Source organism: Lepisosteus oculatus, chromosome 3 (assembly GCF_040954835.1).
Source record: "Lepisosteus oculatus isolate fLepOcu1 chromosome 3, fLepOcu1.hap2, whole genome shotgun sequence".
Taxonomy (NCBI): domain Eukaryota; kingdom Metazoa; phylum Chordata; class Actinopteri; order Semionotiformes; family Lepisosteidae; genus Lepisosteus; species Lepisosteus oculatus.
In genome coordinates, this window is record NC_090698.1 from 69,828,341 (window position 1) to 69,972,123 (window position 143,783).

Below are 143,783 nucleotides of genomic sequence, written 5' to 3' on the forward strand. Positions count from 1 at the left end.
CTGTATGCAAAACTGTACTGTATACAGTATGTATATGTATATTTAATGTCTTTACTGTGCCCGTTTAAGTATTGAAGATTTATATGGAATTTTACCACTGAAGGGAAATCTTAGTAGCTGAGCATAAAAAGAATAGGAGCATAGCGTGTGTGAAGACCTTAAACAATATTAATTTTGGAACATAAACATACAGTATTACAGTATGTAAACTGTATATGGCTGGTCTCGGTACTTTAAAGAAAAAATACACACCAGTATTCCATTTCTCCCTAAACATTTTAAGCATCGAAGTTAACATTAATGTTTTCCTCCATGTTCGGGGAATATTGGATATCAGTTGTATTTGCAATATTTTGAGAAACGATTCAAAAAGTTTTTTTTTGGAAACGAGAAGTATACTGTGGAAAGCAAAAAATACACGCTAAACTGTTTTTATTCCCTTCTCATGATCCCTGAATGGTTTTAAAAACTCCTCGGTATTTATGGTTGAGGCCTTGCTAGCAATTCACAATCTGAATTAATGGCCTCTCTTACCGCACACAGAGAGGACACTTATTATACTAATTGTGCGGCTTGTTAAGTTAATTCTGTGTACCTGAATTAATTTAGATTTGCCACCATAAATGGTGTTTTCTGTTTTTTTTTAAACTATTTTTTTGTTTGAATATAGATATAATTGTTATAAAGATAATTGCTTCAGCAAAAGATCATAACTGCAAGCTTTAAAGCAATAATATGTGATAATTGTGCAAGAGATTGATTACTTCACTCTGATTACCAGGTGGATGCTGCACATTGGCGGTGGAGGGGATCCCCATTACCTGTAAAGCACTTTGAGTGGAGTGTCCAGAAAAGCGCCTTATAAGTAAGTAATTATTATTATTATTATTATTATTTTGTAAGGCATCTGTAATTGGCTTTTAACCAGTGTCCTCACCACATTTTGCTCAAAGGCCTAAACTAGATATGGCCATACCTGTGTCACAGAACATACCTTCCCAACAGTATTTACAGACCAACTACAAAACATCAGTCCTTGCATTTCTAGTCAAAATGTTTTGGTGCTTACTGTGGTACTTCAAAGCATGTTGGTATAAAAGATGTTTTGGAGTTCAATATTCTAATTTTATGAAAATTGAAATGGAAAATGGTAAAACAGGATAGCAGTGGTGTAACAATCTGATGAAGGCCCAGATTCAAGTAAGCCTTGCTAGATAAACGCATACAGTACTTGTGTCACATTTGAATGGAACAGCAGTATAACTGTAAAAAGCAATTCGTTTTCTCTTGTTATCTCAGTGGTCAGAATGGAGTTTCATATTGACTATCCCTTTAGTTATTTTGAGGGACTGGGTACAAGCAATATTCTTGGGGAATTTGAGGTCACAGGTACAGTATGTTGGTTTGGTTCTGTCTCATTTGCTCTGTATGATAAGTTGTAAATAGAGGGCTGTTATTGATCAGTAAATCTTCATTAGGAGGTCATAAGTACTGGAGATGGCTGTAAGCGTTGGTTACTACCACTACAGTAGTACCACCTGAAGGTCAGGTCACAATGTAGGGCAAAGCGATCTTTACCCTCAGATGTCGAGAAGCAAAAAAATCTTTCTATATGTATAAAAATGATTACCACAAATTTCAAAACCCAACTAAGGCAGTAAGTTAACGTGTTCCAAATGTCTTAGTATCAAATAGAATAGTAACTGCAATAGTTTGTCATCCTTGATATTTAGATAGATACTTTATTGATCCCGTGAGGGAAACTGCAGTGCAACAGCAGCTTAACAGTCAACACAAAACAGTGTAACAAATGATACAATAATACAATACAAGTGCACTAAGAAGAGTTACTCACAGTCCAGAACATACAAAGAACAAACCAGAACAGTACACAAAATGTTGTATTGCAAAATATAAATATAAATGTATTGCACAAGTCCCTGGCATATATTGCACCAAAACAGTTGTAAATGGGAAAGCCAGATGTAGCAGAGAATTTACTGTTCAGTCCAGAAACAGGTCAATGTCAATGTTGCCCCTGCCCAGACACAAAGTGGATGCGTTGTACAGTCTTATTTTAGAAGGCAAGAATGACCTCCTGAAGCGCTCCTTGTCAGTAGTACAAATCACCATTATAAAACAAACATTTTTAAAGTGGTTTTGTTTAATCTGAGTTTAACCATATTAACTATATATTGCATACTGTAATATACCCATATACGATAATTTCATAAAGTTAAATTGAATCAATATTTATTTTTTCTACTTCTAAATAGTTATAAGCCTAAAACTGAAACTCAAATGTGTATATACTGGGTTTGAGAAGGACATTTCTGCTAGCATCTGAAACTCTTATCTGTTCTTCATTCTCACTAACGTAACGTGCTGTTGCTGATGTTTGCCTGTGAGTTCCAAGAAGCCTTGTGCTCACCACTGGCACATATCTGGAGCAGAGTAATTCCTATTAAGTTTAAAAGGAGGTTTGGGAATGGTTCTACATCTCCTGAGGGCATTCTGACTCGTATGGAATAGAAACCCAATTTGTATGACTTTGCATATGAGGAAAAAGTGACAATGACATGGAACCTCTTGCTCATTTCCAGTCTGAAATGAACTGACAGATTTAAGTGAAAGATTGTGGTTATTTGAAATAATGTCATGGAAGCGGAGCATGTGAGCTTTGCAAAGAAAAGTCCCCCCTTAAGAGATGCACAATACATTTTTTGAAGATAGAGCACTAACATATCTAAGCAGGAGAGAACAGAAGTCCTAATGGGGTAGGAATTTATTGAAATTTATCTACACTGTTCCGCTGTAAAAGTTGTAGATGTGGATTCTACTGTATATTCTTTATCTGTTCTTGCTTATTTAGCAGTCGTTCTGACCCTTAACTTGTGTTTCTGTATTTGTAACCTCTGGTTCAGCAGCACAGTCTATCAGCTTTGATTTACTTTTTATAGCTATCAATACCCTTAATCTAGTTTTACAGTTTTTTTTAAATACACATTTAAACTGAGTAGGAATCCTTTGTGGGGCAATTGAAATAGACATCGCTGGTGTGCTATGTGTGGCACCTAAAGGTAGAAAGATACTGAAGTGTGAGATTAGAACCTGTCTTCCGAGGAGCTGAAAAATCAGACAGAACCCAAGACCACTTTTCCATTTTGATATGTTTTAGGGATATTAATTAATACTGTCATTAAATATCTAATGGCTATGTTAAGAAAAATATTAGCAATATTTTCTGTGAAGTTGTACATTTTCATAATCCGTGTTGATTTTGCAATCCAGTTTTAAATCCAGTACAATTTTAAATGATTTAGAAATATTACTTTTGGTAATTTGAAAAGCAGGTTGAGCAGTAATTGAAAATCAGTTGAGCTGGATTTCAGACTGAAATCAAGGCATCGTAAACTGGTACAATCTGAAACTTTCAGTGAGGAACTGTTTACCTTGGCCCCTCCATATCTGCATTTAATGACAGTATTATTAATATCCCTAAGACATACAAATTACTCTTTATACCCATTAGAATTTCTTGCATTAGGAATTATCTTTTTCGCATATCCCAGCTTGCTCTCCATGAAACACACAGACACAGATAGGTGTGATAGTCAGATAGCTAGATAGCCAGAACATGGCTGGGTAGGTGTTGTAACTTCTTGAATTACAAAGTGTTGGGAATGTCTCTCTGCTTTCTTGACCTCCTGAACACCTGGCATCCTAAAGGACCAAAAACTCAACCTTAATGAAACATAGCTAAAGCAATCGAAACGGTATGCAAAACTGAATTCTTTCTAAGACCTTCTCTCACCTGATTCCTTTTTCCTGATCAACAAAACAATACACTTATACTTTGGTGACAGCACTGAATAATGTTGGGCATTCAGAAAAGCAGCTAAAGCCATGGGTATCCAGTGTACAGTGCTGTGTGAAAGTACACCCCATTAAAAGGTGTGTTTTTCAACATATTTGCGTGTATGTATATTTGATCTTTATTTCAACAATATTGATAGATAAAGGTGATCTAATTTAACAAATAAAAATGATTCTTTTTAATCATTTATTCAACAAAATTCAGTCAGAAATGCAATTGTCTACTGTGGAGGAAAAAATAAGTACATACTCTAGCTTCAGCAGCTGGTGTCGCCCCCTTTAGCAGAAATCACTTTTTTTTCCATTTCTTGTAATTGTCTATCAGTCTCCTACATCGACTTGGTGTCACGCCCTCTGCAGCCAGAGGGCGCTCCTTCTCTGCCCTGTCCCTAGTTTCCGGTCTGCTGTCCTTCTGGTCCCTCTCTTTCCCTTGGGCTATATATTTCCGGGTCTTGCACTCTGTCCTCGCTCAGCATTGACGTTCGGATGTCCTGAGACCCGCCTAGCACCAGGGCGCCCCACGTCCGCTCCCTGAGGGCATAGGTTTCTATACGGCATTCCTGAACTCTTTGCACTAATGAGCCCGGGCCTTTTTCCCGTCTCGCCGCTGCGCATATGGGTCTTTTTCCGCTCTCCTGCTCCCCACGGTTAGTCCCTTTGGACGTCCGTGACACTTGGAGAACTTTTTGCCCAATCCTCCTTATAGAACTCCTTCAACTTTGACGTTTAGTGTTTGGGTCATTGTCTTGTTGCAAGGTCAACTCTAGTTAGTTACTTTTTCATTAGTTACTCTAATGATGATCTAAATCGTTTGCACCTGTTTTTGTGTACCTGATTCTAAAGGTAGGGGTGTACTAACTTTTTCTGCACAAGGAAATTGGATGTTCTGTTGATTTGAATGGTACAAATGAGTGCAAAATGGGATTTTTCAATGTTATTTTTTAAAAATGAGATCACCTTTATCTATCAGTATTGTTGAAATGATGATCAAATATTCTTTTATCTAAAAATGTAAAAAAAGACAATCATTTTCATGGGGTGTACTTTTTCACACCACTGTATACGTTTTCCTTTGTATTGGTTATTTTGCACAGTGTTTTATTTGTAAGAAAAAAAATTGTTGTATCCTTGGAATCTGCCTTTTTGTGTGCTCGATTGTTATACAGTACTCTTGCAATTTACCGTTACGATTTCCAATTGTTCCAAGAGGTCCAGACCATCATAATTACACATTTATAGAAGTTACTGCATCTAGCTTGTGAACCACGGTCATCCTCAACGTTGCAAAACAAGCAGTTCCCCTTTGTCTCCATGTGTTTAGTGACGGGATGGGAAGAACTTTCAAATGACACCAAAAATACAGATAATGTTGTACATTTAATGCTATACTTTTAAATTATAACACAAGCTGCCTTCCCGTGGAGTTTTTATTTGATATGTGCAAAAGATATTAATAAAAAATATAGTTGTAGGTTATATCCGAAGGTTGTTTCACGTATTTACAACATCGGATGATCAATGTAGTGAATGACAGGACAAAAGTGCACTACAGTGTACAGTATATATAGCTCGATTATTGGTGAATGCTAGATCAGCCTCAGCCTGGAAAAGGATTGTATATAACAAGTTACATTTGTAGTGGACCATATGTGGAGGTTACTAGTCTATAAGGTTTGGACAGAATTCAAGCTATCTTGGGCCGCATTGGAATGGAGGTATAACAGACTTGCAAAAATGTTGCATTATTTTCACTGGGACAATGTACACTCATTAATAGCATAGCAACAGGCATCAGAATGGAATGCAGTAGAATTGATCGGTTTTCAATTAGTAGCACCCAGTGGAGTACCTAATTAATGTTCATTTTCACTATTCTGCCCTTTGCTTATCAGAATAATTTGGTTTCTCGATGTGCACAGCTCATTACAGGTATTGTTTGAACCAGGAAATTCAAAGCTTTCCATTCAGAAAAGGGGTGGGGGGGAGCCATTAGATCTGCCAAATTCAGCACTGTTGACGAAATTGAGCAGAGAGAAGGCAAACTCAACTTTGAAAAGTTCTCACAGCCAGGAAGTGTAACGGAGCTAGCCACTCATTAACACGGGCAACTGGTGTCACATTCAATCACAACCAGCGTTGCAACCAAATACCGGCCTGTATTCTATCATTATTATGCTGAACACAGCTGTGTCTGTTCAGAAAAAGACTCCATATACTATTGTCACAGTGGCATGAGCAATATCAGAAATAAAATTGTCAATCATGGGAAAGGAGGTATGAACAAATTTTTGAGAATCGATTCACCATGCCTTTCACATGCTCATAAAAGAGATTGATTTAGGAACATAAACATATTACTGTATGAAAACTGTACTGTATACAGTATGTATATGTATATTTAATGTCTTAACTGTGCCCATTTAAGTATTGAATATTCATATCTAATTTTACCACTGAAGGGAAATCTTAGTAGCTGAGCATAAAAAGAATAGGAGCATACTGCAACGCGTGTGAAGGCCATAAACGATATTAATTTTGGAACATAAACATACAGTATATGGCTGGTCTCGGTACTTTAAAGAAAACATACACGAAACATGGTTTCATTATGACCAGAATCGGTCTTGAGATATTTTTAACTTGATTTACAGTATTTGAGAGGTATGTCTTAACACCGATACTACAGTGCGTAAATACTGCTCACGTATATGTTTCTAGGTTTATATTATGCATTTCATACGGTCAAATTACTTTTGAGCAACTAATAAGAAGCGCGAAACGGTATGCCCAGGGCGTTTTAGTTTCGTTTTGTGCTGGGACTCTGCTTTTAACAATGTCGCCGTGGATTGATTAGAGATATCAAGTACATACAAGTCATTTTTTAAATGTTGTAGTTCGTCTTGTAAAAATGTTACGAGTACATCATCTGTCAACAATTACACAGGATCTGTTTCCATATTGCGGATTTTGGTTACGTAATATTATTTTCTAGATTTCACGTTGTGAATATATGATTTGGGCAAACAGAGCCGCAAAGAAGTACATTATGGGTTGTTGGTTTTTTTGCAGTTTTATCTAGAACAAGCGATGCTTAAACCTTTGTCTGATTCTTGTGAAACTATCCACACGACAGTTACAGTACCTAGGAGTTGACTTCAGTGATGTCACCGATGGGATGTTTCTAAAAATCCATCCTCTGTAAGACGTCTTCTCTAGTTGTCCTGCATATGTATTCGCTAATGAAGCTGTGTGTTCTGAGCCTGGATCTCTACATTTCTGTATGAACCAGCTTAGAGGGCTAAAGACAGCTTGTGTTTAAATTGTGTAAGGTAATTTATGCTTCTAAAGTCATGGTCAGCATTTATTGTTGTACTGTGCTGTAAACTTGTTCTGTACCTAGTCACATTATTTTATAGCGTTTTTATAGCTTTATCAAATCTGGTGGCGCTGTGTGTTAGTTTCCCGACTCCCATGTCACATGGTCTGTGATTGAATCCCATGGAACTATCACATTTACAAACATTTCTTTGAAAAAATGAAACGTTTCTCTTGGTCAGAGATTAAATAAAACCTCACTTGCACCAAACAAATTTATATTTCTAAATATCACAACATGATCGAATTTAAGTCTTTTTAATAACAATGAATAGTCACCTATGCGTTACAAAATAAACATTTATATTGATTTGAATCGCATTTTGATTTAAATCGTAAACGCGTGTTTAAATATATGTGTTTAAAGGCGATATACTGTATAAAAGCGCTGATTCTTATGGAGTGTGTTCCGCCGGGGATTCAAAAAAATTATTTTTTTTAATCGCGTATCTAAGGAAAATTGCAGTATAACTTTGTTCATGCACAAAAAGTGGCATGTTACATTATAATTTGGGTGTCTCCTCTTGCCAGAAAGCTCTAAATTGCATTTTGAGTGCGGTTTTTGACTTTTTCTAAATTGCAACCCATAAATAAAGCTGATAAAGCTTAGACTAACTGTATTCTAAACTATTACAACAGCACATTGGACAATGCAACGTAAATTGCAAAAATAGACTTGGAATCTGTCTAAGCCCTCCTACGAAAATTATTTAAACTGCGACACTGATCATTCATCTCTAAATAAACTTTATTTTATATAGCGTTTTAAGCGAATAGGTAATTAGATTGCTCATAAACCTAATCGCTTTTTCTACATAAACACAGCGTGATTGCTCTCTGAAAATGCTTTTCCTTTATATTTAGGCTCAGATTTCAACTATAGATCGTATTATTATAAACTTTCTTGGAAAAATGTATTTTATGTAAACCATGTTTGCTATTAATTCATTTAGGGCTAAAATACGTTCATTGTCTTCCAATCGAGTCGAGTTGACATTGGAAGCTTGCCACTCCCGGACTGTTAAACCAACGCATTAGCATGTGAAAGCAATGTTTGGAATACAGGGCTTATCACAGGTCCTAATGAGTTCTAAGCAAAAACTTTCAACTAGAATCCTCTAGTGCCTCAGACCGCTACTTAAAATAACTCTTTATTTTAACCTAATATGACAATAAAGGTAATAACTTGTAACCAGTTGTTCCCGCTTTTTTATAACGTGCAAAGTGTTTAACTAATTCACTTCCAAGAAATTTGTAGAGTAGTAGAAAGCAAATATGAAACTGCAATTCACTGCAGTACATTACATTTAGATGGGTTGTACATGAGGAAGCGCTCAAACAGTTCATGCTGAATGGGAATCTGGTCTGTAGAGCTATAAGGCAGAATGTCCTCGTGACATAAAGCTACCACTTAACACTGTACTTCCTACTTTGAAAATACCTGTGAAACCGGTTTAATTCGTCACAGCCAGCACTCCGGCAGAGAGGGGGTTGTACTCGTAAAGTAGAAGCAGGCGAGATTTCCAGCGAAAGACGCCCCCCCCCCCAAAAAAAAAAAAAAAAACCCAGTAAGCAGTAATGCTTTATGTTGAAAATTGAGGTGGATTTTGAGGATGATAAAGAGGATAAACTGGGATGGGAGGAGGGTTTGGTTTTGCATAAGGGGCGGGATTATGATAATTGGAGGAATTTGCGAGAGTATAATGGTTTGATATATTTGATTTTGTATTGTGGTCATTATCTATGTTTTTGGTTGGTATTATGTTTATATGGTTGTTTTTGTTGGTTGGTTGTTATTATGGTTATTAATAATTGATCTATAGTTGAAATCTGAGCCTAAATAAAAAGAAAAAGCAAGTGATTAGGTTTATGAGCAATCTAATTACTTATTCGTTTAAAACGCTATATAAAATAAAGTTTATTATTAATTTGCTAGACAGAGCGGTGAACATTATTATGCATAAGACAAAGATAACGAAATCTGTGTACGCTGTAAGGTTTTTACTTCTTAAACTTTTAAAATACACGTTTCGAATAGAAAGAAATCCTCTTCCTGGTACAGTACTGTATGTATAGCAAACCAGCACGTCTTTTTTCTCCAATCAGAGGGGTGTCAGATGGTGTCAGCCAATCACCATTCTGAAGCCCTACCATAATCTCTGGTATGGGGAGACCCCAGAATTCTGTCCCATAGTTTAGACAGATGATAGATACTTTTATTGATCCCGTGAGGGAAATAAAGTAAATCATTTTCATTTTAGGAAATTATTAAACGCTCGGTTAAAAGCAAAGGAGATTGTCTGTTATAGTGGACATAAAAACAAGAGTTCGCTGACATTATATCCTAGAAGACACAGACCGGCGCCAGACCGGTAAAATGCCTGATGAACTAGGGATTGGACAGTTTCCAAGCGCTTGTACAATCGATGGAAATGTTCAAATAAATGTGCAAAAGAAATAAACAAAATAATCATTTATTTCTTTATCATACTGGCTAGCTAATGTCCTCTCTTTGCTAGTTAGTGGCTGTGTTTCTGCGTTGGGTAGCAACGGGTGACTGTTCTCAGGCGGAAGATGTAAACAGCTTAATTTTCGTGTTAAATAATTTTTAAAAATTAAAATTCATTCTATACAGCAATCACATATTTGGGTACCGTTTCATAAAACTTTCATGCTTAAAATGTTTAGGGAGAAATGGAAGACTGGTGTGTATTTTTTCTTTAAACTATCAAGACCAGCCATACACAGTACAGTTTATGTACATACAGTAATGTTTATGTTCCTAAATTAATATAGTTTATGACCTTCAGATGCGTTATGCTCCTCTTCTTTTTATGCTCAGCTACTAAAATTTCCCTTTTGTGGTAAAATTCCATATAAATATTCAAAACTAAGCGGATTAAAATGTGCACGGTAAAGACATTAAATGATTAAATCTTTTCACTACCAACCAATGCACCACGAGTGCCCCTGTCGCTCATTTTGGCCAGCCAATCACTTACCGCGGTGCCCTCCGGTGCCCTGCGGGTAGGTTACTGTACCGCGGGTTTTTACCGGGCATTTTGAATGGCTGCATCTGTAGGACTCAAGTCACCGAACATTTTTCACATTATCTGAGATATGAGATATGAGATGAATATCAACAACAAGGTCTTTTTCCCCAAGGGAACTGAAAACTACTAAACGTAGCTAGAGAGAAATGAAGGCAGAATTATTCCAAACTCTGAAACAAACCACATTGTCTGTAAGCTTCCTGTCAGTAAAACAGTTTAATCTGTTAAACGTGTAGATATGGCCAAGGAATCTACTACAAATATGAGTGCACAGCTAGCTTGGATAACTCCCAAACTAGTATTTTCTCTTTCCCAGCATGATTACAATGGCACAGTTTTGTAACCCCATGAGAACAGGAAAGAATACTCATCAATTCTGTACTAGTGACTTAATTTGAAGAGGTTTAACAAGGGAGACACAGCATTCAAGTCTGTGAGAGTATAGGGAGTTTCTATTTCTCCACTACTCTGTTGTTTTTATGATACACTGCAGAAACAAATATGAATGAAGTTACCTTACACAAGCAAAAATAATACAGTATGTTTCATAATACATGTCAAAAAGGAAATGCTCACTGCAAAGGAGAGAATCTCAAAAATGTTTTAAATTCTCATTTTCACTTCAGACAGCACAATTCTGTAGGTGCTTTCCATTCATTTCCAATGAAACTAAACGATCTACATATGCAGAATGCAATTTTCACTATTTGTTTGTTTGATAAAAAGGTCTAGTGTTTTCAGAGAGTCCTTTGGCTGCAATTTGTTTCATAAATGAATAACTCATAATGGTGCTTCTTTATACATACTGAGCAATTAGGTTACCTATAAACAGTTTTGTGTACAGTTATGTTTTTGGTTACAGATTCCAGTCATTCAAATATTATTTCAGGTGGGTAGCTGCGTTAGGTTTCTGTAAATAAATGATTGAACAAATTGTAATTTTAAAATATTTAACCTTTATCAGAGTAAAGAAAATGCTTGTGTATGTAGGGGGGCAATACATCAAATTAAAGCTGCATTTCAAAGTAAAGAGCTAGAAAGAAACAGGAAAAAGCACCTAAAGGAGACCCATCCAATCATGGGGAGAGCACACCGTACAAGCCCTGTGCAGATAGCACAGTGGGAATTAAGCCCAGGGCCCCAGCCCTTTATCATTCTTAATGACTTTCTAAATCATGTGTAATAGTAACAGTGTTTCTACTGCTTTAGTTCTGTTTTCAGGAACTTGAGTTCAGGGACTCTTTAGAGGAGATGAAGATTGTTAAACTCACATTTTAGTTTATTGTTTAGCTACCTGTTGCTCATCAACTCAGGTGTCATATTGCCAGTGATGCAAATAAAGAAATTCTATATTTATTAAAGTTTTTACAGTTGGCATCCCTGATGTTTTGTTTTCAACTTTTACCAAGATACCAGTTTAAGAGTTTGCTGATGAAGCGGCCTTTTCTAAAGGGCATGATAATAACCTCTCTGTAAGTGTATTAAGGTATCTGATAGCATGTCTCCCCTTCGCTGGCACTGCATTGTAATTTAAGGGCTTATCTCCCTTTTGAGTCGACATGCAATGGGGCTTGTCTGTCTCTAACCCCTATAAATCTGAAAGGGTTTGACAGCTCTTATTAATGCAGAAGTAAGGTGGTGCTGGGCACTGATACACTGCCTTTCTGCCTACAAGGAATCCTGAGTCATAACACAGTTACACAATTTTCATTTCCTCTCCACGGATACAAAAGGAATTCTTGGATTTGTTTTCAGACAATACTGTGTGTAAAGAGCCAGTATTGCAGTTGTGCTCGCTCAATGTGTCACTAAATGAAGAGCACAATGGACACTCCATATTTCATGTAATGCAGGGAGCATTTAATTTACCATCTGTATTTCCTTGCCAAATTATTCTACTAATAAAACTGAGCATTAACCTGCTGTATTTGATAAGCCTGCAAAACAAAAAAAAAAACCCCGCTATCTGGCGAAATAGAGACATTCTTTATGGTTGCACATCAAGAGCCAGTGTAATAAAATGTTTTGCCTACGTTGTACACAAATAGGTAACAATGTACTGAAAAACAACAGGATTGCACACTTAACAGTGTGATGGAATACATTGAATCAGGAAATAGATTAGCAAGAGCCCAGTGTGGGGTAGAACAACTGGAATTCTAAAAACAAACTTACATTCATGCACCTCTTCTCATCTGAAGAGATACCAAAGCACTTCACAACGGCAGGCAGGCCATGCATAGAAGAGTCAAGTACAGCACGGTCTACTCCATGGTGAAACGGCATTAGTTTAAAATTGACAGCTTGTCTTTCTCCGGCTTTTGTTTGGCTTGATTCGCTTCACTACTATCTTTCGTTTTCCCAGTTATTGCTTCTCAAGTCACTTGTGATGTAAACTAGAAAAGAGATGGCTGCTGTTGGCCCTAGAAAATCACAGCTCAATCACTGGCTCTGTTGAACCCCTTAAATCACCTCTTTCATTTTAAATAGTTAATGTCAATCAATTGACAATGAGGCAACCTGTTTTGTTACCTCTCCCTGAACGTCACAACATTCTGTAATTTTACATCATTGTTATCGGCAAAGTATAGATATTTAGACAGTTATGCTCTGGTATTTTTGTTAACTAATATAATCTAAAGTATGCTGTATATGACATCTAGCAGCATGGCGACACAGTGGTTGGCTTTGCTGCACTGGGACTGTGGGGTGCTATCTGTGTGGATATTGCAAGCTCTGCCAGTGTTGGCCAGGGTTTTCTCCAGGTGCTCTGGTTTCCTCCCGTAGTCCAAACACGTGCTAGTAGGTTTATTGCCTTCTGGAAGAATTGACAGTGTGCATGTCGGTGTTTGTGATAATGACAATGATTCTTTATTAGCCCCATACAATTTCTTGCATTAGGAATTCGTCTTTTCGCATGCCCCAGCTTTTCTCCATGAGACACAGACACACAGACAGGGAGAGAAGCTGGGGTATGCGAAAAGACGAATTCCTAATGCAAGAAATTGCATTAGCGCAGGGTCAGCCATTATACGGCGCCCCTGGAGCAGCTGGGGTTCAGGGCCTTGCTCAGGGGCCCAACGGAGTAGGATTCCTCTGCTGGCCGCGGGATTTGAACCGGCAACCTTCCAGTCACAGGCGCAGATCCTTAAGCACAGAGCCACCATCCGCATGTTGTGTCTAAATGTCTGTCCTGCGATGGACTGGTGTCCTGATTTGCAGTGGTTGCTTACATGGATGATTATGTATGAATGAGTATATAGAAAGTCTGCTATTTAACTGATGTTTCTTGTTTTTACTAAGCAAAGTACAGTCATATATACGGTAAAAATGGATTTTCTTTCAATAAAGAAAATAGTCATTCAGAGTTGATTGGGAAAGTAGTGACCGAGCAGCCTGTGTGCTTAATTTAGGAGTTTTTTTTTTAATTTAGAAGGCATCTTAAATTTAGAGGTAATTTTACATATCAGGGTTGTACACAGAATCATTACATAAACTCATTGCTGTTGATTTAAATACTCCTTCGTGTATTTAGAAGCTCCAAATCTAAGAGCAATTTAGGTTCCCCTACAGCAGTGTTGGACATCTTCTGGCCCTGACAGTTGTTAACTTATGCCTGTACATATAATTTAGACAATTGTACTATCCTTCTAGATAGGGTATAGAATATCATTCCCCATATTGAATGTAGATGCCTTCATTAAACATGTCAGAATTTCACAAAAGAACTAGTATACTCCAGTTTAATAGTTTTCATCAGCAGTTGAGTAGGAATGATAACAGTGCTAGTGTGTTTGAGTGCACAATGAAAATAACAAACAAAGCATACATATTCATGAGAAGTCACAAAAATTATGTACTGCACATAAGTAACTGTTGCTCGACGAGCACAGAGACTTATAATTAGTACTGTATTTTTATTGATTTGTATTTATAAAAATCTAATTCCAATTTTTACTGTTAATTGAGAGATTCCTGGGTGGGCACTCAAGTCATGGCAGGAAGAAGCTGAAAATCTACTTATGGATTTCAAAGTCTAATAAAATCAATAATATTGATTGGGGAATTGCAGATGGGGACAAATTTTCACTTGTCCTAAGGTTTTTGACACCTGCATTAGGATTATTAGTTTTGTGTGCAACCACACCAGTTCCTGTTTCTAGCTGAGAAGCCTACCTAATTTGTTTTTCTTACGGCTTTGGCTTGCACAGTCCATGGGAGATCAGATTATCTGAGCAGCAGTACAGGATCCTCGAAATATTAAATACACTGGTATTTGAATAATGATAGGCTGTATGTATTGACTTTATTGACACAGCTTGTTTACAAAGAAAGCTTACTATAACAATCCTGTGAAATATTTAGATTGTCTTGTCCTAATGTTTGGTTAAATGGTCTGTGGTAATACTGACTTAAGTATGCTTCAAATAAATGCATAAACAGCTCAGGTCAGTTTTAAATTTAATGTTCTTCAATTGTTTAGTTAAAGTCTGGTTTTCACCTCTTAAATGTCTGACTTTCCATCAACTGTATGTTCCAGGTTAATTAAATACTAATACATTTCCAACAATGTTGTTTATTTTTTATCTTCTCTGATAATGTATCTCATCTAGACTAATTGTCAATCAGGTGAAAAATGCTGTTGGAATGACCAGTGTAGGGTTTGGGTTCCAAGAAGCATTAAGTGTAGATGTAGTGTTGACAGATACCAAAGACAGCTGAGCCCAGACCTCTGAGGTCACTTCTGAGCATCACAAATGTCTAGTGTGGAAATGCTTACCCTAACCCTAGCTGGGGTTTCAGCAGAGCAATCGTACAGTCTGTTGCTAAAGCACTCCAGTCTACTGTTCTTTGAAAATGTTCCCCAAATCAAATAAAAAAATTCACAAACAATCAAATCCACTGAAAAATGCTCTTGGAAATGTATGTTCTCCAATAATGTATCTTATCTAGACAAATTGTCAGTTAGCTAAAAAAAAGGCTGTAAAATGGTGTTGGAATGAGGGTGTATTTCAGGTCAAAGTTAGGGTTTGGGTTCCAAGCACGGTGCAAATTACAGGGGTGCTTAGCTGAGCAAGGCACGAGCTCCCCTGAAGAGACCATTTTGTGAAATTTGGGGGGGGGGCTCTGAAATATGGAGACCGACAATTTAAGAAATCTCCTATTTATATCTCACTTTTTTCCAGTATAGACTACATTAATATTTGTGTTTTGAGTGTGTTGTTGCCATAGAAATAGCTAAGCAACTTAATGCTGTTACTGATCAAGGCCATGGCGGCTCGGCTCCAAAAGTAGGCAACGTTTCGTCTTCAGATTTTCACCTAACAAGCAGACCAACTAACGAATAACTCTTGGTTAAGTTTTCTAAAAAAAAAAGGCCCACAGTGAACTTGCAGAGAAAATGTCCAGTGACATTAGTTTTTCTCTGTAAGTTACTGTGAAGCAACGACGATGCCCAAGAGAAAACAGGGAACTTTACTTGCTAGTCTTGGGTTCAATCGTAAAACTGTGGGTTCAAAACTTAACCCATGGGCTTTCGTTAAGAATGGAGACTTGGCATTCACAATATGCAGAGATGTAAAGGGTCTTCTGCTGTCAGACAACGCACTTGGCGTACATTTATCTGAGGAGTGGATTACTTCAAGAAATAGCAGTTTAATTCAGATCTGCCTATGTGGTGGCCAAGGATAGACTAGCTTCTAAAAAGTTAACTCCTCACTCTCCTCACTTCTTTTTAGTGATCTGAAGGGACCTCCTTTGGAGAGATTCGATCTCGTGCCTTTCTGTCATCTTGGATTAAAGCAGTCCACCGCTCGTCCACTTCATGGGCAAAAGGACAGACACTGAAGGCAGCTGAGCCCAGACCTCTGTGGTCACTTCTATTTTAAGGTAAGAGTAACTCCTGTTAAATTGTAGCAACATAATCTGATGCTCACTTTATATGCCTTAGTTGACTGGCCCTTCATGTGTGATGTGTCCCCCCCAGGGGGAACCCCGGTTCCAAGAAGCATTAAATGCAAATTGCACTTATACATCTACTTGCATGTTAAATGAGAGGATTGTGAGTTTACCATGATGGAAAGGATTTCTTGCAACATTTGATCCGACTCAGTTCCAGAATACAATTGCACAACTGCACAATACGCACTATAAGCCACCAACAGTGTGGGGGGAGAAAAAAGCAGAGGAGGGAGCACGTTTTCACTTATCCTCAAGTTTGCTTGGGACACAATGCAGCGCTGAGCATCACAAATGAGATGCTTCTCTCTCGGTCTGTGTGTCAGTGTCTCGTGGAGAGCAAGCTGGGGTATGCGAAAGGATGAATTCCTAATGCAACAAATTGTATAGGGCTAATAAAGTTATGTAAAATGCCTGGTGTGAGAATGCTAACCCCATCCCCAGCTGGGGTTTCAACGGAGCAGTCATACATTGGTTCTCTGAAGCACTCCAGCCTACAGGTTTGTCAGCATGTTCCCCAAGCCTCACATTAAGCGTCGAAACTGCACACATCCACTGTAAAAAGCAGACGAAAAAGATTTCTTGCAACATTTGATCGGACTCCGTTCCGGAATACAATTGCACAATTGCGCAATACGCACTATAACCACCAACAGTCTGGGGGGAGAAAAAAGCGGAGGAGGGACTACATTTTCACTTGTCCTCAAGTTTGCTTGGGACACAATCCAGCTCTCAGCATCACAAATGCCTGGTGTGAGAATGCTAACCCCATCCCCAGCTGGGGTTTCAACGGAGCAGTCATACATTCGTTCTCTGAAGCACTCCTGCCTACCATTTTGTCAAAATGCTCCCCAAGCCTCACATTCGGCGTCGAAATCGTACACATCCACTGTAAAAGCAGACGAAAATGATTTCTTGCAACGTTTGATCCGACTCCCCTGTTCCGGAACACGATTGCGCAACTGCGCAGTCCGCACTCGACCCCGCACTCGGTCCGACTCCCCTGTTCAGGAACCCGGATTGCGCAACTGCGCAGTCCGCACTCGACCCCGCACTCGGTCCGACTCCCCTGTTCCGGAACCCGATTGCGCAACTGCGCAGTCCGCACTCGGTCCGACTCCCCTGTTCCGGAACCCGATTGCGCAACTGCGCAGTCCGCACTCGACCCCGCACTCGGTCCGACTCCCCTGTTCCGGAACCCGATTGCGCAACTGCGCAGTCCGCACTCGACCCCGCACTCGGTCCGACTCCCCTGTTCCGGAACCCGATTGCGCAACTGCGCAGTCCGCACTAGACGCCGCACTCGGTCCGACTCCCCTGTTCCGGAACCCGATTGCGCAACTGCGCAGTCCGCACTCGACCCCGCACTCGGTCCGACTCCCCTGTTCCGGAACCCGATAGCGCAACTGCGCAATACGCACTTTAAACCACCAACACTCTGGGGGGAGAAAAATGCAGAGGAGGGAGCACGTTTTCACTTGTCCTCAAGTTTGCTTGGGACACAATCCAGCTCTGAGCATCACAAATGCCTGGTGTGAGAATGCTAACCCCATCCCCAGCTGGGGTTTCAACGGAGCAGTCATACATTCGTTCTCTGAAGCACTCCTGCCTACCATTTTGTCAAAATGCTCCCCAAGCCTCACATTCGGCGTCGAAATCGTACACATCTACTGTAAAAGCAGACGAAAATGATTTCTTGCAACGTTTGATCCGACTCCCCTGTTCCGGAACCCGATTGCGCAACTGCGCAGTCCGCACTCGACCCCGCACTCGGTCCGACTCCCCTGTTCCGGAACCCGATTGCGCAACTGCGCAGTCCGCACTCGACCCCGCACTCGGTCCGACTCCCCTGTTCCGGAACCCGATTGCGCAACTGCGCAGTCCGCACTCGACCCCGCACTCGGTCCGACTCCCCTGTTCCGGAACCCGATTGCGCAACTGCGCAGTCCGCACTCGACCCCGCACTCGGTCCGACTCCCCTGTTCCGGAACCCGATTGCGCAACTGCGCAGTCCGCACTCGACCCCGCACTCGGTCCGACTCCCCTGTTCCGGAACCCGATTGCGCAACTGCGCAGTCCGCACTCGGCCCCGCACTCGGTCCGACTCCCCTGTTCCGGAACCCGATTGCGCAACTGCGCAGTCCGCACTCGACCCCGCTCTCGGTCCGACTCCCCTGTTCCGGAACCCGATTGCGCAACTGCGCAGTCCGCACTTTAAACCACCAACACTCTGGGGGGGAGAAAAAAGCAGAGGAGGGAGCACGTTTTCACTTGTCCTCAAGTTTGCTTGGGACACAATCCAGCTCTGAGCATCACAAATGCCTGGTGTGAGAATGCTAACCCCATCCCCAGCTGGGGTTTCAACGGAGCTGTTATACATTCGTTCTCTGAAGCACTCCAGCCACATTTTTGTCAACATGTTCCCCAAGCCTCACATTCGGCGTCGAAACCGCACACATCCACTGTAAAAAGCAGACGAAAAGGATTTCTTGCAACATTTGATCCAACTCAGTTCCAGAATACAATAGCGCAACTGTGCAATACGCAGTATAAGCCATTAACTGTGTGGGGGGAGAAATAAGCAGAGGAGGGAGCACGTTTTCACTTGTCCTCAAGTTTGCTTGGGACACAATGCAGCGCTGAGAATCACAAATGAGATGCTTCTCTCTCGGTATGTGTGTCAGTGTCTCATGGAGAGCAAGCTGGGGTATGCGAAAGGATGAATTCCTAATGCAAAAAATTGTATAGGGCTAATAAAGTTATGTTAAATGTCTGGTGTGAGAATGCTAACCCCATCCCCAGCCGGAGTTTCAACGGAGCAGTCATACATTGGTTCTCTGAAGCACTCCAGCCTACAGGTTTGTCAGCATGTTCCCCAAGCCTCACATTCAGCGTCGAAACCGCACACATCCACTGTAAAACGCAGACGAAAAAGATTTCTTGCAACATTTGATCGGACTCCGTTCCGGAATACAATTGCACAATTGCGCAATACGCACTATAACCACCAACAGTCTGGGGGGAGAAAAAAGCGGAGGAGGGACTACATTTTCACTTGTCCTCAAGTTTGCTTGGGACACAATCCAGCTCTGAGCATCACAAATGCCTGGTGTGAGAATGCTAACCCCATCCCCAGCTGGGGTTTCAACGGAGCAGTCATACATTCGTTCTCTGAAGCACTCCTGCCTACCATTTTGTCAAAATGCTCCCCAAGCCTCACATTCGGCGTCGAAATCGTACACATCCACTGTAAAAGCAGACGAAAATGATTTCTTGCAACGTTTGATCCGACTCCCCTGTTCCGGAACCCGATTGCGCAACTGCGCAGTCCGCACTCGACCCCGCACTCGGTCCGACTCCCCTGTTCCGGAACCCGATTGCGCAACTGCGCAGTCCGCACTCGACCCCGCACTCGGTCCGACTCCCCTGTTCCGGAACCCGGATTGCGCAACTGCGCAGTCCGCACTCGACCCCGCACTCGGTCCGACTCCCCTGTTCCGGAACCCGATTGCGCAACTGCGCAGTCCGCACTCGACCCCGCACTCGGTCCGACTCCCCTGTTCCGGAACCCGATTGCGCAACTGCGCAGTCCGCACTCGACCCCGCACTCGGTCCGACTCCCCTGTTCCGGAACCCGGATTGCGCAACTGCGCAGTCCGCACTCGACCCCGCACTCGGTCCGACTCCCCTGTTCCGGAACCCGATTGCGCAACTGCGCAGTCCGCACTCGACCCCGCACTCGGTCCGACTCCCCTGTTCCGGAACCCGATTGCGCAACTGCGCAGTCCGCACTCGACCCCGCACTCGGTCCGACTCCCCTGTTCCGGAACCCGATTGCGCAACTGCGCAGTCCGCACTCGACCCCGCACTCGGTCCGACTCCCCTGTTCCGGAACCCGGATTGCGCAACTGCGCAGTCCGCACTCGACCCCGCACTCGGTCCGACTCCCCTGTTCCGGAACCCGATTGCGCAACTGCGCAGTCCGCACTCGACCCCGCACTCGGTCCGACTCCCCTGTTCCGGAACCCGATTGCGCAACTGCGCAGTCCGCACTCGACGCCGCACTCGGTCCGACTCCCCTGTTCCGGAACCCGATTGCGCAACTGCGCAGTCCGCACTCGACCCCGCACTCGGTCCGACTCCCCTGTTCCGGAACCCGATTGCGCAACTGCGCAGTCCGCACTCGACCCCGCACTCGGTCCGACTCCCCTGTTCCGGAACCCGATTGCGCAACTGCGCAGTCCGCACTCGACCCCGCACTCGGTCCGACTCCCCTGTTCCGGAACCCGATTGCGCAACTGCGCAGTCCGCACTCGACCCCGCACTCGGTCCGACTCCCCTGTTCCGGAACCCGATTGCGCAACTGCGCAGTCCGCACTCGACGCCGCACTCGGTCCGACTCCCCTGTTCCGGAACCCGATTGCGCAACTGCGCAGTCCGCACTCGACGCCGCACTCGGTCCGACTCCCCTGTTCCTTAACCCGATTGCGCAACTGCGCAGTCCGCACTCGACGCCCCACTCGGTCCGACTCCCCTGTTCCGGAACCCGATTGCGCAACTGCGCAGTCCGCACTCGACCCCGCACTCGGTCCGACTCCCCTGTTCCGGAACCCGATTGCGCAACTGCGCAGTCCGCACTCGACCCCGCACTCGGTCCGACTCCCCTGTTCCGGAACCCGATTGCGCAACTGCGCAGTCCGCACTCGACGCCGCACTCGGTCCGACTCCCCTGTTCCTTAACCCGATTGCGCAACTGCGCAGTCCGCACTCGACGCCGCACTCGGTCCGACTCCCCTGTTCCGGAACCCGATTGCGCAACTGCGCAGTCCGCACTCGACGCCGCACTCGGTCCGACTCCCCTGTTCCGGAACCCGATTGCGCAACTGCGCAGTCCGCACTCGACCCCGCACTCGGTCCGACTCCCCTGTTCCGGAACCCGATTGCGCAACTGCGCAGTCCGCACTCGACCCCGCACTCGGTCCGACTCCCCTGTTCCGGAACCCGATTGCGCAACTGCGCAGTCCGCACTCGACCCCGCACTCGGTCCGACTCCCCTGTTCCGGAACCCGATTGCGCAACTGCGCAGTCCGCACTCGACCCCGCACTCGGTCCGACTCCCCTGTTCCGGAACCCGATTGCGCAACTGCGCAGTCCGCACTCGACCCCGCACTCGGTCCGACTCCCCTGTTCCGGAACCCGATTGCGCAACTGCGCAGTCCGCACTCGACCCCGCACTCGGTCCGACTCCCCTGTTCCGGAACCCGATTGCGCAACTGCGCAGTCCGCACTCGACCCCGCACTCGGTCCGACTCCCCTGTTCCGGAACCCGATTGCGCAACTGCGCAGTCCGCACTCGACCCCGCACTCGGTCCGACTCCCCTGTTCCGGAACCCGATTGCGCAACTGCGCAGTCCGCACTCGACGCCGCACTCGGTCCGACTCCCCTGTTCCGGAACCCGGATTGCGCAACTGCGCAGTCCGCACTCGACGCCGCACTCGGTCCGACTCCCCTGTTCCGGAACCCGGATTGCGCAACTGCGCAGTCCGCACTCGACCCCGCACTCGGTCCGACTCCCCTGTTCCGGAACCCGATTGCGCAACTGCGCAGTCCGCACTCGACCCCGCACTCGGTCCGACTCCCCTGTTCCGGAACCCGATTGCGCAACTGCCCAGTCCGCACTCGACCCCGCACTCGGTCCGACTCCCCTGTTCCGGAACCCGATTGCGCAACTGCGCAGTCCGCACTCGACCCCGCACTCGGTCCGACTCCCCTGTTCCGGAACCCGATTGCGCAACTGCGCAGTCCGCACTCGACCCCGCACTCGGTCCGACTCCCCTGTTCCGGAACCCGATTGCGCAACTGCGCAGTCCGCACTCGACCCCGCACTCGGTCCGACTCCCCTGTTCCGGAACCCGATTGCGCAACTGCGCAGTCCGCACTCGACGCCGCACTCGGTCCGACTCCCCTGTTCCGGAACCCGATTGCGCAACTGCGCAGTCCGCACTCGGTCCGACTCCCCTGTTCCTTAACCCGATTGCGCAACTGCGCAGTCCGCACTCGACCCCGCACTCGGTCCGACTCCCCTGTTCCGGAACCCGATTGCGCAACTGCGCAGTCCGCACTCGACCCCGCACTCGGTCCGACTCCCCTGTTCCGGAACACGATTGCGCAACTGCGCAGTCCGCACTCGACGCCGCACTCGGTCCGACTCCCCTGTTCCGGAACCCGATTGCGCAACTGCGCAGTCCGCACTCGACCCCGCACTCGGTCCGACTCCCCTGTTCCGGAACCCGATTGCGCAACTGCGCAATACACACTTTAAACCACCAACACTCTGGGGGGAGAAAAAAGCAGAGGAGGGAGCACGTTTTCACTTGTCCTCAAGTTTGCTTGGGACACAATCCAGGTCTGAGCATCACAAATGCCTGGTGTGAGAATGCTAACCCCATCCCCAGCTGGGGTTTCAACGGAGCAGTCATACATTCGTTCTCTGAAGCACTCCTGCCTACCATTTTGACAAAATGCTCCCCAAGCCTCACATTCGGCGTCGAAATCGTACACATCCACTGTAAAAGCAGACGAAAATGATTTCTTGCAACGTTTGATCCGACTCCCCTGTTCCGGAACCCGATTGCGCAACTGCGCAGTCCGCACTCGACCCCGCACTCGGTCCGACTCCCCTGTTCCGGAACCCGATTGCGCAACTGCGCAGTCCGCACTCGACCCCGCACTCGGTCCGACTCCCCTGTTCCGGAACCCGATTGCGCAACTGCGCAGTCCGCACTCGACGCCGCACTCGGTCCGACTCCCCTGTTCCTTAACCCGATTGCGCAACTGCGCAGTCCGCACTCGACGCCCCACTCGGTCCGACTCCCCTGTTCCGGAACCCGATTGCGCAACTGCGCAGTCCGCACTCGACCCCGCACTCGGTCCGACTCCCCTGTTCCGGAACCCGATTGCGCAACTGCGCAGTCCGCACTCGACCCCGCACTCGGTCCGACTCCCCTGTTCCGGAACCCGATTGCGCAACTGCGCAGTCCGCACTCGACGCCGCACTCGGTCCGACTCCCCTGTTCCTTAACCCGATTGCGCAACTGCGCAGTCCGCACTCGACCCCGCACTCGGTCCGACTCCCCTGTTCCGGAACCCGATTGCGCAACTGCGCAGTCCGCACTCGACCCCGCACTCGGTCCGACTCCCCTGTTCCGGAACCCGATTGCGCAACTGCGCAGTCCGCACTCGACCCCGCACTCGGTCCGACTCCCCTGTTCCGGAACCCGATTGCGCAACTGCGCAGTCCGCACTCGACCCCGCACTCGGTCCGACTCCCCTGTTCCGGAACCCGATTGCGCAACTGCGCAGTCCGCACTCGACGCCGCACTCGGTCCGACTCCCCTGTTCCGGAACCCGATTGCGCAACTGCGCAGTCCGCACTCGACCCCGCACTCGGTCCGACTCCCCTGTTCCGGAACCCGATTGCGCAACTGCGCAGTCCGCACTCGACCCCGCACTCGGTCCGACTCCCCTGTTCCGGAACCCGATTGCGCAACTGCGCAGTCCGCACTCGACGCCGCACTCGGTCCGACTCCCCTGTTCCGGAACACGATTGCGCAACTGCGCAGTCCGCACTCGACGCCGCACTCGGTCCGACTCCCCTGTTCCTTAACCCGATTGCGCAACTGCGCAGTCCGCACTCGGTCCGACTCCCCTGTTCCTTAACCCGATTGCGCAACTGCGCAGTCCGCACTCGACCCCGCACTCGGTCCGACTCCCCTGTTCCGGAACCCGATTGCGCAACTGCGCAGTCCGCACTCGACGCCGCACTCGGTCCGACTCCCCTGTTCCGGAACCCGATTGCGCAACTGCGCAGTCCGCACTAGACGCCGCACTCGGTCCGACTCCCCTGTTCCGGAACCCGATTGCGCAACTGCGCAGTCCGCACTCGACCCCGCACTCGGTCCGACTCCCCTGTTCCGGAACCCGATTGCGCAACTGCGCAATACACACTTTAAACCACCAACACTCTGGGGGGAGAAAAAAGCAGAGGAGGGAGCACGTTTTCACTTGTCCTCAAGTTTGCTTGGGACACAATCCAGGTCTGAGCATCACAAATGCCTGGTGTGAGAATGCTAACCCCATCCCCAGCTGGGGTTTCAACGGAGCAGTCATACATTCGTTCTCTGAAGCACTCCTGCCTACCATTTTGACAAAATGCTCCCCAAGCCTCACATTCGGCGTCGAAATCGTACACATCCACTGTAAAAGCAGACGAAAATGATTTCTTGCAACGTTTGATCCGACTCCCCTGTTCCGGAACCCGATTGCGCAACTGCGCAGTCCGCACTCGACCCCGCACTCGGTCCGCCTCCCCTGTTCCGGAACCCGATTGCGCAACTGCGCAGTCCGCACTCGACCCCGCACTCGGTCCGACTCCCCTGTTCCGGAACCCGATTGCGCAACTGCGCAGTCCGCACTCGACCCCGCACTCGGTCCGACTCCCCTGTTCCGGAACCCGATTGCGCAACTGCGCAGTCCGCACTCGACCCCGCACTCGGTCCGACTCCCCTGTTCCGGAACCCGATTGCGCAACTGCGCAGTCCGCACTCGACCCCGCACTCGGTCCGACTCCCCTGTTCCGGAACCCGATTGCGCAACTGCGCAGTCCGCACTCGACCCCGCACTCGGTCCGACTCCCCTGTTCCGGAACCCGATTGCGCAACTGCGCAGTCCGCACTAGACGCCGCACTCGGTCCGACTCCCCTGTTCCGGAACCCGATTGCGCAACTGCGCAGTCCGCACTCGACCCCGCACTCGGTCCGACTCCCCTGTTCCGGAACCCGTTAGCGCAACTGCGCAATACGCACTTTAAACCACCAACACTCTGGGGGGAGAAAAATGCAGAGGAGGGAGCACGTTTTCACTTGTCCTCAAGTTTTCTTGGGACACAATCCAGCTCTGAGCATCACAAATGCCTGGTGTGAGAATGCTAACCCCATCCCCAGCTGGGGTTTCAACGGAGCTGTTATACATTCGTTCTCTGAAGCACTCCAGCCCACATTTTTGTCAACATGTTCCCCAAGCCTCACATTCGGCGTCGAAACCGCACACATCCACTGTAAAAAGAAGACGAATAGGATTTCTTGCAACATTTGATCCAACTCAGTTCCAGAATACAATTGCGCAACTGTGCAATACGCAGTATAAGCCATTAACTGTGTGGGGGGAGAAAAAAGCAGAGGAGGGAGCACGTTTTCACTTGTCCTCAAGTTTGCTTGGGACACAATGCAGCGCTGAGAATCACAAATGAGATGCTTCTCTCTCGGTATGTGTGTCAGTGTCTCATGGAGAGCAAGCTGGGGTATGCGAAAGGATGAATTCCTAATGCAAAAAATTGTATAGGGCTAATAAAGTTATGTTAAATGTCTGGTGTGAGAATGCTAACCCCATCCCCAGCCGGAGTTTCAACGGAGCAGTCATACATTGGTTCTCTGAAGCACTCCAGCCTACAGGTTTGTCAGCATGTTCCCCAAGCCTCACATTCAGCGTCGAAACCGCACACATCCACTGTAAAAAGCAGACGAAAAAGATTTCTTGCAACATTTGATCGGACTCCGTTCCGGAATACAATTGCACAATTGCGCAATACGCACTATAACCACCAACAGTCTGGGGGGAGAAAAAAGCGGAGGAGGGACTACATTTTCACTTGTCCTCAAGTTTGCTTGGGACACAATCCAGCTCTGAGCATCACAAATGCCTGGTGTGAGAATGCTAACCCCATCCCCAGCTGGGGTTTCAACGGAGCAGTCATACATTCGTTCTCTGAAGCACTCCTGCCTACCATTTTGTCAAAATGCTCCCCAAGCCTCACATTCGGCGTCGAAATCGTACACATCCACTGTAAAAGCAGACGAAAATGATTTCTTGCAACGTTTGATCCGACTCCCCTCTTCCGGAACCCGGATTGCGCAACTGCGCAGTCCGCACTCGACCCCGCACTCGGTCCGACTCCCCTGTTCCGGAACCCGATTGCGCAACTGCGCAGTCCGCACTCGACCCCGCACTCGGTCCGACTCCCCTGTTCCGGAACCCGATTGCGCAACTGCGCAGTCCGCACTCGACCCCGCACTCGGTCCGACTCCCCTGTTCCGGAACCCGGATTGCGCAACTGCGCAGTCCGCACTCGACCCCGCACTCGGTCCGACTCCCCTGTTCCGGAACCCGATTGCGCAACTGCGCAGTCCGCACTCGACCCCGCACTCGGTCCGACTCCCCTGTTCCGGAACCCGATTGCGCAACTGCGCAGTCCGCACTCGACCCCGCACTCGGTCCGACTCCCCTGTTCCGGAACCCGGATTGCGCAACTGCGCAGTCCGCACTCGACCCCGCACTCGGTCCGACTCCCCTGTTCCGGAACCCGATTGCGCAACTGCGCAGTCCGCACTCGACCCCGCACTCGGTCCGACTCCCCTGTTCCGGAACCCGATTGCGCAACTGCGCAGTCCGCACTCGACCCCGCACTCGGTCCGACTCCCCTGTTCCGGAACCCGATTGCGCAACTGCGCAGTCCGCACTCGACCCCGCACTCGGTCCGACTCCCCTGTTCCGGAACCCGATTGCGCAACTGCGCAGTCCGCACTCGACCCCGCACTCGGTCCGACTCCCCTGTTCCGGAACCCGATTGCGCAACTGCGCAGTCCGCACTCGACCCCGCACTCGGTCCGACTCCCCTGTTCCGGAACCCGATTGCGCAACTGCGCAGTCCGCACTCGGCCCCGCACTCGGTCCGACTCCCCTGTTCCGGAACCCGATTGCGCAACTGCGCAATACACACTTTAAACCACCAACACTCTGGGGGGAGAAAAAAGCAGAGGAGGGAGCACGTTTTCACTTGTCCTCAAGTTTGCTTGGGACACAATCCAGGTCTGAGCATCACAAATGCCTGGTGTGAGAATGCTAACCCCATCCCCAGCTGGGGTTTCAACGGAGCAGTCATACATTCGTTCTCTGAAGCACTCCTGCCTACCATTTTGACAAAATGCTCCCCAAGCCTCACATTCGGCGTCGAAATCGTACACATCCACTGTAAAAGCAGACGAAAATGATTTCTTGCAACGTTTGATCAGACTCCCCTGTTCCGGAACCCGATTGCGCAACTGCGCAGTCCGCACTCGACCCCGCACTCGGTCCGACTCCCCTGTTCCGGAACCCGATTGCGCAACTGCGCAGTCCGCACTCGACCCCGCACTCGGTCCGACTCCCCTGTTCCGGAACCCGATTGCGCAACTGCGCAGTCCGCACTCGACCCCGCACTCGGTCCGACTCCCCTGTTCCGGAACCCGATTGCGCAACTGCGCAGTCCGCACTCGACGCCGCACTCGGTCCGACTCCCCTGTTCCGGAACCCGATTGCGCAACTGCGCAGTCCGCACTCGACCCCGCACTCGGTCCGACTCCCCTGTTCCGGAACCCGATTGCGCAACTGCGCAGTCCGCACTCGACCCCGCACTCGGTCCGACTCCCCTGTTCCGGAACCCGATTGCGCAACTGCGCAGTCCGCACTCGACCCCGCACTCGGTCCGACTCCCCTGTTCCGGAACCCGATAGCGCAACTGCGCAATACGCACTTTAAACCACCAACACTCTGGGGGGAGAAAAATGCAGAGGAGGGAGCACGTTTTCACTTGTCCTCAAGTTTTCTTGGGACACAATCCAGCTCTGAGCATCACAAATGCCTGGTGTGAGAATGCTAACCCCATCCCCAGCTGGGGTTTCAACGGAGCTGTTATACATTCGGTCTCTGAAGCACTCCAGCCCACATTTTTGTCAACATGTTCCCCAAGCCTCACATTCGGCGTCGAAACCGCACACATCCACTGTAAAAAGCAGACGAATAGGATTTCTTGCAACATTTGATCCAACTCAGTTCCAGAATACAATAGCGCAACTGTGCAATACGCAGTATAAGCCATTAACTGTGTGGGGGGAGAAAAAAGCAGAGGAGGGAGCACGTTTTCACTTGTCCTCAAGTTTGCTTGGGACACAATGCAGCGCTGAGAATCACAAATGAGATGCTTCTCTCTCGGTATGTGTGTCAGTGTCTCATGGAGAGCAAGCTGGGGTATGCGAAAGGATGAATTCCTAATGCAAAAAATTGTATAGGGCTAATAAAGTTATGTTAAATGTCTGGTGTGAGAATGCTAACCCCATCCCCAGCCGGAGTTTCAACGGAGCAGTCATACATTGGTTCTCTGAAGCACTCCAGCCTACAGGTTTGTCAGCATGTTCCCCAAGCCTCACATTCAGCGTCGAAACCGCACACATCCACTGTAAAAAGCAGACGAAAAAGATTTCTTGCAACATTTGATCGGACTCCGTTCCGGAATACAATTGCACAATTGCGCAATACGCACTATAACCACCAACAGTCTGGGGGGAGAAAAAAGCGGAGGAGGGACTACATTTTCACTTGTCCTCAAGTTTGCTTGGGACACAATCCAGCTCTGAGCATCACAAATGCCTGGTGTGAGAATGCTAACCCCATCCCCAGCTGGGGTTTCAACGGAGCAGTCATACATTCGTTCTCTGAAGCACTCCTGCCTACCATTTTGTCAAAATGCTCCCCAAGCCTCACATTCGGCGTCGAAATCGTACACATCCACTGTAAAAGCAGACGAAAATGATTTCTTGCAACGTTTGATCCGACTCCCCTGTTCCGGAACCCGATTGCGCAACTGCGCAGTCCGCACTAGACCCCGCACTCGGTCCGCCTCCCCTGTTCCGGAACCCGGATTGCGCAACTGCGCAGTCCGCACTCGACCCCGCACTCGGTCCGACTCCCCTGTTCCGGAACCCGATTGCGCAACTGCGCAGTCCGCACTCGACCCCGCACTCGGTCCGACTCCCCTGTTCCGGAACCCGATTGCGCAACTGCGCAGTCCGCACTCGGCCCCGCACTCGGTCCGACTCCCCTGTTCCGGAACCCGATTGCGCAACTGCGCAGTCCGCACTCGACCCCGCACTCGGTCCGACTCCCCTGTTCCGGAACCCGATTGCGCAACTGCGCAGTCCGCACTCGACCCCGCACTCGGTCCGACTCCCCTGTTCCGGAACCCGATTGCGCAACTGCGCAGTCTGCACTCGACCCCGCACTCGGTCCGACTCCCCTGTTCCGGAACCCGATTGCGCAACTGCGCAATACACACTTTAAACCACCAACACTCTGGGGGGAGAAAAAAGCAGAGGAGGGAGCACGTTTTCACTTGTCCTCAAGTTTGCTTGGGACACAATCCAGGTCTGAGCATCACAAATGCCTGGTGTGAGAATGCTAACCCCATCCCCAGCTGGGGTTTCAACGGAGCAGTCATACATTCGTTCTCTGAAGCACTCCTGCCTACCATTTTGACAAAATGCTCCCCAAGCCTCACATTCGGCGTCGAAATCGTACACATCCACTGTAAAAGCAGACGAAAATGATTTCTTGCAACGTTTGATCAGACTCCCCTGTTCCGGAACCCGATTGCGCAACTGCGCAGTCCGCACTCGACCCCGCACTCGGTCCGACTCCCCTGTTCCGGAACCCGATTGCGCAACTGCGCAGTCCGCACTCGACCCCGCACTCGGTCCGACTCCCCTGTTCCGGAACCCGATTGCGCAACTGCGCAGTCCGCACTCGACGCCGCACTCGGTCCGACTCCCCTGTTCCGGAACCCGATTGCGCAACTGCGCAGTCCGCACTCGACCCCGCACTCGGTCCGACTCCCCTGTTCCGGAACCCGATTGCGCAACTGCGCAGTCCGCACTCGACCCCGCACTCGGTCCGACTCCCCTGTTCCGGAACCCGATTGCGCAACTGCGCAGTCCGCACTCGACCCCGCACTCGGTCCGACTCCCCTGTTCCGGAACCCGATTGCGCAACTGCGCAGTCCGCACTCGACCCCGCACTCGGTCCGACTCCCCTGTTCCGGAACCCGATTGCGCAACTGCGCAGTCCGCACTCGACCCCGCACTCGGTCCGACTCCCCTGTTCCGGAACCCGATAGCGCAACTGCGCAATACGCACTTTAAACCACCAACACTCTGGGGGGAGAAAAATGCAGAGGAGGGAGCACGTTTTCACTTGTCCTCAAGTTTTCTTGGGACACAATCCAGCTCTGAGCATCACAAATGCCTGGTGTGAGAATGCTAACCCCATCCCCAGCTGGGGTTTCAACGGAGCTGTTATACATTCGGTCTCTGAAGCACTCCAGCCCACATTTTTGTCAACATGTTCCCCAAGCCTCACATTCGGCGTCGAAACCGCACACATCCACTGTAAAAAGCAGACGAATAGGATTTCTTGCAACATTTGATCCAACTCAGTTCCAGAATACAATAGCGCAACTGTGCAATACGCAGTATAAGCCATTAACTGTGTGGGGGGAGAAAAAAGCAGAGGAGGGAGCACGTTTTCACTTGTCCTCAAGTTTGCTTGGGACACAATGCAGCGCTGAGAATCACAAATGAGATGCTTCTCTCTCGGTATGTGTGTCAGTGTCTCATGGAGAGCAAGCTGGGGTATGCGAAAGGATGAATTCCTAATGCAAAAAATTGTATAGGGCTAATAAAGTTATGTTAAATGTCTGGTGTGAGAATGCTAACCCCATCCCCAGCCGGAGTTTCAACGGAGCAGTCATACATTGGTTCTCTGAAGCACTCCAGCCTACAGGTTTGTCAGCATGTTCCCCAAGCCTCACATTCAGCGTCGAAACCGCACACATCCACTGTAAAAAGCAGACGAAAAAGATTTCTTGCAACATTTGATCGGACTCCGTTCCGGAATACAATTGCACAATTGCGCAATACGCACTATAACCACCAACAGTCTGGGGGGAGAAAAAAGCGGAGGAGGGACTACATTTTCACTTGTCCTCAAGTTTGCTTGGGACACAATCCAGCTCTGAGCATCACAAATGCCTGGTGTGAGAATGCTAACCCCATCCCCAGCTGGGGTTTCAACGGAGCAGTCATACATTCGTTCTCTGAAGCACTCCTGCCTACCATTTTGTCAAAATGCTCCCCAAGCCTCACATTCGGCGTCGAAATCGTACACATCCACTGTAAAAGCAGACGAAAATGATTTCTTGCAACGTTTGATCCGACTCCCCTGTTCCGGAACCCGATTGCGCAACTGCGCAGTCCGCACTCGACCCCGCACTCGGTCCGACTCCCCTGTTCCGGAACCCGGATTGCGCAACTGCGCAGTCCGCACTCGACCCCGCACTCGGTCCGACTCCCCTGTTCCGGAACCCGATTGCGCAACTGCGCAGTCCGCACTCGACCCCGCACTCGGTCCGACTCCCCTGTTCCGGAACCCGATTGCGCAACTGCGCAGTCCGCACTCGACCCCGCACTCGGTCCGACTCCCCTGTTCCGGAACCCGATTGCGCAACTGCGCAGTCCGCACTCGACCCCGCACTCGGTCCGACTCCCCTGTTCCGGAACCCGATTGCGCAACTGCGCAGTCCGCACTCGACCCCGCACTCGGTCCGACTCCCCTGTTCCGGAACCCGATTGCGCAACTGCGCAGTCCGCACTCGACCCCGCACTCGGTCCGACTCCCCTGTTCCGGAACCCGATTGCGCAACTGCGCAATACACACTTTAAACCACCAACACTCTGGGGGGAGAAAAAAGCAGAGGAGGGAGCACGTTTTCACTTGTCCTCAAGTTTGCTTGGGACACAATCCAGGTCTGAGCATCACAAATGCCTGGTGTGAGAATGCTAACCCCATCCCCAGCTGGGGTTTCAACGGAGCAGTCATACATTCGTTCTCTGAAGCACTCCTGCCTACCATTTTGACAAAATGCTCCCCAAGCCTCACATTCGGCGTCGAAATCGTACACATCCACTGTAAAAGCAGACGAAAATGATTTCTTGCAACGTTTGATCAGACTCCCCTGTTCCGGAACCCGATTGCGCAACTGCGCAGTCCGCACTCGACCCCGCACTCGGTCCGACTCCCCTGTTCCGGAACCCGATTGCGCAACTGCGCAGTCCGCACTCGACCCCGCACTCGGTCCGACTCCCCTGTTCCGGAACCCGATTGCGCAACTGCGCAGTCCGCACTCGACCCCGCACTCGGTCCGACTCCCCTGTTCCGGAACCCGATTGCGCAACTGCGCAGTCCGCACTCGACCCCGCACTCGGTCCGACTCCCCTGTTCCGGAACCCGATTGCGCAACTGCGCAGTCCGCACTCGACCCCGCACTCGGTCCGACTCCCCTGTTCCGGAACCCGATTGCGCAACTGCGCAGTCAGCACTCGGCCCCGCACTCGGTCCGACTCCCCTGTTCCGGAACCCGATTGCGCAACTGCGCAGTCCGCACTCGGCCCCGCACTCGGTCCGACTCCCCTGTTCCGGAACCCGATTGCGCAACTGCGCAGTCCGCACTCGGCCCCGCACTCGGTCCGACTCCCCTGTTCCGGAACCCGATTGCGCAACTGCGCAGTCCGCACTCGACCCCGCACTCGGTCCGACTCCCCTGTTCCGGAACCCGATTGCGCAACTGCGCAGTCCGCACTCGACCCCGCACTCGGTCCGACTCCCCTGTTCCGGAACCCGATTGCGCAACTGCGCAGTCCGCACTAGACGCCGCACTCGGTCCGACTCCCCTGTTCCGGAACCCGATAGCGCAACTGCGCAATACGCACTTTAAACCACCAACACTCTGGGGGGAGAAAAATGCAGAGGAGGGAGCACGTTTTCACTTGTCCTCAAGTTTTCTTGGGACACAATCCAGCTCTGAGCATCACAAATGCCTGGTGTGAGAATGCTAACCCCATCCCCAGCTGGGGTTTCAACGGAGCTGTTATACATTCGTTCTCTGAAGCACTCCAGCCCACATTTTTGTCAACATGTTCCCCAAGCCTCACATTCGGCGTCGAAACCGCACACATCCACTGTAAAAAGCAGACGAAAAGGATTTCTTGCAACATTTGATCCAACTCAGTTCCAGAATACAATAGCGCAACTGTGCAATACGCAGTATAAGCCATTAACTGTGTGGGGGGAGAAAAAAGCAGAGGAGGGAGCACGTTTTCACTTGTCCTCAAGTTTGCTTGGGACACAATGCAGCGCTGAGAATCACAAATGAGATGCTTCTCTCTCGGTATGTGTGTCAGTGTCTCATGGAGAGCAAGCTGGGGTATGCGAAAGGATGAATTCCTAATGCAAAAAATTGTATAGGGCTAATAAAGTTATGTTAAATGTCTGGTGTGAGAATGCTAACCCCATCCCCAGCCGGAGTTTCAACGGAGCAGTCATACATTGGTTCTCTGAAGCACTCCAGCCTACAGGTTTGTCAGCATGTTCCCCAAGCCTCACATTCAGCGTCGAAACCGCACACATCCACTGTAAAAAGCAGACGAAAAAGATTTCTTGCAACATTTGATCGGACTCCGTTCCGGAATACAATTGCACAATTGCGCAATACGCACTATAACCACCAACAGTCTGGGGGGAGAAAAAAGCGGAGGAGGGACTACATTTTCACTTGTCCTCAAGTTTGCTTGGGACACAATCCAGCTCTGAGCATCACAAATGCCTGGTGTGAGAATGCTAACCCCATCCCCAGCTGGGGTTTCAACGGAGCAGTCATACATTCGTTCTCTGAAGCACTCCTGCCTACCATTTTGTCAAAATGCTCCCCAAGCCTCACATTCGGCGTCGAAATCGTACACATCCACTGTAAAAGCAGACGAAAATGATTTCTTGCAACGTTTGATCCGACTCCCCTGTTCCGGAACCCGATTGCGCAACTGCGCAGTCCGCACTAGACCCCGCACTCGGTCCGACTCCCCTGTTCCGGAACCCGATTGCGCAACTGCGCAGTCCGCACTCGACCCCGCACTCGGTCCGACTCCCCTGTTCCGGAACCCGGATTGCGCAACTGCGCAGTCCGCACTCGACCCCGCACTCGGTCCGACTCCCCTGTTCCGGAACCCGATTGCGCAACTGCGCAGTCCGCACTCGACCCCGCACTTGGTCCGACTCCCCTGTTCCGGAACCCGATTGCGCAACTGCGCAGTCCGCACTCGACCCCGCACTCGGTCCGACTCCCCTGTTCCGGAACCCGATTGCGCAACTACGCAGTCCGCACTAGACGCCGCACTCGGTCCGACTCCCCTGTTCCGGAACCCGATTGCGCAACTGCGCAGTCCGCACTCGACGCCGCACTCGGTCCGACTCCCCTGTTCCGGAACCCGATAGCGCAACTGCGCAATACGCACTTTAAACCACCAACACTCTGGGGGGAGAAAAATGCAGAGGAGGGAGCACGTTTTCACTTGTCCTCAAGTTTGCTTGGGACACAATCCAGCTCTGAGCATCACAAATGCCTGGTGTGAGAATGCTAACCCCATCCCCAGCTGGGGTTTCAACGGAGCAGTCATACATTCGTTCTCTGAAGCACTCCTGCCTACCATTTTGTCAAAATGCTCCCCAAGCCTCACATTCGGCGTCGAAATCGTACACATCTACTGTAAAAGCAGACGAAAATGATTTCTTGCAACGTTTGATCCGACTCCCCTGTTCCGGAACCCGATTGCGCAACTGCGCAGTCCGCACTCGACCCCGCACTCGGTCCGACTCCCCTGTTCCGGAACCCGATTGCGCAACTGCGCAGTCCGCACTCAACCCCGCACTCGGTCCGACTCCCCTGTTCCGGAACCCGATTGCGCAACTGCGCAGTCCGCACTAGACGCCGCACTCGGTCCGACTCCCCTGTTCCGGAACCCGATTGCGCAACTGCGCAGTCCGCACTCGACCCCGCACTCGGTCCGACTCCCCTGTTCTGGAACCCGATTGCGCAACTGCGCAGTCCGCACTCGACCCCGCACTCGGTCCGACTCCCCTGTTCCGGAACCCGATTGCGCAACTGCGCAGTCCGCACTCGACCCCGCACTCGGTCCGACTCCCCTGTTCCGGAACCCGATTGCGCAACTGCGCAGTCCGCACTCGACCCCGCACTCGGTCCGACTCCCCTGTTCCGGAACCCGATTGCGCAACTGCGCAGTCCGCACTTTAAACCACCAACACTCTGGGGGGAGAAAAATGCAGAGGAGGGAGCACGTTTTCACTTGTCCTCAAGTTTGCTTGGGACACAATCCAGCTCTGAGCATCACAAATGCCTGGTGTGAGAATGCTAACCCCATCCCCAGCTGGGGTTTCAACGGAGCTGTTATACATTCGTTCTCTGAAGCACTCCAGCCACATTTTTGTCAACATGTTCCCCAAGCCTCACATTCGGCGTCGAAACCGCACACATCCACTGTAAAAAGCAGACGAAAAGGATTTCTTGCAACATTTGATCCAACTCAGTTCCAGAATACAATAGCGCAACTGTGCAATACGCAGTATAAGCCATTAACTGTGTGGGGGGAGAAATAAGCAGAGGAGGGAGCACGTTTTCACTTGTCCTCAAGTTTGCTTGGGACACAATGCAGCGCTGAGAATCACAAATGAGATGCTTCTCTCTCGGTATGTGTGTCAGTGTCTCATGGAGAGCAAGCTGGGGTATGCGAAAGGATGAATTCCTAATGCAAAAAATTGTATAGGGCTAATAAAGTTATGTTAAATGTCTGGTGTGAGAATGCTAACCCCATCCCCAGCCGGAGTTTCAACGGAGCAGTCATACATTGGTTCTCTGAAGCACTCCAGCCTACAGGTTTGTCAGCATGTTCCCCAAGCCTCACATTCAGCGTCGAAACCGCACACATCCACTGTAAAACGCAGACGAAAAAGATTTCTTGCAACATTTGATCGGACTCCGTTCCGGAATACAATTGCACAATTGCGCAATACGCACTATAACCACCAACAGTCTGGGGGGAGAAAAAAGCGGAGGAGGGACTACATTTTCACTTGTCCTCAAGTTTGCTTGGGACACAATCCAGCTCTCAGCATCACAAATGCCTGGTGTGAGAATGCTAACCCCATCCCCAGCTGGGGTTTCAACGGAGCAGTCATACATTCGTTCTCTGAAGCACTCCTGCCTACCATTTTGTCAAAATGCTCCCCAAGCCTCACATTCGGCGTCGAAATCGTACACATCCACTGTAAAAGCAGACGAAAATGATTTCTTGAACGTTTGATCCGACTCCCCTGTTCCGGAACACGATTGCGCAACTGCCCAGTCCGCACTCGACCCCGCACTCGGTCCGACTCCCCTGTTCCGGAACCCGATTGCGCAACTGCGCAGTCCGCACTCGACCCCGCACTCGGTCTGACTCCCCTGTTCCGGAACACGATTGCGCAACTGCGCAGTCCGCACTCGACCCCGCACTCGGTCCGACTCCCCTGTTCCTGAACACGATTGCGCAACTGCGCAGTCCGCACTCGACCCCGCACTCGGTCTGACTCCCCTGTTCCGGAACACGATTGCGCAACTGCGCAGTCCGCACTCGACCCCGCACTCGGTCCGACTCCCCTGTTCCTGAACACGATTGCGCAACTGCGCAGTCCGCACTCGACCCCGCACTCGGTCCGACTCCCCTGTTCCGGAACCCGATTGCGCAACTGCGCAGTCCGCACTCGACCCCGCACTCGGTCCGACTCCCCTGTTCCTGAACACGATTGCGCAACTGCGCAGTCCGCACTCGACCCCGCAGTCGGTCCGACTCCCCTGTTCCTGAACACGATTGCGCAACTGCGCAGTCCGCACTCGACGCCGCACTCGGTCCGACGACTCCGTTCCGGAGCACGATATAGCGCAACTGCGCAATACGGACTTTAAACCACCAACACTCTGGGGGGAGAAAAAAGCAGAGGAGGGAGCACGTTTTCACTTGTCCTCAAGTTTGCTTGGGACACAATCCAGCTCTGAGCATCACAAATGCCTGGTGTGAGAATGCTAACCCCATCCCCAGCTGGGGTTTCAACGGAGCTGTTATACATTCGTTCTCTGAAGCACTCCAGCCCACATTTTTGTCAACATGTTCCCCAAGCCTCATATTCGGCGTCGAAACCGCACACATCCACTGTATAAAGCAGACGAAAATGATTTCTTGCAACATTTGATCCGACTCCCCTGTTCCGGAACACGATTGCGCAACTGCCCAGTCCGCACTCGACCCCGCACTCGGTCGGACTCCCCTGTTCCGGAACCCGATTGCGCAACTGCGCAGTCCGCACTCGACCCCGCACTCGGTCCGACTCCCCTGTTCCGGAACACGATTGCGCAACTGCGCAGTCCGCACTAGACGCCGCACTCGGGGCACTTTAAACCACCAACACTCTGGGGGGAGAAAAAAGCGGAGGAGGGAGCACGTTTTCACTTGTCCTCAAGTTTGCTTGGGACACAATCCAGCTCTGAGCATCACAAATGCCTGGTGTGAGAATGCTAATCCCATCCCCAGCTGGGGTTTCAACGGAGCAGTCATACATTCGTTCTCTGAAGCACTCCTGCCTACCATTTTGTCAAAATGCTCCCCAAGCCTCACATTCGGCGTCAACATCGTACACATCCACTGTAAAAAGCTCTTGGAAATGTATGTTCTCCTATCTAAACAAATTGTCAATCAGCTGAGACATGCTGCTGGAATGACGTGCCTTTCAGGCCAGTTTAGGGTTTAGGTTCCAAGATGCATTAAATGCAGATTGCACTTATACAGATGCAGCCATTCAAAGCGTGCGGCACAAACATGTACCGCGGGCATTTGTCTATGTCTTGCACGTCATACTGCAGTTTGTGATTGGTTGACCAACGGGGACACTTGTGCGTTGTTCGGTCGTAGAAAGATTTAAATGTCTTTACTGGAAATGAAATGATAGTAACCTAACAGCAACAAAGCGAAATGTACACAATAGGCAACCTCAAACTGCCAGTTGCACGACTGTGTATGTCGCTTAAGCCACTTCTATTTGGCATTTTAGTTATGGAGGTGGAAAGACGCCCCCCTCCACCTCTGAGTGCCTGACTTCTCACCATCTTTAACCGTTCTGTGTCCGAGTCGCAGTAGGTAGAGACACCTACGAAAAAAAGTTCATTCCAGCTACAGTATATACAGTATTTATTTTTGTGGTAAGAGGGAGCAATACATCAGTATTTACTGCTAGTAATTAGTGTACGATTTATAGTTTACATCCTGAGCCTAAATATAAAGTTAAAATCTCGACACGCAAAGCAATGTAGGAAATGCGCACACAGAAATACACAAAATAAATCCGTTCTTACATCTCAAATCGGTTTCGATCAAGGTCTCCAAAATGAACAAGAAAAAGAGCATTTTCAGAGAGCAATTACGCTGTGTTTATGTAGAATAAGTGATTAGATTTATGAGCAATCTAATTTCTTATTCGTTAACAGTGAAACAGCTGCAAAAGAACCTGTTTTTCGCGCATAAAAAGTGGTTATCAACTCGCGGAATCTGTTTTTATTGGTTTTAAAGTCGTGCAATGTCTAAGCCGGAACACATCATTAAATCTCATTTTTTATTTATTTTTAAAAATTTAAAAATCGTTTGGCCAGCCTAACAGTATTGTTATTGTTTTTATCCTTTAAAGGCGCTATATACAATAAAGTTAATTATTATTACTATTGTTAATTTGCTGGACAGAAAGGTGAACATTATTACACAGAAGACAAAGGTAGCAATTTACATTTCATTGTTGTGCTGTAATACAGTTTAAAATAATTAAAAGTCTAAACAGTATCAGCTTTATTTATGGGTTGTAATTAAAAAAAAGTCAAAAACCACACTCAAAATGCAATTTAGAGCTTTCTGGCAAGAGGAGACACCCAAATTAATAATGTAACATGCTACTGTTTGTGCATGAATATAGTTATACTGCTATTCCTTAGACACGCGATTCCATGGTTTTTTTTTTAATCCCTGGCAGAACCGGGCATCCAAAAGAATCAAGTAATAGGTTTATTCCATGCTGGAATAAAAAAGAAAGAAAACATTCCATAAGAATCAGTGCCTTTATATAGCGCCTTTAAAGGTGGCTTCTCAAAACGCTTTACAGGATAAAAACAACAATAACAACAACAACAATATTGTATTTCATTGCACTTTGACAGATCGTCTTTAAATCAGTTGTTGATTTAAAGTTTGACAGTAAATGTTTATATTGTAACGCATACAGCCTCCATTTCTTAATAAAAATGTAAAGAATAGTTTGCGCAGCCTAAGAGGGGTGTCTGCTCTCAGTGACAGCTGACAATCCTCCATACACTCAAGTGAAAAATTGATTACGCCAATGTAAACGTCGTATTTACAATTTGTTGATAATAAAAATGTTAAGTTCTCTAAACCTTTGTGATTAGTTTACCCAGGGAGCTGTGTAAGCATACGTGGGCAGCAAAAGATCAGCTAAACTGGGAAGATGCAACACCGAAGATATTATTAATAACCTTTTAAATCTGAAGGGAGATCTAAAGGGATTCCCACACGGCAGAAGCAGGAAGCAGAAGCAGGAACCGTTGTCAGAAGGAAAGAAGGTGACTATTCATTATTAAAAAATAACTTGGATTCGAACATGTTGTGATATTTAGAAATATAAAAAGTCAATTAATTGTCCATAATATTGCTATTCTACTTTTTCAAAGAAATTTTTGTTAAAAGAAAAGTCATGGCGCCGGCTGGATTTGAACGGTTCAAACCGGAGATTTTCAAAAATTACTGTACTTTGCATGATTGGGAAAAAAATGCGTGATTGCGAAATGCTGTGGTGTTACTTTTACAAAGACGATCAATGGGGAAAAAAGAATGTGGACCAGGGCAATACTTTGAGTTTACAGCTTGTCCAAGGTCATTCATTATAAATACCATTAGTAATATCTTCAGTAAAGACAGCTCAAACATGAGAGGTTGAGCTTTATTGGCTCTACCTTGCGGAATTCCGGATACTATTATTTTACTTGCGGTTACATGCGGTATCATTGAGAATATACAGTAACTTGCGTTACACCGCGAGAAGCGCACCACAAAATAATGCGGTATCGCCTGCTTGTTTAGAATGGCTGCATCTGTAAGTCACTTCTAAACATCACCTCATTTCTAGCAGTCTAAGCAACATCTACATAGATAACACAAACAAAATAGGGCATTTTAACATTTGGAGAGCTATGCAAGTCCTATATTTTTAAATGTCTCTGTAACGAGCCGGTTTCCTGATAACCCTGCCACTTCTGGTTGTTACTTCACTTCTGGGTAAAGTCACTGGCTCCCCTACGGATGTACTCTCCACTGTCTGAGGACATTTCCTGCACGTCAAAGTCCAGTCTCTTCAGCATTTTCTGTTTCTGCAGATTCAAAATTAAGATCCAATGGAGGAGCGTGTCGAAGATGTTTTACATTTCTCATTATTTTTGAGCCATCTTCCACATTCACTAACTCAAGAGTTAAAAGAGGTGTTCCTCAATAACACATAGCGTGTGTCTTTGAACTTGGCATCTAATTGACCGTTGTCTAGGCCAGCCACAGACACTACATCACCAACCATGAAGTTGTGGTCCCTTGCTTGATGTGTATGGTCTGCATTTTGTGTGTGTACTCCTCATGATGTCTATGGAAATCTTTTGTCTTTTGAATGTCCCTCGGCTCTCCTTCTTTCTCTTCCACGTTTGGTAGTTTAGTCCGGATATCACATCCAAAGATAAGATTAGCTGGGGTTTCTCCAGATGCCCTGTGAGGTGTTGATCTATAAGACAGCATAATCTTAGGGAGTTCCTCTCTCCATTTTTTTCCTTCTGTCACAGCTGCTCTTAAGGCCTTTTTCAGGTATCTGTGAAATCTTTCAATTTTGCCATTACTTCTCAGATAGTAAGGTGATGCACGGGTGTGTTTAATTCCACAATTAGTCAGAAATTATTCAAATAACTGTCCTATGAATTGCCTGCCATTATCTGTTACTACCTCTAGTGGATAACCAAATCGTGCAAAGATGTTCATCAGCTCTCTAATAACTGTGGCTGAAGATATGTCTGATACAACAACCGCCTCAGGGTAAGACGTATAATAGTCTATGACAGTCAATATGTATTCATTCTGAATGGGACCTACCAGGTCAATGCCCAATTTTGTCCAAGGCCTTGGTGGTAATTCAAGTGGTTGGAGAGGTTGATCCTCCTGCAATGTTCTACTTCAACAAGTAGAACAATTTCTGACTAGTCTTTCAACATCACTGTCCATGTTGGGCCACTAAAATTTGCTTCTCAGGTACTGTTTTGTACGAACCACACCCTGATGTGTCTCATGTGCTATTTTCAGTGCTTGTCTGATTTTTGTTTTCGGTAACACAATCCTCTGTCCTCTTAAAAGCAGTCCATCATGTGTAGATAACTCCAACCTAGACCTGTGGTATGGCTGCAGTTCTTCTGGAATTGGATTAGGCCACTGTCCTTTTTCCACTATGGACATCAACAATTTTAATGTGTCATCTTCATTTGTTGCTTGTTTAAGTTCCTCAAGTGTCAGTGCACTCAGTTCATAAGTGCTGACTGAAAGCACTCTATCAACATAGGTGTCTACATAACCAGTGTCTTCTGTGTCTGGTAAAGGAAGACATGACAATGAGTCTGCGACATTGGTTTTCCCTACTATGTGTTCAATTTTGTAATCATATGGCCGTAATCTAAATCCAAGTCTTTGTATCCTGGGTGGTAACAATGTTGCCTTTTTGGGATTGAACATATAAATGAGGGGTTTATGATCCGTTTGAAGTGTGAACTTGCCTGCCCATAAATACAGATGCAGCCTTTCAAAATGGGTGGGGTATTTCGCGGCATACCCCGGTGGGCGTGTCGCGGTATCACGCGGTTAATCGCATCATTTGACGTCATGCCGGAAAGTATCTGGCGTCACCTTGTAAAACCGCCAGGGGGAGCTTAACCTCTCATGTACAGCATTTGAGCTTTTAATTTTGAACTGTGTATTACAGCATGTTAATCATCAGTCAATAAAATGTTGGTATATTTTATGAAAGCAAGATTGCTCAGTTGGACAAAAGTACACAACCTACCTTTATCAGAAATATTTATGCATCAAAGCCTTTACCGAAGATATTACTAATAGTATTAATAATGAATGACTTTGGACAAGCTGTATACTCAAAGTATAATTTCTTTAGCACATTTGTACAAGCACTTGGAATCAGTCCAAGCCATACTTTGTCAGGCATTTTGTTTTACTTCAACGGGCATAAAAACTCCCTTGCTTTTAACAGGGCGTTTCATAATTTCTAACTACGAAAATGATTTAAAATGCGACACTTATCATTCAGCTAGAGCTCAAAATATCACAAGGATCCTCAAGAGCACAGCAAAGACTGTATTAAAAGATACTTGTATGAGAAACATGAGAATCCAGGCTTTTTTTATCAACGCTTTCTTTTCCGTATACCAGATTTTATGGAACCACTTCAGAAGGGTGTCAGCCAGTCAGATTCCAGGAATCGATACTTTAAAGGAAAAATACACACCGGTTTTCCATTTCTCCCTAACGATTTTAAGCATCGAAGTATTTAACTAGCATGTGAAATAGCGTGTGAAAAAGTGGTCGTTTTAAGCTTTTCTGCTAATATAATATGGAATCGCGCATCTAAAGAATTTAATAACGATATGATTATATTCGTGTACTGCAACAGGGCTGTGTAGGGCTGTTTCGCCTCTCTCTTCATGCGACTTTCCTTGTAGCCTACTGGTCTACGTGCCCGATTACCAACTCACGGGTTGTGTGTTCAAATCAGCTGGTGCTGGACTTTTCTTTTAACAAACATTTCTTCGAAAAAATAGAATAGCAATATTATGGACGATCAATTGACTTTTATATTTCAAAATATCACAACATGATCGATTCTAAGTCATTTTTGATAACAATGAATAGTCACCTTCTTCCCTTCTGACAACGGTCCCTGCTTCTGCTTCCTGCTTCTATTGTGTGTGTGTGTAATAGAGTAATTTTTTATAGAGAAATGGAGGCTGGACAGTATGTGTTACAATATAAACATTTATAGTGATTTAAATCGTGTTTTGATTTAAATCGCAAACGCGTGTTTAATTATATGTGTTTTTTTAATCATAATCGGACTAATGCAACATAAATCGATACAGTATCTTTGTCTTCTAAGTATCTTAATAAACTTTCAGCATAGCTTTCTACCCGTTTAGATTTATATTTCTTGGGATTTTGGGATCAAACGTGGAAGGATTAGATTGTAATCGTTTTTATTTTTCAAATACGTGTTAATACGTGTAATCTATACCTGCCCAGACTGTACGCCTTCCTAAACCCCGCCTTTCACTCCTGTCCTGCTCTTCCCCGCGCACCCCAGCCGGGCGCTCTCGGCCTCTGCCCGGGACGAATGTATATTTTGATATTTACACCCGGCGCGGCACTGAGGGAGCGTCTGCATTTATAACTTAGTTTTTAAAATTAGTCAAGCAATATGAAGCATCTCCTTTTACTTTTAAGTCCCTTAAATACATTGAGCACAGCTTTCTCACCACTTAAGATTACTTTTTGATACCATCCTTACACAAAGCAGAAACTTTCCGATGACATACAGTACAAGTGGAAAGATTACAGATTTGAATCGTCTTTAATTTTGTTACGTTATACGTTTTAGGAACGTTTCATCTAAACAAACACCACAAAACTATTCTCGATTGTATTTCTGAATGTTATGTTACACCTACAGTAGTTCACTGCTTTAAATACATCGAATTAAGAAAGTTAGGTGTTAGCCTAACCATCGCATTAGCACGTCAAAGCCCATTGAGGACCCGGGTGCAATAGTTGTTTTGTCCCTTGATTTACTGATCTGCATTAATTAAGGAAATCGAGTTCCTGCTCTTTGCAGACTACCTGGTCCCGCCATCGCCCACAGAACAGAGGCTGCGCCAGAACCTGGCACTGCTGGAGGAGCGCTGTCAGACCTGGGCGCAGACAGTCAATCTGGACAAGACCAGAGTTAAGGTTTTCCAGAAAAAAAGCCAGACCTCAGGGAAACAGGTACAAATTCACACTTAACAACACATTAACACCTAACAACGGGAGCAGGGACGAATTAGGCCAGTACCCACTATTGTTAAACATACAGAAAAGAATATTAAAGTATTGAATATTAGTATTGGCTTTAGTATTAGCCATACAGAACATTAAAGTGCCCCTTTTCCATTCAGCGGGTGTCTGAGCCACTGTGTCCTATCTTCTGACAGTCGCCGTTGTGAATGTCTGTAGAGTGTATCTTATTTTTAGTACTATATTATTGTATTATATTCCCTATTAATCAAACTCTAAGAGTATGTATCAGCTTGTCCCCTCCTCTCGCCCCTCTCTGTGTACAGTAGAGCCTCCTGTCCAGCCAGCACATGTCCACAGACATTCACAACAGCGACATATCATAAAACGTTTGCACATATAGTTAAATTATTAGTTGTTTTTCAGGAAGTTAAAAAAAACACTTGAATTACTTATCCAGTCTCTCGAAATAAAGTAATTTTCGATTCACATTAGCTGGCGAGCCTTGTTAACAAAAAAACAGACAATACACAGGGAGGGGGAGGTCAAGCCAGAGAGAGAGTTTTTTACCCTCTGTCTAAAAACCCAAATAACCCGGGGCAGAGACTCTGGGGGGATCATTGCGTGGTACAGAGCGGAGCTCAGTCAATTATGGAATGTGTTTTCTTTCTTCTTTTTTTCAGCATGGAATAAACCTGTTACTTGATTCATATGGATGCCCGGTTATGTTATACGTTTTAGGAACGTTTCATCTAAACAAACACCACAAAACTATTCTCGATTGTATTTTTGAATGTTATGTTACACCTACAGTAGTTCACTGCTTTAAATACATCGAATTAAGACAACCAAATTAATAATGTAACATGCCACTGTTTGTTCATGAACAAAGTTATACTGAGATTTCCTTAGATACGCGATTAAAAAAAAAAAATTTGAATCCCCGGCGGAACACATTCCATAAGAATTAGCACTTTTACAGTATATATCGCCTTTAAAGGTGGCTTCTCAAAACGCTTTACAGGATAAAAACAAGAAGAACAGCAACAACAACAATATTGTATTTCATTGCACTTTGAAAACCAAGTAATAACTTAACTATATGTGCAAATGTTTCATATGTTGCTGTTGTGAATGCCTGTGGAGTGTATCTTATTTGCCTTACGTCCTGGTTATCTCGCTCACCCTCCCCCCCTCTCTCCCTCAATTCAATTCAATTCAAGGTGTTTTATTAGCATGACAGATGGGTGCAATCAGTGTTGGGTATTTACTTTGGTTTGAGATTCCACTTTTAAAGGTGATATATAAAATTTTGACTAAAATAAATTGATATCTTTGTCTTCTAAGTATCTTAATAAACTTTCAGCATAGCTTTCTCCCTGTTTAGATTTATTTTTCTTAACTAGTATACTTTAGATCTTTTTTTCTGAACCGGGGAAAATCTGATCATGTTTCTCTATAACAACAATAAAAAAACATTATTTTACATATCACCTTTATGTGATATCACCTTAAGGATGCGCAAAGAAATTTAAAATAGTCTTCTTTAGGTGTGAGGGTAGGAGTGGATCGCAGCAGGCATAATCGGCAAATTAGGAAAACAAAGAACTGGACAGGCGAGACGTTATCCAGAGAGCGAGTGATCAGAAAAAGGAACAGCTGTTACACCCAGGTTTTACGCTCTGTTGAATGAATGAAAGCATTTTATTAAAAACGCATTTGCGTTTGTCTGGGTATTTACTTTGTAATCTGTGGTTTACATCTACTGTATTGTTTTGAGATGCCACTTTTAAAGGTGATATGTAAAATATTTATTTTTTTTATTGTTATAGAGAAACATGATCAGATTTTCCCTGGTTCAGAAAAAAGACGATTCAAATCTGTAATCTTTGTACTTGTATGTCATCGGAAAATACAATCAGTTTCTGCTTTGTGTAAGGATGGTGTCAAAAAGTAATCTAAGTGGTGAGAAAGCTGTGCTCCTCAAAGCGCTTTACAGGATAAAAACAATAACAACAATAGTGGCTAGGCAAACGATTTTTTTTAATAGAAATACAAAATGAGATACTGTATAATGATGTGCATGAACAAAGTTATACTGCAATTTTCCTTAGATACGCGATTAAAAAAAAAAATTTTTTTTGAATCCCCAGCAGAATACATTCCATGAGAATCAGTGCTTTTATACAGTATATCGCCTTTAAACACATATATTTAAACACGCGTTTACGATTTAAATCAAAACGCGATTCAAATCAATATAAATGTTTATTTTGTAACGCATAGGTGACTATTCATTGTTATTAAAAAGACTTAAATTCGATCATGTTGTGATATTTAGAAATATAAATTTGTTTGGTGCAAGTGAGGTTTTATTTAATCTCTGACCAAGGGAAACGTTTCATTTTTTCAAAGAAATGTTTGTTAAAAAATCATCATAGTCCCATGATAGTTCCATGGGATTCGATCACAGACCGTGTGACATGGAAGTCAGGAACCTAACAGCGCCACCAGCGCGGTCACATGCTGAGGGCTGAAAAAGCACTACAGAAACATTATCGACAGACAATGTACAGATTTGATAAAGCTATAAAATAATGTAATTAGGCACAGAAGAAGTTTACAGCACAGTACAATAATAAATGCTGACCATGACTTTAGAAGCATAAATTACCTTACACTCAATTTAAACACAAGCTGTCTTTAGCCCTCTAAGCTGGTTCATACAGAAATGTAGAGATCCAGGCTCAGAACACACAGCTTCATTAGCGAATACATATGCAGGACAAGTGGAGAAGACGTTTTACAGTGGATGGATTTTTAGAAACATCCCATCAGTGACATCACTGAAGTCAACTCCTAGGTAACTGTCATGTGGATAGTTTCACAAGTATCATACAAAGGTTTAAGCATTGCTTGTTCTAGATAAAACTGCAAAAAAAAAACAACAACCCATAATGTACTTCTTTGCGGCTCTGTTTGCCCAAATCATATATTCACAACGTGAAATTAGAAAATAATATTACGTAACCAAAATCCGCAATATGGAAACAGAACCTGTGTAATTGTTGACAGATGATGTACTCGTAACATTTAAAACTACAACGTCAACATTTAAAAAATGACTTGTATGTACTTGATATCTCTAATCAATCCACTGCACTGCATTAAAACAAAACGAAAACTAAAACGCCCTGGGCATACCGTTTCGCGCTTCTTATCAGTTGCTCAAAAGTAATTTGACCGTATGAAATGCATAATATAAACCTAGAAACATATACGTGAGCAGTATTTACGTAGTATCAGTGTCAAGACATACCTCTCAAATACTGTAAATTAAGTTAAAAATATCTCAAGACCGATACTGGTCATAATGAAACCATGTTTCGTGTATGTTTTCTTTAAAGTACCGAGACCAGCCATATACTGTATGTTTATGTTCCAAAATTAATATCGTTTATGGCCTTCACACGCGTTGCAGTATGCTCCTATTCTTTTTATGCTCAGCTACTAAGATTTCCCTTCAGTGGTAAAATTCCATATGAATATTCAATACTACAACGGGCACAGTAAAGACGTTTACTGTAAATCTTTCTACGACGGACCAACGGACCACGAGCGCCCCTGTCGGGTCAACCAATCACGTACCACGGTACCCTGCGTCATCTTGCGTCACGATGCGCGACGCCGTGGCCAATGACCTCCGGTACGTGTCTGTACCGCGCACTTTGAATGGCTGCATCTGTATGTCCTAAAATGTTCCACTGCCCAAACACAACCCAAGGCTTCACACTCTATTTGCGAGTAACGTCTTTCTGTTGGGGTAAGTGAGCGACTTGCATATGCCACTGGCTTGTTCTGTCCATCTTCTTGTCTTTGTAGTAATACTGCTCCAAGTCCTACAGGACTCGTGTCACTGATCACTACTGTTGGCGCATCTGGTTTTAAGTATGCAGACACGGTTCAGTTACAAGTGCTCTTTTCAACTCGGCAAAGGCTTTCTCAGTTTCTGATGTCCATTCCCACTTCTGTCCTTTCCTCGTTAGTTTTCTAAGGGGTTCTGATATATCTGCATCATTAGGAATTAATTTAATCAAAAATCCACAAGTGCCTAAGAACGAGCGCAAAAGTGCAACATTTTCAGGTCTCGGTGCACTGCAAACAGCTGTCACCTTTTTCGGGTCTAGTTTTATTCCTTCTGCAGTGACCAAATGTCCCAGTATCTCAGTCTCTTTTAGGCCAAAGATACACTTATCTTTATTTAAAGTTAAGCCTCTGTCTTGGAATCTTTGGAATACTTGCCTGAGCCTCTGTTCTAGTTGTTCTTCATGTTCCGCATGTACTACAACATCATCCATATACCATACAACACCAGGCATTGCACACAACATCGAGTCCATAGCCTTCCGATAGGCCTCTGGGGCACTAGACAAGCCAAAAGGAACTTTTCTGAAACGGTAACAACCCTGTGTGTGATGAAGGTAGTCAGGTGTCTTGATTCCGGGGCCAACTCAACTTGCCAGAACCCTTTTCAAGAATCTAACTTTGCAAAAACTTTGGCTCCTTGCACTGCTTCCAATATGCTGTCAACCGTTGGTACTGGATGTCTCTCTCTGATAACTCCTTTATTTACTTCTCGCAGATCCACACACAGTCTCACTTCCTTGGTGTCTTTTTTAGGTATTATCAGAATATTTGAGATCCTTCATTCACGTCTTCAATAATTCCATCATCCAACATTTTATCTAACTCCTGATTAACAGCTTCTATCATTGGATAGGGTACTCGTCTCAGACTTTGAGCTACTGGCGAAACTTTCTCATCTACTGTAACTTTGTGACTGTAACCCTTGATCTGTCCTAAACCTTTAAAGAGTGACTCATATTCCTGTGCTAACCGCTTAAACCTCTCTGAAGACTGGCCAACTGCATTGACAGTGTCTCCTACATTCAGAATCTTCGGATCAAAACATGCTTTTCTTCCCAACAACGCTTCTACATTTCCTTCAGTTACATAGACTTTGTCCGTTATTACATTTTTCTGCCATGTCAGCTGTGCCTTGAAGTAGCCAACACACTGAAGTGGACTAAATTTGTGCATAGGCATAAAATTTCTTCATAGTCTGCTGAAGTTTAGTTCTGTGTGCAAACACTTTCTTGAAAAGTTCTACTCCAATGAAGTTTCTTTGACTTCCTTTATCCATCACCATTTTTATCTCTTGGCCATTAATTCGAACAGTGTCTTTACCTTCAGGGTCAATGGAATTAACAAATTCATCTGAGTCTGAAGAAGGTTCTTGAACTGTTCGCAGTTTTGTCCCTTCCTTATTTGTATTAAGTTTCTTTTCCTGATGGGAACCATCTTTCTTTCTACACGCTCATGCATAATGTCCTGTTTTCTTACAGTGTAGACATTTTGCTGTTCGCGCTCTGCATTCATCTGCTTTGTGCGGTGTTAGTCCGCACCTGTAACATTTAATGTCAGCCGTCCCCCATTCTTCTATATCTCTAGCTTGACTGCGTCCTGCTGCTCGGCTTTTGTTTGTAAAGTTTGAGCGAGCGCCCCGTTCGGTGTTTCTTGTGAAGTAAACATGACTCTTTCTAGCTTTGTCACTGTGGTCAGAAATCATTCTTGATTCTGCTTGAGCTGCTTCATGAATTCTAGCGACTGTAAGAACTCTTTCTAAAGTCGGCCCTTCCTCCTGCGTCAATTTATCATGCAGTCTCTTATGTGCATATTTTTCCACAAATTGATCTCTTCACATGTCAGCTTCCAACACTCCAAAGTCACATGATTTAGCCAGTTCTCTTAGTTCAGTCACAGAAGCATCAACAGATTCGTCCTGAGACCGAGTTCTCTGCCTAAATTTATGCCGTTCCAAAACCACATTTCTCCGTGGTGTAAAGTAAGCGTCTAAGGCAGCTACAGTCTGTTCATATGTACCTTTTTCTACAGGGAGGTTGGCGAAAATCCGCTGCACGGGAGCCCCGATACAGTGCAGTACTGTAGCACGTCTCACGGCATCTTGAGCTTCTGTAGATCCACTGGCTATTTAAAAAAATCTGTACGACTCCATCCATATCTTGTATTCCGTATACAAATCCGGAGCTCCGAGGCTCAGTGGAAGCGGTGGAGAAAGCTGGGAATGAGCAAAGCTTCTCGGCGCGCAGGCTAAACGAAAAGGCCAAAAAATTCAAAAGTTCGGTTCCACCAGCAAGAGAACTAAAATCTGCAGTGTTCTGCTCGCTCTGAGTTCGTCAAGCACTCATCTCTCGTCACCATAAATGTTGTGTATCTTAAAGAGCCGTTCTTGTATTATTTTAACTATTTTATTAACTACACAAATCACGCCCTTACACCATATATGCCCGCCTTCTACTCTCTCTATATCTACTCACTATACTACATCTGCCATAACGCTTGATGCCTTATAAATTCTAAAATTCAGATGTATCTCATTTGAATATCTGAATATATCATTCAGATATATCTCGTCTCATAACGTAAACATAAACAGAGTTTAACCACGGGAAGTTGATTCCAGTTGTCAGATCACGTATACGCATACCTTAGCTTTGTGCAACAACCTGAAACTTTCAGGTACCATAAATAATATTATTGCTAAACATACGCCATTCTTAATCTGCAAGCGACCAGAATATAGAATAGGAATTTTTGTATAAAAATGCATGAAGTCCTGTTCTACACCTGCATGCTTTGGGAGCACTGGCCTACCTGTATACAAAATATACAAAATGCTTTTAAATCTAGCATTAGATTGAATACACTTGAATATACAAACACACAAACAAAATCAAACATTTAGCCGCTGTTTGCTAGATGTATTGCCTCTTTTTGTTCACGCTGTGTTATGATTATTGCGTTACTGTTGAATTGGGTTGTTTCTTTCCTGCTTTTCCTGGAGGGCAAGGGCTCATCTGTGAGCCCAGGTAGACCTTGGCTTTCTGCTGTGGCGTTTGCGATGCAGAGGATAAGTGCAATCATCCTCCAAACTGACACTAATCTCTGTGATTTGCTCTGGCTGGCATCAAAGTGAAATTGAAAAGATCTGTAGAACACTGGGGAGAATCAGTAAAGAATAAGTATCATATTCTTTCCTTATTTTTTTTTTTTAAGTTGCAGGACTTAGTAACACATCTGGCTGTTCTGGGATGAATGTTGAAAGCTGGGATGTTTGTTGGATGTGTTGACTAAAGTTTTTGCCCTCCTTATTTCATTTCATTTTGAAACATTGGAGGAACAGGAGGCAAGGACTCTGCTGGGGACCGGTGGTGTTAGCAACAGTTGTCTGATGCTCTTTGACCTATATCAGCACAAAGTTTTAGTGTCTTTGAAAAGCCACTCCGAGGAAGGACGCCCCCAGAGTTACACATGATCTTCAGCTTGCTTGGGTATTCAGGACGTTAGATAGCAGGACATAAGTTGGAAATAAAGAAACTGAGAGCTGTGCATAGAAGTCTGTGTTGTGCTGCACTCAGTGTGCAGGAAAATGACCAGTATTGATGGAGTGAATGACCAGTACATGTCTCCAGCTTTTCTCGTGTTCTTACGATGCATTGGAAAAATGAAGATCTTCCTAGAGTTGGGCAGTTACTGAGAGCTCTGGCCATAACTGACTTTTTCAAGTATTAATTATTACTGGGCTGCTGTGCGAAAAGGCTGCTCTCATCGTGGGATTGGGACTTCGATGTCATCTGACTTATCTAGTTAAAGAAATGGTTAGGTTAAAACAAAACTGTTCATGTGTGTGCCCTACAATGGACTGGTGTCCTGTTCGTCTCGGGTATAGACACTGTGCTCTAGGGATAGTTTCCAGGCTGTCGTGAATAAACCATCAGCTGTAAATGGCTTTCTGGTAACTGAAGGCTGAATACGGGGACGTTCCAGTTCAAAGGGACTAGTCTGCCGTCTGGTGGCCTCTACTGTTATTACAGCGTTTTAATCCCTTACCCATAATAGTTCCGTCACTGAAAAAATAAACGGAATCCTTTTCAAGTTTGCACAAAAAGACAAAAAGTCTCTAGCTTATTTACAACGCAAGCAAATAAAAAAAAGTCAGTGTTGTCGCAGAGGATTCATTGTTCACTCTGGGAAATTAAAAGTTCTACGCGCCACGTTTGTCAAAATACAAAGACTTGTGGCTTTCATCCCCAGATGGGTATCTGTGATGGGTCCAAGCAGAATCGTATCTCTGATAGGTTATCATTCCACAGAACAGAGCCAGGCCTGGCGCCAGTGGAGTGACTGAGAAGCCTCCCAGTGAAATAAATAAGGCTGACAATCACTGAAACTCACCCAAAACTTGTTAGTTTGTGTGTGTTACATGTATCTGGCTGTGTGTTACAAAATGTATGAAAGATGCTTTAACACTGTTCCAATGACAGTCAACAGCGTGCTTCTGTGAGATCGCCACAGTGCCGTCCCCTCAGCCCCAATACCGCCAGCCTTTCTGATAAAATGTCTGGACTTACCAAGATGATAACTAAAAATACTCTGTCAGCAACATTGTAGAATACCATACATTGCTGAAGGCTGGACCAGTGACAAATACGTCTGTTCCAATTTAAAAAGCGGTCTTTGCAAAAACAGCGAGTTAAATCTAATGACACAGGAACACAAGACAGTTACAATCAAGCTAGCCCGTCTGGCCATTTTCATAGTAGCTAATTGCTCCAACGATCTTATCCAGCCGTTTCTTGGAAGAAATCCGAGTAATGGTTTCAGCAACATGGCTGGATAGGTTGTTCCATCCTCCTGCAAGCCTTAAGGCAAAGAAGCGCCTGCCTCTTGTTTTCACATTTTAAAGCAATTCCGCATAGCTTGCACTGGTGCTTTCCCAGAGAAAACGCCTTATAATCGTTAAACACGTTCCCATAGTTTCGACCTGCGCTTGTTGCAAGAGCCCCTACATACTACGCACGTCTGAGGGTGCATCTAACAAAAAAAAACAACTTTCTGGAATGCATTTTTTAAAAGACTGCTAATTATTGTCTGCAGTGCGGTCTGGCATGTTTATACACACACTGCCTTGTGTGAGATTGGTATTTCGGTGCTTTCTCTTACAGCCGTAAATGGTTAAAATGCGAGTTACATCTGAAGAGAGTCTGAAATGCAGGGACTCTAATGCAGCAACATAATGTAGGCGATGTTCGTGTAGCATTAGTGAGTCTCTGTCGCTTTAAGTACGGCGTGACTGGGCGACCCCAGAGGTCAAACCCCCACATCCAAGATGGCCGCCCGTGAGAAGCCTTTCAACAAAACCGAAGAGTGAAATAAATCACAAATCGGATCGATAAGCCTGGGACGGGGAGCGAAGAACAGAGTCCGGCCGCGGGAGGAAGAAAAGCAGCGCGATGAGGCGGTTTTCGGTAACCTCATTTCTGTTTGTGTGTTTGTAGAAGTAAATGGACGAATGCCGAAGTAACAAGTCAGTAGTGTTTTTCACGGGGTGACGGCGAAAGAGGAGGAGATTGTGGGGGGGTAGGGGGTATTTACATTTGTACTTTTGTCCCTCCATTTATTTTACAGCTGTATTATTGTATTTTATTTGTTGTTGTTGTTTTTTTTTTGCTGCTTCTTCGCGCTTCTGGTTATTCGGAATTGAGAAGCCCCAGGCCCCGTCTGTGAGTTTGCTTTCTATCTGAAAAGCCTGCACGTGTAATAGTAATATATATATATACGACCCGGGATTTGTCGCTAAACTCCCGGCAGCGATTCGTAGAGACAGGAAACGTTTTGCACGGGAGAGAAGGAGTCGGGAGAAGTTGTCGTTTTGTCTCTCGGGGGGTCTGTTTTTTTTTTTTTCTCGTGTGGACGATCTCCATGATGAAATCCCTCGTCCGCGGCTCCTTCGCGTTAAGGTCCGGGCTGTCGCTCGACACGAAATCCCGACCGGTCGCCGTGGTGTTTCGTTAAAAATGAAGAAAAATCTTCACTCACGGTGGAGGTGTAGCGGTTTAATCGTGTTGTGTATCTCATAACAAAAAAAATTACAAGCGTTTCTTTTCTCAGTTTAAATGTACAACTGTGTTTTTTCTTTAACTGTCCCAGCTGTTCTGAAAAAAAAAAAACACATCACCAAGACACGAAAAAGTGTTATATGCCGGTTTTAAAAATCTGTGAACAAATGTGATCACGTAGTGTTTTACTTGTTAGGACGTGGTGGGTCTTCGGGATTAGGTTGAAGTCCAATGGAAATAGTTTTTCCTGAACAGATTGTTGTTAAACTACATTTTTGTGGTATGACGTTTCTTTATATATTAAAAAAGATTTGTCCCCAAATCAACATTGTAGCGGGACAACTTGTGTAGGTTAGCTTATTTTACCCCCTTGTCACATAAGGTCTCTTGGACCCTAAAATCCCTTTAACTTCCTGAGCTCGGCACGCTTCAAAGCATTCCCGCATACTAAAGGTATAATTATAGACTCAGTTGTAAAACAAATTAAGATTTTCACGAACAGCAGCCTGTCGGGTTTTTAAATGTTTTTTCCCCACATGTATTCACATTGACTTATTATTTGGCGATCATTTCATAGTCGTCACCTTTATTCAGGATGAATTCAAATTACAATTTGCGAAGTGAAGTATCTCGTTAGTATCAAGGGCAACTGTAACTACATTTCCTGATTGCTCAACATTCCTAACCAGTTTTTATTATGAGTCAGTACAATAAGGAATTGCTCTTAACTGCTGCAAAAAATATCTGGTTTGACAAATTGGCATACAGTAGGCTAATGGTGCTGAGTATGCTTGTTAGTCTTGGGGTAAATCCAGTCTTTAATAATAATAATCCTCACACTTAAATTGCACTTTTCTGGAAACTGCACTCCAAGTGCTTTACAAATAATGGGGACTCCCCTCCACAACAAAGCAACCTTAGCTTTCCCAGGAGCTCTCCCACCCAGGTGCTGACCAGGCTCCCCATGCTGAGCATCAGTGTTGCCAGTTGTGAGCTGCTGACATTCTTTTCGGGGCTCAGAGCCTGGAAGGTTTTTCTGTGTCTCCTTACGTTCTGTACAGCTCTTTCCTTTCAGTCCTTCTGGACAGCCTTCTTCTGTTAACCACTTAAAGAGACACGGAAAACCTGCTGTCTGGACTCCCAACCCCAGACTCTGCAGCGACTTTCCAGTCCGGTGAAGGGGGTTCGTCTTATTAATACTGTGGTGCGAAAGAGGTGTGTGCTTGTGACGTCTTTTCGCCTGAAGTACGGTAGTTTTGAATCCTCACAATAGTCACAACACAGTGATAAAACGAGCCTTTGTGTGGCCTGTTTATGGAAACATTGTGAGTCCGGAAGATACATCCAGTGCTTGTGGGCCACAGGAAGGGTAGGGTGGCATCTCAAGAGTCTATAAGATGTTTTGCACAGTTTACAATGCAGGACACTGTACGTGATGGCAGAAGTGGTCGTCTTTTTTTTTTTTGAACTTGTAGACTTTACAGTTCTGAAAATGGGCATTGTCAGGGGAAATTTAAATCATTAAAACTGTCTGTCAGAACATTTATTGATTGTGTAACTGTTTTTGCCATCGAATCAGAAGCCGCTACACGATGACGGCAACCCTGCCTTTGCAGTAGTATTGTAGCTGCAGTGTCCTCGTTCTCAGTGTCTCAAAAGCTCTTGCTACATGAGTCAACATGCAGGCCACATAAGTTGCGTCAATCTTTTGCCTATGATGTAATTGGATGGGGTTTCACCAGTTATGCTGTGACGCAGATTTACAGATCACATTCAATACAAACTGTTCTTAACCTCAGCAGCATGCAGTTATATTTTGACAGCTGTGTCATATCGGAATCAAAATGCTTATGCACCAGAAATATAGCATTTGTCTTTCTACTGTTTTTCTCTTAGTCTGAGCCCATCTTAATTATTAATAGTTAGTTAGCTACTTAATTTGATATTCAAGTTTAAGAGTGATCTGGACCAGAGATTAATCTTTTAACAAGTAATTCGCTACCAAATGAGAGGATATTTAATTGACCTAGTAAAGGTTTATTCCATGTTGAATAAACCAGCTTCATTTGTTTCTTTCAGCTTGAAATAAACCTTTAATTATTCCTTTGCAGCCTACTCATGTTGACACAGCCACCTACTTGAATATTTAATTGACTGCTAACATTCATAACTGTGTTTTTTTTAGGTGTCCATTCTTATCTGATTATTCATTGGTGCTGATGGTATCTGGACTTACAAGATACTGCCCAGTACCTGTTGTTATGAGTGCACTCTGATCACATTGCCAGGGTGTTTCTGTGGTATTGACAGAAGGTTGCCAGGGGTGTTATACAGGGCAGCTGAAAAGTGATAGAGCACACCAGCTGGATTGCCTCATGTATAAAGGCCCAAAGGGTGTTCATGTCAGATTGACTTTTATTTCATCTATCAAAATGTTAAGACAAGAATCCACCTAAAAGCATATTAAGACCTAATACAAAAATATATATGAGCCAGTTATATATAAAATGTATTTTATGTCTGGAAATGTCATTTTTTTTCATAGCATTAATTCACCTTCAGTATACAAGGCTTACAGTCATTGCTGTTTAGAGTGAAGCACTTTTAGATTACAGGTAACTGGGAATCAGGGAAAAAAAACAGGTATTTCCACCTTCTGTACTGTAATTTGAGACGTATACAGGCATTGTTAATATTGTACATTTCCTGCAGGGTGTTCTTAAAGGCTCAGGCCTGTACGTTTTTTTGAAGAAAGGCACTGATGCTGTGGCCTCTCACCCATGTTCGGTGTTGAGATAGAAAGCAGTGACTCCTCTCCTGTTAGCCCCTGCCGCTCGCCAGCTCTTGCTGTGCCATAGGCGAACGGGTTGCCTGCCTGTAGAAAATACTGCAGCTCACACTTCACTTGTTCTGGTTTCTAAGGTGGTCTCTCTGCTGTAGTGATGGCTGAATGTTCTCTCACAGCTGCTGAGGATCAGGGGTTAAAACTTTGCTCTAGTTTCTGTTCCCTTAAGTGATTCACTGCCCTGTGACTGCCGAAAGTTAAAACTAGATCGTGACGCAGGAGGGAACAGCGTTTCTCTTTTTGTGTTTTGACAAGGCACATGGCTTGCGAAGGGCTTCAGTGCTGTTTCCCTTGCTTAGGCTGTGCCTCTGGTGCAGCACGGAGCAGAATCAGTAAGGCCTGAATATGGTAATCCAAATATAGTCCTGTAGTAGGTGTGGAGTGTGACTTGGCATTTGGAAAAGCAATGTAGTTTAAGAAATTGTTTTTATTTTCAGTTCAATGCGACTGAGTTCATGTTGGAAGTTAGGTGAGTAAGGCCAATATTCAAGAGACAGCTCGGGGCAGGGCTTCGCTTTTAGAGAAGGAAGTGTCTTTTTAATTTCACTCCTAGCACAAGCTGTTTAGTAAAGGCTGGGTGGCATGGTAGCACGGTGATTAGCATTGCTACCTCGTAGTGCTGGGGCCTGGCTTTAATTCGGGACCTGGAGTGCTGTCTGTGTAGAGTTTGTAGCTTTTCCCCGTTTTCGTGTGGGTTTCTGCTGGGTGCTCCAGTTTCCTCTTACAGTCCAGAAACGTACTGCTAGGTTATTTGGCTTTGTTTGGGGGAAACGAACCCTGGCGAGTGTTTGTGTCCGTCTACCCTGTGATGCAGGGTGTATCCTGGGTGCGTGCTACCTTGTACCTCCTGCTTCCCGACATAGCCTCCAAGTCCCACGCGACCCTGAAGTGGATGAAGCCGTTAGAAAATGGATGGATGGTGCAGTGATGATGACATTGTTTTAAGCTAATTACAGCGTAGGTAATTGTGTGATTGACGTTGATTCCTTAGTCCACCGTTGACAATAGATTTAATGAACTGATTTTCAAGGAATGAGATTTGAACAGGTTTAAGCAGTTGTGAAACTGCTGTCAAAGCGCTTTTTACACTGCGGCTTAATTTAGTTCATTAATAATTCGGTGGCTTTAATAAGATCCTATGAATAGATACAAAAAAAGAATTTGTGAATTTGTGCGTTAACACCCAAAAGAAAGAAAAGGTTGCTTTCCCTCTTAGTTGGGTAATGTTGAAAGTTCTGAAAGATGTATGCGACTGCCGTTAATATGTATATTCTGCAAATGTGATTCTGAAATTCTGGCAAGTTTGCATTCTCCATCGACTCTGGAGACATGTCGGGTTTGTTAGACACGAAGAATTCGACTCGTATTGGCTTTGAGAAACCCTTTTTGTTCGTCATTTGTCCGGGATAGCTTCAAGCTCGTTTCAGAGGGCGAAGCTTGTCCTGTGCATACTGGAAGAACCTCTGATTTAGAATAAAGGATTTTCGGAGGCTATCCTGAAGTTTGGACAAGCAAATAAAAATTATTGTAAAATGATTTTGCAGTTTTTAACAGACATATGTGCTTATCTAGGAGATGTCTGCAGCATGTATAATTTAAAAATGTTATTTAAATTCAGCTTTATAAGTCGCTTATATATCATCTGCATTCAAAACATTTGACTATTATACATGTTATGTTGTAGTTATTCTTTGTTAAAAAAAAAATGAAATTTATATGGGCTTTGCTTTTTCAGGATCCTCATGGTACAAGGTCTGAGTCAGTGCGATTGAGTTGTGAAAGTGGCATTGCACGTGATGAGGTCACCTGGAGAGCACCTAGCTTAGCCCTCTGAGTGTTAACCTAGCTGGGGATATGCTGTAGACCTATCGCTCCTTCCCGGGAGCCGAAAACGTGAAGAGTCCTTTGGCAGCCAGTCAAGAATCTGCCAGGAGGTGAAAAGTGAGCCTTAATGCGTTTCTCTTTCTGTCTAGGAGCTCAAGGGCTGAGCTGAGCCCGTGTTCCCGAGGGAGAATGGACAGCTTCTTCAAAGCAGCCGTGTGCGACCTGGACAAGCTGCTGGACGATTTTGAGCAGAACTCAGGTTAGAGCCTCTTCTCGCCTAGGACATCTCTGCTGATAGTAAAGGGGGGGTTGTCGCTCTGCAAGGGAATGAGTGTGCAATATTAGTCTCTTTAAATTCTGAATAGTGTTTGACATTGCCATGCTACCTTTCCGTCTCACTGGAACACTTCCAGTCTTCTAACACAAAGTGTTCCTGCAGGAAGGTGCATGTGATGTAACTGGCATTCCAGTTGCAAGCCGAAATCGTGTGTGATGTAGATGTGCATCTGCTCTCTCTTTCAGCACACTTATGGTATTCTTTTTCAAAAGGAAAAACTCCTAAAACTTAAAAATCAGAATGAATTGCTTCAAGTGTCAATAGATGCACTTTAATCGGCATTGTGAAAGATTTATACTGTATGTGATTACCTCATTGTTGTGTTTATTAGGGGAAAACATCCTGTTCTGTTTTTTGTGATTGTTTTTTTTTCTTCCAAATGAGCTTATTTAAACTAAATGGGTTCATAAAATGCAAGGGCAATAAACAGCTCAATCTTGTATTTCGTGTAATGTGTCTAAGATTTTTTCAGTCTCTTGTTTCTGATTTAGTAGCATGTGACTGTGATTATCAAACTGAGATATGCTGTATTTCTGTTACATGTTTATTTTGGGAGTATTCCAATGACAGAAACAGTGCAACATTCAGGATGGATTAAATTAAACATTTTAAACAGATACCAACCAAGATCACGGGCGATTGTATGTTGTCAGTATGAAACGCGAGAGTCAGCATTCCGACAGTGCTCGGACAGCGTAAATGCCAGATCATACCCAACGCTAGATTTGAAGTGGTGGTACATAGACCCGATAAGCTTCTGAATGGTTTGCTCTGGGATATCCTGACACCTTTTTTGATTTTCATTGTTCAAGGTGTTCATGGTTGAATGTTTCTGTACCAGTTTGTCAAAATCATGTATTTTTTTTAAATGGCTATAAATTCTGGTTTAGCTCATTGTGGACAATTTAACATTCATATCTTTAAATATTTTAGGAAATTGTAATTTAAGCTTAACATTTTGGCTCTTCCATGCTCAGCGAGTCGTTGATGTAAAACAAGTTTTTCTTTTGTTCTGCATTAGTATTAGTATTTTTCTGGGGGGGGGGGGGGGGTTAATTTTTTGAAGTAATTTCAGAAATAATTTTTCTCATAATCTTGTTTTCTGGGTACATAAATCTCAGTTTTTAACTTAGGTTTATGCATTGAGACAAAGAATGCTTCATTAGCGTTCTGAGCCGATGGCTAAGGTTTAGGCGCATTGACATGTTGCATGATTAATGAGCACACATTTCAAGTATCTTTTGTCTTCTTTTCTTCCTAGATGAGTTTGAATGCAGGATTACAGTAGAGATCCCATGTGCCCCTGTCTACCCTGCTCCGTCCTCCAGTTGTCAGGCCTTTGCATCACAGCCTCAAGCAGCTTCTTCGTCTCAGTCAGCAGTCAACAGTCTGCCCAGTACGCGTGCAGGGTGCTCCACTACCCCACTTCCTGGCCTCACTGTGCACTCCACTGACCCCGAGTGCAGTGGGAGACCCTTGACTGGTGTGGACCTCCTGTCATCTCTGGACAGCAGGGCTGCCAAGACCTCGGCACCTCCGTGTCCAGACAGGGCACTGAAACCAGTGTGCGACTTGGTCAGTGACACAGGCCCTGCAGTTCTGCGAGCCAGTCGCCATGACGCCTTCAAGGAGCTGGATGTTGCTGAAAAGGAACTGGAGGAACGTTTATTGGTAGATCTTGAATCTACAACTGCATGTCATTCTGGAGGTGGTCCACATGTTGGCCTTAAGAGTATCCCTGGGGCACAAATCTGTCCTACCAGGGAGGGATTGCTGGTGGAGCAAGATGCCGGACATCTTGCAGCTGGAGGAGTGTTGACTTCTTTGTTAGATATAATCTTTCCAGCAGAGAATGCTAATATACCTCAGGGTGCAGAGTCGGCTAGCATTCTAGAAGCTGAGGAGCCTTTGGAAGCAGTCGTTCAGGATGATGGGTGTCCTGAAACAAGACTGAATTGTACAGATAATGGAGAACCCCTTTCTGACTCTGAGAGAACTGGGATTGGCAGTCCAGTGACTGATTCTCAGGGGGACTGGGGTGATGAAGAAACGAGGAACAGCACTCCTCAACATACTGAGGTAGATGAGATTAACCAAACCAGCATCACTCTTGAAGGTGCAGAGCTGGAACAGCAGATTCCTTCCCGAAACCAAGAGAAAGACATTGTTGAACAAGTCAACAGCTTAGCCCATGAAATGTGTGGTGTTTCACAACAGGATAACTTGAGCAATTTCTCAAGTCTCCCTGAAGACAAAGATAGTTCCTTGTCCTGTCTACCTATATCTGTGTCCATGTGTGGGTCCCTGGTTGCGTCCCTGGACTTGGAGAAGAATGAGCCGCAGGCCGAAGAAGAGGTTGAGGTTCTCACCTGTGAATCACCAGTTCAAGTTGTGCCTGCTGTCCCTGATATTCAGCAGATTATTCCTCCAATGGAGGTAGCTACGAACCGTGTGGACCAAATTGGTCCTGAGTCTGCTGATCAGAGTGGCAGCCTCCAGTCAGAAACCAAAGCTACTCCTGAGACTAAGCCATTAACCAATATCCCAAGCATGGCCTCTTCTCAGTCAGCAGAAAGCAGTTCAGCTCAGGATGGAGAGGGGTCTGCCGTGGTAGAGGAAAGCTGTTCTCTCCCTGTTGGTGCCAGCCCTGAGTTTCCCTCAGATATTGCCTTTGTGGATGACTTTCTCCTAGATGGTGACCTGGGTGACATCCTTGTGACAGATGAGGATCTGGATGCCTTTCTCATGGAGCGGAACACCCGAAATAGTGAGGGAGAGCCCCTGAAGAATGTGGCAGATGAAGGGTTTTCAGAAATGAATGGAGACCTTTCTGAATTTCCTGACCTGTCCCCAGGTGATATGGATGATGGTCTCGCTGAAGAAAATGGGAATGCCATCAGTGCTAAAGGTGGCGAGGTAGCCTTGCTCGCTTCGAGCCATTCCTATTCAGCCGTAGAACAAGGGGATCTGAAACCTGCTTTTTCATCTCAGGACAACGACGGTTCTTTAACAGATGACATTGCTTGTACCGGGAGTAACCACAGGGAGTCTTCAAACACAGCCAGCTCTCTTGGCAAAAAGTCAAACCACACTGATAACCACCCATACTATGGAGGAGCAAGACCCAAGCAGCTTTTTAGCCACCCTGCCAGAACTTTACTAACAAATGAATTGGACTACAGAATAAGTGAGAGTCAGGATGTACCTTACGTTGGAGTTCTTACTCCTAATAACATGGAGTCCCCTGCTGCAGAAGCAGACACCAGTCAGTATTTAGGAAATTCTGGGTATCTTCACTCAGAAAGGATTGAAAGCACCATGGGTATTGATGAAGTCTCAGACTCTGCACTGTTCCTCTCTCATCCGGATGACAGCGTAATGGCTGAGGCTGCTTCTGTAGATGACAGGGTGATGCGGGAGGCGTCCAGTTTAGGCTCGAAACAGCCTTCATGGGTGCCTGATTCTGAGGCGCCGAACTGCATGAACTGCCGCCAGCGGTTCACCTTCACCAAGAGGAGGCATCACTGCCGAGCATGTGGAAAAGTACGTCTGAGTTTAAATTTCCTTTTTTTCCACATGAAGCCAGTCTCTGTGCTGAGTGTTTTGTCTTGCTCTTGTTAATTTCTTTGACGGTGGAGTTTGTGCAATCCAAAGAACATCTTCTCATCGCTAAACATGAGTTATTAGTTGGGCACGTTTGGGGTTAATCACTTTGCTTTTGAGTCTGTTATACCAGAATAGTACCATTCTTGCTAATGCATTTTAAATGTAGTTCAACATACATTTTTGAAGTATGTTTTTAAGCACATTTTATATATGTGCCTCAGGTCACTGGAGCCCTAAAAAAGTTCAGTCGCAAGTCCTTTCATCGGAAGTGGAACTATATGATCTTATTATTCTTAATAAATGTTAAGGTGACATTGTAGATTTACGAGTTTTAGAAAAATTTTCAGATGAGGTTTAATGTGACTGAGTTTTTTAAAGTTCATTCTAATTTGCAAGCCTGACTTGTAAGAGTTATAAATCTTGCCGATGGGTTTTGATGCATTAATCGTATTTCTTCTTGACGCATGGGGTGTTGAAGCTGTTTCGCTTTGCTTTCATTGACTGCTGCTTGCTGTTTGTGTTGCTTTATTTCTCCACGTTAACTAGCCTTGCTCTCCTGATGCCAATTTAAAAAAGTATTTGACTCAGCAGGTGATTTTTCTTGCCTGTATGCAGTCTGCGCTGACAGTTTGGGGATCACTGCTGTCGAGGCAATCTCGCGAGCAGTAAGGCGCTGAAATCAGACTTGGACGAATACAAGATTTAATCAGAAACTCTTCCATTCCTGGATTTATTTATTTTATCCGCTTATTTTTTTGGTCCGGAATGAGTTCATTTGAAACAGACAAAAAAAGGTGGGGGCTCCTATTTAACTCAATTTCTACAGGCACACAGCTGGAGTACCTTTTCATGCCTGAGCGCTTGCTGTTGAAATTCTTCAAAGCATATTTCTGATTCCCCGAAACCTCGTAACATGGTCTTAAACCAACTCAAAAAGAAAGCTGCGTTTGCTCTTCTCCCTTAAAAGTGTTCTACGACTGCAAGATGTGGTCACACCACTCACTCACAGCCCTGCTCGGGCTCGTACCTTGGGTCTGGCTCGGCTCGTTGAACAGCCGCTGTAAATGAAGTCGTACCAGGCCCGTGAAGGCCCAGCTTGGATCGGCTCTGTTGTGCCAGTATAAAAAGCCCAGGTCATGAGTTGACTTGACTGTGACCAGGTTTCCCCCAGGATGCTTCCTACTCGTGTCTGAGCTCTGCCAGGCGTCGAAGGGGGCCTGGGTTTCTTCAGCCTGCTGTGCAGCAGCGACTCCTGCGACCTCCCTGTGAGGGTACAGTGTGGTCACCAAGGGCTGCGTTGCTCCTCTGGTTGATGCTCAGTGTGCTGCATGTGCTGTGGGGTTGCCGTGGCAGTGTGTGTGTGTGTGCGAGGAAAGTGTGCAAGGTCCTTATCCCAAAGTACTGGTGTGAGGGTCATTCCCCAGCCTTTTTGGAAATGGGAGATCCTGAATCGGGTAAAAGTCGGTCAGAACCAGAGCGAAGTGGTTTATCGGGTCAGAGCGCATGCTTGTTCCTGTAGTGGTATAAGTGTGAAAATGCACATGGTTTAAATGGCAGGGGTTACCCCTATTAGTGCTGGTTCCCATTTATACAGCTGGGTGGACTTGAACTACTGCAGTTGAGCACAGCATCGCTGTCTGCTTGGGGCTTGAGTCCAAAACCTAGAGGTGTATCCCTCACCCACTACTCTATGCCATCCACAGTTCTGAATCTTAATTTAAAAATACAGAGCTGCAAGTGCAGCTATGAATCATGGATGAGTTCATTTGTTTTCAGTATGTAGTTTGACCTCTGTAGTGATGGCGGTACAAAAAGAAAAGGGGTGTGATTTCGATATCAATAGTACCATTGTGTCTGTTCTCAACAAAACTATGGGCGCAGCTGTATACATTTTATTTAAGCTCTGCTTTTCGTGTGTGTCTGTTGCCTTAAGAATTGGGAGGCTCAGTGTAATTTTTAGTTTTCCACATCAAATGCTGCCCAAAATGTAAGAATCACTACTCTGTTCTGATGTTGTATATTAGAAAAACTCCAGAACAAAGGTTAACTGCTGTGGTCAATGCAGGCAGTTTGGCAGGAGGTGAAGGTGGAGAATTGACTCATGTGCATGTGTGTGTTTGTGATGTCTTCCCAGGTGTTCTGTGCAGGGTGCTGCAGTAGGAAATGCAAGCTCAAGTATCTGGAGAAGGAAGCCAGAGTCTGTCTTGCGTGCTATGAAACCATTCATAAAGGTGAGTACCAGCTTCTTAAACCTCCAAGCAGAGCAGTGCTGTGGGAGAAACAGCAGGAATCGCCAGTGTCAGTGATGGTCTGAAGTGCAATGCAGCAGGCTTGCTGTGTTGACTGTGTGCCAGGCTGTTATTCACAAGCTTTCTGCCTCGGCAGTCGGTCAGTAGTTAACAGTGACCTGAGCTGGCAGAAAACCTTCCCTCAGCGTTTCATGGGATGGAGGCTGTCAGTCTATGCCTGCTGTGGTGAAACCTCTTGACCTGTAGCCTGGAATCTTTTCCCTTTACTTGTGGCAGATGAAAAAGACACACCTGCTCTGAACCCGAAACACCCTTATGTGCTGCGGTTGCCTGGAATATATTTGAGGTTTGATTCTATTAGCTTTGTCAGGGTTGCGTGGATCAGCTGAGAGATGATTCAGCAGCACAGTAGCTGAAAATTGCTTTTGATGTTGGGAAACGTAAGATCAGGAAACGTGTGATAAACTGTAGTAGGCTTGCGTAATCCTTACATTAAGTGATTACAGTCCAGCACGTTTTATGCTATATCTCCGTGGACCATCAGCATTACAGATGATGAGTCCAAGTGTTTTATGAAGTGTTTGGATTGAAAGCCAGAACACCCTGTGTTGTTCATGTTATAAAGAAATAAGTAGTGTTTTAAAGAAATTCAACCAGTGAAGTATTCTGAAATGTTAATTACCTAAAGCCTGCCTACATCTGATGCTGCACCATGACGGCACACTTTGCATTGTTCTAGTGCAGCTGGCTGTCAGTGTCTCTTGTCTGTCCTGTCAGGGTGTGGTGAGCAGAACTCACTCTGACAATGTTACTGATCTGATGCAGTGGTCAATAATGAAGGCTTTTTAGTTTTGTTTAAAATGTGACTTGCAAGTCCAGCACATGAATCCAATATCAGTTTTGCATTTTTGTTTTAAATGTACAGGCATATAGCTGTTTATAGATGCATTTCTTAGCCACTATTGACTGTTATAATCTTTACATATAAAACCATTTTAACATCTTACAAATGTGCTGTGTGGTAAACCAAGGATGATATTTAACAACTACCAATTCTTGGTAGAATTCTGACAGATACTGATCATCATAAGAAACTTAATACTTAGAACTGTAACCATTTTTTGGGCAGGGGAATGGCAATCTTGGCAGATTTATTTCTTATAATGAACAGCGCCAGTATTCATACCTCTATAGTTGCATTCCTACATTGTCAAGTTGTGAAGGAGATAAACATTTGCAGCCCAGCAGATTTCTTCAGAATGACAGTGAAACAAGAATCAGAAGCCACAAGTGTGGAAACTAAGCTTAAACTATGTGTTTAAAAACCAATAATAGGAGGCAAGCACGTCTTTACGCAGTGGGTTGTGGGAGTCTGTAACAAGCTACGCATCAGTGATGTTAAAGCTGATACCTGGGTTTCTTTCAGGAAGCACCTGATTGACACCCATGGATCCATTAGCTGCTAGCTATCAACTGGGCTTGATGGGCCAAAGGGCCTCGCTCATTTGTAGCTGTTCTTATGTTTTAGCCTGCATAAACTGTGTGCAGATGTGTGCTTCTTCCTCGTGCTGTATTGTTTCTAAGATTGGCTCTGGCTTGCTGCAGCCCTCACCGGGATAAGATGCTTGCATATGATGGATGAGAGGATAAAAATAACCACTTTTTACTGTTACTGGCTTCTTTCCTCCTATTGCCTTTCTGGGTCAATAGTACGCCTTGCAGATCTATGTGAAATGGAGCCCGCTCTTCTATGGGAGGCTGCAAGGTCCTCAGATGTGTTGGAATTTTGACGGTAGCAGTAGACCTAAATTTCTGCAATCTGGTGCCTCATGTTCTGTGGCAAACCATACGTTTTAGTGCAGAATCACTTCTTTGATGTTTGGGATGCATTAAGTCTTTTAAAGCTTTTTAAATCTGCTTTTTAATTTTTTATAATGCCATATTTATCTTCCCACATTTCTGTTGTAGAGAGGTGCCTGATTTTCCTGATTGTAATGTTTTTGTAAGTATGTGCTGTGTAAGGGATGCTTGTGTCCATGTGCCGATGGGTGCCTAAGCCAGCTGTGAATGCCCCCAGTGTGCTGAATTCTGTTAAAGACGGAACTGTCCTGTTCAGATTGGGAATTAACGGGTGATATTTAATCCATTGAACTATTTAAGTCCTTTGCCATAAAATAAAAATACAAAAAGAAATATTTAAAACTCCATTCATGAGATAGAAACATTTTTACTTACTTCACCAGTGGTATCGGATCCTGCATGTCCCAGCTCGCTTTAGTTTTAGTGTTCTCGTGTGATTCTCCTGGGTCATTAGTCTTTAATTAAATGGATGCCTTACCAGAAATAGCTTGTTAGGCTTCTTTTCCTAGCTGCCAGGAAGATGTCTCTGAGCGCCTCGAATCCAAGCCTGTGGATGGAGGAGGTCTCTGTGGACTCTCCAGGCTTGCACCAGTTTTCCTTTCCATTAATCACTCCTCTGCTGCCCCAGGCCCCCTCGGCCTGCTGCTGGGTCAGAAATGACCCTCAGGGTGGGATTGCCCTCTTTTACCAAGTGCAGATGAGGCGGCTTTTCTTTGTAAGTGATTTCACTCTGAACTCTCAGCATTGTCTCAGGTTCCATGGTAAAAGTTACCCCAAGGTAAATTCGGAGAAGGTGCAGTAAGTGAAAGCCATCCTGTACATCTGACATAAAAAGCCATTGCATTTAAACAAATTCAGCATTTTTTATCACTCAAGTTCCAGCCATGGCTTATCACAGTGACTGTCCCATTTTCTATATATATATATTTCTACAATATAGAATCAGAATGTTGGGATGTTTTGCCATGGATCGACACAAACCGCCCCTACAATGTCTTAAGTGAAAACAAAATTCTATAGTATAGTATAATTCCTAAATTCATTATAAAACAGAAAAATAACTTTTGATAGTCACCGTATGTCTAAGAGTGAAAATAAAATCCACATTTTTGTAAATGACCACTCTTAGAAGAAAATGCAAACCATCCTTTCATCCGGTATTGGGAAGTCACCTGTGCTGGTGCAGCAAGCCAGGGCCCATCCCTGAAGCACCACTACCTTCCCCTGGACAGGGACACCGGAGCCCCCCAAAAAGTAGGGGGTATTTGAATGCCAATTAAACTGAGCAGGCATCCCACACCGAGGTCTTGGGAGTGAGCAAAAACCCTCGATGGCAAATTACATAACGACAGCATTTGGGTCTATTCAAAATGTATAAGAAGCAATGAATATTTTGCTAAGGTGTTCTGCTTTTGGAAACATCACACAGAAAATGTTTTTTTTTTCTGGTTTTTGAAGTTCTGTGATGAAATTCCTGTGAATGCTGAAGTGCCAGGATATGACTTCACCTTAATCATTGGCAGCCTGAAGCTGGAGAACTATAACAATAATAATAATAATTGCTTACACTTATATAGCGCTTTTCTGGACACTCCACTCAGAGGTCTTTACAGGTAATGGGGTCTCCCCTCCACCACCACCAGTGTGCAGCCCCACCTGGATGATGCGACGGCAGCCATAGTGCGCCAGAACGCTCCCCACACACCAGCTCTCAGTGGGGAGAGCTTGGTGCTTTGATTTCAATATGGATACATGCATTTAAAATGGAAACATACGGTTTCAAACGAGAGGAAGCCATTTGCGGCATCTAGCTTATTTAGTTGTTAGTAGTTAATTGATTTTAGGAGCTAATCCAGTTGTATGATAGAAGGTCTGCAACTGAGGGTTAGGTAACCTGCCTGGCCAGTGTTTGGTAAGAGCCAATGGGAAATTTGGCCAGGACCCCGGGGTAACACCCCTACTCTTTTCGAGAAACCCCCTGGGATTTTTAATGACCACAGAGTCAGGACCTCGCTTTTACGTCTCATCCGAACGACCGCGCCATTTTAGAGTATAGTGTCCCCGTCACTATACTGGAGCATTAGGACCCACACAGAGAGCAGGGTGAGCGCCCCCTGCTGGCCCCACTAACACCTCACCAGCAGCAACCTTAGTTTTTCCCAGGAGTTCTCCCATCCAGGTACTGACCAGGCTCACACCTGCTGAGCTTCAGTGGGTTGCCAGTGTGAGTTGCAGGGTGACATGGCTGCTGGCATTAGTTGTAAAGCAAGTGGTGTTAGTTTTGAAGAGTGTGAGGTGTGTTGTTAAAGACATAGAAATACTTAATGAAACTGAACATTTTTCACATGAAAGATGGATTGGCAAGTAGCTTGCTGTGAGAAAGCACTGAAGGGTTTTTCTGGCTAAAGCCGGAGCCAACAACATGATGCAGTTCAAGAGGGATATTGGTTTAAAACAAAAATAATGCCTGCAGCTTGTGTATAAACATCAAGAGAAAAAATAATGGGGAGTCTGAAATCTTTGGTGTAATTGTGGACTTGGTTTAGATCAGTCGAAAGCAAAGACTAGTAACATGAAAACTGGAGGGTGCTGTGTGTGTAAATGCTAATATTCTGTTTATGGACATTTGTGTGTTTGAAAGGTTTATCTTTGAGGCCAAATGAGCATTATTTCTAAATATTGTAGCCTGATATTTATCGGTTAATGCAGCTCAGGTTCAGTCTTAGATTAGCATAGTAAAAGAGTTTGTTTTTTTATTTTAAAATCAGATTCTCATGGAATACCCAGTAGTAAAATGGACATGCATAAGCAAAATAAATTTGCACACTTGTCCTGTTTAATCTTCTGTTGTATCATGGGAACAACATGTATTTGTGGATGAGGTGTCAGTAGAGATGCCTGAACTGGTGGTGTGGTTGAGATCTGTTTTGGCAGGAGGAGAAGAACAGGAATGAGTTGGAGAGAGGCTGTGCGTTTATTCTGCTTGCCCTTGCTGTCAAGTAGTTCAAGTTCAAGTTTATTGTCATTACACTCATATACATGGTATATGGTATAACGAAATGCTATTTAGCTAGCTCTCGGACATAAGTAGTACAAAGAGATAAAACAACAACAATGCAATTGTGTAGCAAAAGAAAGGTGGAGACAACAGGCAGTGTGCAAAAAACAACAACAGGTTTTTTCAACAACATGTAGTTGTTATCCAGAAAGGTGAAAATTGCTTTTTGTATTAGGATGTTTTCTGGGCTATAATATTGGAATGTATTCTAGTATTTGTTATAGTACATCTGTTAGAGCTGAGAAACTTTGGGGCAGTTTAGAGATCCCAAACTTGTCGGCATGTCTTTGGAATGGGGATGAATCTGCAACACCTAGCAAAACCTGAACAGATCGAGGGAGAACTTGCAGACTCCTAGCAGGAGGCATTCCAAGATGAAACCAGGAGCCAAAAGATGTGAAACCACAGCGTTAAACCGCCACACCCTCATGCTGCCCATGGGTACTAATTTTTATAAAGGTGCTGTTAAAAGCCCAAGAAGAGGTCAAGTACCCTAAAACCTCACCAAAAGACCAATAGGCCTTCCACTTTGATCAGTAAGAATTGCTGTAGGATTGCTGTCGAAGACAGGTGTATCTGTGTACCTAGGGTTTCAACCAAATGTGTTGTGCTTGTTGCATGCATTTACAACTTTGACATGATATCGTTAATGTGATGGTTTATATAATATTGTATAAATCGTCAGACAGTAATCCAGAATGCTGGCAAAGCTCTAAAATTTTAACATTTTACTTAGCTTTCTAGATAAGGGTAACTCTGCACTTCTCAGTAATCTCTTCGTACTGTACTTAGAAGAGTACAAAATTATTCTTCATCCTTTACACTGTGTGCTGCCTTTCTCCTACTTACATTTGCTTTGAAGCTTTGTGTCATGTGGAAAATTGCAGCAGCAATCATCTTGCTTTTCAAACAGTTTTGGGGTGTCTTTTTGTTAGTCTGTAGAGTAATGTATAGTTTGTGTCAGTGTAAATGTAAAACAATTGATATTATCTCATTGTAATCATTTTAGAAGGTGTAGTATTTTAAAGGCTGTATTTTGCTTAAATTTTAAAATACAATATTATGATTCTCTCCATATTTATACTGCTTGTTCCTTGTTTGTATACAGCCTCCTGAACAAACAGCTTTTGTCTTTATTAAATATCTGTGTACCATGTGGTTTTTACCTGGCATTTAATCTGATCATGTGATTGTGAAAGCATTTTCTGCGTGCATGCTGGCAGTGTGACAAGCTACTTAATGACTGGAAGCTCTGAAAACAGTGTCTTGATTCAAAAACGGAAAAGAACAAGAGAAGTTGTCTCTTATGTCGGCCTCAGGCGGTGATTCAGACACAGTGTGCGCTCAAGGATTGCACTAGCTCCTGCTCAGGAACAGCAGCAGACCACAATCAGAGATGCATCGGAGCCATTACACAGGAAGCTCATGTCCCTCAAAAACTGGAGCTGTCTTAATATAACCGCCAGCCGGGGCAGAAACGGCACAGTTGTATCGGCACAACATTAAGAGTTTTGTCTGCCTCACTAGTAAAGAAGGCTTTGAAGGACACAAATTAGTTCTGCTCACTGGACTTGAAGGTAAACTGTGATGTGAGTGCGTTAACTGGGATGTTGGCTAGTTATGAAAAGGCTGTTTGTTCCTGCATGTTTTTCCAGAGGTTTTTCAGCCTTTGATGTCGAGATCAGTTGCTGAGCACAGGCCGAGGCTGCCAGTGCGTATATTCATGCTGAGCACACTGTGGTCAGGCGGCTTTCCCGTTTCAGCCGTTGGGCTGGTTTCTTTTTCCAGCCGAGACCCATCTTATTGCTTAGTGTTGCCGAACTCGTTCTGAATTGCCGATTTAATTTTCCTGGTTTGGTGGCCTGAGTGTAACAATGTCAGTATTGGTAGTATTCATTTAGTTGATGCCTTCATCCATCGCACCTTACAATAGAATCCATTCTGATTGTGGTGTTGTAGCTTGAGCTTGAGTTTGAGCACAGGGAACTGAAGTATAGTGAACTAAAGTATAGTGAGCCCCTGTTCTTTTAGCCAGTTAATTTGTCTATGAGAGACTTGTACCCACCAGACACAGCCAAACCAAGCAGTCTGTCTCTGCTCCTGTCCGGTCAGAAGAAGGCAGAAGGCACCGCAGTGATAGAAGGTTTGAATGGCTCTTTTCGGGAAACAAACTGTATGGCAAGATGGCGGAAAAGCGAAAATATTTCGTAGTGGTAGCTTGTGAAAGTAACAGATTGTTTTTATTTGATCCAGCACTGTGCATACATTTGTAACTAGAGTTAAAGCTCTCTGGTGCCGGACACTGCAGCAACAACATAATCACGTTGTAGCTCTGTCGGCAATGGGCCACGCAGAAAAGGAAGTGAACAATAGGTAACAGAGAAAAGAACTGAGCTGCCAGCATGGCGCATGTGACTGTGCGTGGCGAGTCTGTGCGAAGAGGGCAGAGAGCCACGCTCCCTCTTTCCTTGGGCTGGGCAGCTGTTCCGGGCTCCAGGCCTGCACTCCCTCCTGATGATGACCTCCTCCCCTATAGCTCAGGCCTTCGAGAGGATGATGAGCCCCACGGGCCCCAGCCCCAACCCTAATGTGCCCTCGGAGTACTGCTCCACCATCCCACCCCTGCAGCAGGCTCGTGCCGCTGGGACCCTCAACTCCCCTCCGCCTACTGTCATGGTGCCCGTCTCCGTGCTCAAGCACCCAGGAAGCGAAGGTAACCTTGCAGTCTGCTCTTCTGCCTCTCTGTTAGTCCAGAAGGGGCCATGTGCCTCAAACCAGCAGCAGTTGCATAAAATGGAAAGGAAGCTATGAGAGAGAGATCTTATGAATTGCAAGATATTGCCTTTTCCTTTTCAGTCCTTACATTTTTTCGATCATTCATTACCTAACAGTCTGGATGACACATCCAATTTAATAATGGTTATTCTTTCTAGATAATACCTAGCCAATTTGAAATCAGATCAATATGGATCACATCACTTGTCCACCCCTCCCCCAATCCCATACAGAATGAGCTTAGCAGACCCACTTTCTATTTTGCACTCTGTAAGCCTTTAAAAGAAACCACCTCAAAGTGCTTTGCTATATATGGAAAAACACATTTCATATATAACAAATATCTTGTTTGTGGGACCAGTAGGGAACGCTCGCCCTGCGGTCTGTGTGGGCTCTAATGACTCAATATAGTGATGAGATCACTATACTGTACAAAAGGCACTGTCCTTCAGATGAGATGTAAATCCCGCATTTCAAAATGACTCTCCATCATTGATAATCACAGGATGTTTTTTGAAAAGAGTAGGAGTGTTACCCCAGTGCCCTGGCCAAATTTCCTCCCCGCCTTTATCGTTCATGGCCTCCTAATAATCCCCATCTCTAGGAATTTGCTTCAGTGCTCTGTTTTTCTCCTCATCGATAGCTGATGTGTGGTGAGCGAACTAGTGCACTTTGTCTGCCTTTGCATTTTCTGGTGTGGGGCTGCACATTGCTGCTGGTTGAGGAGAGTCCCCAGTACCTGTAAAGTCCTTGGAGTGGAGTGTCTTGAACAGTGCTATATAAGTGTAAGGAATTATGATGATGGAAGAAAATTACAAAACTAAGAAAACAGATCCGGCACAGAAGATAATCGCAAACAGTCCTCTCTGAAAGAGTAGATTTTTGATGGTTTGTCCCCTTTAATCTCTTCTTTTGATCCTACTGCAGGATTTCCCAGGGAACAGAAGCGAGTGTGGTTTGCCGATGGTATTTTGCCAAATGGAGAAGTTGCGGACACAACTAAGCTCTCTGCTGGAAGTAAGAGATCCTCCCAGGACCCCAGCCCTTCAACACCAGAACCCCCAGTGGTAAGACACTACTCCTCCGTTCTGCATGTGGCTCTTCTGTAGGAAAATTAGCACTTTGGGGTTTTTGCTTGCACTGCTGTGTTCATAGTGTGTTCTTCGCCTTTGCTTTGTGTATAAATAAATGAGCCTTTTAAAGTGAGAGTGTTTTACTTGACACTATACAGCCGCTCCGCTTCTTACCAACATTTGCAGGTATGAGCATGTTCACATAAAACGGGTGAACTGCAGAGCTGCTTTGTACTGTGGCGCATCAGGTATTTGCATATCAACCAACATAGTGATTTGTTACTATTTAAAATGCATGCTAATTTCTGCACACTTTCTGACTCTGGCATTGATTTAAATGGTTTTACAACTTCCATAATGCCTTTTCAAGGATAAGGGGCTCTAGGCTACTCTAAATATCCTTAATGTGACCTCCTATTTTTATTAAATCTCTTGGAAATTCAATTTCCAGGTCATGAACAGTCCATCCTGTAAACAGGGTCGAGGAATTTGTACATTTGTACGGTGGGGAGCCACTCTCAGAAAGGGGGGTATTCGCCCTGACTCGTTCATTCGGTTCTTAGTTACAGAATCCAAAGATCTCAACCAGTTGTTGCTTTAAAGAAGCCAGGGCATGGGCTTCAATAACATGACATTGGTACTTATTCTAGATGATCACAACCCTTTGTATAAAAGTGTGCTATGTATACATAGAATTTAAGCTTTTCAGAATACAAATTTGGTAAAACCAGCAGCACTTTTGATGTTAGAGGTGTGATAGAATGCTAAATGGTATGCAGGGGATACTGAATAAACGTTGTCCATGCTGTACTGGCCATAATAAAATGACAGAGATAGTAGAACAAAATCGCCTTTGTTAATCTTCTTACTTCTCCAGTTCTGGTTTAATTATCAAGGGCCTTCTTGAAAGAAGCTTTGCATGAAGCCTCAGATCTTTTCAATCCTATTTACACATTTGCATGTTTGCTCCGTTGTGGTGTGTAATGAAGTGTCTCCTTTCCCAGTCCCAGGTGAAGAGTGAACAGGAAGGACCTGCTGCTGCATTGCTGGGTGATGATGCGGAAGCCGGAGCAACCGGGCCAGAGCAGGCCCCTAGTGATGCAGGGAGTCCTCTTAGTGGGACTCCTGATGGCCCAGGAGACAGCAGGACCCTTGTCAGCGGGCCCTGGGATTACAGCCTGCTCTGTGCCGTGGGGAGCTGTGTGACCAAGGCGGACAGCCTGCTCCCGGATGATGAGGAGGGCCTGCCTCCCCTGCTAATAGCCACAGGAGAGCAGGGAGGAGGTGAGGCTGCAGACAGGGCTTGCGCAGAACAGACTCTCGAATGCATGTGCAAGAGAGTAAGACCTGTGCGACCTTCAGTACATCAGCTCTTCACTTACAGCATTCATTTAGTGTCCAGCATTTGGTTCTAACTCTTCCTAAGCTATCGATGCAAAAACACGTTATGTTTCAAACCTTAGGTGTAAGAATTGCATGCTTGTTTACTATGCTACAAGCTCAGCGATCAAAGAGGTCTATTTCGTATTTGTGTTTTATACAACACTGGAATAGAAATAGAGGCTGGAGATGAAATAATAATAAGGATCTATTCCTAGCTAAAACTTTTTTGGAACCTTCTAGGTTTTTAGGTTTTTCATTATGTTTCAGTTGGTTTTGTGCCTTGACGTTTTTCCTGGTGCTGTGTACGCCAGAGGGGTTTGTGGTGAAAAGACTGTTTGTTTTGTAAATGCAGACCCATTAGTGGAGGAACTTCCCTCTCCCGGCCAGATCCTGCTGCTGCTGGAGGAAGGAGGACCACGACCTCTGACCTTTGTTCTGAACGCAAACCTTCTGGTCAATGTCAAAGCAGTCTCCTGTACGTAACGCTTGCCTTTCCTTTGCTCCGAGACCCTCATAGTTAATCTGTAAATGTGCCCAGCATGATGTTCGCTAACCCACAGCCTGCCAAGCCCTTTTGAAAGAATAAATTATTCATTCTCACATGAATTTCTCAATTCTTTTGTAAGAACATCATTTTCTAGGGTTATGCTCTGACAACAGTTCATAAAGTAGGACTGTGTCAAAGATAACATGGCAAGGTGTTTCTAGACTTTTCTTCATTGCTGCTTGCACCTCATGTATCACACTGATAGATTACCCATGTTCCCTTGTCAGTGAATGCATTAGTACAAATATCGTCCTCATCATAGGGATGCAGTTAATGTTCTTGCCTTTCCTGCATCTTGTTAAGTGAAGCACTTTCAATAAAGACGATTTGGAATACCTTTCCTGTCATATTTAGGAAAACGAGCTGGCCAGTTGCTGGGGGAGATTTTTGGTTTGAGGTTAGGAAGCCCTCAGAAGTCGATGGTTTACTGATTTGGGCTGGCCCTTGGCCGCCTCACATTTCGGTTGTTTATCTAAATTTAACAGATGTCTAGATTGCAATCGTCCGGTCGAAGTTTTGGCACATGGCGATTTGGAAATTTGTAAAAAAACGACAAACCGAAATGAGGAAAGTGGTATGACAGAATGAGGTGACGGAACGTGTACCACCGTTTTACATATTTCCATCCTTACAATGTTATGTTGGTTAATAATGAAAATAGCCACAAACCTGTCAAAATCTTAATTGCTAGATTTAATAATACTGTTTATTTTGCTTTCAAGCAATTCATCTCTCTCTCTTAAGTGTGTTAAGTAAGTGATTTCAACTAAATCAATTCTGTGCCCATTTAAAAGAGACAGAAAAACAGATTTGACAGAGGCTGCGGGTGCAAAAGGTGTAGTCTGTTGTAATGCAATTACTGGCCGTTATGGTAGCCAGCAGCCATATACATTAAGTAAATGTGACATAGTGTGTGACCCTAACACGAATTTGACGTAAAGGTTAAAAGCAGGAAGCCAGCCACAACTGGAAACGTGTGAGGTACCTGAACAGGCTCTACTGCTGGTTTGTTCTGAACAGTTTATCTGTGAAGTGGTTAACGACTTTAAAAGTCTCGGTGTTCACGATGGCGGGGGCAGTTTGTTGGAACTAACATAAGGATGATTTCACTGGACAACACCTGGTGCACCTATTAAAACCGCAATTTCCATCCATTGCTATCGTCAAGTGAGGATTATATTTAAATTTAGGTCTTTGATTAACAGTATAACACTCTGCATATCGTCAAGTATGTATTTCTTAACATTGAAGTTTTGTATTTCTAACTGACACGTTTAAAATTACAGTGTTTGAATATCCTAATGTAAGATAATGTCCTGTCTTTAAAAACGTTTTGCAAAGGTTAGGTGCCTGTTTCATTACCATCATAATTAAAACAGACATGAGCTTAAAGCAGCCTGGAAATGGATGGATTGCCATTTCTTCTGTGTGTTCACGTATATGTTAGGCAGCTCTGGTCCTGCAGTTACTGATCCTGGGTCTGCGTCGAAAAGGTGACCTAAATCTGTCAGTCAAGTTACACCTTTTCATTGTAGGTTGCTTCTCTTGAGAAGAGATATCCAACTCCAGCTGCAAATGCAGTTTTGAGAGGGGTCAGAGAGTAGTGAATACATGCATCCCACCGCCAACCACTGTGGGTTCTTCTTCTTTCTGGTATTTTGAAGAAACAACATGGTGCATCCTCGTTCCTTATTTGTTTTCCCCTTTTGTTGTGTGCTCTCTGCTGCAGATGGTGGTCGAAAGTGCTGGTGTTTCAGCTCCAATGGTCTTCAGGGCGTAGGCCAGTCGGAGATAGTCATCTTGCTGCAGTGCCTCCCAGATGAGAACACTCTGCCCAAAGACATCTTCAGGCTCTACATCACCATGTACCAGGATGCCCAGAAAGGTAAAGGATCATTGAAGTGCCAGTGAGGGGGTGGATTAATGGTAAAGGATTATCATTGGGTGTCAGGCTAAATCGACTCCTTCACACTGCCAGTGTCGGAATGTAATTGCCTTCTGTTTTGAATATTTAATTTCTGCATGTTGGACCAGTGACACTGAAATCTTATTTGTCACCCCTGATGTGAGTTATGTCCCTGTGGACAGAGGGATTTTAAAGGAACAGTATAGCTTGTCATTTCAGACTTGTAAAACTGAAACAATAAAGGTTCATGATGCCTGTTTTCACTTATTTTTCTTTGTAACCTCTGTTGATTTGTAACTTGCTCAAATAAAATGGCAGCATTAACCAAGAGCATTTATGTAAGGAGATTGTAGAATGGCAGGTGTGAAATTCATGAACATTGATGTCAAGTTTTGTACAGTACATACCAGAAGTTAATTTAGTCCGAATACAGTAATTCCTAACATGTAGCTTAAAAAACACCATGCCGTGCTCTGGGAACCTATGTGGTTTGTCAAGATGACCCTTCCTAGTCCTGTTCATTCTCCACATGTGTTTTGAATGTTTTTGTCTTAATTCAAGTTTTTTTTTAACTATTACTTATTCTTAAAATAAGTTTGTCTTTAATTCATAATGTTGACAAAGGGCAAAGTATTGTAAAATGAAATTTCAGATCGATTTTCCCATCTTCATCTCATCCTTCAGGAACATTTGTGGAGAACCTGGGCAACGTAACATTCACGGAGAGTTTCCTGGGCAGTAAAGACCATGGAGGATTCCTCTTCATTTCACCCAGCTTCCAGCCTCTGGAGGGTCTCCCACTGCCCTCCAGCCCTTTCTTGTTTGGGGTGCTCATCCAGAAGCTGGAGGTGCCCTGGGCCAAAGTATTCCCCTTGCGCCTACTGCTGCGACTGGGGGCTGAGTACAAAGGTGAGCCAAAAACAGCCAGAACCGTTCGCAGTTTTGAGCATTCTGCCTTAATCCGTTTTCTCTGCTCTTTGGACTCCAGTTCTCAAATCAATTACAGATTTCCTTGAATGCCTCCTGGCTGCTATTTGAAAATTAACCTTCTATGTGAACTTGATCAAAATATGCTATAAATATACCTAATTGTATGCTCTGTATGTACAGTATCTGTTATTGTTGTTGCCTGTTCAAAGAGCTCACCGCTCAGGTGGAGCAGTGGCTCTGTGGCTCAGGATCTGTGTCTGTGGCTGGAAGGTTGCCGGTTTGTATCCCGCAGCCGGCAGAGGAATCCTACTCCGTTGGGCTCCTGAGCAAGGCCCTTAACCCCAGCTGCTCCAGGGGCGCTGTACAATGGCGGACCCTGTGCTCTGACCCTCAGCTTCTCTCCCTGTCTGTGTCTCTCATAGAGAGCAAGCTGGGGTATGTGAAAAGACAAATTCCTAATGCAAGAAATTGTATATGGTCAATACAGGTCACCAAGACCTGTATTGATTATTCCCCAGGATCTTTTTTCGAGGCTGAAAATTCTCTAGTTTACTTCTGATAATTGTTTCCATATCGTCACATATATTAGAAGTCGGACTTATTGATTTCTAATTACTTGGATCGGTATTGTCTATTTTTATAGATGGGAGCTACATGAGCAATTCTCCAGTCTATGGTACTATCCCTGTCTTGTTAGAAGAACAAAATCAGTGGCATATTATATTTTCTTTTTTTAGTACAATTGGTAGATATAATTGGACACTGGAGATTTGTTAATCTTGAGTTCATCTATTACCTGGAATATTTTGGTCTCTCCTATTCTAATACTATTACTGAATGCAGAACTCTGTTAGGTATGTTGTTGATTTCTTTGGTGAATATCCGAAATGAAATGCTTATTTAAGTACTTCAGTCATCCCTTTCGGTGTCTAGAAATTTGCCTTTGTTGTCCTGAATACATTTGCTCTGTCCTTTGTGTTCCCTTTCTCGTTAATCTCCTTTTTTTTTTTTTGCCTGTGCTTACAATTTATTGTGTTCATTTTCTTCACTTGGGTCCTGTTGATTTTTAATCATTTCATAAACTGTTTTTTAGCTTTTTATTTCCTCACTCTTGGGGATTAATCTGTTTTGTGCTCCAAGCAGAATCTGTTTAAACTGTGGCCTTCCGTTCTTCACTCCCAACTGCCATTGGAAAGAAAAATCTTAATTATACAGTATTGAATTATAATTTGCATCTGCTTTTGGTGGTTTGTGGCATTCCCCCAACACTATAAATACAGAGTGATTTTTTTGCAAGTCTGGTCCATCGTGGGTTTCTCGTTTCCTCTAGGTTTAGTACCTAAGCCTGAATATTGTTTTTGTTACATAATGCTACCTCTTCCCCTCTTCATCTTCTGTACACCATATGTTCCGTACTAGAACATAGCCAGCACATCCTCCCCATTCTATCAGGAAATATGCCCATTATTATCAACCCAATCCTACCATGCATGAACCTTTCCAATGTTACTAATCATTCTAGAAATGCTTGAATAACTTTTTGTCTTTGTATCTTACAGTCTATCCCTGCACTTTGATAAGTCTGAGATTCCGAAAGTCTTTGTTCAGAGAGACGGGGCATACCATAATGAACTTACTTGCAGTAAGTATATCTTGCATTCAATCTTACGTAGCTGCTGAGACAGCTGAAAAAAGTACAGCAGAGGTGAACTAAAGAGAACACAGTCCTCTGTATCCTCTGGTTTTTAATAAGTCAGCTTTGTAGGGTCCACAAATGATACCTGTCCTCAGTACAAGGGCACACATTCACACAGTGTGAAAAGTAAGGTTGACATTAGTAACTACTTGGTATTATCTCTTTACCCTTCCTGTTCCGATGAGTATAGAACATAAGGGCTGTAATGCAAGGCTAGAGTTTCAGATTCTTTTCCCTTAATTCCAAAAGCCTTGCATTGTCATGAGAATCTTTCTGTTCAATATTTGAGTGTTGGAGTAATGTTAGAGCTAGGAAATGTGCAGGAATTTTCTTCGTCTCAAGTTGATGCTGAAGTGTGCTGTTAATTGTGAAACTTGGTCACTTCAGAGTTCAGCTCAGTTCAGCAATGAGAAGTCTGTTCAGGGGCTGTCTGCCTGGCTGTACAAAAATTGTACAAAACTGGCTAAAGGGCATTTTGTAAATGAGCAGTGTCTCTCTTGAGCTTCAGATCAGACTGTGGGCTTTACGGCTGGGAAGAAGAATATAGTACGCGACAAGTTTTATAATGGGGATTCTCTTTTTGGATGTTGAGCCTTGTTCACATCTTCAGGTGTGACAGGATTTTGAAATGTGCAGTCCTAGATTTCCATTTGTCTGGATGTCTGAATTTGTCAAATTTCAAAGTCCGCTTTATTGGCACGATGTGTGTTGTTACTGCTTTGGCAACACTTCTCAAAATATGTCCTCTTTCTCAGCTGCAGTGCCCACTCTAACCCGCTCCGTGTTGTGTTCCTTGTGCTTTATATCCTTCACGTCTGAATAAGGATGCAGTCAACACGTCTACTTTCTGCTGTTCAGAATTAGCCTCTATATTATATACTATTAGAAGTCAAAAGCAGTGTTTTATTTTATACATATAATCCTTGTTTTTGGAATTAGTACTACTACATATTGGATGTCCCAAATTTTCATTGGGTACCTTTGTACTGGGGAGAAGCTGAATTAGGATCTATCGGGTGTCTTTCATGACGGGACAAAGTAGTGACATCAGTGATAGTATAAACAATGGGTCGAGTAAGCCTTTTTTTTCCCATCAGTGTTCCAATTCCCAAGAACAGTGCTTATAGGGAAGTGGAAACCAGGAACAACAGGAAGAATGCCAAAATACTAACCATAAATGGAGTTACTAAAGCCTGTTGCCTCACAACCTCTCACATATTGATTTCTTAAATTGGGTATTTTCATGTTGAGACAGGTACTCTTGGAAATTTCACAAAGAAGCTGGCATGCTGTAGCTGGTATGTTTTCTATTTTGACCCTGCTTCCTTGGGATTTGGCCTTACATGTGTTTTTTTTTTTCTTCTCTGGCAGGACCTGCGAAATTACCAGTACAGCCTGCCTGTAGTAGAAGGCTTGCTGATCCACATGGAAATGGGAAATAGCTACATTGAAATACCCAGGGAGAAGTTCAGTGAGGTAAGGCTGTACTTTCTCACGATAATCCTTCATTTTTAGTTCATGATTATTTTTTTTTCCACTTTTCTCAGCTACAATAAACATGTGACTGTCTTCTGTTTCTTGTATCTCAGCTGATGGTTAATCCATCTCTTTGAATTCATGCCAAAAGCAATCTTAACTTTTGGTGTACTGGAGGGTAAAACCATTCCATACTTATTTTATACTAATTAGTCATTTTAATTTTACTAATTGGTATCTAACGGGCATTTGACTGTGTGGCTGGGGTTGTAAATGTCTTTGAGTTAGTGATCAAGAGGAAAAGAGGTAGTATGCCCATTTCCGATTCCATTTCAAGTAAAAGTATTCTTTTAGAATATTCTGGTGTTGTGCTCTCAAATTTCAACAAAACAACAGTATAGAAGTATTTCAGGTGGGTTGCTGCGTCAGCATGCGTAGTCTGCAAAGGAACAAGTAATAGGTTTATTCCATGCTGAAAAGAGAAGAAAGAAAACACATCGTTTCGGCCGTGTAGCCTTCTTCAGGTGTGAGGGAAGACACCTGTTTGCTCACACCTGAAGAAGGCTCCACAGCCGAAACGATGTGTTTTCTTTCTTCTCTTTTCAGCATGGAATAAACCTATTACTTGTTTCTGTATAGAAGTATTGTTTCCTTTAATTGTTTTAAACTGCCCTGTACTCTGCCTAAGCAGTGATGCTGAGTGCACAGTTCCTCTTTAATAATTTGGCATAGCGGTTAATAATAATCATAAAATAAAAATAATAATCATCAACTATTTTAAAGGTGGCGTCTCAAAGAAATGTGTATAAGCAATGAGAAACCTGCAGTCTTACACTGTAATTATTACCTTTCCATCCATCATCTGAAAGTGACTTAACCTGCCGAGTGCTATGGCTGAATCCAGTGGGACAGGGCTCTTCCTGATGCGCAGTATGGATGTTTTCGGTCTTCACAGATGTTGAAAGTTGTGAGCGCTTCCAATGAGCATGTGATCAGCGTGGGAGCAAGTTTCAGCACGACAGCGGATTCTCACTTGGTTTGTGTGCAGAACGAAGAGGGGAACTATCAGACGCAAGCAAGTAGCATGATGGGAAAGCCCAGAAAAGGTTAGCTGTGAAGCTTTGTTTTTTTTACACCCGTCTGAAAATTCAATAGCAAAGATCTGAAGGTTTTAGCAATCCATGCATGACCACATTGTATTGAGGCAAAAAAAGGCCACACAAATGTCAGTATCAACACTGATATTTCAGTGAAATGTTAGCAGTCTCAAGAGAAAATTGCTTTACATACCCTGCCTTCTTCAAGATGAACTCAGACATTTACAGTTGCAGACAAAAGTATTGAAACCCTTAAGTTGAAACGGTGAAATTCACTGGTTCATTTCTTTCAGTAAATACAAAGATTTATTTCTGTTTGAGATTTTCTGTACATTGTATCTGTACATCAATTCCACTGAGTATTATTAAAGTCTGTTAAGTGACATTCCGTACAATGAATGTCTGCATCTGTGTGCAGATTCTAAATCACAAGGTACATATCAGCTGGTGTAAAGCAGTCCTTTATTTTTCAGTCACAGGAGCGAGCTTTGTGGTGTTCAATGGAGCTCTGAAGGCTTCTTCTGGGTTTCTTGCCAAATCCAGCATGGTTGAAGGTAATATTGTGCAAGCGATAGGAGAAAAAAACAAGTTGTTCTTAAGATTCACTATGCAAGTAACAGGAGAGAAGAATAGTTCTTTTTAAGCCCCACTAAGAGAGTTCTTAACATCCACTATACAGGTAATGGAAGAACAAATAGTTCTTCCTAAGCTCCACTAGCTTGTGCCAACTTCAAATAAAAACTGTTATTTTCAGCTCCTGAAAGATCTTCATTGAAACTGGCTTTGTAGTTTGCTTTGTATGTGGTACACAGTGTTACAATGAGAATTGAGAGGGGGGCCTTTTATTTCACTCTTACATTAGATTCAGAAACCTAATTTAAAGGTTAAGGTGTTCAGGCCTGATTTCGTCCTTGACCCTTCAGGATAATTCATCAAGTTAATATTTCCTATTGGAATGATTTATTGTATCTCAGTGTAAGACTGGTTACGTGTACAATATAGCAACGTTTAATGCAGTCAGGTCATATTTAAGTGCCGTTTATTATAAACAGAATTGGTCAATTAAAGGTCTTAATGCCTAGCAGCTTTTTTGTTTTTTAATTTTTTAATTTTCCATTTTTGTTCAATTTGTAAAAGACGGATTAATGGTACAGATCACGCCTGACACCATGGAAGCCCTCCGGCAAGCACTCAGGGAGAAGAGAGACTTCCAGATCCCCTGCGGGAAGCTGGATTCTGGGGATGCGAGGGAGAATGTGAACATCTGCTGGGTGGACAGGCCGGCGCTCGTGACTCATGGGTAAGAGTCATGGACCAGTCTGTATCTGCCACTGAGACCCTGACCCTCCACCTTTCTGGCAACGTTAGTAGAGCAAATTCCAAAGACAAGGTTTTGTTTGGACACCTAAATGAGCCTGAGAATAGTCATGGTTTTGTGTCATGTTTGAGCAATTAAACTGTAGTCATTGTTGGCAAAGAATTAATTGCCCATAAATAAAAATCGACACTACTGTTGGAGTTCTCATAACTGTTAAACACTTGTCCCCCTCCTTTCACGTGCCTTATATTAACAGCATGTGCACTGTTGTTCACCAGAGTCACGAGCCCTGTGGATGGGAAGTCTCTGGAAGGCGTGCCTAATGTTAAAATGCAACAGGAGGCAGAGTTTGAGACTGACGGGAAATTTGTTAAGTGCACTGAGGTATGCCGCAGATTGTGCTGCAGATTTTCTACTCGCATTACTGTGTGCTTGGTCCTGTCTCACAGAGCAGGGTAGTGTTTTAGCCCCGTTTCCTTTCTTTTTTTTAAGAAAGTGTTTTAGATAGATACTTTATTGATCCCGTGAGGGAAATTGCAATCCTGCAATTGCAATTTTCCTTTTTAGGGTTTAAGGTATGAACATTTTACTGCTCTGTGCACATTTGGCAAACTTAAGGAAGAATCTAGCACAATAAAGCACTGTATGCTTTCTAGAGGTACATGGCAGTACAAGCAGAAGATGTTTTTGAATCTTTCTTTCAGGTTAAACTAGGGATTAGAGTGACCTTTCTTTGCCAAAGCTGTTTACCTTTTTTTTTTTATTTCTGTGCTTAAAGGTCAGTGAGTAATTGAGAACCTGTTCTGACAGATGTCCTAGCTGGTGGAAGTGGCAGCTCTGCCCTGTGTCTGTGTTTCAGGTATTTTACCTCCTGAAGGAGCAGGATTGCTCTCTGTCCGCTGTCCTGGCCGCTCACAGTCAGTTCCCCCGCGAGATCGCCACAGCCGGCTGCGCTGCCCTCTGCCCTCACCTCAAAACACTGAAGGACAGCGGCATCAACCACCTGGGCCTGCGCGTTTCCACAGACGCCGACGTGGTGAGGGCTGGGCTCTTTCTTCTTCCGTCACTGCCAACAGCAGCTTCCGTGCAAGCGTTGCTTCTATCCTGTATGCGTGTCTGTCTGGGCACCCAGCTGATTGAAATGCATGTAGGTTTAAGGAGAAACAGGTCACTTTTTCCATCTAGTTATTCGCCATGTTTTCAGACGCAATGCTGCCAACGTATTCTTGCACCGGAAATTCGGTGGAGGTGATACGGTTTAATCAGTGACTGCTAAATACTGTAAAAATGTTTTATGTACTGTAACAGAGAAAATATATGTGGGTGCAGGAAAAAACTCAAACCTAGAGTGTGTGGTTCTGCTAACACAGGTGTTGTATGATGTTCACACATCCTGAAAATCCAGGAGTGGCACAACCTTGTAAGCTAATTTGAATGTGATCTGTGTAGGGTGTGTGCCGTAGGGTTCACCAGGCTGGAGTGTTCTCCCGCTGGTGCGGAGGGGAGTCCAGTGTGCTGACCGTGGGCTGCTGTGCTCCCGTGTTTCATCAGGTGGAGTACCAGGCCGGAGCTGGAGGGCGACTCCTCCCGCAGCGCTACATGAACGAGCTGGACAGCGCCCTGATCCCCGTCATACACGGCGGCAGCACTAGCGTGCCCCGCCAGGCTATGGACATGGAGTTCTTCTTCTTCATCGCAGAGAGCCTCGGCTGAGCCCGGGCCAGTTCGGACCACAGACGCGCCAAAGCATTGCAGCGCCACAGGTTGGGGCTCGGTGACGGGCCACCGGCTCGGAGTGCTTTGGATGCCTGGGATCGTTCAGATCAGAACAAGTAGATGGAAAAGGGGGGCACAGCACTGTTCTTAAAGCTATCAAGTACTGGTTGTTTAATGGGATCCTCTGAGTAACCTTCTGCTGAATTTCATACATTTCACTGCCAGTTTTATTTGAGACCCATTGTTCTGGATTCCACTCGTACCATTCAGAGCCTTTGCACGCGAACACCCTGAGGGATGGGATTCGAGTTCTGACGAGTGACTCATTACTATTCCACACAGTGGGTGCAGGGTTAGCAGTGTTCTGCTGGCTCCTTTCAGAAGTATGATTGAGTATTGCTGATGTGCTCTGTTGCCTGTTGTTTTGGCTACAGCCTGCCTCTAAAAACGTTGTCGCTCCACTGACACCAGCACAATAAGCACTCGCATACCCTGCTCTTGAATGCTGTTAGTTCTGTGCCTTTCCGCACACGTTGTGGACTGTGTCCTAGAGTGATGATAATATCCTTTTAGAACTGAGAGGGGAACAATACCAGCGCAACTTGGTCAGCTTTTGGTGCACCTGACATTCAGGGATAGGACAGTTTCCACATGGCATTGGGGGCTTTTGTACCAGGAGGCCAGTTACTCACCCCCTCTTACAGTAAGAGGTTGGCCATGACATTCCACTCAGAAACAAAATGCCGCCTGCCCTCTATCATTAGGGAGAGCGCCGGAGTCCACACACAGGCCTTGCCCTGACAGCGAGGGCTGCTTCAGCTGTGGTCTCTTGTGCGGCTTAGAAATACAGGATCTTTAAAAAAGCAGAAATAGCAGCACTTTTAAATGCTAAAGTAAATCATACTGGAAAAAAATATGAAAAATTAAACCTGTTGGCTTACTGTACATTTTACATTGTCATTGAGTACATTACAGCAAACCCAGGTACATTACAGGTACATGCATTGAGTATATTACAGCAAATCCAGGTAGTTAAACCAGGTTTTATATCTGAGAATGTGAAAAAAATAAAGAAAATACTGCAAAGCCATTTAATGCCTAAAAATGCAGCCCTAAATCTCAATGTTGTATCTGAAGTGTGACGGGTTTTATTATAATTGAAAACAAAGATAATGAGACGTGGTTGGTTCAAGTACCTTCAAGTTAGTCACCTTCACGTAATTAGAAAAGTTTATAAGTACTGATCATTTTTCAGGTAGAGGATATTGCTAATTATTATTGTATTATTCTAATGTTTTTCTTGGTGCGTAAAATGCTGTGTGAGCACAGTCTATTCACACTCCTCAATATCTTAATGCTGATTTGTCATTGTATAAAAAATGTAAGAATAGGAAAATTATATAAAGCTCTTCAAAATGAAGTGCTTAAAACCTATTTTTGGAAATTTTATGTGCATTAAAAGATATTTTTGATAGGATGTTAGTCATATTGCAGATGCTGTGCAGGTAAAGCCTTGTACCTGAGACAACAGTGACTGTAAATCTGGAAACACTAATTAGTTGTCTGTTGGTATAGCCAGGGCCCACAGAAATAGCATGGTACACAAGCAATTTATCTTTAAGGTCTTATTTTACCTCTGTTAATTCATATAGAACACAGCTGTTAATGAAAATCTTTGTATTTGTATTGAGTCAAGTTGACAGCTTTCTTCATTTTGCTGTAGACCAAAACCTTTGTAAAGGATCCACACTTTAGTTTTGAAGGCATATTAAGTCTTCTATGAAATCATGCATGGCTGATGTGTTTTTAGAAGCAAAAGTTGCTAAACATGTTACACAAACACGTGCCAGGCAAAGGCATTTCAGGTATGGACTTTTCTCTCAGCACGGCCAAAATTACAATGCTGCTAAACTACTTTAGAATTTTTTCCCCTTTCTGCCTGCTAATATGTGTTGTTTTAAATGCACAGGTGTCCTGATTTTTTTGTGTTTTAGTGATAAACTTATAGAGCTGAAATTGAATTGCCGTGTTCTTTGTCCTGGAAGACCAACTGAATTACTATGAATATATGCTGGAATAAGTAACAATCTGACATTTGCACTTTAATGTAAATTAGTGAGAGCAGGTACAGTAACACTTTTAATATCGTACTACTCTCTGGACTGGGGAATTTGACCCTGTGGTGTAGTACCTGAGTCATTTGCCTTACACAGAAGCATTTCTCTGCAGTTCATTAAGTGACTCATAAACCCAGCATATTGAGCATATTGCTGTCATTTCGTCTAGATAGCATTGCTTGTCACCACCACAACACTACCTTGTTTCCCCAAAGTCTTTTCTAATCCCTGTGACCATCAGATCAGGCATTGAAACAGTTCACATGCTACACTATATATGACTCATTGATAGATGGTTTAAGTGTTCTCCTTTCCTGTTAGAGAAAAATGCATCACAGCTTCTGGATGTATATAAGAAAGGCCCAGGTGGGAAATAGCAGGGGTTCATTCTCTACAGATGGGTTTGCACAAAATACGTTGCTGTAATGCTTTAATAAACACCTTTCGTATGTATACTTATTCAGAATGGTCCCGAGTTGTTTTATTGGCGAGTTTTAGAACTGTGGTCACTTAAGACCAGCTTTGAATTCTTTCCAGATGTTGATTAATTCTTTCTGAACTTCACAGGACTTTCACCCCCACCTGCTCTGTAAAGAGCACCTCTGGGTGGGAATTCATTGTTATTCTTTGCAGGGCGGTGATGGAGTCCAAATAAGGAAAACAACATCACACATCAGAAGGACACCTTTCCTGAAAAATCCTACCTGAATGCTCTTTTTCCTATATAGTCATATTACAGTACGCTTCACAGAAAAAAGACAGAACCTTAAGGAAGCATACAAACCAACAACATTGCTCTGAAAACTCACTCCAGAACAATATATGCAAAATGTGACGGTGTCACTAGCGTTTAAACTATAAATGGAGATACCCCAATACATGGAAGATGTGGTTCAGACAGGGAAAACACGCAAATGAAAGATGTTTAGCCAGCAGATGAATTAGGGCGTGGCAGCTAAAAATGCATGTGGGGAGTAACTATCAAACGTACGCCTTGAGAGCTTCAAATTCTTTTACCTTCCCCATCGCAGGGTCTGTGTAGTGTAACAAAGGTTGAGTGTGCAATGAAGTCCATTCTGAAAACATTGTAAATCTCTGTAACAAACCAGCACCACCCATGGACAAATCCCAGTGTTCAGTGGCAATGCTAAATAAGGGTGGTGCAACAGTTTGACAACACTTGTATGGCTTTTAAAAAAAAGTTGCATTAATAAGAAATGGTTTCATACGAAAAGTGGAATCTAGTATTTCACTTGTTGACCAGTAGTTTAAGTTTACTCTCAGTAAAATTTTTGAATTTTCTGTGAATCTTCATTGGAGAGTCTTTAGTTGCTGATCATAATCTGTTCAGGATGAAATCATGATTGCTTAATGGGACTTTAAATTAAAGCAGTACCAAAAATTGTATTTTGAGCTTTTTATCCAAAGCAATTACTCTGTACCATTGTGAAATGTGTATATATACACACATATATATATCCATTTAAACCAGCAGCTGTATTTGATATTGCTGGTGGTTGGGAGTTGAGGATCCAGCCTTCATACAAACAATTTGTATTGATGTATTGCCAGTAGGTGAGAATAAATTATTGATTTGTATGTCAAAATTTCAGTTTCTGGAGTATGTTTTACATGATTAGGACATCAGAGCACATTTTCTTGAGTGGTTCACTTGGTCTGTATGTCAGCCTAGAAGTACAAGATTCACAGGACCGTTGCTCCTTTACTGTAAACATCCCTGGAGGCCTATTCTTTTATTCTGATCTTTGCAGAAGCAGAGAATCGGTATGATGGAGAAATTCCCATCACCTTGATGAAATGGAGCGTGAGGTGAGACAACCTGAAGATATACAATAAGGCAATACTGAAGATTATAGTGTGCATGTTGTGCTCTAGCTGTGCTCCACGTTGTGCTACAAGGTACTGGACGTAAAGAATGTCAGATGTATCGCTTTGAAAGACTTGTGAAAACGTCTTGCAACTGTAAGTTTACTACTCCTCCGCGAAGGAGAGCAGTGATTGGCGAAGCCCCAGTGCAGGAAGAGTAGATGACCGATGTAGTGTCGGCACAGGGAAGAGCCATCCAGCGGAGGAGTTGAAGGGCTAGCAGGTGCCAGCAAGTGAACATACCATAATCGCAGTCCAGGAGAGCAATCCCAGAATGCAGCAGCGTTTGTGGCCGGGAGTAACGGGAAGATCCGAGAGACGAGAAAAACAAAAGTCTTAAACTTTAAGGCCGGGAGACGCTTGAGTGAAATTCGAGGAGGCGAGGTTATAATGCCGGAATAGCCATCGCAAACAGCGCCGAGACATGAGACGGGAATTTCTCTGAAGACTGGGTAAGGAGGATGTGACCTGAGAACTGGTCTAGTGTCCTCTGTACTAAATGAGGTAAGTTAGGTGAGCGGTTGTTAAAGACGTACAGGTGCGATGGATTTCCTACCACAGCATGTTGTCACGGTAACAGGTCGATTGGTGGGGGGGTGGCTGAGGTTATGTTGGTTACCTTGGTTACCCCTCGTGTTCCTGTGCTCTGGAGAGAGCACGTGCGACAGCAGTTACTCAACGTCCAGCATTAGGAGTCAAGCGTTCAAAAATGCTCAACGGCGTTCACAGAGTCGAGCCACTGGACATCCTTGACGGCGAGAGTGAAGCACGAACCACGGGACACAAGAGAAAACTAGGGGGAAGCGTGCTGAAAAACAGCACGAGGGTCTTGACAAGGGCTGCCGGAGTCTGGAGAAGGCTACCCAGCCATGTAACCCACACTGATAAACTGGCCTCTCTTGTGAAATGACTGAGCGAGATCCCTGGATCGGTTAGTTACTAGCAACCAGACCGAAGGGCAGCTCCTCGTTTGTAACCTTTCTTGCGTCTGAGAAGTTGAAAGAGTGGTGGAGGTTTGTTACAGGGAAGAATAATCATAAATGACTCACACCTGAAGAAGGCTCCACGGCCAAAACGTTGTTTTCTTTCTCCCTTTTTTTCAGCAGGGAATAAACCTATTACTTGTTCCTTTGCAGCCTAGGCATGCTGACGCAGCTACCCACCTGAAATACTACAATCATAAATCACTACTGTATACTGACTTTTTGATAGGAAGGTCTTTTTGACCATTGGCTGCATCGGCTGGTACGTTTCATTTCAGTTGATAACACTACACTGCCACAAACTGGAGCAAATGAAGCTCCAGGGTGGAGTTCCCTACAGCTACAGTACGTGTTCGGGGCAGTGTGAATGAAGATCTACTCAGTATCTTGTAACTCAGAATACTTAGGCCTGGTTAAAAACATATATCTAAAATCTAAAGTTCATAAACATTGACATAGCTGAAATCTGAGTGTTAATGAAAGGTTACAAACAAGCAGAAGTCATTCATTTACCCATTTCGTTTCTTGAAGAAAGCCAAGGTAATAGCTTCAACAACAGAGCTGGGTAAATTGTTCCAGTCTCCCACGACCCTTTTGGTGGGGGGGTGGGAAGTGCCTCATGTTCTCAGTTTTTAAATAACACTAACGTGACGTTTCATCAGAAAGTCCCAAATGTTAAACCCCTATTTAATCCAAATCACATCAGTTTTTGCTTGCTTTGCTTAAACGAGGGACCGAATCACGTGTCAAAGAGCTGTATTTTCAAAGAATCCACCCGGAGTTTAGGAAGGAACAGACACACTCGATTGAAAAAAACACGGGGGAAACCAGCTTTTACTGTAGTCGAGAGCGGGCGTCTAGGTGTATCAGGTTGCTCAATGTTCACTAATAAAGCCATGGTACAGTTTAAAAAAACACAGCATTAAATTCAATTATCCAGCTTTAGTAGGCGTCTGTGTTGGATATATATTCGTGTATGTATACACTCTTGCAGATACACCCGGACCATCGGAAGTCATAACAGGAAAAACTAAAACTGAGTGGAAATGGATTCTCGATACCAGGGGCGCGGGGAGCCGATTTCGGAACTACATTTCCCAGAGGTCGCCGCGGCACCGAGGGCAGGTGCTCCTAAAACAAGGGTCCGAAGAGCCCGACTGCTGCGTTGGGCGTTCCGTTTAAATGGAGAGATTATCGTTTATCGCTGTTTCGGAAGGGTCGTGCATGTTCCTTTTAAACATGCCGTGAGCAATGCGGAAATTTGGAAGCCCCGGTACTTTGCCGGCAGCCGCTGCCTTGTTCGTGGTATTGGCAGTTGTCTGGACATTGTGGAACCTGAGGGTTTTCGAGGGGGCCGTCTCTCCCGTTACTCTAGGTACGTTTACACGACGAGGTAGTGTTTTCGTCTGTTCGGTTGTTTAAACCGTGTTTTAACTCTCTCTCCCCTAAGATAAGGTGTGCACCAGCCTGCGCAAACGTGGTAAGTCTTCGGAACTGAGCTTTGGATGGAAATGTTCAAGGCCTTGTGGTTGCTATGTGTTTTCTGTGATGGGTCAGATCCAGCAGGCATACTGTAGGCGACAATCCGTACAGCCCTCTTCACTGTGGAGCTGAAGAGGGCTGCGATCATCACCTGTCCGGTTACGGGATTTCCTGGGCAGGGATGTGAAATTCAGTGTGGCGGCAAACGCCGCTAGCTAAGGACTTAGGTGTGCATCCTAAATAAAATAATTTGTTCGGACCCTTGGGTAGCTGAGGGCCAGCATAACATTCGCTGACCGATTTTAAAAGTGTGAATAGCTCTGAAGAGTGAACCTCTAGCGCTGTGCTGTCGCCATTGCTGCAGACCCCTGTGTGTGTGTTTCCAGGGAGAATGAGCGGAGAAACGCTGGACTACTTCCTCGGTAGAGCGCTCATACAGGAGAGGGACGCGGCGGAGATAGTGTGGTACCACGCAGCCAACAGCAAGAGCAAGATTGCAGAAGCGCTGAGAAGTAAGGGAGACTTTATTAAGGTCGTTGCATAAACCAACACACAGAGCTGCATCAGGGGGCCAACTGGAGCCACAAAGATAACATGTAGCACAGATCTCCGACGGCCGTTAAGCAAACTTATCTTCTTTGGCTGTGTCAATAAAAGTGCTCGAGTAGGGACCTGCGTCGGCACTCCGAGGCGGTAAAGCAACAGGTGGAGTGTTATTCCGCGCTGAAACCCGTTGGAGCAAATAAACAGTGTTTCGGCTGTGGAGCCTTCTTGAGGCGTCGCACGTCTTCGGACGGGCCTGCGTCAGTTTGATTCTCTCCATGTAGCCCAGACGAAAGGTTTGCGCATTGGCCGTCCGGAGATCTTGGCTACCCATGGTCTTCGTGGGTCGGCTGGTCCTCGTAGGTGCCGCGGGCTTCGCACAGCGACGGAGGGCGCTGGTGCCAGGCTCGCCACAGGAAGCCGGGCTCGTTGCGTGCGGAGAAGGGTTTTCACGACCCCGGGGTTCAGAACGAGCCTGACTGAAATGGGTCCGCGCTTCACCCGAGGTTCTGCCCACATGATCGAAGCGGACGTCATCCTGCGGGGCGAGGCCCCCCGAGAGCCTGTCATGGCCCACCCGCCCGACACCGACAGCGACATCACCCTGCGCGACTGGCTGAACGAGGTGCTGGCGTCCGACAAAGGCATCAAGCTGGACTTCAAAAGGTGACTCTTCGCCTCCGTTGTCGGCACAAAGAAAACGGAGGGCATCTTTCGCCAGCAGCCATATCACCCTGCTGCTCACAACTGGGAGCCCACTGAAGCTCAGCAGGTGTGAGCCTGGTCAGTACCTGGATGGGAGACCTCCCGGGAAAGCTGAGGCTGCTGCTGGAAGAGGTGTTAGTGGGGCCAGCAGGGGGCGCTCACCCTGCGGTCCATGTGGGTCCTAATGCCCCCGTATAGTGACGGGGACACTGTACTGTAATAAGGTGCTGTCCTTCGGATGAGATGTAAAAACAGGTCCTGACTCTCTGTGGTCATTAAGAATCCCAGGGTGTTTCTCGAAAAGAGTAGGGGTGTAACCCCGGCATCCTGGCCAAATTTCCCATTGGCCCTTACCAATCATGGCCTCCTAATAATCCCCATCTCTGAACTGGCTTCATTACTCTGCTCTCCTCCCCACTGAGAGCTGGTGTGTGGTGAGTATCATCCAGGTGGGGCTGCACACTGGTGGTGATGGAGGGGATCCCCATCACCTGTAAAGAGCTTTGAGTGGATTGTCCAGAAAAGTGCTATATAAGTGTAAGGAATTATTATTATTATTATTATTATTATTATTATTATTATTATTATTATTTTCTATCATTTTAAAGATGCTATAGCAGCTTGCTGCCACGAGAGGGCGTGTTTGTACCAAAGGTTAATAAATACCAGTCCAGTGCAGCACAGAGAGGAGATGAGGCCATTCTGTTCACACTGGCTATTTGTTTTGTTTTTCCCTGTTGTGCATCTAGCCAGTACTAGTTTTCTAGCTTTACCGGGAACACTCCCCGGAAACATGAAATCCTCTTAAATCCCCAAGGAAGGGACAGCATAGGTCAATCAGCCTGCAGAGATCTCACAGACTCCACACGGACAGTCGCCTGTAGCGCGAATCGAGCCCCAAGTCCCACCTTGCAGAAGTCACCTAAGTTTAGAGACCCTGTTTTTTGTGTTTTTGGCTGCTGTCAACGATGGTCCCATTTTTTTATGTGCAATCCTTTTTACTTTCATCGTTGGGCAGGCGAGCCGGTGTGCAGCTCGTAAGCGCAGTCAGTGCGTTTGAGAGTCACGGTCCTTTCTGTGATTCAGGTCACTCACAGGCTTTGTTTTTGAATAATCATCATCATCATCATCATTATCATCTTTATTTTATTTAGCACCTTTAAAAGCAGCTTCTCTGCTTTACAGAAAAGTCGAAAAAAAAACCAATGGAAACAGCCACAAGGATGGGAGATGAAATTAGCACAGGGAATCAGAAGCGTTTGTAATGGGGGAGAAGATGCAGAGGAGCGGACAGACTTCGCAATAAACGGGAGCCTTCCTGGAGAGGGAGGTTTTGAGTCTGGATTCGCAGGCGCTCGGGGAAGGCGAGTCGAGATATCCATGGGGATGGCATTCCTGAGCCGGGGGGCGCAGCGGGAGACGCGCGGGAGACTGAGGCCCTGTCCTTCCCCCCCTGTGCTCCCAGCCTGCCCGCGGTGCGCCCCTCCCTGAGGCTGCTGGAGCGCGTGTGGGAACGCCTGCAGGGCCCCCTGTGGATCAACGCGGACATCCTGCCTGGCCCCGGCGGCAGGGGCAGCCGGCCCCTGGACCCCGAGGCCTTCCTGGCCGAAGTGGGCGCCGCGCTGCCGGGGGCGGTGCTGTCTCTGGGGTGGACCACTGGCGGGAGCCCCCAGGCTGACAACACAGGTCTGGTATGCACACTGAGTACAGGGGGGCTCTCCGGCTCGCTCACCGGACTGGAGCATCGTAAGGATGGACGTGTCCGCAGCCCCAGCTCACTGGAGCGCTGTTTGCAGTTTTCATTATAGGAGAAGTTCAGGTTCACGTTTATTTGTCATTCCAGCCATATGCAAGTAAACAGTGGAACAAAATATTGTTCCTCCTGGCCCACGGTGCAGATACAGACAGGACACTGGCATAGACATTGTAGACAGGGTACACATAGTGCAGAGTGTAGATAGTGTGAATTACAAGGCAAATACTTAATTCAATATGCACAACACACTGGGGGATTTAAACCCTGTTTCTGGAATTGGGGTGGGAGATAATACTGCATGTCTCGTTGTTATATTTTTATAGATGTAAAGACAAAGCATATTGGTACGATACTTGTTTCATATGTACATGTAAAAAAGGTACATGTTTTTGCTGTTTCTCTGTGTTCGTACTGGGGGTGGTCCTAGACATACGTGTTAATAGAAAGCCAGGACGCCCGCCGGGCCCGTTGCTCAGGGTTCTGGTCCTGTTGCGCCTCAGGGTACAGCTGGGAGATGGTGCGGGAGATGGAGGCGGTGTGCCGTGCCCTGGCGCAGCCGGTGAGCTTCCCCGTGCGGGCCGCGCTCCTGCGGCCCTCCTTCGCTCAGCTGCGCTGGCTCCTGCAGCAGTCCGACAGGTAGGGTCCGCTCCGGCGGGGGGTAGGCTGGGACGGCTGTTTTGTTTTGTTGCCTGACCGTTTCCAGACTTTCACCTCTGACTCGGCACTGACCCTGGTTATACCTTCCTGGGCTCTGCTTCGCCTGGAGCATGCAAGAATTGGGCCCTGATTATCTCTAAAGGTTTTGTTGGGAGACTTTTTCACACAGACTCCCTCCTCTCTTTACAAGGTGAGGTGCAGATTAAGAGCTGGGCATCGTAAACGATCTTGCTTCTGTGCACCTGGTGCAGTTCCAGCTCGGTATATTAATGGCGCATGCCAGTGCACAAGAAATGTCTTTAAGTTCTTTCGCTCTTGAGCTTTGGACTGGAGTGGTGCAGAGCCATCGATCTGGGCTCTCTTCTGCTGCCAGGCTGTCTGTTTATGTGTGTGCAGAAGAGGAAGAAGTAGGGCCTTCGAATTCTGCTTTGCGCTGCCGTCGTAGCTTGTGATACAAGAAAAGTGTTTTTTCCTGCGGTGTTCAAGGCTGCTGCCTGAAGGCTTACCACATTTTATTTAGTAAGTGACCAGAAATGCCCGATGTTTTGAGGGTCACCTGGGTGGAGCACTTTGCGCTCAAGTGCTTGCCGGTCGCTTGACAGCTGTGTCCACAGAAGCTTAATTATTAATTATTCCCGAGGCCACAGTGACTTTCACTCACAGGGGTTCGGTCTGTGAATGAAAGTCACACTTACTACTCTGTGGGATTTACGTCAAATCATTTGTAAAAATACAGTGCCTGCTGTATGTTCCTTTTTCAACAGCATTCCAAGGATGCAGTACAGGCCTTTCATCACCAGATCACACTGGTATCAGTCATACGGTCTGGTGCGTCATTAGGCTTTCTTGGGTTGGTTTGTCGATTGCCTTCAGTTTGTGGCTACCAGTGACCCCACACCAGAATCCCCATCGTTGACCCAGAGTCCATACCTGTGTGCTCCTCTCTGTCTCTGTCTCAGGTACAGCCTGACGGTGTGGACGGGACAGGGTGACATCTACCCTGAGGAGGACCTGCTGCTCTTTCGGCAGGACTTTGACAAGAGCAGAATCTATTACGACGTCCCAGAAGCCCAGGGCGTCCTGCTCACGAAAGGCCCGGGCTAGCCTCGCGCCCGGGCGGCCCTGTCCCGCCTCACGGCAGAGCTCGGGGTCTCACTGCCGCGCGGGGGAGCAGGGGAGTCTCCGCGCAGCTCTAGGAAGGGAACCGCATCTGAGGAGGGCCTTTCTGGAGTGCGAAAGACAGCAAAAGGCATCACACGGGTACATGCATTCATTGTTCAATTTCATATCTATGCATTTTTATGTATTTTATATGGTTTTATGTGTGTATTCATGTATAGAGCCTTGAGAATGATAAGAGTTGAAAGGTGCTCTGTAAGAACTGGTGCAATAAAGCTGCATAGAATACTGTATCAACACACAGTGGACCCCTTCGGAATCGGTCAGACGTGAGAAGCTGAAACCAGAGAACAGTTTTTTTCCTCGGAAGTCCATGATTTCATAAGATCTGAATATTTCAGCTGAACCTTCAATCCACCCTCTGTATCAAAATGTGCCGTTGCATACTACATAATGCTGCAAGTACGAAATATTGCTCTCAGGTAATTGATATGATCGGAAGGTGATGTGATAACAGCTTGTTTCTAGTATTTGAGCCGTTTCTCTGCGGCATTGAGCTCCACTGCTATATTTGAACAGTTGTTGAACGGCGAGTGGCCACGTGCCTATGACTGACTGCAGTTTTTTACCAGGTTCATGACCACAGAGGTGATAATCCCAGTGCAAACGGCTTGTGATCTATCTGATTTGCATGCTCCCCGGCATGTGTAGTGTTTCTGCACACGCAGGGAGCGAAGGAGTCAAGACAGGGCAGGAATATGGCTGGTGTCCATTCGCTCATTCAAAGCCTACATGCTGTATGTTTCTGCGGAGCTCTCCGAATGATGAAATGTTACACCACAGTTTCTGTATTACTTACACAGAAAAGTAGGTACGTGCGCCAGGCTCTTGGTGGAGAAATGCCACCGTTTGTTAGAGGTGTACAGCTTTGAACTGTATGTAATATAGTGGAGCCTGAGGCCGCCTTCAAAAACGGAGTGAAGATCTGTCGCACAACACAAGGGGAGCTGTCCACTGTGGCACTGTAGTCTGTGGTGCTGAAATGTCAAGCTAGCTGTCCCCTACCATGCTCTCTCCTGGTGCCAATTATACTGTATATATTTCCCTTTAATCCTATATTTAGGATTTACTTATAAGTAAGCATTTACTTATACTTGATATTGTCTAAACTCTGGAGACATCCATGTTCATCACAAAACTCACTTCCAGTGGTGGATTTTAATACACCTGTGTTTGTGCTTTCATTCTTCTGCGCTGTGGTGTGGTCTGATGTCTGCTGCTTTTCTAAATCTGCTGATTTCCCTTTCTTTTTCCTCTGCAATGTGTATTTCGACCCAGCAGACTGTTCTGGGGTTAGAAGTAACGTTTTAATTGCTAAAGGATTATTGCTTTTAAATAATGAACTGCGACAGGAGAACAATTGTGGATGCGATGTGACGGTAATGTAAAAATGTAAATGTAGAAGTGCCGTTTGGAGCTCATGATTCATTACCAGAAGGCGGCCTCTCACTGTGTTAACAAGTTAATCTGCTCCATTCATAGACCCCCTCCTCCACCTTACCTCCCACCTGCTGGTATTCGAGTTCCCTTTCATACAATGTCAGCACTTCAACCAACTGGGATCCTACAATGTTCCTAGCGTCAAGCTCCAGATATCAAGTCCAGATTCTGAAATCCACGTCTAAAATCTCTAAAATCTTGAGAATGTCAACGGCTGAAAGCAAACTTCATGCATTCAGATTGAAAAGAACAGTCTCTCTGTGTAGTGGGAAAAAAACAAGGGCCAGCAAAATTGCAAGAACCCTCCTCTTTTTAACAATAGGAGAATGTGTGGAGCGATTGACTCAATTACACATATTTCGATCACACGGTACCATGGGTGTTGGTGGACCAGTAGGTGGCGATCTTCCCTCTGGACCTGAATTTCCAAGCCAATGCCCCAGTCAGGTAACCTTGGGTTCTGTGCTGCAGGAGGTGCCATCCTTCAGAAGAAGTGTTGCACCTAACACCTCGTTACCTGGTTGTCACACATAAAGAATACACTGCAAGAACAAGAGCAGGCCGTCTGACCTGTTTGGAGGTATCTAATTGATATGAGGATATCATGTAGCTGTTTCTTGAAGGAAGCGAGGGTTTGAATGTCAACAACTAGGGGGTCCCACACTCCAGTACCCTTTTGTATAAAGAAGCTATCTGTAACAGTGGGGTGTGCACCCCAGTTTCCTGGCTCAACTGCACCCAGAGCTTTATGTGGTTCTAAACACCTCTAAAGCACTTTGTAATAGACTTCAAGATGAAATGTGTGAAGTAAGTGCAAGGAGCTGGTATTGAAGCCTTCTAGATTGTTGCTTTGTGGTTAGAACATTTTCACTTGCATGCAGTTTAGTCTGAACATTTATCTGTTGTTATCAACAGATTGAGTGTTTTGTTACCTTTCCTCCACGGTACAGAGGGCCAGTCTCTTTGCACTTGAATATATGGTGATCCCATTCAGTACAGCCACCCCTGCGTCATTTACGTCATTGGTGGGATGGATTTGTAAGAGCCCAGCTATTTGAGACGACTTTTGGAAAAAAACAAGCTCAGCCCCAGAAGTGTTTTACAAATCACATTTTTTTTAAAAACTTTATGAATCATAATAGTTCTTTGCAGTTGTGATCTATTGCAAACTAACACGTGCGAAGAGCTGCTTCAGAAGGAAGATGCAGAGGTGAAAGGTCAAAAGATGAATGCACCAGAGAGTGAAACGTTTTGCTACCGGTTACCGGTTCACTGTGCCTTCTGCAGTTGCGTCTGCCAGTATCCTTTCTGTCTGCTCGTCTTGCAACCTTATCTCTGCATCAGGCCACCTCTGATGTATGTACAGTTCCACCTGTCAGTTGGAGTCTGGAGAATTTTCCCATTACCGATTAATGAAGGGGACTTTTAACAGCAGGGCGGCATGTTTTGAGTTCTCATGGTCAGTGTACACAGGAGAACATGACAAACGCACTCATATCTTATGTATACTGCACACAGCGCACAGGCTGACGTTTTGTGTAGGTGGATGACACAGTTCTAAAGGGCAGCCCAGGCTGTCTTTGAAAGTAGATATGAGATGAAATGAGGCAGAATAGAGCACAGGCTGGATTCTGCTTCTCAGGGCTCTGGAATGAGGAGCTGGTAATGTATCCACATTTATGGTATGATTTTAGCTTTCACATTTTGTTTTACTGTCTGAACTGCAAACCTTCAATTAGAGTTTTAAATAGAAGGTGTTATGAAAGAAGTAATAAGTCAAAAGGCTCTTTGGGCACGGACTATGCTGTAGAGTGCAGTGTCAGAATTGCAGAGCTGCTGCTGGATGAACATTCAGATGTTCCCTCATTCACATCAGACTAAAAACACCCTTAAATCGCCTGTCCTCTTCCCAGTGCACTAGAAATTTACAGATTTTTTTATGTAAGAAGAAAGAGACACTTTCCAACTTCTCATGTTTTGTAAGCATGACTATAACAGATAATTCACTGGACTTGTCGTTTTCCAATATAGATTTATTATGCACAAATATATTGTATTGGATATATTAATTTTCCTTCAGATACGTCTGTAATTTCTTACATGCATGTTTTTACAAACATGTTTAGCTTATACTTCTTAAACATGTATTATTAATACTCATTTTGCAATGACATTCACAAGTTGTCTCACCAATGTTTGCTGTAAACACTTTGAAATGATTGCCTTTAAATAAGCTATACAGTTTATTATCACTGCTGTAATTCTCTATACATACACCTGTGAAAACCTTTAGTTCATCTAAATGTAATCTAGTTCCTTCCACATCTACTTGTTTAATTTCAGGGAAAGGTTTTTATGCTGGATGCAGATTTTCTTTGCAGATTTAGGAAGGACACTGCAGAAACAGAGAAAAAAATTGGTGCAGTAAAGTCTTTTATTTCAAAAACAGCTTTTGGTTGTCACCTCTGCAATATGTCAATAGAAACAGACACTTGTTATGCACTCCAAATCCCCCGTACAGTGCCTTCAACGATATTGCATCTCTGCATTAGCTATGGCTGTGCTGTTCTTTGATGAACAGCATCATTTAAAAAGCAATAAAACAACCTAAGTATTTGCTTCTACATTGGTAAATAAACAAACGGCTTGAACAGGAGGGGTCAGCGGTCAGCGGTGAGTCACCACGTGTTCGCTGTTGCTGCTCTTCCTCTACTCACACTCCAGAGCAGGCAGGTGGGCAGTGTTTGGGCCATTCATTTTGCAGGAGAGGAAGGAAAACTGTATTTTGCCGCTATCAAACATAATAAGACCAAACACTTCTCAAAACCCGTTGCACTAAGGCTGTATGAGGAAATCAAATCTGGGCACCGCTTACTGAAAACCTTTCCCATCACACCATCAGGATGCAAGCACAGAGGGCATGACCATTTGTGTACCATTTTTATAAATAGAACTGAAAATACCATCGACTCTCAGAATCTCCCAGTGAAGGAATAAACCTTTATAAGCAGATGTGCAATTATAATGATGTTCTGTTGATTTTGGATGTGTGCTTTTAGTTTCATTTTTAGATTGTATGTAAAGCTGGAATCAGGGGTAAGCGTTGTTCAGTGTTGTACACTACAGTATATTGGGGATTGTGACTTTAGCAAGCCACGTTCAGGAGATTTATGGGGTACAGCACTGCGCTGTTAGATATTTAGCTAGTGTTGGTGAAAGTTACTTTTAAATAGTTTTCCATTACAATGGATAACTTTTCTAAATCGATTTTAAGAATAAAATGTTACTTTACATAGTAACTATACACACACTACAAAGATAACTGTAACTGATGACTTATTAAAGTTAGCTCTCGACTTCCTGTTTGTTTTAAAAGACCTTAACTTATCACTGTCATGGATTACCGCTGAAAAGCAACTTCCCCCACTCTGTGTTCAGCATGATGTCACACAATAGACAAGTTGGTGGCAGTTTTACAAAAGGAAATATAGATAGTGTCGAAGTCTTGGAGGTTAAGCTTCTAGGACTTACTTTGAACCGAATGAGCAAGATGAAGAACATGTCACCTTCTTGTTTTTAATCTTTCTGATGGTCCATCGATGTTGTGGGGAATGGAACAGCATAAGATGCCACTTGGCTCAGCAATCATCTTCCTCTAAATTCTTCTTATTGCTCCCATCTTCTGTTTAAAGCACTTTGCGGCACTCCGGTTTTACACAGCTTTGCGTTGGTTTCTATAGCTGGTATGATTGGAGTGACCGGCCACATTATTAGGCACGGTGTCACGGATGGTATCTTTGTGGATGGCTTTAGCTCTGAAGGGAACACAGAGTGTTTCTGTCAGCTGGGCTACAGTTTGAAGAGACTGAGAACTGATGCCTTCTGGGCTCCCAGCGGTCTCTTAGCCTTTAGCTCTTTGACCATTGCTGATCAGGACTGTCCTTTCTACCGCCACATCTAACTAGCTTCCATCCGCCGTCATGCTTTTTAGAAACTTTCCTGAAATGTTGTGCATTCCAGCTGTTGTCTGTTTTAAGCGGATGGCGCATGACTTCACTTTATCTACTCCATCACTGTAGCATTTTGTATTGAATGCTCTGCACATATCTATTGGGAAATATCCTGCAGAAAGAAACAAAGAACATTTAAAAGACACAACACACTGCCATTACCACTGGAAAGCTTGTTCTGTTGTCTGTTCCTTTAATGTGATGCATCTAATCTTCTTTTTTGATTTTATACTCGTGCTAACCAGTTTTATTTCCTCACAAGACGATTCACAAACACCTCTTCAAGAAATATTCCTGCCATGATATTTTAGTTTTCTGTTGCTGAAACTGGCGAGGCTGCAGGGAGATTACTCTTGCCACCCACATGTCTGCTTGCAACTTGTATGAATGTCACCAACAGGCAGGAAGGGCACAGATCTACCCCCAGTCTGATCAGGTCACCACTAGACAGAAAGATCGGTGGGAGGGCCCGTAAAGCAGAGGAGTGGAAGAGCCTGCCTCTCTGATATTTCTGCCAAACCTTTCAAAGGTGCAGCACTTGCTACCGTGGTTAAGTGTTCGCTGTCAGAACAAGCCATCGTAATGATGATATTTGGCCAATCAACAGTTTTAAGTCATTATTCTGAAAATGTGAGAAAAGAATTATAGGCTTTCGGAATCTCGTTGGAATCACTGCAGCAGCTTTAGCACCTACAAAGATACGTTGTGTTGTGAAAGCCTGTTAGGGTACACAGCAGTTCGATGAGTTCATGGCGAATTGCGGAACCCCTTTTAGAAAGCATGAGAGGAATGTGTGATAACACAGTGGAAACGCCGTAAAAGTGCAGCACACAGATTGCCGTGGAGCACCAAGAAACCGGTGCCGGTGTCTTATTAATGACCAAAAATCTCCTCGAAGTTCACCAGCTGTTTGATCTGCTCCGTCTGCATGGAGTGCCTCCGCAGCAGCATCTTCTTGGACTTGAGATCCTTGGGAAAGGTGGGAGCCGAGGGAATGAGGGGCTTGGGTCCCCCAGGGACAGCGCTGGCTGGCTTGCTGCTGTTGCTGTTGATGGCCCCAATGTCCGGGATGGGGTGGTGGGGGTTGAGAGGGGGGAGGTATCCTGGCCTGGTGTGGGAGATGTGATCCAGGAGCAAGGCTCCCGACCCCCTGCGCTCCAACATCCCTGGGTGCCTCCGAGCCACCTGAGCAGCAGACACGTTCTCCAGAGACTCCCGGGACCCAGACAGCGTGGAGTGGTGCACCGAGACGAGCTTCTTCTTCTCCAGAAGGCCTTTGCCGTCCTCCGCGTGGCTGGTGTACATGGGCAGCTGGGAGTCTGAGCTGTAGTGGTCCATCCCGATGTTCCTCCTCTGTACAATGTTCCTCAGGCTGGAGACAGCCAGGTTCTGGATGCAGTCGGGGTCCTTGTCCACAGGGATGGCGCCGCAATTGCGGCTGATGTCTGGGTGTGAGGCGGAGTGTAGCGAGTGTAACTCATCGTAGGACATCTTCCGGGACACGCCCCCTCCCCCGCCGGGAGACTGCTCGAACGTCTTACTCAGGCCGCCCGCGTCTTTGACATCAATGCTCTGGTGACGGGCGATGGGTGCCTTGGGGAAGGCCAGGCCGTTGATTCTGAGGGACAGCTCCTCCTCGGGGGTGATGTCCGGCAGGTCCTCGTTCAGGGAGGTGGCTTTGTTCTGCTGCAGGAGCAGCAGCGAGGGGGGGATTTTCAGCCAGGGTTCGGAGTGCAGCCGCTGCAGGTGCAGGAGTTTCGCCACCCCCCTGGCTGGGCTGGGCTTCCGAGTCGGGGAGCCCGGCTGGGAGTTGGCGTTGGTGGTGGCGGCGTGGGGGCACTGCTCCTTGAAGCTGAAGATGTGCTTCTCTGGCTCGGAGGTTACCGGAGAGGTCTTGAGCTCGATTTCCGAGGGGGACATGCAGGGCACCAGCGAGTGGCGGTCTTCCAGATCCGGAGGAGGAGGGACGTTCAGGTACTGCTTGGTCATCTGCCTCCCCGAGGGCAGCTTGTCCGTGGTGATGATGATCACCTCCTTCCCTCGCGCCTTGCACGCGTCCAGCAGGACCTTCAGCGTCTCCTTGTCGTCCGAATTGACGGCGTAGACCAGGGCGGAGCAGCTGGAGTGGTCCTCCAAGCTGGGGTCGGCGCCGCTCTTCAGCAGCAAGGACACCACCTCCACCCCGGCCCTCTCCAGGCAGGCGTGCATGAGCGCCGTCTTCCCGGACTTGTCCTGGATGTTGGGGTCGGCGTTGTTCTCCAGCAGGTACTTCACCATCTTGGCCTTGCCGACGCTCTGCTGGTCCACGTGCTTGGTCTTGCAGGCGATCATCAGCGGGGTCTCTCCGCGGTCGTTGCTCTCGTTGATGTAGGCGCCCCCCTCCAGGAGCAGGCGGGTCAGGCGGAGCCGGCTCAGGTAGACGGCCTTCAGCAGGGAGTTGCCGTCTGTCCGCACCTCCATGGCGTCCTCCATCCTGGCTACCCGGTCAGGGCCTCAAGCTTCATCCGCACGGCGCAGCAGGACCTGAGCAAAACCAGGAATGAGATGCCTGTCAGTCCCCAAACCTTTCCCCCCACGTCTTGTTCCACCTAGAGCACAAAGTAGCAACGGGAGACCTCCCAACGTCGGGTAGGCTGGTTCTCTACATCCCAAGCCCCGGGAGTCACCTTGAAAATGAAATACAATCTTATTTTAGCTTATTGATAATACGTCTGACCTTGTAAGTTCACACGTAATCTATTTGAGCTAATCACTGAATGTTCCCTTTTGGAAGTATGGCAGATGGTTTTCACCTGCGCTGCCTTCAAGGCTGGCTGTCGGTTCCAGAGTGCACTGCGCTGTACTGTCATCTATTTTAGCATGGTTATCCTTGATGGCTTTTTTTTTTCCCGACTAAAATGACTTCCATCGCGGTGGAATTGGTGGAGGACAGGGAGCACAATCTATTGGCCTGTGAAGACGTTTCGATGGAAACATTAGAAAACATCAGAACCGCGGCAGACGATGTCTTTTCGAGTCCACTTTCGTTTCAGGTTTATTCAAATCGCTGTCCTTTAACCCGACGGAAAGTTTTCTAGGTTGGGAAACAAAAGCCCAGTCTGATCAGGATATATCAGCTGAGCCGCGAGCCGCGGTACCTCTCGTCAAGAGCTCATTGTCTGCTTCCGCACCTTTCAGAAAGTCTTTCTCTGCTGGTAGAATGTCATGTCTTGGCGCACGAAAATTAAAGAAATGTATAAATGCGGGAAAAGAAAGGAAGACATTGAAAAGCGCTGAAAGGGTCAGGGTTAAATGTGACCTCACTGCAGCCTGTCGCGTAGATACAATGTGTGTGGGAGTAAGACTGCAGGGATAATGACTCTTTTCAAAATAATATCCTGCCATTCAAAGCTCTTTGTTGAAGGTGATTAAAAACTCAAGGTGAGGAATGTGTAGAAAAGATGGAGTGGGCTTCTGTGTGCAGGAATGCTTGTGAAAGGAAAGAGCGTTATGTCTGGTCGTATTCCGACCTTCAGTTCTCCTCCACTGCTGCCGATACTTCGCTGCTTCGCTTTGGGAGTTTCACTTTCTTCCCATGCGATCGACCTAAACGTGAAACGCCCCAGTGGGACGGACAAGAGGGTGAGAGGGCTGTCGTCCCTGCTCTGCGGGAACTTGCTAGACTACAGGAGTAACTCCGAATTCCCGGGCACCTTCAGCAGGAGCAGGGCCAGCGAGTAAGCTGATCTGCACCAGATTCCGAGCTGGGGAATCATGGTAGGGAAACAATGTACCTCACGGGATGAATGAAGGACTGAGAACACGTCCCAAAAAGGGGACACCTGAAAAGAAGTATTTTAACGCTTTGATGTGAAGGTGTTACATTGGATTGAGCTGCAGCCTTGCACTGCTTTAAACAATGAGACCGATCTAGCAAACTTTTAATAGTTTGCAGAGCCGGTCATTCAATTCGGGAGTCCATTTTAAATCCCATCTCTATTGCACAGTGTGCTGGAATAATGCGATAACTCTGTTGGACAATGGACCTTCTAAACCATTTCTCTTTGCTGACTGGTTCTTTGCAGGAATGATTGATTTGCTTATTTGGGCAAGAATAAAATAATCTTTAGCTGCTGTTCAAGGCTTTTAAGATTCTAAAATCCAAAGGCTTGAGTCTCTCTAGGTCTAGACCTGGGGAATCTGATCTCTCAGTACAGGGTCTGCCCTCAATTACTTAATTAAATGTATCTGGATAATAGCTCTTTTTCATTCCTTACAGGTCTGAAAATATTCGAGATTGTTTTGTCATGGTGCCCTGTAAACATTTAGAATGAGATTTTTAGCAATGCAAAACTGTTCAATTCAATTAGGAAAATAATAATTTCAGTTATTGGTCAGTTAGATGGGTGAGAGTTGGGTGAAATGACAAGCACTAAGATCCCTAGGAACAAGACTGACAATTTTACCACTAGAATCCTACTGTATCTAATGAATAATATTATTGATAGAATATTACAATATATACAATATACAGGGATGCACAATCCTGATTCTGGAGGGCAGGTGCAGGTTTTCATTCCAGCTCAGTTCTTAACTGAAATCAGATGATTACTGGCCTACCTGGACCAGTTAAACAGCTTCTCCCAGCTCCTAAGGTGCAGCTGCTTTGAAGAGATCTAGAAAACCTGGATATGCTGTCGCTCTGGGACCAGGATTGTGACACCTCCGCTGCATATACATCTCTTACTATGTCTAGGAAGGTGTTCTGTTAGTGGTGTATTTCAAGACACTGTGGCTTAATTTTGCAGTCTAAAATAAAGACTTCTAATCATGATGGGTTAATACTGTTATTCTGCTTTATAAACATATTTATTTAAGGGTCTTCTAAATGCACCTTCAAAGCTTATATTGAGTCAGCTGAACTGATTATCCCCATTGCTCCTGTGAGTAATTAGTCACCTGCTGTTTGTGTCTCAGCTGAAAAAATAAAACAACACCACAAACAGTCAGGCACCGCTTAGTACAACTAACGTAATAACCGACTAAACTGATGGAAAGAGAAAAGTCAATTTTTATTGAGCTAAAATCTATATCCACCCATCATTTATGAAAATGATCATAATATATATTTTGGAGAAAAACAATATAACAATGGATTTATGCATTTGTCTTTTCCGTTTAGCTTCATCAGATAATTCCCTTCTGAGTTTAGCCCACTTTGGTCTATTTTCTTACTGGGGCGGGAGGAAACATTGCTTTGCTTATAGATTACAATAGACAAGTGGTAATAAATGTTTTTGATGTTAGATGACAGAGCTAACAGGAAAATGTTTCAAATTTAACTCCAGTGTCTGTTTTTTGCCATTAATAACTGTGCACAGAGTACATTTACAATGGTTTCAGATTTCTTTAAGAGGAGATTTAGGGAGCTACTAAAGAACATTTGTATATTTCACCCTGAGTTTGCCTTGAATAAGATAAACGAATCACTGAGCCCCAGTCCAGTCGGTCTTACAGGTCACCCTGAATCAGGGGTCTCCAGCCCTGGTCCTGGGGAGCCCCAGTCCAGTTAGTCTTACAGGTCACCCTGAATCAGGGGTCTCCAGCCCTGGTCCTGGGGAGCCCCAGTCCAGTTAGTCTTACAGGTCACCCTGAATCAGGGGTCTCCAGCCCTGGTCCTGGGGAGCCCCAGTCCAGTTAGTCTTACAGGTCACCCTGAATCAGGGGTCTCCAGCCCTGGTCCTGGATCTCCTGGAATAATATTTCCTGAACTTCTATTTTGTAACATTACAGAGTTTTATAATATAATATCTCACTGTGGTTGCTGATGTTTTACAGCGGGTTGGTACCCACACAAAGCTGTGCATCATTTCTCTGTGATTTGTGTTTTTCCATGGAAGAGAAAAATAAATTCACAACAACTGAATCACACTTGTTGAAGGCTCATCAGTTTTTTTCACTCTGCTGAGCAATTAAACCCCTTGACACGTCCCTGCTGTATCATCTAAATGAGCGCCACTTTGCCTTCTGGAAATCATTTCCTTCGATAGGCTTGGAATATTCTATAGTGATGTTTTGCCCAACACCAGTTATTTGTTTACCTGCTGAGTAATGCTGATGTTTTAAATGTAGTTATGCACTGAAAAATATAACTGTGCCCTCAAATTACGGGATATATTCCTTGTGTTTCTTTCGGCTAGGTGAACTAATGTTTGCATGTAAAACACCCGCCACCTTTTTTTCTTCTTATGAAAATTGCAAAAAGAAATTTGAAAGCTTTCAGGAAAATTTAGAAATTTAAAATTAAAATGAGAAAAACACAAATTTAATCAGATGAGTTAATCCATCGGTCCCTTTTCAAACTGCTTTATCCCATTCAGGGTCACTGGGGGGCTAGAGCCTATCCCAGCAAGCAATTGACACGAGGTAGGGTACGCCTCGGACGAGACACCAGTCCATGACAGGGCACACACAGACACAAACAATCCCACCAGAGTCAACCTCGCCATGTCAATTATCCTGCCAGTATGTTTCTGGACTGTGGGAGGAAACCCACAGGAACACGGGGAGAACATGCAAACTCCACCCAGACAGCACCCCAGGATTCGAACCCGGGGCCCCAGCACTAAAAGGTAGCAATGCTTCCCACTGCGCCTCCCCGGAGTATTTTTAACCATTTTTCCTAAGCATGGAGCAAACCCCTTCTTCTTTCACAGAAGGCTGACCATTCTCTGTGAACTGCGGTGAGGCTCCTGAAACAGGCAGGGAAATCTCTTTTCATGTGCCTGTGAAAAGCTAATGTGTGCCCGGAAAAGCAGCAGGAGTGATGATCCACAAACCTCAATCAAAGGTCAGTGATTACCAATGGCTTCTCTAAATGTGTAGAGTCCCCAGTTAAGTCCCTTGTGTGCTCAGTTATTCACTTATGCACTGCAATTGTGGAGTTATTTCAAATAAAAAGAATCTGAGAGAAAACCACAAGTTAGGTAATGTATCCCAATTTGTCAGAGCACCAAGGCAGAGAAAGTGACAGAGGAGCTGTTCCCAGGTGGCTGGAGAAAGTAAAACACTATCCCAACAGCTACACCTCACATCAGTCAAACATCAGAACAGAGAGTCAATGCTCAAGGCCACAGCTCTCGGAACACCACGATTACAAATCCTGAAGTCCAGACAACAATCACAGCAACAAGCGTTGTTGCAACCGTGACACTGAAATCACTTCTGAGTCAACAGCAGTATGCTGTCCCCTCAGGAGCTGAGGTGGTTACCATCTTCCAGAGAAAGAGAGCAGATGTTAACTGACCTTCTTGTTTCCTGCTTCCTGTGTTTTAAAGTATCAGCTAACCAATCACCTTCTCAAAACTGGTCAGGTGACTGAGGGCAGCCATTCCTTCCCCACAGACTTCTGGGTAATGTGGACCACACAACGATCTTAGTCTGTCCTCTTACAATTTGTAATACCTCTTGACTGACAAATTCCTCATGTACCACCCATCTGTCGAAAACATGACAGAACCAAAACAAGTACTCATAGAGCAATATATCTTCTAGAATCATCTTAATGATGAGGGGTTTTGGGGAAAGGTGAAAATTGAATTATAAAGGGCAGGGCAAACAACGTCAATGAAAGTCGCAGAGCATACAATATAATTTAAAAAAATAAATGATTATTTGAAGCAGTTATTGTCAAATTGCAGGCAGTGGGCAATCTTGTTCCTCCTCATTTATATTGATAATCTAAATTCTGGTTTTTAAACTAGTCAAGTTTGCAGATCATACCAAGGAAGATTAGCAGATGCTTTTGGGGGCAGCAAAACAAAAATCAAAAAGATTTAAATTAATTTAACGCAAATGAGAAAGTAGCAATAACATGAATGATAAATACAAAAGGAGAAACACTGAGCTAGAAGAGGCTACTTATGTAAAAGACTAAGTGTTTTTGTTGACGCATCATTTACATCTTCAAAACAATGAGGGGAAGGAATTAAAAGGAAATCACAATGTTAGGACAGTGTAAGCATATAATTTAAATTAAGGGATTCTGTTTAAACTGAATGATACACTAGTGAAACCTCATTTAGAATACTGAGTGCAATTTTGGTCACCATGTTATATAAAGAAATTGCTGTTCCTGGATTAGTCAGGAGACAAAGATACATTCCTGGCATGAATCAAAGGAATGCCCTACTGTGACAGACTAAACGAACTGAATCTTTTTAGGTGAACGGAGAAACTATGAGGTGACCTGTTTCAAGTATTCAAAATCCTTAAAGTCAAAGAAGAGGACTCATTTAGAAGCAAAAGAGAAACGTGAACCAGAGGACACAGATGGAAAATATGGGGAAGAGCACTTAAACCTGAGAACAGTGGGAAAGTTTTACACAAAGGGTGGTGGGAGTGTGGAACAAGCTGCCCAGCCATGTTGATGAAGCTGGTACAATGGCTGAATGAAATGATGAGATCATATTATCAATGGACTGCTAAAAATCAAATAAGCTAGAAATGTCAAATGACACCTTTGTGTTTCTTATGTTTTTATAGGTGTGTCTTTTCAGATACAATTTCCAGATTGCATTGCCTGAAAGAATAAACCTTGGGATTTTATTTGCATTGGTGTCATCCCAACTTTGTGTTTGTTAAAATAGCAATATAGATATTTGGATTTGCAAAGTTCTTTGTGAATTGTACTGAATTATCACACTTCTCTTCAGTGTGCACTAACAGCAGATATAATGTGAGTCAGTACTGTGTGCTTGTTTCCACAGAGTAAGTGATCAACCCACACCATCTGTGTGTATCAGTCATCTCTCTGAGCTACGAGGACATCATAACTAACAGGAGTATGAAACACAACCACAGTGAGGAACTGTGAGGCAGGTGATAAACAGTAAAGACAGGACTTCAGAGACATTTAGAGATAACCTTCACCCAATTGTTAAAAAAAAAATGTAAGCTGGAAATGTTACATTGTATTTCCAATATTATAGCAGGCTGTTATTGTACCAGAGTTTACATAGTGCAAGACAGATCCTGATTTCTTGAGGTTTTAGAGAGACCACACATACTACTTCTCTACCTGTTCAACAGCTGCAAGTAGAATAGTTTAAAAATGTGAGTAATGAGGCACTTACCAGTGTAGCTTCGTCATGAATCCTGTGCAGAGCACTTCAGTCCCCGGCTTGTTGCATGTTACATCTTGCCAAATGAAAAGGTAATCCAGCTTTGAGGTTTGTGGTAAGTCTTATACTTAGGGGTAAAAGGACAAGAAATGGATATCTTTCCCGGAGTGAAGTGTGTCTGTGTGTGTATGAGTGGGGTAGAACTCTACTCTAAAACTACTGGTTCAAAAACAAAACACTTGATGTTTCACATGGCGGGGTTGTAACAGAAGCCCACAGCTCTGACTGTAAATGTGACAGGTACTGCAATTACAGGCAGCATGAGAGTGGGCAGTCAGCTGGAGGGAGTCAGGTTGTCTGCTTTCCTGCTCAGCGCAGAGGTCTGATAAGACCTGAGGGGGCGTGGTCTCAGTGGTGATTGACAGCCTGGAGCCATCCAATGGGCTTTACGCTGTCCCTAAAGAGGGGCCGGACAGCAGAGGAAGGAGGGTGTCCCCTCAGGTGGAGCTGGAGCCCCGGCAAAGTTTCTCCACTGCCCTGTCCAGCACACTGGTACTGAACTGAACAGTGGAAGTGTATTAAATACATGATGTCAAAGAGTGCTTTGTGCTTCCTTCACATTGGCTGTCTGACAAGGATATAACAGCAGGTTTTATTTCTGAAGAATCGAAAGTGTGTTATGGCAGGGTAACTCCTATCTAGTGAATGACACAAAGGTATTTACACTGATAAACTGGCATAGCCAGACATTGCTTATTATAAGTTCACAACCTGTCTCATATGTACAACTTGCAGTCCCAGAAGAACCAGTTTCTTTACTCAGATAAGATGACTTCTTTTTTTGTGAGGGGAGATGCGGGACCTTTTCTTTTAACAATCAGCTTGTGACTTCTTTTTTGATTCTGACATTATTTTAAATAAGAAAACCGACACCTTTTCTTGTCCTGGAAGGTGTTATTCTTTATTTCTGTAAAGGAACAGATGAGAGGTGGCTGCCATTATGGTAATGCGGTGCGTACTCTAATATTGCCAGCGCAGTATCAGAGTAATATTGCCAGCTTTCCGCTTACCGGATGTCCAGGTATCTTAGGTCAGGTCTTTGGTGTGCCTGTTCATGCTGATAGAGAAACCTAAAAAACCCTTTGTTATTTACACAAAATAAAAAAAGTCTACTTAGCCTGACTCAGTGGGCGGTTTTAATGCAATGCAATTAAAAAATTGAATTGTCGGAATTTAACACCTGCAAAAGAAAATTGTCCATAAACACTGGATTCAACCCATTATGGCCACATTACATTACTGGATAATTGTGTTTAGTGACACAGTTCATCTTGAGCTGTCAATGATGCAGGTTCATTGACATCAGAACCACGGGATCAAGTCTCTACTTTCCTGAGCAAGCACCAGCTGGAGTGAGGGTTTACTCCTGCACTCCGTCCTGGGCTTGTAATCAGACCCAGTGCGAGCGGTAGAGTCTGGAGGAAAAGGAGACTTACTGAGGAGCAAAGAAGCAGGGATTTATTCATGCAGAAACAGGGACAGTTCATGAGACGGGGAACCCTGGAAGAGACACAGGTATCCAATCCAAAAAGGAGTCAGGACACAGTCCAGTAGTCCACCCAGCGACGACGCAAGGTTAAAATCCCCGGGAAGGGGAAACAGAGATTCGACAAGACTAAGGGATCACGGGGTGAGGCCCTCCAAGCCCCGGGCCCAGGATGCGGGAGATGTCGGGGATGAGGCCTATGCCTACAGGCCACGGACATGGGGCGCCCTGGTGCCAGGCGGACCTCATGACATCCATATGCCAATGCTGAGCCCTGGGCATGGGAGGAGCTGGGATTAAATGGAGAGGCAAACAAGACACAGCGGGAGGACAGAATCACAAGGAGGTAGGGAGAAGAGAGTAGTGGAGTGCCCCCTAGGGGATGGATGTCGACCGTGACAGTTATCAGTTAACCACATTTTTAGCTTTACTCTATTCATTCTCTATGCTTGTGAGAGCTCCTCGAATGTAGCTCTTCATAATAACATAAGAAAGGTTACAAACGAGAGGCGCCCATTCGCCCTGTCTTGGTATTTAGTAGTTAGAAGTTAGATGACCTACAGATGTCATCCAGGTGTTTCTTGACAGAGGTGTCCAGGGTATCGGCTTCAATAACACGCCTGGATAGCTTGATCCATACTCCACACTTTGTTACTCCTGCGGGTAACAAAACGCCTCCTGTGGTGAGCACAATTGTACACAATACTCTTAATGAGGCCTCGGAAGAATGAGAAAACATCTAATTTTTTTCGCCAAAAAAATTACGAAATTAATTGTCAAGAAAGAAAACACAACGTTTCGGCTGTGGAGCACTCACACCCAAAGAAGGCCAGAACATTGTTTCCTTTCTGCTCAGCCAGAACTTTGTTTCCTCTCTTCTCTTTTCAGCAGGGAATAAACCTGCACTTGTTCCTTTGCAGCCTACGCACGCTGACACAGCTCCCTACTTGAACTATTTTTAAAGGTAGGCAATTTCAGAAGGAATGAAAAAGCACAAATCACCGCACTGGATGGAAGAGTAAACTCCTCACCAACACAAACACCTTCCTGCCACGTGAATTCTCTCCAGCGCTGCCCTTGAGATTTCGCATAACAAACTGTGCAGGCTGCTCGGGCTTGAACCTGCAGAGTTTCATGCCTCAGGACAACAGCTTCAGTGAGCTGTGGGTACATAAAACGTAATCGATGGGAAGAGGACAATGTGATTGAGAGAGTACCAGTTTACATTTAGGGTGCCGTCCATAATGAGGACATCAAGGCATTTCAAAAACAGATACTGTACACTGAAAAATGCATTAGAAACATAAAGTATACAGACTTTGGATATAGATGCGATAGTCTGGCCAGGAGTGTCTAGTGGCTGCAGAACACCTCTTTTAGTGACCGATGTCAGTTCCTGGGACCTAGTATGACAACATCCAGCGGATAAAGATCATCCTCCTGACTGGTCATGGTCACAGACAGCCAACAGTAGACAGACAGACAGACAGACAGACAGCTACCACGGGTAGTTTGTTTTTCCAGGTCCAATGTAGAAGATGTATGCTTTCAATGAATAGGGTCAGCTTTGCTGGACTAGGGTGTGACCTGAGGCATTAACACCTGGAGGAGTGAGGTGTCCCTTGGCAAGGTAGCAGGGTATCATTTCTCCAACATACATGCAAGAGTGGAGTCTAGATAGAACAGGCTGAGTCTCATGTTCAGCATGCGCACTAAGAGCCTGCAGATGGATGCATAGTCTCTGAGGCTGACGGGGGAGGGCAAGGAAGGAAACAGCAAACCCGGCTGCTAGGGCGTCAGAGATGCTGGGTCGATTATAGTGAAGCGTCCCTGGCCAAACCGGATCGGCCGGCGGGGTTAGAGAAGAGAGAATGTGGGAGAGCGCCAGAATGAGAATGGAGTAGTTGTGAAGCAAGGTGGGACTGGAGAGCTGGGGACTGGTGAAGTGGAAGCTGGGAGCCAGCTGGAGGGAGCTGGAATGAGCACTCCACTGTCAGGTAATGAGTGCGATGAGGAGTGGAGACGAGAGTGGGACAGCGCGCTGCTGTGTACGCCCTGGCTTCCCGCACTTGAGCGCCATTGAATATTTGTGGGATGAGCTGGGAGGCAGTGTGGCATCTAGAGCTCAGAGACCAGTGAACAAGTACGTGCAGATACAGAGTCGACGAGAAGAATGGAAATCACACAACACAGCCCCTGCAGTCTGCGACAAAACATGCATCCACAACTGGTATTCCAGTGGAGGCCACAAAATGCAGTAGCCTTTGACTTTCCCTCTGTTGATCAACCCTACCGATGACAGTTGTCCGTGTACCTGCTAAAATAAAAAGATGGTCAATTTCCTGATGATAACTCTGCAAGTTTTCGGCAGTTGTATTTTCCTAGAATTCTCAGTGTATTTCAAGCATCCATCCCTTTTCCGAGTGCTTCTTTCGTTCAGAGCCCATCCTGGCAAGCAACGGGCACCAGGCAGTGTACAGCCTGGGCGAGACACCGGCCCAGCGCAGGGCAGACACACGCGCGCGTGCGCTCACACCTGGGACCAGTTTTCCAAGGAGCTAAGTCATCTACCACTATGCTTTTGGACTCTGGGAAGAAACCGGAGCACCCAGAGGAAACCCATGCGAATGTACACACCCCACACAGACAGCACCACAGGTCCAGCATGGAGCCCAGCACCGGGCTGCAGCAATGCTAGCCACTGCACTGTTGCCACCCCGGTGTATTTCCATTCATTCATTTCAGTTTCCATTAAAACGGAGATGTAAAAATCATTGTTGGGACATTCCTATCCTGACGCCGATCTCCCTGTGCGGTTACAGAGATCCTGGTGTCTGCAATTTGCAATTTCATGACTAGAACGGACAGAAAAAAAAATGTGGCCATTACCTAAAGCAGGTTTAAAACGGACCTCATTATGACATAGCCCAGAAAAGAAACAAGACAGTACAATTTCTGAGTTTATGCTATTTTTGTCTGTCAGAAAAAAAATGTATTTGATTTGAACGTTTATCCATCTTGCGATAATTCAGTATGCTTAAAAAAAATCATTTTAAATAAAGTAAGTATGTGAAACTCCGGTGATACATTTTTCAGTTTTCAAATGACACGGCCCTGATTTTGCCATGTCCTACTTCTGTTCTATATATAAGTCTCTGATTAGGTTACTTTGATCCCCGGAATGACCAGTAAATGGCTGGCCGCTAATGGAAGTGAAAGAAGAACAGGAGTAATGAAAGGCCTGATGTTTTCGATCACGGAGGGGGAAGAGATGTACCAGGAGGGATCAGTGACTGGTGCCTTACACATCACCTCTAATTACTGTCCCTATCGGGCCCGACCAGCAGGCCTGTCTCAGGACAGGAGCCACGTGACTTTACATCGATGGCGTCTAAGGAGCCCTCACCCTCACCGAGCCGGCCTTTTCTTAATACACTGAGCTCAACCAGGCTCAAGAACACAGGAATAAAAAAGGCACGCTGGGATAGGTGCAACACGGATTCTGCACCAAAATGTGAAAGGCGTGCACATCTACCTGGGAGTCAACAGCACATTTAACGTACTGTTTGCCACCTCCTCTTAAACTTTGGGCCAGTGCCAGGCACTGCCATGAGGCACCGGGAAGCTCAGCACAATTCCACACTGGAATGGACTGGCAGCCGGGTGCTGAATTCCAGCGCCCCCTGTGTGGTGTCTCAGTGCTAAAGCAAGTGGCTTGCGTGCACATCAGAGCATCTCCTGCTAGTGTTTGAGTGTCCGAGATCCTTGGTTATGATGAAAGCTGTGGACATTCCTTTAAAAGACTCGAGGCCAAACTCAGCTTTTGTGCTGTGGTCCACTATTTCCATTCTTGCTCTCCAAAACCATTACTCAGCTCGACAGTTCATCATCAACTACATTGGGAAAGCACTACTTTAACTGTAACAGATGGCTCTTCTCGTGGCAAGATGTATTTGGTTAGGAAAATGTTATATGACCCAAAACAGGGATTAAATTAAAATAATTTTGTTATAATCTTAACTTTAAGAACCTTGAATGAGCCCATCCAATGCAGCAGTTACAGACACAGATTAAAAAGACTGGGGGGGGACAGTGATATTTTCTTGTGTTGTGTTTTATCAGAGCAGGGCAGATTAATTGGCCACTGGCTCACCCCTTCTTTCCCAAATGGCTGACAAACTAGACAGTAATTGTAAAATCGGTGATCCCAGAGTCTAAATATACATTTTCCAGGTGCCTGCATTTCCAAGATAGCTAATAACAACCCATTGTGTCAACTGAAATGTTAAGAACTTGTTTATTATTCATACAGGTGTGTGGATGAGCTCCCCAGCACTCAGCTGTAATCTCAGTATAATGAGATAACCCTAAATTAAGTCAGAACGCCACTCAAGGTATGCACTGTGGAAGAAATTGCTCAGATGCATTTTAAATTCAAAACATTGTTCAGATTAATCAGCGAAGGGTCAGTCTTGATGGAAATGCTTGATTTGTCTAGGAGACGGTGTATGGATTGCTAATCCATGAACAGAGAATCAAGTAAAGCTCCCTCTAGCTCATCAGATAAAAGAAAACTGTGGATGGGCACCAACAAACACGATAATTCAGACAGCAATTTGTAATAGAGATGATGCATAGACAACCAGTGATTAATTAAACATCTTTGGAGAAATGATGACCTAATTGAGTTCAATATTAGCTTAATTGGACCAGTTTAACACTTTCCAGTGATCTTCACCTTTTGATGATTTAACCATTTATAAATGTATAAATATAAGTGCTCATATGTTGTAGGAATGCTTCCTGACAAGAAAGTAACTGAAAGGTTTTCATTGTTTCAATATTTACAGGCAGTGAGGCTTAGAGGGTACAAAGACCATTTTTATATCCATGTTGAATATTCTGATGTGATTAGGTTATACAAAATGGCTTTATACAAGATGTGCTTATATTGTTTTATTAGTACATAAATTATTCTTAGACATTTCTCAAGGCTGGTGAGTAATATACATTCATAGAATAATGATTCAGCTACAAAGAATGACTCAAAAGCTTAATTAAAAAACATTTTATCTGGTGTAACTCAGAAAAGCAGTTCTTATTTTCTTTTGCATGAAGGACAGCTTTGCAGAGTACGCACCTCGACCGTGGCAAAGATTTCAGATCTCCCCTCTGGCTCCGAGAAAAACCCTCGTTCTGCCCTCTCATGGCATTGCTCCCTTCTCAAGGAGGGAGAGGACTCTTGTCTTGATCTTCGAGGTTTTTGCAGCATGTGGTCTACCTCTTCTTAGCCATCTGTGATGCCACGTGGGGCGGCTCAAAAGAGGAGTACAGGGTCCAGGTGGGATCCTGAGGAAAGGAGCGCCCCCCTCACACAAGTCTTGAAGTCAAACTTCTTTATTCACTGGAACTACATACAGTAGCAGCTCGTATCATAACGTTCTGTCTGAGATGGTCAAGACACTGGCACAGGCATGTGTCTTCAGGCACATGTGTGTAGGTGGCCCAGGGACTGTAGCCTTATGCCCTGTTACTGCATTGGTGAGCCAGCAGCCTGCACTGAACCTATGGGACTGGTGAGGTAAAAGCACAGCTGATCTTCATCCCGCAGGTTGGTTCAATAGTGCATCACCCTGTGCAGGGACAGACTTCTTCTCCCAGAAGTCACTCATCCTTCCTGGTTCGGTGCTCTATTTATGTGGGCTGGAGCAGGCTGCACAGCTGATCGCCACTCCGGTGATTGCAGGCCTCTAGCCTCTTGTGAGCTGCGCATCTGTCCGCCATCTGAGGCAGGGGGCAAGATGAAAAAACTTCTAAGATTCCTTGGCGAAAGTACCATCTCTCAGGGAGGTGGTCTCTCGTGGTATCACACATCCTTGAGTCGCATTCCTCTTCAATTCGAGAAACAGTGTGCAGAAGGTTCAGAGTAAAACACGAACGAAATAACAAGTGCAACATTTGTCATTGCAGACAATAACCTGTGCCACCATTTCTAAGATACTCATAATCACTCTCACTCTCCCATCCTTGATCATTGCAGGCACTTTGACATCAGCTTTTGGGGAATCGTACAAGCAGTTTTTTCCAGGCCAGATGCCCAGATTTAAACCCAGTTCATAGAGCTCTGCTACTGACCATAAAGGGTTAAAGAGACCTAAAAAAACCTGCCTGGAGTTGCGCACCTGATGCTATACCGTATTACTCAGGAACAGCATGAATTTAGCAGAATGCATTTGCAATCCAGATCATGGAGTACTTTCGAATGAGTCATGCTACAACAGGACATATTGAAAGTGTGGCTGCCTGTTCTAAGCAGGCGTGCTTCATTCGCACTCGAATCAATGGGAGTCAGCAGCCCAGCTTCTTGCGGTTGTCCCTTGGGATACAGAACAAGGAAACCTCCCTGGCTCCAATCACAGCTCCAGACACACACAAGGGTGCGGGCAGCTCTCTTAACGTCCGGGACGAAATGCTCATTAAGATTCACAGCTAGATCCGCTTCAGCTTTTGATTAGCGGCAGGATTCATGATTTAGATCTGAAAACCCAGACTGGTAAAGGATGAGAGACGACTTTAAATTTAAATTTAAACTTAAAAGACAGTTATATGTATACAGCTTTAACCAAATTGAAAAATAACAAGCTACTTAAAAAAAGGCTTTTAAAATCTAAAACAGATTTTAATCTTTATATCGCTTAGAAACCATCACCCAACCCAGGCGTCTCTGAAAGGAGTGGGAAAACCGCTGTAGAGGAGAAAGAGAAAACCCCCTAACTCTGCATCCTTCTGAACTGAAGATACAGTTGGACAACGTTCAGGTGCTGAAAGTAAGTTTAAAACCAGAAGGGGGAAGCAGACCACTATTTCAAAGTAATTATTTCAAGAATCCCACCCAGCTGCTTCTTGAAAGCAGCCAGAGCTCAGTTCCAGAAATAGGCAGAGCAGCTTATTCCCTCCTCCCGCCACCCTTTGCGTACAGAAGTACCTCCTGTTCTCCGTCTCAAAGGCACTTCTCCCTGGTTTCCTCAAGTTGTCCGGCTTGCATGTCATTGTCGGTTCTGAAGACGTCAGGACAGTGAGCGATTTCTCCCATTTTGATTAAATAAAGCTCTATACCTGAAACGATTGCTGCTGTCTAGTAAAAAGCAATGTTTCTAATAAGGGCGCTTTCAGACTTTCATCCCATTACAGTACCTGATGCCATTATTAACAACACGGAGATAACCAGGCATTTGGTGCTCAGGAGATCCATTTTTCAACCAGGTCGCGACTGATTGAAAAAAAAAAACACTTTTATTTGCAAGCCACGTAAATGCTAAAATTACCGAAACTGTGAGGCAAACCGGAGAGCTAATTTACTGGAGTGTTTAAAAACCTCTGGCATTATGAAACTGCCCCCATTTTCCATAAGGATAAGTGTGCTGCAAAAGAGCAATTAAGAAAAATTATTAACAAACATGTGCTTGAGCTGCCAGCTGAACGCAGTGATTGCATCTCTTTACACTGAGAAATGTCATTTCAATCAGCCAGCATGTCTATTTTTATTACCAAATAAGCTCTGTTTTTAAATGCACCCAGCCAGCTTTGAGCCTAGATCACCCTGAAGCGCCCTTTATTTTTTCCAGAGGACACCAGTACAGTTAAAAGTTGATTGTTGTATCGAAACATCATGAATGTCAAATCTTTGCTTCGGGAGTTAAGTGCATAAAAGAAGAACAGGAGCCAACATCAAACTCACCAGGCGGATCCTATCTGATACACAGCATTGCAGTGTTGGGACCTCAGCTATTTCAGATGACAACTATCAGGCGCACTGTTTCTAAAACTGATAGTTTTAGGATGCCCCTGCACCCCTTCCCCCAGAAAACATATTGTACCATTCTTATATAAAAGAGAAAACACTGAAAAGAAACCAAAAATATCACATTAGGTCCTGTACTGGTGTACTTGCAGTTTTGTTAAAATTAGAATCTCCAATTATTTTTGTTATATCCAACACTATTTGGGATAAATATCTGTTTTTCACATGTTGGTTCTGAGCTACAAACCCTGCCATCGCACACGGGAGAGAAGGACAAAACAGACAACCCATATGAGCAAACACAGCTGTACAACAGTATCTCACTGACTTTAATTGACATTGAACAGTGCCTGCACAAAATTAAGCTACTGTGTTGCGAAACATCACTGAGTATTTTTAAATCAACATTAAGACCAAACTAATTCATTTCTGAATAGCACACTGAAATATTGATGTACTGCAAAGGGACTGAACTACAGGGCGCTGGGCTGAAGGGGGTGGAAACTACAGTGACATTTACAGTCACATTTACAGCAGTTTTCCCTGGCCGCTACATTGAGCAGTCATGTAAATACACTTTCCCCAAGAGTCTCGACTGCTGGCAGTTTAATGTTGCTTGTTTGTTGCTTTTTCAGCCCCCAAACTAACAACAGTGTTCAATTCCAAGGCCAAAAAAGTTACCGTTCTAAATGGTCAGTAGTGTTGATATCAATCAATCAATTTATTGTGTTTTTAGAAAAAACACACAGCACAAAACAAAAAGCCTTCAGTGTGTAAAAGAGACAATGCCAGAGTTATGTGGAAATGCGAGTCAGTTCTGAATGCTTTCATAGACTTCGAATTTATAACGAATCCCGTTTTCCTCCTGAACCTCCAATGGCACACCTGGAAACCTGTAAGAGGAAAAAAATGTGCTGACCTGAGCGTACAAGCATTAGGTCTGAAAAACACACGCAATTGTGTTAATAGTTAATAGCACGCTGTGGGAGTGACGACACTCTCTCAGTAAACCAGCAGTGGCACTGCGGTGTGTGGGCTTCAGTGGGCTGGCTGGCTCTCTTCGTCCTGCTGGGGTTTCAAGCGACGTTCTCCATCTTCATCGCAGTGCTTTTGGAAACTCTGGCAGTTCCCGCTGCGACAGAGCTCGCTCAGCTTTCTAAACATCAGCACCCTCTCTGCTTCTGACCCAATGTTGCCCTCTCTTACGGAGAAAAACCCCACTTACTCTGGCAGAAGCCTGTATTTGTTTAAATTAATCTCAGGCAGGAAGGTGTCGCACTCAAAGTCCTGCAGGATCTGAGTCACAAAGAGACGACACCAGCCTGGGGCTTCCATCGCCTCCTACAGGACGAAGCACAGAGAACAGATTGCATGACGACTCTTTTCAACGAGCCCCTTTTTCGCTTTTCATAAGGAACTGGAAACTGTGGGGTCTCCAGGTACAGCACAGCTTTTGGGGGAAAAAAACAAACACGTGACCATAATTTATCCAGACACAAAAAGCTTATGGACGCCTTCTGAGGAGATCAGTACTTACCCGTTTGTCAATGCCCAACGATCCATCCATCACCATAAAGTAACTTTTTCCTGGTGAAACTACACACTGGAAAGGACAGGGGGGCACACACAAACAGGTACGCAGGCACGCTATAGAGACACCAGGCCACTGAACCTGCATATTACTGCAAGGTAGGAGGAAATTGGAACCCCTGGAGGAAACCCATATAAATGTCCACAGAACATGCAGGCTCCACACAGAAGGTACCCCAGTCAGGAAAGAAGAGCGCTTGAAGCAGCAGTGCAGACTTCCAAGCCCCTGCTCCCTGCTTTGATTTTTTCCAACTTTTAATTGAATTTAGAATACTGCTAATGTGACACAAAACAGCGGGACATCATATCTATTTTATCTGTGCTACTGTGCTCTGCTTGGACATTGTTGCTTTTGGCCTCAGCCTATCTGTGAGTGGAATACTGAGGATTACTGAATTCTGTTGATCCTAGAGGATGGAGATAATGGAATAGGGCTACAAAGGAAGTGTCTTAGGAAATATGTAATACTTTTAAAAAGGCTCTTAGCGAACATGTTTACACACACTAATCACGACTCCTTTCCCAGACAGAATCTCTGAGCTCACGTGGAAGGAGAAACGGGTCCCTTGTCAGTTTGACATACAGAAAGGGATCTTCGAGCAGCTGTTTGGCCAAGGTGGGAGAGAAAAGACTTCAGCCACCTTGCCTTTAGATGCAACTTACCTCTGCACTAGACATGGCGTTAACAACATCTGTTGCATTTATTTCAGTATGTAACAGGAAGTCTGCCTTATCAGCCCTGCTCTTTACATAGATTCTTGCAGAGTGAAAAAAAGTCAAAGACATTGCATGAAAAAACGGGCCAGTGATTCGACATGCCAGCGCACAGCCTATTAATGCTCCTACATGAAACAATCAATTCTAGACAAAGCCACAAAGTTGGGGGAGCAAGAGGAAAAAAGTAAAAGGGCCTCTTCATCCTTGAGCAGCAACATCTCCATGACGACAGGCAGGGAGGAAGGACAAAAGCTCTGCAGGGCTTTGTTTACGTTGCGTACACGGTAAAGTAAGGGACGCGCTGAGAAAAACAGAGTGACAGAAAGCAAAGATATTCCATGTTGTGTTCCACGATTACACTCAGCAATGACGGACAGTGAGCGAACAAACCCCAATAGCATCGTTCCCTATGTTCATCACGGTTTTAAAGAACGTTTTACTGCAAACGGCTTAAAAGAATAAGTGGCTCATATATCCATACATTTTTTAGAACCTCTTTATCCAGTACAGGGTCGCAGGGGAGCTGAAGCCTGCCCCAGCATGCAATGGGTACAAGTCAGGGAACACCCTGAACGAAATGCCACTGTATGGCAGGGCACTCACACCCACCCACCCACACCAGGATGAGTTTTTAATCTACCAGGATGTCTTTGGACCGTGGGAGGAAACGCCAGCGAAAGCTCACTTGAAGCCCACATCGACAGCGGAGAACATGCAAACTCCACCCAGACAGCCCCCCAGGACTGGAATCGAGCCCAGGGCCCCAGGTCTGCGGGCAGCAATGCGCACCACTGCGCCACCGCTCCACCCAGTCCATATGCCTTTGTTCCTTATTCTGAGAAGTCCTGGAGAAGGAATTATATCTGCTTCCTCCCGAGTTGAGATGTAACCGACTGGGCGAATACACGCACAACAGAGCTAATTGAGAGCAAACAGCAGGGAATTAAAGTGTACAAAATTAATTCAAAGGCTTTTAACAAGCCAGGCTGCTGGAGGAGCCGAGTTGCCAACAGGGCTACTATAGCAACATGCTTCATTAGGACGTTTCTCATTACACTCAATTTGTAAGATTTGTAAGACCCAACAGTAAACAGGTGTTTTGAAGCTCATGTTTGGAGCCAGGCTAGCGCTGTGTGCTGCTGAACTTTCCACTTCAGACACGTTTCTTTGCTCCTAAGACTCTAATCAGCCTTACAAGCCCGGCAGTGACCAGAGAGCCCAACTCTATCCACTACAATGGCAACCTCACCCACCTTATGATAATGATAATCATAGGCCTGTGCCTATCCTCCTTCTTCCTCAGGTCTGCATCATGCTGAAGCAACATCCAAAAACAGAAGTAAAAGAAAACCAAAGAAACAGACACAAATACAGAAAAACGGACAGATCTCACGTGTGACCAAAAAACTGAAATCTACAGGAACAGATCAGGTGTAATCCAATTGTCCAAAGCAGGCAGATATTCCGCATGTTCTCTGGAGTGAAACAATGCTGAATTTTCAAGACTTTGACAGTGTTATTCAGGTGGATATTTACAATTTCACAGAGATCTATGGTTTGAAATATCCAGTCTGACCGATCAGCCCCTTAATCCTAGCTGTCTATTAGAAACACTGCCGTTAACAGATGCACAGGAGAATGACATAGACGGAAGTCAGGATAAAGGAACCACTGCACAAATACAGTCAGCAGACCACATTGTCACTGAACTAGTGTAATTAAAACCTTGCTCAAGGGGTCAGTTTTCGCCCATTCCGATGCCGAGAGGCACTGGGAAGAATGGAGTTTCTACCTGCAGGCACAGATCCAAGTCACTCTCCCAAGACACAGCCCGCTGGCCCCACACGGAGATCAACAAGCACAGCAACGCTTACTGTAAGGGCCCCCACCAACTGCACTGCACAGCTCCAGCCTCCCCAAGCGCTGTACAAGCACTGGCACAGCTCATCATGAACTGCCCACAGGGAGCAGGCTGGCACGGACGTATTCCACTGAAGAAGTGAGCTGCCGAGTCTCACTCCAGGATAACAGCCGCCACGCTTTGAAAGCGCGTTTCAGAAAAGTCAAAGTGTTTAATATTTCAGCACCGTGCGGCAGCCACCGGCTCACAAGCCGGCTTCCAGCTCTTTCATGCCCCTTCCCGGGGAGTGCCAGATCAATGCCCACATGTTTGGATGAGGGGTGGCTGATGCAACCCAACAGTTCAGCAGGAGAAAAAAAGACGTGGAAAATCTTCGATTAAGTCAATATCCCGACTTCAATCCAACTGAGCTGCACTTCGGAGCGGTGGCTCTGTGACTCAGGATCTGCGCCTGTGGCTGGAAGGTTGCCGGTTCGTATCCCGCGGCCGGCAGAGGAATCCTACTCCATTGAGCCCCTGAGCAAGGCCCTTCACCCCAACTGCTCCAGGGGCGCCGTATAAAAGGCTGACCCTGTGCTCTGGCCCCAAGCTTCTCTCCCTGTCTGTGTGTCTCATGGAGAGCAAGCTGGGGTATGTGAAAAAAGACAAATTCCTGATGCAAGAAATTGTATATGGCCAATAAAGTGATCTTGATCTTAAATCTGATGATCAATAATACCAATAAAGGGCAATGCAGCCTGAGTGGTTAAGGTATAATTTCACACTCATAAGTGCTTATAACTGACAGAGATACAACAGGCTTGACAATACTCTGCAAATGCAACTAATCACTCACTGGCTGTCCCTTGCAGGCTAGGATGACTGTCTTCCATGAGCGCCGTAGAGAGGGGATCTGCTCTCCAGCAGGTGGAGAAGGTCCTATAGTTGGGGGAGAGTGCTTGCAGGACTCTTCCTTGAGCTGTCCCTGATGATCTCGCTTGGCATCCACACATCTTGAGAACTACAAGATTGCATCCTTCCCAGATATTCCTCCTCCTCCTCCTCCAGCTCAGTCAAGGCCGGTCCTGTTGAAACGGGCTGAGCTGGGAGACCCACAACCTGGTGCCTGACCTCCGGATGACATGACCAACCCAACGGCGCTGATGGCGGGTGATCAAGGTTTATTACTTCCTCAACACACGCTCATTCAAATGGCCCAGGACTAGCCCTGTAGAGTTACAGGGGGAGCACAGCTTCAAATACCTCCGATAATGGAAAGTGCACCCAGACACATGGGGGGCCAACGGGTGATCTTCATGGCCGCTTACAACGACAGGTGACCCCAGCAGAGCTCACCAGCAGGGGGCAGTCAGGGGACGGGTGGAGAGAAGAGGTCGGCACAGGTCGGCTCTGACTCGGCCGCACGGCGAGGAAGGGTGGGGTTAGCCGAACTGGTCAGAATAAAAACGAAGAGATGCTTACACCGGTCATTTCGAGACCCACGTCAGGGCAGCGGTCCGTTGAGCTAGCGGCGCGAAGAGCGCAAGAGAGGTTTTGACAGCACTGGCTGACTAATCTTAGGCGAGGGAAAATTTAATTTTGACAGCACACAGACATGAAAGGCTGAGGTGACCTTACAGCCTCTCAAGAGGCCCTTTAATCCTTTCTGTATGTGTGGATTTAAAAGACAAAAAAGGGGACCTTACCGACTGGCATGAAAAAGCCAAGATAAAAGAGCCCTCCCCAACAGGAGCAGCGCAGATTTATTCACAGAGCTCTTCCAGGCGAGGCGCAACGACCATTTACATAGCAGCTCGGCAGCTACCAGGAGGCTAATGTGTGGAAAGGAAAACAAAACATCTACACCTGCAGCTGTTTGTTTTGCTTTAAATCCTGCCTGCTCTAGCTCAGCGCTTCAAGTCCCTCCCTGACACTGCCTTCCCCGTTCCCTGCAAGTAGAGATCCACAATGCCTGCAAAAACGCATATGTACATAAATCACTTCGTTTTCAGATATTAAACGTGAAGCGTACAGCTGTGCAGATGCACTCAGACCCTATTCTGTGAAATTATAAAATGATGCATACACATCTTTAAACTTAATAACCGATTCACAACCCGATGGCTCAAACTGAAGACTTCTAAGGGTTAAGATAACTCAAAGTAAATGCCAGCAAGTAAAAAATGTGGCCACTGCAGATTCAGACCCTTTAACTCAATATGTGGTGGAAGAACACCAGCTTGGTACAATTTCTAACCATTCTTCTTGGAAGATTTACCAAAGCCTTCTCAAGATGCTTAGGGATACCTTATGGATAGACCTTTTCAAGTCTTTCCAGATTCTCAATAGGATTAATTTACTTAATTTACTTCAGTGCAGCTCTGGCACTGTGCTGTGGATCACTGTCTTGCTGAAAGGTTGAATTTGTGTCCAAGTTTTAGGTCTGATGCAGTAAATTCAATCAGTCTTGACAGGTTTCCCAGTCTCTGGTGATAAGAAGCAGAACTATATCGCAATGCCTTGTTTGACAGTAGGGATGGTGTGGGCTGAGTGATGCACTATGTTAAGTCTGCGTCAGATTTAATATTTCGCATTTGTACCAAAAAGTTCCAGTTTTATCCAGTGTGACCAAAAAATATTTTGTTAGATGTTTGCAGCATCAGTTTGGCTCGTTGTTGTATTTTCTAGGTTTAATGCAAGTCTTTCTTTGGAGAGTGACAATGATACTGTTGACCCATTTTTTCCCCCATCTCAGTCACTGAACGGGACTCTTTCATTGTCACCATTGGCCTCAGTCTGACAACCCTACCCAGATCCCTCCTTGCCTAGCTGCTCCGCTGGGAGGGACAGCCTGATCTGGGCAGAGTCTGGGTCCTGTCCACTTCTTAATGATCGAGTTCGCCATGCTCAGAGAGTTATTAATGGTTTTTGGGATGCTTCTGGATCGGCAGGAGAGATCACCAACATGTAAAACACATAGCTTGCAAAGCAACTCACACTGACGTGATGGTGAAGAAGGACACCAGCTCAATCCCAGGGCCTGTGGAATGAAGGCACAGCTGCTGCCATCAGGGTTACTGAAAATAAACTTATCGATTGATTTTTAAAGGTTTCCCAAGTGCTGTGATTTTGTTAAAATGTTTTCCGCTGAATTGCCGTTACCCATTATAACCTTAAGCATTTGTTTTTGATGGCCATAGTCTTGCAGAGATGCTGGTGTCTGTCCTCTCTGAGCCCTAATCTTTGCTCCCGGCCCCTGTGTGAAACAGGCGATTGTGGACAAAGACGGCTGCAGATTAGTTCTCAAACACACTGGCAGATCTGTCCAAGTGGTGTGAAAGCTCCATCTTCACCAAGCTGCAATAGAGCCGAGATACGTCACAGGAGAAAATGTAGAAAGCAGGGCAGTCTGAAATGGCTTTGGATATCAAAGCGCTAGTCTAAGGGTGTAGAAGCTCCAGCTGGGATGATGTTGTGGTTCAGATGATGACCACTGCCCTTCCTAGATTCTGTTACAGTGAAAAGACATGTCAATTCTGCAAACCTTAGAAGCTCCATGGCAAATTCAAAAGAAAGACAAGTGCAGATTACATACAGCCAGGAACAAAAAAAAACACATAAAATACAAGTCATGAGCTTAAAGATGCTAAATATGAAAAACATTTAGATATTTATGTGGACATGTTTTCAAGACAGCTTGAGGAAGCGATAAGAATAGCACAAAAATGATAAAATATATAGTAAAAAGTGCAGAATTTAGGGATGTAAATTTTAAATTCTAAAATTAGACTGTTTATTTTCAATATTCAATTGAATTCAATGTTTATTTCAATATTATGCAGAGCATTGCTGCAGTGGAATTAGTCTGGAGTACATCAACCATATTCAAATGTATAGCCTACACTGGCTAAAGGAATTAAATATTTTAGTCACTTGGAAGACTACGGGGTCATATTCAAATGTTTAAATGTTCAAATCCTAAAAGTCAACATTTTCAAAAAAAAATAGAAACATGGAAAGTACATTTAAAACTGGCAACAGGACACACTTCTCCAGAGCATGCTACTGAGCTGTGTTATCAAAGCTGATACCATTAAGTCTTCCAAAGAAGTGACTGGATGAGATCCTCAGATCACTTCGCTAACAACTTGCAAACTTTTTAATGCATTTCCCTGTACATTACCAATGTCCACGTTTCCCCAGGTGTTGAAAGAAAAAAAGAAACAAAATGACTAAAATGCATCATCACAATGCCATGCTTAGTCCTGCATTAGCACTTCAGTAGAAAAACAGGATTATGCAGAATTAAATTCTCTCCTTCAAACATTTTTGTGGAATAAGACAAATCCCACGCTATTCGGTTAAATGAGCAAGCAGCTGTAAACAAAAAAAAAAACCCCTCTGCTGAGACACATGCATAAATACATTTCCAGCAGCACGTTCAGAATAGCTCTATGCAAATTGCTCACCTGGGTGTCTGAATAGGCAGAAACAGAAACCAGACATTGTTGAGACATCTGGCTCTTGGGATCAGAGGGATGTCATTTTCAGAAACAAAAAACAAGGGAACGGCCCCCAGGCTCAACCACAGAATACATCTTTTATCCCTCAGTAAGAAAACAATGCGAGCTGAGCAAACTGTGTCTCCGTCATCTCACACCGACAGTCAATGCATGACCGTTAGATCACGCTGCTTCGACAAGTCTCCTCTTCCATCACCATAGCCATGGTACAGGTGATGGAAGCCATATCAGCAGCCATATCACCCTGCAACTCACAACTGGCAACCCACTGAAGCTCAGCAGGTGTGAGCCTGGTCAGTACCTGGATGGGAGAGCTCCTGGGAAAAACTAAGGTTGCTGCTGGAAGAGGTGTTAGTGGGGCCAGCAGGGGGCGCTCACCCTGCGGTCCGTGTGGGTCCTAATGCCCCAGTATAGCGACGGGGACACTATACTGAAAACAGGCGCCGTCCTTCGGGTGAGATGTAAAACCGAGGTCCTGACTCTCTGTGGTCATTAAAAATCCCAGGGCGTTTCTCGAAAAGAGTAGGGGTGTAACCCCGGCGTCCTGGCCAAATTTCCCATTGGCCTTAACCAATCATGGCCTAATAATAATCCCCATCTATGAATTGGCTACATTACTCTGCTCTCCTCCCCACTGATAGCTGATGTGTGGTGGGCGTTCTGGCGCACTATGGCTGCCATCGCATCATCTAGGTGGGGCTGCAGACTGGTGGTGGTGGAGGGGATCCCCATTACCTGTAAAGTGCTTTGAGTGGAGTGTCCAGAAAAGCGCTATATAAGTGTAAGCAATTATTAATAATAATAATAATAATAATAATAATAATAATAATATTACAGACCATGGCACACCACATCGCCTGGCGGGTTCGCGGTTCCGACAGGCCTCACGAGGAGGGGACAAGCAGACGCGCTGCCGTTTTTATTCATACCTTCCTTGACTGTGCCGTAACAGACGGCCTACTGCCCAACAAGCAGGCGGTCCACGCCCAGCACAGCTGAAAGCACATTAATGGAGGTTCAAACGAGTGAACTCGCAAACAAGAGCTCAATCCCAATTCCAGGATTACCAATACACTGGGCTGCGAAAAATAGGTCTGAAGGGAAAGGACTGAAATCCTTTTCACAACCTTCCTCAAAAGATGGTTTTCATTTCCTCGAAACGAGATTAACATACATTTCAATGTTAATATGACTGACATTGTTAATAACACTTAAATTAGGGCTGGCACTGTGTCGCACTGCTGGCTCACAGGAGGAGCCAGGAGAGACAGGCCTTGGGATGAGGATGTTTGATTTGGGCCCAAGCCTCCTGCTGTGTGGAGATGTCATGTTCTCCTTGTGTTTAGGTTGGTTTTTCAATGAGTGTTCTGCTTTCTTTCAGCAGTCCAAAGAAAAGATAGCTAAGTTAACTGGCGTCTCTAGATTGTCCCCGTGCACAGGTGTCCTGAGATGGGCTAGTGTTCCATCCAATGTTTAGTCCTGCTCTGAGCTCTGTGTTTCCTGGGACAGGCTCGAATAACCCTTAGCTGGAATAAGCAGTTTTCGGACACTGACAGATGTTTATATACCATACACTTCCTCTGCAAGCAAAACCGCTTTGTGTCCCTCCTGTTGGGAAAAGTTATGCCTAAACCTACACGTGGCCAGCTGACAAATGTTTTGACTAGTTTCCTTTGTTGTATTTTCTGATTGTTTAATGTAGTTAACACAACATTATTGTGTAAAATAATTAATTGAATTAATTAGAACATTTTTATAGAAAGGAGAATAGGTAGAAAACGCATTACAATTAACCATCTATCATACATTGAGACATTCAGTGGACCACTAATAGCTACAAATTGCAGCTCACCCTGCATCTTAATACTCATCTATCTAATCTATTAGTGATTTATAGCACAATGAACAACACTTCTAGGCAATGCAATGGGACACAAAGTCATAAATGTAGTTTTTATTTCAGATTAAGGCAGTTACCACTTTAAATAGGTCTTCTGACCGTCGGCCCTTTGCACAGCTTTCTGCTCCTGTGCACAATTTAAAAATATGCCTCATCCAGACAAAAAAAAAAACCCATAGATGATCAGGCCCAGGTTATTTTTTGATGGGGGAAAACGCAGAACAAAAAAAAACGGACAAGTGAAATAAAAGGGTGTTAAAGTGCCCCCGCCTCCGCGTCTTCGCTGACGTACCTTATAAACGGAGCTTCCACCGATGACCCACACTTGGTCCACCTGGTCCGCCAGTGGGGCGCCGTCCAGGAGGCGGAGCGCGGAGCTGAAGTCGCTGGCTAGGTAGTGCGCCCCCTCTGGTGGGTTCCTGCACACACAGAGCAGAGGACAGCTGAGCTCTTCATCTTGTGTGTAAAGAAGCGATGAGCTCCTTAAATTGGAGGTTTAACAGGTTGCTGTGTACATTTTACTTTCACAGTAGGTTGAAATGCACACATCAATGCTGATTCTTTCCAACCCTGAAATATTGGAATAAAACCGCAGTTCAGCTGTAAGTGCAGGGTGTGTAAACAAAGTTTTTGCTACTATTGTGAACTATGCAATCCTTGCATAATCCTTACAATTCGTTCGACGGGCGCAGTTTGACATAACATGCACAGAATTTACCAGGTTGTGCTGTCACTTAGAATAGCGCTCTCGGGTGTCTGATTCTTCACAACACACCAGTCATGGCGTAATAGCTAAATTAAGGGATCAGCTTAGAATAAGAGCCAAAAACATACCGTGACACACAACCTCAAGGCCTTACTGACCTCCACTGTCACAGGACTAACACCACCTCTAACAACTCATGAGAGAAAGCACAAGCTACAGTAAACTCATAGAAGCATTTGCATAGAGCTTGACGACACAATGCCTTTAAATCAGGTGCAGTGCGACTTTATTTTAATCTCAGTGCCAGCTTTGGTTATGATTTGAAATTTACATAAAAAACAAAGTGCTCCCACTGGGATCTCCATGGACCTCTTTTTATATTGGGCTGTGGCAGTGCTTTACACAAAGAGTTGTGGGAGAAGGGACAAGCAATGTTGCTTAAGCCGATACCCCAGCTTCTTTCAAGACATAGCTGGATGAGATCACAAGAGCAAGCAGCTGGTACACAGACAGGCTAGACCCTGCTCCTTTGATACTGTTCTTATGACTCACTTAAGCTCCCTGCTGAGCACAATGTTGATTCTGTTTTTGAGGGGTCTATTCCTCTCTGGAATGGAGAACCAGGTCTTCCTTCCCATGATCACTGCATTCTGCTGCCCTGCAGGGAGAGAAAAGCGCAGTAAAAAGACTCTTGAAAACCACTGGGATTCAGAATGTTCCCCCCATACAGCACCTGGAGCGGCACCAGGTGTTCAATCATTTACTGCAGACAACGCATGTGGCATTTTCCAATTAATTAGGCCATTTTCTAAATACTAAACAAATGAAGTTGTTAATACTGAAACAGCAATTAATGAAGTATTTCTAAATAACTTACTCTATATGACGAATTAAAAACTTATCACTAGTAAGGATCACACTCTAACAGGATATTCACGCTGTATTAACATTCTCTTCGTGTATTTTGGGTAACCGGGACTGTACACATGAAACAACTCGTATACCAACACTCACTGGAAGAGGAGAATATACACTTCCCATAGTCAAACACACCTCCCCTGGAACTACTGCAGAGAAAAACAGCCAGAACTAGCGCAGGCCTCGTTTTCTTGAGGAGAAGCAATGATATACCGCCATCTAGTGGCAATCAGCCTACATTATACATACTCCACAGCTGAAACGTTTTTTCCTTTCTTTTCTTTTCGGCATGGAATCAACCCGTTAGCTGTTCCTTTGCAGCCCATGCATGCTGACGCAACTACCTACTTGAACTCCTTATAATATAATATATACACATTATATATATATACTTTATAGTTGTAGAATGTACATGCATTTCCTCCCAAAGTCCAAAGATATAATTAGCTTGTGGGAAAACTGGCCCTAGTGTCAACGTGTATGTTGGTGTCTGTCTGCCCTGAGATGGACTGGCGTCCCGTCTAGGGTGCAATCTGACTTTTACCTGCTGCTTGCTGGGGTAGACTCCTGCTCTCCTCTGACCCCAAACTGGATAAAGAGGTTAGAAAATGGATGGATGAAATACTATACACTAGGGGTTCCCCATCCTCCTCCTGGGTACCCCCACAACTGCTGGTTTTCTTTCCACTCCTTTAATTAACTGAAGCCTAAAGGAACCCTTGAGTGTTTTCGGTTCCTAAACAAATCGGAGGCTTCCATTAAATCATCAACCTTCAAGCAGGAAAAAAACAAGCAACTTGTTGGTCCGATTAAGGATTAACTGCAGAGCTGATGGGCACTGAAAACCAGTTGCTGTAAGAGCTGGGGGTGATCAACATCAAAGCTACTGTAATTCAGAATACAGGAAGTATTCTACACTTAATGGATCAGACCTTTTAATCTTCAGAATTGTAATTAAGATAAGGAGTACCACTGAAATACTGTTCTGACAGATTTAGACGCGGATGCTATAACCACTCTCGCAGTATCAGAAATATTCTCTCTGCTTGCTGTGGGGATTTTGCAGTAAAAACGCTTTAGAGTTGCACTGTGCACACAGCACTGTTCAGTAACTGGTTCTTGGGATGACGATTACTGAACAGGTGGGGCTGCACACTGGTGGTGGTGGAGGGGATACCCATTACCTGTAAAGCGCTTTGAGTGGAGTGTCCAGAAAAGCACTATATAAGTGTAAGCAATTATTAATTATAATTATTATTAAACCTTTAGTATTTCCAGGGAATCTAGAGCTGAGACTGTAGACAAAGCTGACGGAAGTTTTTAAAACTGGTAGGGCTCGTGGTTCTTGTTTTCGTTTCAAATTAAGTTTAAAGGGCTAAATATGTTATTGAGCTAGTATCGCACTGACACTCTTTGCTCTGAAATCCTTTTGGAACTAAGCTGAGCTCTGTTTTAGAAACAGGGTGTACTACCATCCAAACCGCTGACAAGGACGGCGAGATCGGAAGCTGTAGAAATTGCTTGTGCACAACTGAGTATCCAGTAGGCGCATGAAGCCCAAATCTGTGAAGCACTTTAGTATCTTTTAGGATGTTAGGCTTGCAACAACGAATTTACCTTCTAATGTCGGAGTCATAGTCATCTTCTGGAAATACTTGAACTCGTTACTGCAAAAGCAAACAAAGAAATTAAAACACAGACCGGGGTACCTCGCCCGGACAAAACAACGAGAAATCATACGTAATAGCTGACGTTGGACGTTGGACCTTCGACTTCGCTCCTATACACGGGTGCGAAAAGTGCAAATGAGCAGAAAATGAGAAACTTGCACAACAGTATATGAATCCTGCCGAGCTCAGGAGTGCCTATCTAATTAACCCGTTATTAATGTGGGGTGAACGTTTTCTCGTCTGTGTGCAGATTCTAGCGAAGGAGACACCGGCACTAAATCAGTTTAAGTGGACCACATGCATCAGCCCCCCAAACTGCACGCGTCTGCACAGCAGGTAGCACATACCTGAGTCTTTTTGGATGCCAGGGTAGATTCCCATTGTGACCGATTCCCATATTTGGGCAAACGGCGACGATGCAGTTTATGGGACGAGGCATGTCCGCTTCCGTAGGATACAAAAGTCACCCACACACCAGCCAGCTGAGCGGCTCCGTCTATCCCCTCTTTCCCGCCAGGAAAACGAAGAGAAAACGTCATCAGCACGAGTAGTACAAAACCACTCCCACTACTTGTCAGCTGCAGGCTGCACGCATTTGAAACGTCAGATGCAGAGAGCTGGCTAATGTAGAGCTTATGGACTGTAATTGCATATTGTAATAAATACATTGAGGTAGTGGCCGGTGTATTTAAAGAATTAAAATGAAGCTGAAACACTGTGTTATACGCACAGTGCTTGAAACGCGACGCAGCGTAATTAAGTGAGCCTCTGTCACCCGCTTCGGTTTTGTGAAGCATCAGGCAAGATAAACAACAGATAACATGGTTTTAAAGTCGATCCTTCTGTTTTAATCCTGTGATTAAGGTGCGCATGTGTTTTACGTCATAAACGCGCCGCCTTTGCAGACAGTTCTTAAAGCGCATGAAAACAGTTCGGCACATTTAGAGGCTGCGTTGCAGAGCATGTGCGTTTACAAAGTAAAAGCGGCGCATGTAGTTTTGCGAGGACCTTAGATAATTTCTACATTATTTCATCATGGCTAAAACGGGTAAAAAGTCTGGTAAACAGGCTTCTATAAGCAGGTTCTTCAGGGCAGCAAGCCCCAAAGCGAAGGCGACTGCAAACGCTGGGCTGAGCTCAGGCGCAGGTTCTTCACGTAGGTCAGAGGTCAAGGTAAGAAATGGGCTTAAAATCCATGCAGGAGCACTTCGATATAGGTGCATTGAAGTACTCGAGTATACCGACTTGACCTGATATATATGTATTTTTAAATAATAAATGGTAATACATTTTAAAAAAATAAAGCTCAAATAATTACTAGTTATTCTGTGGACCTGCAGTTACTGTACTGTAGGTAGGCAGATGGTGGGATTGCTACAGTACATATCATATGGTTTATTTTTACATCCTGGTGATTGGAAGTTTGTTTTCCCACGGCGCTGTTTTATTTGGGATATTTCGTTGTTCTTGGTAGGTTTCATGACAAAAGACACTGGTGGGGAAAAAATAAAACCGTATTTATTGTTAGAATAATACTGATGATACCCCAATAATAAGATAATACCCCAGAGGGGTTGTTATCTGTGGCTCTATCCACAGCATTGTTATAAGATCTCGGAAGTGGAGTAAGAGTAGGTCTGGCCTGTACGGGAACAGAAGACATCTGGAGAGATGCTGTAACTGGCTTTGGTGGACCAGTAGGTGGTGCTCTTCTCTCCAGTCCCGAATTTCTGCAGCAGTGTTGTCAGTGCCATTACCTCGGACACTGTGCTGTAGATTGTGTGTCTTTGCATCGCACATTTAACAGAGGTCCTGTCTGCCTGCTCGTTAAAAGGGGAACTGAAATGCAATTTTTGTATTTCGGGCTTAGGAAGAATCGGCATGGATGAGTACCACAATAAAAGTAAAATGTGTTCAGTACCTTGTAGAACCCGCAATTTACAGATGAAATTCCCAGGTATGCAAGGCGCCACATTCTGTGATTCAGAACGAGGTAACAAAACTTGCAGTGAGGTGAATTGGCCCTGTTACATTGTAAACAAGGTGGGTTGAGAATACCTTTTAATGAAGTATAAATATTGCTCTTGACTTTAAGATGGATTTGCTAAAAAATTAAACTTGGTTGTTAACTCGATTTTGTTAAATCGTGTAATAAACTTTCTAAATTGAAATATCTGCAGTACAACCTGTACTTAATTCACTCGTATATCGCATTACATTAGTCGTTACCGTTACTAGTGAGCAGGAAGGACCAAATCACGTCTCAATTCGTGGGAACTCTTGCTCTCGCCAGTGATGAGACCAGGACTTTGCAACAATATGGCAACTTTCACAATGTTCATGATTTTGTGCCTAATTCGAAATTTGCCGTTTTTGTTCTGTACCGTCAAGGATTTTATTTTGTTACCAAGATTTAATAACCAGATTGAGAAATCAGCACTGTCATTCCCCTTTAAGAATCCCACAGCACTGTTCGTAAGAGGAGGAGTAATAACTCTGGTTTCTTGGCTTTATTCTGCTCTGGACTTCATCCCGCTTGTCTCAAGTTTCCTCTTAAATCGAAGGGAATTTCTCCCTTCAGCGCCTGATCTGTGTTCTGGGGCAGCCGGTCAATGCTGGAAGACGCAAGTCCCCTCCTACAGTATGTGTGAGGGAGCTTAGGCATGGAAAGAGAACAAAGACGTCGAATCTATATTAATTATTATCCTCCTGGCTAATCTTTTCTGTGCCCTGCAGTGAAGGGCTGGGCCTTGAGTACTTTGTTGAAACTCTAGAGAAAGAGGAAATTTCAAAGCTTGGGTCATCATGCATGAGATGTTGTGGGTTGTTGTTTTTTTTTTTATCTGGCCATAACTGTTTGCTTTCTTTCGGGTCCTGCCTCCTGAAGCCTGGATCTGGAAGGAAGAAGAAACTCAGTTCTGAGGAAGAGGAGTCCCAGGCACAGCAGGCTAAGCGGTCCCGTGGTGAGGAGGAGGATGAGAGTGGCCCTCTGGTTCAGAGTGGTGATGGTGAGCATGGATCCCCTGAAGCCACAGGGCTCTTCATGTCTGCTTCATAACCCTGAATAGTTTCTGAACATGTTGAAGGGTGTCTTAACACCCCAGCAGCCATATCACCCTGCAGCTCACAGCTGGCAGCCCACTGGAGCTCAGCAGGTGTGAGCCTGGTCAGTACCTGGAGGGGAGACCCCCTGGGAAAAACTAAGGTTGCTGCTGGAAGAGGTGTTAGTGGGGCCAGCAGGGGGTGCTCACCCTGCTGTCCATGTGGGTCCTAATGCCCCAGTATAGTGACGGGGACACTATACTGTAAACAGATGAGATGTAAAACCGAGGTCCTGACTCTCTGTGGTCATTAAAAATCCCAAGGCGTCTCTCGAAAAGAGTAGGGGTGTAACCCCGGCGTCCTGGCCAAATTTCCCATTGGCCCTTACCCAATCATGGCCTCCTTATAATAATCCCCATCTATGAATTGGCTACATTACTCTGCTCTCCTCCCCACTGAGAGCTGGTGTGTGGGGCGCACTATGGCTGCCGTCGCATCATCCAGGTGAGTGGAGTGTCCAGAAAAGCGCTATATAAGTGTAAGCTATAATTATTATTATTATTATTATTATTATTATTATTAACTATTGTGTTGTCAAGTAACTTAAGATCTCCAGCTCTTGAGTAAAAAAACTGAACCCAGGGAAGGTTCCAGTCAGGGAGCTGTATTGTTCAGTTAAGGATCTAATTAAATAACCTCTACTGGAATGAGGACAGCAGCTTATTGGATCCCAGAAGGAGGTGTTAATGGGTTGCTTTATACTGATTTACTAAATCCTTCCTGATTTTACAAACTATCATTATCATAAATTGCCTCACAAGATATTCAATCCCCGTGCATCAAATCTTTGTGACATGAAGGACTGATAATGTAATAAAATTATCCTTTTTCGTCCCGTGAGTGTTGTTAGAGTTTGCCCCCGGATGATGGGATGCTCTCTTAAATTTAGAATATTGTCATTTCATGTAATGCCTTGCAAACGTATTCACCACCTTCCAGCACTATTATTGAATTACAAATGGTATACAGATTTTTTTTATCAAGGTTTGAATAGTCAGACTGCTCAGTTAAGAAAACTGACTAAGTGTGGCCTCTTTCTTGCCGTGACCTAAGCTTTGAATTAAGGCCTTTCTAAAGGTGACCTGATCTGGCATTGTTCCACCTGGACCTCGTGGGGTAAACGTGCACCTAACGAGCTTTCGTGTGATTGGCAAGTTGCAGTGTCTCACTGCACAAGCTGTATTGCTGGTCAGGGGGCTTAAAAACAAAATGACAACTTTTTGTGAAAGTACGTAAGCTATACGTATAGTATTCTCATTCCAGAAACTGTTGCCTTGCTTTTTTTCCTGTCAGTATATATCTTATGAAGATGAACTTTTTCTGCTGCAGCGTCTCGGGGAGCTACCCAGGTGTCGAGTGTCTCCTCGCCCACCCTGAACAGGCTGAGGGGCTTCAGCAGCGCAGCTGGCCCGCGGGGTTCAGGGGCTGCAGGCAGAGTGGCGGGGCGCAAGAGTGGCGGCCCCCTGGGCCAGCGTCGGGGCGACAGCAGGGAGGAGGAGGAGGAGCAGGAGGAGGAAGAGGGTACTGAAGAAAAGGGTTCCAAACACAAGAAACAGGTAGAGAAACACGATGGCTCCTTTCAAGACTTAAAGGCGAAAAGGAAACCCTTGTGCCATTCGGCTGCCCCCTTTGATTAACCGGGGGGTTAGTTCTGCAGGCTGTCTGTTTCTTTGCTCCTAAGGGCCTTGAAAATGTTGAATTACTGAAGTCAAAACACTATTCTTTTGAGAGGGAGGGAAAACGGGAGCTCCGGATGAACTGGAGATCGTCTACTGATGTAGGGTTAGTCCCTAATGTCTTTTAGAGTCTTAGTTATTCAAGATGAACAGGAACATATTTCAAACATTTTGTGTGGAGGCAAAATGCAGTCTTTTTTTTTTATCCAGCTATAAGCAACGTATTTTGGCCCCGTGTTTGAAAGACATAGTTTATTTTCCTGCACTGATTTGTACCATTACAAGTGTACAAATCGGGTTCCGTTAATGGCATTCGTGTTTTGTTTCCGAGTAAAAAAGCTTTTAAAACTGCTCTGAAGAGATTTTATGTTTCCATTTGCACAAAGAAGAGCACAGACATCTGTTGTGTTAATAAATTAAGAACCGTGTCGCGCAATCTGTCTGGAACAGGAAAATAGCCATTAAAACTTGAGGGTCTGCACCTCAATATTGAGAATTGTGCTTTTTTTTATTGGACTGATCCACTTTTTTAATTTAGTAGAAGGTAGTATTGTTAACCTGATTATTGAATTTTCAAGTTTTCAGATTATTACTTAGCTCAGTACTTTGATTTCGGCAGTAACAGCTTAACTGTTGCAGGACTTAACTACATCAGAGAAATACCTCATGTGAATTAAAAAAAAAACTTGTTTCCAGACGTGAAGTTTTTTTTGCTTGACAATATGAAAAAGCCACAACTACAATGCCAAGCAGGTGCAGAAACTGTAAAAATAACCGCCTTCAAGCAACGCCTGTTTGACATGCGTTTTTTTTCTGCGAATCATTTGCTGTAAAACAATTTACAGAGAAGAGTTTGCTTGACAGAGCTTTTGCACCTTCTCAGAGTTCAGGTCTTGTCATTTAATTTGTTTTTAGTTTGGTGCAACTACAGTAACACTGTGTGATATGATATGAACTAGGAAACTGTGTGATATGAAATGAACTAGGAAAGGTCTCATTCAGCCCATCTAGCTGGTTGATCCAAACATCTCCTTCAGCTGTTTCTTGAATGAGGCACAGCGTTTTTGCTTTGACAGCATGGCTGGGTAGCTTGTTCTGTACTCCCACAACCCTTTGTGTAAAGATGTGCCAATTGAAAGCAAAGCAGTCAATTCAATAATTGATAAATAATTTCATACAGTGAGCAGCGCAGCCAAGATAAAACCAGACTTGTGACACTTTTTGTCTGGAGCTGGCCCAACCGAGGCACTCCTGAAGCCCACCAGGGTGCTGCTAACTGTGGGTCCCTGTGCTCCTCCTTCAGAACGGACAGGGTCTAAACCTGGGCCAGTTCGCCAAGGTGAGCAGCGGAGGAGCTGCAAAGAAAGGCCCTTCGGAGATCAGCCTCCCCAACCGGAGAACCAAGTGCATCTACACCCCTCTGGAGCTGCAGTTCCTGGAGATCAAGCAGCAGCACAAGGACGCCCTGCTGTGCGTGGAGTGTGGCTACAAGTACCGCTTCTTCGGAGAAGATGCAGAGGTGAGAATGGAGCATTTGGTACTGTGAGTGGTGGATAGATGTTTTATTGTGCACGGCTGTGGAAATTTATCTTTGGCTTCTCCCATAAAAGTCCAAAAAGGACGTCTTGTGTAAATCATTTACTTGGATCACAGCATGGCGCAGTGCAGATTGTGATCATTTCTTTTGGTCAGGAGCTGAACTCAAGCTGTTGTGATCTGGGATTTAAAAAAACGGCACAGGCTTAGGAGCGGAGGTTACAAACGAAAGGATGCAACTTAGCCCATCTTTTGCAGATGAATTGTAGTTATTGGTACAGTAGCTTGTTCAGCTGGGATGTCGCCTAGCTGTTTCTTGAGCGTTTCCTTGGCCTACATCATGGAATTCAAGTGTTGCTCCTTAACTTGCTTGAGATGCTCACAAGTTAAGAAGCGCTTCATTTCATTCCTTAATGTACTCGATGATATCAATACATTTTCATCTGTGCTGTCAGGCCCTTGTTTCATCGCTGTGTGATATGATCTGCTGGGTGCGCTTTGTGGTGGCTTTCAGTATTTTGAGCCAGTGGTCATAATGTTGAATACGAAGTTTTTTTTTTCCCAGTTTTCGGATGAGAATTACATTTAATAAGGAAGGAGACAGCTCCGGTGTATTTTTAAGCAAGAGCCAGTTCTTCTTTCTGTTAGTTTTTAGATGCTGAGCACTTCTCTTGTGTTTCCCGTAGATTGCTGCGAAGGAGCTGAACATTTCGTGCCACTTGGATCATAACTTCATGACGGCAAGCATCCCCACTCACAGGCTGTTCGTACACGTGCGGCGTTTGGTGTCTCAGGGCTACAAGGTCAGTCTTCTCTCTGGGTTCCTTTGTGTATTGTACAAAGTCATGACCTGCTCTGTGAGGAGCTCGCAATATGTTTAAAGAACAGCATGCATCTCGATGCCTCTGTCCCGGGACTTGTAAGTCATTAATTTGGTAATGGAGATGTGTCTTGCTATGTTGAACCCCTTTGCTCATCATTGTTATGCTTTGGAGCAGCCTAGTGCCATTTCAGATTTTATTAAGCAAAGACATTCTTCTTGTATGGTGGGCTGAACGTTCTGTAAGAGCTGCAGAAATAGATTCAAGCTCGCATGCTAAGTAGATTCAAGTGCATGCTTGCAACACGCACAGGCAGCCGCAGGGAGCTGCTGCGGTACTGCCTGTGGGAAACGGTGTTCAGACCGACCACAGTGGTTCATGGCCACCATGTGCAAGGTGGCACTGCCGTGACTCGGCCCTGAAAGTCTAGGCTGACTGTTCTCGCCCCTCATCTGGGGCCTGCAAGCCAGCTGAGTTTGCTTGAGACCCTTGGGCCTGGGCGAATATCTTAAAGAACCGCTCTTCATAAAGACGTTGAGAAGGACACACGGCGTCCATGCCGCCCGATGCTACGGCGGCTGTCCTCGATGGCACATTCGAGGTTCCGGTGACTGGGCTGGCCTTGCCGCGCCTGAGCTTGGCGATGAGGGCAGGTGGGAGCAGAGCAGACCAGACCCCCGCTCTCGTGTCTCCTCAGGTGGGCGTGGTGAAGCAGACGGAGACGACGGCGCTGAAGGCGGGGGGCGCAAACAAGAGCTCCCTCTTCACCCGGCAGCTCTGCGGGCTCTACACCAAGTCTACGCTGGTGGGGGAGGGTATCCTTCCAGAGATCAGGAGTAGGGATGTCGCGGTGTGAGATTGTGGCGATATGGTTATAGTCTCGGGAAATAACCACAGTTCTGCGATTCAGGTCATTTATTCTGAGAGGAGGAGGGGAAAAAAGACGCAAAGCATGGCATAATTAAACATCTTATGACATTAGAAACATAAATATGATGGGGAAAAGTTGGCAGTGACAAATGGAAATATTCAGCCAGGTCACTCTCGGCCTGTTCCTCTCCTCACTTGGAACTTCGTCACTTGTCGTCAGTAAAGAGTGTTTTTACTTTAACGCCAGGGCCAGTGGGTGGACTGGTGGCGAGCTCCCGTTGTAGGAAACATGTTTCTAAGTGACAGAGAAATCCCCGCAAATTCAACTCGAATGAAAACGAAAGTAATGTTAAACGTGCACAGAGGACTGCTCTGCTGTGAACTGCTCCAGCCGCGGCGGGCCCTAACTAAAGCTAACTAACGTCACGTTCGCTAGTTTATTTTTTCCCCTTGACTTGTGTATAGAGGGATGGATGGTGATCACGGAGACGCTAAAGCGGATTAGATGTGTTTGAACCTTTGGCAGCCATTTTTTTTTCCCGTCACGTTTTGCGAATTGGATATCCGTCATCTTCTGCTACCCCCTGATCATTTTTTGCATATCCAAAATGCTCCCACACCACTTTTTTGGTGGATATAACGCTGAGATGTCGTATCCCTCGGTGTTTTGCACAGCACGTCTGCCCTCTGTAGGCTAACTAAGGTGTTGTTGGACTAGCCAGCTGAGCCGAGCCGAGCCGAGCCAGGCACACCGCACACCCACG

General features: G+C 45.0%; 5 protein-coding genes across 12 annotated transcripts in view; 3 read left to right on the forward strand and 2 right to left on the reverse strand.

The window, feature by feature from the left end:
* Nucleotides 1-782: 782 nt before the first annotated feature.
* Nucleotides 783-88,519, forward strand: zfyve16 (zinc finger, FYVE domain containing 16). Of its 6 annotated transcripts, XM_069187494.1 has the most exons (19): nt 783-865; nt 16,043-16,193; nt 59,066-59,175; nt 60,515-62,796; nt 64,994-65,090; nt 72,563-72,739; nt 73,729-73,868; nt 74,879-75,158; nt 75,610-75,732; nt 77,534-77,689; nt 78,395-78,619; nt 80,200-80,282; nt 81,708-81,812; nt 82,768-82,918; nt 83,383-83,463; nt 84,047-84,209; nt 84,506-84,611; nt 85,087-85,263; nt 85,779-88,519. In XM_069187494.1, exons 3-19 carry the CDS (start codon nt 59,106-59,108, stop codon nt 85,938-85,940), a joined length of 4,578 nt encoding a protein of 1,525 aa, XP_069043595.1. In that variant the 5' UTR covers nt 783-865; nt 16,043-16,193; nt 59,066-59,105; the 3' UTR covers nt 85,941-88,519. The 6 variants fall into 6 exon arrangements, with proteins under 6 accessions (XP_069043595.1, XP_015218403.2, XP_015218372.2 ...); XM_015362886.2 differs by lacking the exons at nt 783-865; nt 16,043-16,193 and adding an exon at nt 53,279-53,656; XM_015362909.2 differs by lacking the exons at nt 783-865; nt 16,043-16,193 and adding an exon at nt 53,794-53,911.
* Nucleotides 88,520-92,077: 3,558 nt separating this feature from the next.
* On the forward strand, nt 92,078-97,491 carry fam151b (family with sequence similarity 151 member B). 3 transcript variants are annotated; one of them, XM_069187495.1, is made up of 6 exons: nt 92,080-92,305; nt 92,799-92,924; nt 93,462-93,621; nt 95,126-95,346; nt 95,917-96,052; nt 97,033-97,491. In XM_069187495.1, the coding sequence occupies exons 1-6, from the start codon at nt 92,182-92,184 to the stop codon at nt 97,175-97,177; spliced, it is 912 nt and encodes a 303-aa protein (XP_069043596.1). In that variant the 5' UTR covers nt 92,080-92,181; the 3' UTR covers nt 97,178-97,491. The 3 variants fall into 3 exon arrangements, with proteins under 3 accessions (XP_069043599.1, XP_069043596.1, XP_069043598.1); XM_069187497.1 differs by lacking the exon at nt 92,080-92,305 and adding an exon at nt 92,312-92,410; XM_069187498.1 differs by lacking the exon at nt 97,033-97,491 and having other exon boundaries at nt 92,078-92,305; nt 95,917-96,056.
* Nucleotides 97,492-100,765: 3,274 nt separating this feature from the next.
* ankrd34bb (ankyrin repeat domain 34Bb) lies at nt 100,766-112,153 on the reverse strand. The gene is made up of 2 exons (XM_015363230.2): nt 111,816-112,153; nt 100,766-105,225 (listed from the first exon to the last, which is right to left on the reverse strand). The coding sequence occupies exon 2, from the start codon at nt 105,172-105,174 to the stop codon at nt 103,576-103,578; it is 1,599 nt and encodes a 532-aa protein (XP_015218716.1). The 5' UTR covers nt 105,175-105,225; nt 111,816-112,153; the 3' UTR covers nt 100,766-103,575.
* A 9,300-nt stretch (nt 112,154-121,453) lies between these two features.
* dhfr (dihydrofolate reductase) lies at nt 121,454-135,659 on the reverse strand. The gene is made up of 6 exons (XM_006626605.3): nt 135,362-135,659; nt 134,962-135,011; nt 132,979-133,084; nt 132,013-132,139; nt 122,376-122,491; nt 121,454-122,043 (listed from the first exon to the last, which is right to left on the reverse strand). The coding sequence occupies exons 1-6, from the start codon at nt 135,451-135,453 to the stop codon at nt 121,962-121,964; spliced, it is 573 nt and encodes a 190-aa protein (XP_006626668.2). The 5' UTR covers nt 135,454-135,659; the 3' UTR covers nt 121,454-121,961.
* Nucleotides 135,660-135,925: 266 nt separating this feature from the next.
* The window catches only part of msh3 (mutS homolog 3 (E. coli)), a 112,713-nt gene continuing 104,855 nt past the window's right edge, over nt 135,926-143,783 (forward strand). The window contains exons 1-6 of the mRNA XM_015363066.2: nt 135,926-136,187; nt 137,902-138,022; nt 139,446-139,672; nt 141,096-141,311; nt 142,015-142,131; nt 142,847-142,964. Of these exons, the coding sequence (XP_015218552.2) occupies nt 136,050-136,187; nt 137,902-138,022; nt 139,446-139,672; nt 141,096-141,311; nt 142,015-142,131; nt 142,847-142,964 (937 nt within the window). The 5' untranslated portion in view covers nt 135,926-136,049. The remainder of the gene's footprint in view (nt 136,188-137,901; nt 138,023-139,445; nt 139,673-141,095; nt 141,312-142,014; nt 142,132-142,846; nt 142,965-143,783) is intronic.

Bases quoted from the DNA above. Each gene is read 5' to 3' on its own strand.
- zfyve16 (XM_069187494.1), top strand. From the start codon at position 59,106: ATGGACAGCTTCTTCAAAGCAGCCGTGTGCGACCTGGACAAGCTGCTG. The intron at 73,869-74,878 runs GTAAGACACTAC...CTCCTTTCCCAG, and splicing joins CAACACCAGAACCCCCAGTG to TCCCAGGTGAAGAGTGAACA. The intron at 85,264-85,778 runs GTGAGGGCTGGG...GTGTTTCATCAG, and splicing joins TTTCCACAGACGCCGACGTG to GTGGAGTACCAGGCCGGAGC.
- fam151b (XM_069187495.1), top strand. From the start codon at position 92,182: ATGCGGAAATTTGGAAGCCCCGGTACTTTGCCGGCAGCCGCTGCCTTG. The intron at 92,925-93,461 runs GTAAGGGAGACT...GCTTCACCCGAG, and splicing joins GATTGCAGAAGCGCTGAGAA to GTTCTGCCCACATGATCGAA. The intron at 93,622-95,125 runs GTGACTCTTCGC...CTGTGCTCCCAG, and splicing joins ATCAAGCTGGACTTCAAAAG to CCTGCCCGCGGTGCGCCCCT.
- ankrd34bb (XM_015363230.2), bottom strand. From the start codon at position 105,174: ATGGAGGACGCCATGGAGGTGCGGACAGACGGCAACTCCCTGCTGAAG.
- dhfr (XM_006626605.3), bottom strand. From the start codon at position 135,453: ATGCCTCGTCCCATAAACTGCATCGTCGCCGTTTGCCCAAATATGGGA. The intron at 133,085-134,961 runs GTAAATTCGTTG...CTCTCCCTGCAG, and splicing joins TATGACTCCGACATTAGAAG to GGCAGCAGAATGCAGTGATC. The intron at 122,044-122,375 runs GTAAGTGGGGTT...TTCCTCTTACAG, and splicing joins AAATACAGGCTTCTGCCAGA to GTTTCCAGGTGTGCCATTGG.